Source organism: Taudactylus pleione, unplaced genomic scaffold (genome assembly GCF_031769625.1).
Source record: "Taudactylus pleione unplaced genomic scaffold, aTauple2 ptg000690l, whole genome shotgun sequence".
Classification (NCBI taxonomy): domain Eukaryota; kingdom Metazoa; phylum Chordata; class Amphibia; order Anura; family Myobatrachidae; genus Taudactylus; species Taudactylus pleione.
This window is the reverse complement of record NW_028285092.1, coordinates 340,040-484,218: the sequence shown is the minus strand read 5'-3', so window position 1 is coordinate 484,218 and position 144,179 is coordinate 340,040. Positions and strand designations below refer to the sequence as shown.

The following is a 144,179-nucleotide window of genomic DNA, read 5'->3' as shown; positions in this document are numbered from 1 at the left end:
GCACCTTTCTTGTTAACTCTACTATGGGGGCAACAATGGAGGAAAAAGAGCCAATAAATCTCCGATAGTAATTAGAAAAACCAAGGAAACATTGAATGCATTTCAATGTAGTAGGCTGAACCCAGTCCTATACTGCTTTCACCTTGTCAGGATCCATGGAGAAGCCATGAGGATAAATAATATATCCAAGAAAAGATACTTGTTCCACATGAAACTCACACTTCTCCAACTTGGCAAATAACAAATTCTCTCTCAATTTAGATAGGACCTGACTGACATGCTGGACATGCTGGTGCATGGAGTGAGAGTAAATGAGGATGTCATTGAGATAAACCACAAAAATGCCAAGAAACTCCCGGAGTACATTGTTGATTGTTGATAAAGTCTTGAAAGACTGCTGGAGCATTAGCCAAACCAAACGGCATAACTAAATTTTCATAGTGCCCCGTATATGTATTGAAAGCTGTTTTCCATTCATCTCCGGTCTTGATAAGGATCAAATTATAAGCTCCACGGAGATCGATCTTAGAAAAAATGGAAGCTTGCCGGAGCTGATCAAAAAGTACCGAGATCAAGGGCAAAGGGTACGAGTTTTTGATGGTGATTTTGTTTAATGCCCCAAAGTCAATGCAAGGACGTAATGACCCATCCTTCTTCTGGACGAAGAAGAAACCAGCCCCAACCAGAGATTTAGAAGGACGATGAATCCTTTAGCCAAGGCATCCGCAATATACTCCTCCATGGCCTTATTCTCAGGAATTGAAAGAGAATAGAGATGACCCTTGGGTAACTTGGCTCCTGGTAACAGCTGTATGGCGCAATCATACGGACGATGACGTGGTAGAGAATTGGCCTTTGATTTAGAAAACACATCTGCAAAAAGATGGTATTGAGCAGGAAGTCTTGGAAGAGACTCTGAGACAGCAGAGATAGCCGTCCGGATGGGTGTAGATAAACAGCAATTTAGACACGCGGGACTCCATTTGAAAATATCCCCCGTAATCCAATCAATGATGGGATTATGGGTCATTAACCATGGAAACCTCAAAATGACGGGAGCAAAAGGACACTGGAGTACCATAAAAGAAATCATCTCCGAATGCAAAATTCCAACTGAGAGACGAAGAGGTGGTGCCTTGAATTTGATAAGACCATTAGCCACCAGACCACCATCTAATCCACAAATAGGAACCTCTTGAGGTAAAGGAACTGCAGCTAAACCTAAGGAATGAAAAAATGATAAGTCCAAGTTCCCAGCAGCACCGCTGTCCACAAATGCTGATACGGAATGGACGGATTGCGACAGATGTACCACCGCAGGAACTAGCAATGATTTTTTTGAGGAAACAGATGTAACTCTTCCTTTACATTCAGACCCGATCTTTTACTGGCCTATGTGGGTGCTAGATTTCAGCGGATGACCTCTAGCTCCACAATATAGGCAGAGGCCTTGAGAACATCGTCTTTGTCTCTCCCTGGGCGATAGCCGGAAAGCTCCCAGTTGCATGGGTTCCTCAGAGTCCTCCTCCAGCAGCCAGGAAGGTGACCGAGGCGACTTTACAGAAAGACTGCGTTCTCGTTTGCGTTCTCAGAGGCAATGGTCAATACGGATGGCTGAAGAGATTAAGGGCCTGATTCAGAGCCGTTCGCTATTTGCAGTCGTTCGTTCAAAAACAAGGGGTGGCTATTCAAATGATCCGTTCGCAAATTGCAGTCTGTTCACACCTCTAAGTCTGAACGAGCGAGCAAAACATACGCTCGTTTATTTGTTAAAACGCCCCCTGGCCGCTCGCACCATACGTCATGTCCGCTATTTATTAGATTAATCGAGTACATCGACCAGCGTATGAACTGCTCGCTATTCTTGTGGTTGGTTTTTGCTACCACAATCTTGCGAGCAGTTCTGGCTATAAAATAACCCAGTGACGTGATCAATGACGCTGCTGTATTAATTATGCACACCCATAAAACGCCCGTTTTGACCTTTAAGCACGCCTGCGTTCGGATCTCCACTCCCCATTTTCAAGCACCTTCCCCTGTTACCACCCACATACGCCTCTTTCTGTCACTCAAAATAGCAGGCATTCGCTATATTGCGAGCACATGAATTTCGGCCGCACTGACTGGTTCGCGCATGCGTATAACGATCCGTACGCATGCGCAGATGTGCGAACATCGCTCGGAACGAGCGTACTGCCACTAGCGAGTGGCTCTGAATGAGGGCCTAAGTCGTCAAGGGACTCAGGTGATGGATGTTGGACCAAAATGTCCTTGACAGCATCCGAAAGACCCAAGCGGAATTGGCTACACAATGCCGGGTCGTTCCATCCTGAATCCACCGCCCATCTCCGAAACTCTGAGGAATAATCCTCTGCAGGATTCTTTCCCTGCCGAAGGGCCCGCAGCTTGGATTCAGCCAAAGAACTACGGTCAGGATCTGCATACAATAATCCAACAGCATTAAAAAAGGCATCTACTGATAAAAGCGCAGAGTGTGTATTGAAGCGAGACCAAATGCCCATGTCTGTGGATCTCCTTGTAAGAGATCACTAATCCTACCCGCTGAGTCTCGGATCCAGAAGATAAAGGCCGGAGACGAAAATAGAGTTTACAATTCTCACGGAAGTTCAGGAACGGAGTACGGTCTCCAGAAAACCTATCGGGGAGATTCATTTTAGGTTCCTTGGGAACGGTTCCAGGAGTGGATGCCCAAACATCCTCAAATCTTATAGAGAGCTCCTGAACTTTTTGTGTAAGCACTTGGATCTGTGTGGCAAGGATTTGTGCTGGGTTTTGAGCCTGCTCCATAATGAAGGACACGGAACGCACAGACTTAAATACAATGTTGGCTGGTTATAATGTTATGAGAGTGTCTTAATGAATGGAAAAGTGTCTCACCAAAAAAGGCAGGAAAACTTGGCTTGTAGAGAAGCCTGTCAGGAGGGCAGGATAACTTGGCTAGATGAGTTGCCTGCCAGGAGGAGAGGATAACTTGGCAAGATGAGTTGCCTGCCAGGAGGGCAGGATAACTTGGTTAGATGAGTAGCCTGTCAGGAGGGCAGGATCACTTGGCTAGATGAGTTGCCTGCCAGGAGGGCAGGATCACTTGGCTAGATGAGTTGCCTGCCAGGAGGGCAGGATAACTTGGCTAGATGAGTTGCCTGCCAGGAGGAGAGGATAACTTGGCAAGATGAGTTGCCTGCCAGGAGGGCAGAATAACTTGGCAAGATGAGTTGCCTGCCAGGAGGGCAGGATAACTTGGTTAGATGAGTAGCCTGTCAGGAGGGCAGGATCACTTGGCTAGATGAGTTGCCTGCCAGGAGGGCAGGATCACTTGGCTTGTAGAGAAGCCTGTCAGGAGGGCAGGATAACTTGGCTAGATGAGTTGCCTGCCAGGAGGAGAGGATAACTTGGCAAGATGAGTTGCCTGCCAGGAGGGCAGAATAACTTGGCAAGATGAGTTGCCTGCCAGGAGGGCAGGATAACTTGGTTAGATGAGTAGCCTGTCAGGAGGGCAGGATCACTTGGCTAGATGAGTTGCCTGCCAGGAGGGCAGGATCACTTGGCTAGATGAGTTGCCTGCCAGGAGGGCAGGATAACTTGGCTAGATGAGTTGCCTGCCAGGAGGGCAGGATAACTTGGCTAGATGAGTTGCCTGCCAGGAAGGCAGGATAACTTGGCTAGATGACTTGCCTGCCAGGAGGGCAGGATAACTTGGCTAGATGAGTTGCCTGCCAGGAGGGCAGGATAACTTGGCTAGATGAGTTGCCTGCCAGGAGGGCAGGATACAACAGGCTGAAAATAGTACAGGTGTAAATGTACAGTTTGATTACACACAGTAGAGCTGAGAAAGCTGTAGCTGCTGATTACACAGAGGAAGTACGGACCCAAAGGCTTGAGTATGCATACACTGAGCACAGCATGTGGATGGTGAAAACAGACAGCAAGCGAACGGCAATCAGAGCAGAGTGGAACAACAGTCTGAATAACTGAACTACCTGCTGAAGCCTAGAAGGCAGCGTGGAGGGAGACAGAGAGTGGTAAACAGAAGCAGCTGCTGAAGTGTAGACAATCACGGAGGATAGCTGGAACAACAAGACCGAGCTGTAGGAGAAAACTCTAACCGGCGAGGGGGAATGAATCTGGAAGCTACAAATAGGAGGGGCAGCCAATCAGCAGCATATGGGAGTATGAGTCACTCTCTGCAGCATCCCCGGTGCTTGGTAATCAGCGGAACCGGATTTTGAATATTGAGTCAGTGTAGGTCCCGAGCCAGTGGGAAACAAACCGCTGCCACAGCTTGTGACACATACCCAATACAGATGTTGCCATGGATGTGCTGGAAACCACCACCCCTCGCTTGGTCCTACAGAAGTTCAGCTGGAGGACACCTTGTCAGCAGAACAGCAAAAAAAAAAAGTGGAAGCCTTAGTTTGCAATAACTAGGATGCGTTTTATTCCCTGCCAGAGCGCACTGACTTAATAGAGCACAAGATAAACACACCTGGAGGAGGGAGCGCAAAGCAGTGACCGTATCACATTCCTGAGGCACAGCGACAAGCTATCCGGCAAGGAAGTCTGGTCCCTGAACTTCTTGCTAGACCACTCGGATGTTGCACTGGCTCTTTGAAGGATACTTTGTCTGCGGGGCAGCGGAAAAGAGTAGATAGTTACTCCTCTGCCAGAATGCACCATGTTCAGAGGCTATGAAGAAGACATGCCTGGAAAGGTGGTTCGGAAGGCTGAATGATCTTGGCTGTCGCGAAAGGAAACGTGCACTTCCCCATTGGAAAAGTGAAAGGGGGGGGGATGTGTGGTGAGAGGGCGGGTCTCTCACCTTAATTGCCCACATTCTGGTGGGATCAGCTCCCTCCAAGGGAGAGGAAAACAAGACCGGCATATTCTGCAACTGCAATAGAAATCTGTAACTGGGTTTTCTGGGCTGCACAGCTCAAAGTCGAGATATGGAACTCTGTGTTTTCCAGGTCACCTAGAGCACAGGAAGAGTTTAAAACTCTCATACACCTGATGCTCTTTGCACTGATGCTGACTAGCAGCCAGTTTAGTAGGCCTCAGTGTTTTAGTGCCAGGGACCAAGGGCTATGCTGGAAGAGCATGGCCAATTGTGGCTGCAAGTCACTGCTGACTGCTAAGCTCGAGGAGTGCTGGGAACTTTTATGTTCAGTTGCTTATTTTCTGCTATGTGCCTGTGTGTGTCCAGGCCTATGCGCATGTATGCTGAAGACACTGCCTTACTGAGTACCTGCCTGTTTTGTGTCCTCATTTCTATACCCCGTGTTACATTACATATTATTAATAAAGTGAACAATTTAATGTGACATTAAAAATGATCATTTACCAATGTGTAACATAGCTATAATATAACCACTATCTATAAATGTTTACCCCAATTCTATTCACTATAAAACTTATATTCGTGTTTTCAGTGCTTAAGACAATGGCAACAATATAAATATATACATCATTTTTGCAATATAACTATTAAGGTGCAATCATTTTATCACTTCAAACATAAAAAACAGGAACCAATACCAACTAAATAGTGCCTCAATCAAATCATAATTAGATATCAAATGAGCCTATAGTTTAACATTAATCCTCCATATAGCCATATATCTGTGCCCTGGTTTATAATAATCCAACCCTACAGCAGCTTCACACACTACTGCACAGTATCTTAAATGAGTCATATCAAATAATCCATTGATTTAGAGTTTATCCTCAGCCATTTGCCTGCGCCCTGGTCAGTGATGGTCAAGCCATTGGGCAGCTTCATGTGGGGAGAGGAAGGTCTTGGTTTCGCCATCTGCAATGACTTTCAACTTAGCTGGAAACAACATCACATATACAATATTTAAATCTCTCAGCCGCTTCTTGATGGACAAAAATGTTACTCTTTCTGAACACTGCTAGCGTAATCAGTATATATTGAAATACGTCTACCTCCATGGTCAAATGGATCCTTGCTATGGGCCAGACGGAGAACTGTGTCACGGTCTCCATAATGGAGAAATTTACCTATAAGTGTCTGGGGTGGTGTCCCTGGTGGCGAAGATCTAATGGGAATTCGATGTGCCCTCTCTATTACAAAATCCCAGGATTTCTACTATCCATTTTTCGAGGAATTCCTCAGGGCTACTGTCCTCTTCTCTCTCTGGCAACACCGCAATACGAATATTATTTCAGCAGAGGTGCCCCTCTGTATCAGATAATTTACTGCGTGCGACTGCCATTTCAGAATCTAAAAAGATCAGTGACGATTTCAAAGGTTAAAGAGCATCCTCTATTGTAGAAATCCTCATCTACGCTTCTCCAACCCTCTCTCGAACTTTTTGGAGGTCTTAGTGAATAATAGGGAGGTGGTCAGACTGCACCTCCCCTATATGATCAGCTACTCTTTCTCACAAGTAGCAGCAGCGTCAAGGACTTCTTGTAGAGTAATATCCATTTCTGATGTATTAGAGGATTTTTTGGCCTGTGGCAATTCTTTGGAAGGAGTGACAAAAGAATCTTGCAGATGCCAAGGAGTCAAACTCCTAGCATATTTATCTAATTTAGCAGCAGCCGAAGTGTGCTGTGTCTTCTCCATATTGAAGAGATCAGTAAAATATAAAACTTCACAAATAAAAGTATTACCAGGGCAGTTTGCTCTATACAGGAAAATGGGTTCTCGTCCCTTTTGTAGCGATAATTAGAGCCTTCAGCTGACAAACTGCAATATCCAGTAGCTTCATATGCACAGCCAGCTATATTTCCGTAGCGCCAATAAACCTCCAAAATTTCCAGAATAGATCACTCCAAAGTCAAATAGTTGAATTAGCTGATGCAGCGGCATTATACTGTATATGCTGGCAGATTGGAGTCTTTTTATAGGAGCATAAGTTGCTGACCAGGGAAATTGGGTGTATTTCACATGATCTGTCACAAGACACATTTTTTCAGGCAGCTTATTTCATTTTATCTGATCGAAAGATATATCAAAGTTCAGCAATTAAATCAACTGAGCTGCACCCAGCAGAGGCAAATTATTAGCCTGGCAGATGAATAATGTGAATAGTTTTCATAAATTTCTGCTCCTGGTGAGGAAGGTGATATTAGACATGCACTTCTGGCAGCATACTTTCCTTTAATAATTCCAAAACATATCACTCAAAAGTCCAGTAATTAAATCAACTGAGCTGTACCCAGCAATGTCATATTAATGGCCCAGCAGGTGGATAACAAGAGATATGGTAAGAACTTACATTTGAAACCTCTGTTTCTACGAGGTCCATAGGGTCCACAGGGTTGACCTTAGGGTATAGCTGGATCTGGATCCATGGGCACCACGCAGTTAAAGCTTTGCTGCTCCCAGGATGCACTGGGTCCATCCTCCTCTATACCCCAGCCACAGGCACATCAGTTGGTCAGTAGCCAAGGCCGGAGGAGATAAAAACAGAGAGAAGGAAGACTAGAACACACAAGAACCATACTCACGGAAAGGGAGACTGAAACCTGTGACAAGCCACATAGCCTATATGAAGCCAGATGCGTCAGGGCCGGCACTCTGTGGACCCTATGGACCTCGTAGAAACAGAGATAACAAAGGTAAGTTCTTACCATATCTCTTGTTTTCTACTTCAGGTTCCATAGTGGGTCCATAGGGTTGACCTTGGGGATGTCCCAAAGCAGTACAACTAAGGGCGGGGACGCTCCTGCGCTGAAAGGAGAATCCGGCACCTGAAAGATGCATCCTGAGAGGCGAAGGTGTCAAACATAAAGAACCGTACAAAAGTCTGTATGGAAGACCAGGTGGCTGCCTTACACTGCTGAATAGCTGAGGCGCCACGGCCAGCAGCCCACGAGGGACCCACAGACCGAGTGGAATGAGCCTTAACAGAGGCCGGACCAGGTAAACCCGCCTGTGAATAAGCCTCACAAATAACCAAAGGAAGCCAACGGGCCAAAGTTTGTTTGTTTGCAGGCCAACCTCTCTTGTGAAAACCAAAGAGAATGAACAAAGAATCAGACTTCCGAATGGAACTAGTCCGGTCCACATAAACTTTGAGAGCACGGACAACATCTAAGGAAGCCTCACCAGGCGAGAGATCAGGTGACTGAAACGCCATCACAGCTATTTCCTGATTAATGTGGAACTGAGAGACCACCTTAGGAAGAAAACTAGGACGGGTGTGAAGCACTGCCCTGTCCAGGTGAAAAATTAGAAAAGGAGAACGGCAAGAAAGCACGCCCAATTCTGACACTCTCCTGGCCGAAGCAATTGCCAGGAGAAGTGTCATCCACTTGAGATTCCACCGACTCAAGGGGTTCAAATGGAGGACCTTGCAGTGCCCGAAGCACCACTGCCAAATCCCAAGGAGCCACTGTTTGAACAAAAGGAGGTTGAATCCAGAGAACACCCTGGAAAAAAGGTGGTAACATCAGGCAGAGTAGCAATCCTATGCTGGAACCACACAGAAAGTGCATACACATGAACTTTCAATGAAGCAAGGCGTAACCCTAGGTCCAATTCAGACTGAAGGAACGCCAAAATACTAGAAATACGAAACGATTGAGGATCGTAGTTTCAGGACTCACATCATTGAAAAAAAGTATGCCACACCCTGTGGTAAATCCTGGAGGAAGCAGGCTTGCGCGCCTGTAGCATTGTGCTGATGACTGAGCTGGAAAAACCCCGGGCCCTTAAGACGGATGTCTCAAGAGCCACGCCGTCAAAGACAGACGACCCAGATCTGGGTAAAGGCAGGGCCCCTGAGACAACAGGTCCTGACGTGGAGGCAGAAGAAACGGAATGTCAAAGGATAGGCCCCAAAGATCGGAGTACCAGGGATGTCTGGGCCAAGCCGGTGCCACCAGGAGAAGCGTGCCGCTATCCTGTTTGAATTTCCAAAGGACCTGTGGCAGCAAGGCTATTAGAGGGAAAAGATACGCCAGCTGAAATGTCCATTTCACTGACAGCGCATCCACCAGGCTTGCGCCGACGTCTCTTGTACTGGACCCGTACACAGGCAATTTGTGATTGTGACGGGAGGCCATGAGGTCCACCTCCGGCAGTCCCCACACTTATCCACGAGCAGTTGAAATACATCTGGATGAAGGGACCATTCCCCGGGATGCACATCATGATGGCTGAGAAAGTCCGCTTCCCAGTTGAGAACTCCTGGAATGAAGACTACAGAGATGGCCAGAAGGTGGCACTACGCCCAAGACAGGATGCGTAACACCTCCGACATTGCTGCTGGACCGTGAGTCCCCCCTTGATGGTTGATGTACGCCACCGTGGTGGCATTGTCGGACTGAACTTACATGCCCTTCCGTGAAGAGCGTGACTGGACAACTGGAAGGCCCTGTACACGGCCCGAAGTTCCAGAATATTGATGGGAAGAACCGCCTCTTCTGCCGTCCAACGGCCCTGAAGTGAAAGTGGACCCGACACTGCCCCCCAACCCCGGAGTCTGGCATCCGTCATGAGCAGAACCCAGTCCGGAATCCAAAAGGGGCAGCCTTTGGTAAGATAAGGTGTCTGAAGCCAGCAAGCCATCGACAGGCGGACCTCCAGAGACAACACAAGCATCTGAGTCCTGATCCGGTGTGGTGACCCATTCCATTTGGATAGAATCAACCCCTGGAGGGGCCTAGAATGAAACTGGGCATACTCCACCATGTCAAACGTCGACACCATGGGCCCCAGAACTCTCATTGCCAAGTGAACTGACACTTGGGGAGTCTTCAGACAACTGCTCACTCGTAGTTGTAGGGAGGAAACCTCTTCTGGAGTCAGAAGATCCTTTGCTGACGAGAGTCTAGAAGGGCTCCCAAATGAACCATCCTGTGACGGAATGAGGGAGGGCTTCTTCCAGTTTATCAGCCACCCGGGCACTTGAAGACAAGCGATCGTCAGGTGGAGATGTTGCAAAAGTACCTCCGGAAAGCGTGCCAGCAATAGGAGGTCGTCCAGATACGGCAGAAGCTGTATACCCTGGCTGCGCAGATGGGCAGCCATAACTTTGGTGAACACCTTTGGAGCCATGGAAAGACCAAAGGGCAGAGCCTGAAACTGGAAGTGAAGCTGTTGTATAGCAAACCTCAGATACTGCTGGTGTGAAGGGGCTACAGGAACATGTAGGTAGGTGTCCTGGATGTCCAGGAAGACCATATAATCCCCCGGTTCCATAGCCAGAATGATGGAATGCAAAGTTTCCATCCTGAAAGTGGGAACTCTAGCGAACTTGTTCAACGATTTCAGGTTGAGAATGGGCCGAAGAGACCCATTGGGTTTCGGAACCAGAAATAAAGAGTAGTAACCCATCCCATGTTGAGAAGGCAGAACGGGAACAACCATCCCTGCTTTCAGCAAGGACTCTATGGCTTCCTGGATCTGCAAGGCCTTGGTCTTGTCTTGGGAAAGACTCGTGCAGAAGAACTGTTGGGGGCGGGGTCTGTAACAGAAGAACAGGGCATACCCCTGAGAGACCACAAGCATCCGTGGTGGTATTGCACCAGCACTGGGGCGAATTGAAGTCAGCCCTCCACTCTGGGATCCCCCAGAGAGAGGCCCGTCTCATCAGGCTGAAGGCTTATCTTCTGGCTTGGAAACAGGGTGTCTAGTGCTCCAGGCCTGCTTCTTTGGTTTAGGGGCAGTCTTGGTTGACGACTGCCTCGGGAAGGACTGGCCCTTGGACTTACCCTGAGTCCGAAAGGACCGAAAGGCTGAGGTCCTAGCTTTAGAAGGCGCAGCTGCTGTTGGCAGAAATGCTGATTTAGACTTTGCCAAGGTATCAACAATTTTGTCAAGGTCAGGGCCGAACAAAATCTCTCCATTAAAGGGTAAGGCCTCCAGGCCTTTCTTGGAATCCGCATCCGTTCTCGAAGAATGAAGCCACAAAGACCGTCGAGCAGAGACTGCTGCCGCCGAAATTCTAGAAGTGAGGAGGCTGGCATCCAAAGACGCTTCCCCAGTATAGGAAGCGGCATCCCTCATCTGACCAACCAAAGCTCTCTGAAGCTCCGGAGCTTCTTTAGGAAGCGTATCCTCCAGTACATTGGCCCAGCTCTCAATGGCTTTAGCCACCCGAGATGGCCATGGATGGACGGGCCACCACCCCAGAGAGAGAATAAATGGACTTTAAACAAGTCTTCACTTTCCTGTCCGTGGGATCCTTTATGGATGAAATGGACGGCATTGGCAAGGTAGCACTCTTGACCAGGCGAGTAACGTGAGGATCCTCCGCAGGCGGTGTTTCCCACTTCTTGCAATGACTAGCAGGAAACGGATAACTACTGCTTAAACGTTTCTGCGGCTGGAACCTTTTACTATGCGACTGCCAGGCTTCCGCCATATGATCAGTCAGCTGGTCAGATAGAGGAAAAACAGCCAAAGTCACCTTTGCCTGTTTAAAATTTGGTTACTTGGACTTAGGGGCGGGGGCGTCATCCTCTATATCAAGAATGGACCGCACAGCCGGCACATTAATGGTAGATTTAGTCTCCACTTCCGGAGCAGGGGAATCTGAATCAGAATCCTCATGCCATTGGCCCTCATCCAGAGGACGCATCAGATTCTGATAGCTGCGCAGACTGGAATGATGGAACAGTGCATTTTGACGCCTTGTGAGGCTTATCATTATGCAACATGGTTTGAAAAGTCAAAGACTCTGGACAGAATTGGAGAACACATGTACCCACGATGAGTTAGCTTGCGGGAGATCCTGGAAGGGAATGACGGACTGCTGCATCATCGGAGGAGACTGAACATACATAGGGAACCCTACATTTGGATGAACTGTCTGAGGCCCAGGGGGAGACTGCAATAATTGCGGTACAACCGGGGGATGGCTGGTTGGGTTAACCCCCTACGGGGGGGCGCAGTCAGGACTGCCAGACGGTCCGCGATGGAGGTCAACACCTGAGAAAATACCGCCCAAGGGGGATCCTGTCCTGAAGTTGGGGGGTTAGAGGGACCAGGTAACTGACATCTCCCACACAACCCATCCTGCGATAAATCCTCCATATTCCCCACTGCAGCGCACCGTCTGCAGGTGAGTAGATTGGGAGCCATAGAGCGCTCAACTTACTCATCGGACATGCTAACAAATAGATATATATATACCCAAATATATATAGCAATACAACAGGGAAGCTCTTGGCGCGCCCACAAGTGTGTAGCACACCACAGTATGTGACCGACTTCACAAATACATGAATTTATATAAGTGAGATACTTGAAAAGCCCTTCCCACACACACCTGCCAGGGCTGTAGGAGAAGTAAAGGGATAGTTATAGACTGACAGTAAAAAGAATAAAGCAGATACAGTCAGCACTTGCAAAAGTCACATACAATGCAGAAAGTAAAACTCACTGCACCTTGTCACTACAATCAACCGTCCAGAAGCCGTGTACCACGGGGAAACGCGCGTAGAAGTCACAGGTGGCATTTCATTTGGAGCACTCATCTGCCACTTGTTCCACACCAGAGCGCTTTGTTTCACTGGCTTGCCGGAGCAAGCAGATACAGCCGAACAGAGACCCTGCTTATAGAGGCCCAGGACTCACCCGGGAGACCGGCGGTCAGCTGACCATGACAGTCTGGAGCTGACTTCCAGGACCCTCCACTTACGGCTTGGCAGTTACATCGCATCCTTTAGCCGTTGGAACCACCACATTTAAACACTCAGACTGGAGTCTGTTAAAGAGTGAGTATTTCTCCTATACATCATTACATCAATTTTACTCCCAAAAAGGATTACCATCTCAGTGCATTTGTACTCTATTTAAACAGCTGTGGAACTCATAGTATATCTCTTCTGTTAACCTTAACACTGGAGACTTTGTTTCTATTTGAGACTATCATTTACCATCTAGTTTTGCCATCAGCATTACTGAGGTTTCAATACAAGTTTTTTTGTGCTATTAGCGATTACCAATTATCAAGCTCTCATACAACTGCTTTTATTATTGATTGTTATGTGTTATTTATTTACTCCTGGGAGCAACTAGTTTTGCTTTTGTTTATATGTATTAATATTACATTAAATTTTATACATTTTGCACTAATTTGGTGTTTTTTATGATGGTATAAGCGCCTTTGCAGTATTCCCGTTTAGCGCCCATACACTGACCTTTTGCCGGGGAGAGGTACACAGGGTGATCGGCCACACACTGCCTGGAGAAATCTGCGCTGCCCACTAAAGAAAAGATGGCCGCCGGAGACCTCAGAGGAGGAGTGGCCGCAGGAGGAAGCAACTCAGCGTCGCCAGACCTAAGCGGAAAGATACGCTGAGTTGAGGAGCCGCTAAACAGGGAAGGCTCTCTCCCCTGGCTAGCATTTAAGCCCCGGGACGCTGGTTCCCGCTGCCAGCATTTTACTCCCTGGTGGTCCAGTGGTCCCGCGGGGTATGCCTCCGGAGAAGAGGAGCCCGCCGCCACTAGCTAACGCCTCTGGTCTATCCCCAGAGACCAGAGGCACGTGACTGCATAAGGCACACGAGGGTCACCGCAAGCAGTGACCCGCGGCTTACCTGATCCCCGGCGCTCCGTCGCTCCTTAGTCGAGGGAGAGCCCAGAGCCCGTGCTAGTACAGACTCTGGGGTCCCGCCACGATCCCCAGATCTGTACTGGTGTCGCGGCACCAACGGGGTGTAGGAGGAGCAGCTTAGACGTCCAATGGACAGTCTGAAGCTGCCGCTGTGAAGAGTCAAAATAAAAATAATAAACTATAAAACTAAGCTTAGGGGCTGCCAAACAGCCCCCCTGCGCTAAGGGGACATGACTCCGGCAGTGCACCAACTAAAACTGATGTGCCTGTGGCAGGTTATAGAGAAGGATGGACCCAGTGCATCCTGGGAGCAGCAAAGCTTTAACTGCATGGTGCCCGTGGATCCAGACACAGCTATACACCAAGGTCAACCCTGTGGACCCCCTATGGAACCTGAAATTGAAAATGTAAATAATATTAATATCTGCTCCTGCAGAGATATAGATTAGTTAAGTTTATGACAGCTATAGAATGCACTCTGTCTGTACTGTAAAAGAATACACAAGTAGATGGTTTCAGACAAATAGATCTGCCTCCAAACCTGCTTAGGCCAATGGGTGTTTTTAAGCCAGCTAGGATAAGCAGCCCGGCATAGGTGCACTCATTCCCCCGCAGTGTGTGGACTCCTGCACGCTCCGGTTCCTGTCCCTTCACACGTGTACAGGGGAGAAACAGTACCTCATAGCCCTCTTTTCAGTCATGCCTCACTCCTCCACATACATGCCTACTCTCCCGGAAGGCTCCCGATTTTTCAGGTAAGCCCCCGCACCCCTGGTAGAGTAGGCATTTCTCCCGCATTCTGCCAACTTCCTAGTGAAGTGGGTAGAATGGGGAGTATTTCCGCGGCAATCGCGGGTCCCTGTGTAGGGGCCAGGGCTTAATGATGCAATTCTTCAAGAATCACATCATTTAGCCCCACCCCTATTTAAATTTGTGCCAACCGCAGCAATTTCCCATGAAGGGGTTGGGGCTTAATTACACAAATGCCAGGCCCCGCCCCAACTCACTTGCTTCACCCCGGGAGGAGAAAAAAAAAAAAGTAGGCAAGTATGCTCCTCCATGCCCCCCGGACCCAGTTTTAGCAACTACCATTGTCAACTTGAATATATAAAAGACACACAGACAAAATGGGCGCTCCAGAAAAGAGAAACTGAGAACTACAAATACTATTGCAGCTCACCACTGAAGGGATAGGCAGATCCCTCAAAGTACTATTAGTAAAGAGAACAACACAAGTGTGGGAGCGCTAATAATATGTTGAATATAAAAAATTAGATTAAATGAATAAATATATTTAATTATACAGAGACACAAATATAAAACAGAATGGAATCTGTTTATAAACAGTGGAATAAACAATCAACATGAAATGTCATTAAAAAAAAATGTAGCTTGTAACAATAGGTAAAAATAAAATGCGCATATATGTCCTCATAAGAAAGGGATATCCTGGTAAATGTGAAAATGAGTAATGAATAAATCAATTGGTCCTTAAAAAAGGACAGAAAAAACTGCATGCAGTGAAAATATTAAAAATGCTGAGTGATATAATTATTATTAATCCACAATCCAGTAGCCAGATGTTATAGTGAAAATAAAGCCAATAACGTGCTGGATCTCTCCAGTGGCTTACCCGTTCAATGCAGTTTGTAATGTGGGTATTTTGTGGCAGAGGATCTGGATGAAGTTTCTGCTCATGGGTCCCGGCAAGGAGAGCAATAAATGAACAAAGTCTCGTAGTGCTGGTAAGCGGTGCGGCTCTGATGCAGGGCGGCTGAATGGTATGCCGCTCTTGGAGCTAGCGACGTCTCGCTTAGCTGTTACTGACCATCTCGATGTTTTCATTAAGTCTCTCCAGACAGAGGGTCCACAATGTATGTATCCAGTAGTGATCACAAAAAGACAATTTAAAAATCTATTCCCCCTCCCTCTAGCCATAGGGAGAATGTGTTCAGTGACAGAGATTTTAATATCTTTTGGGTTCACATGATGAATAGATTTAAAAAAATGTTGTGAATATTATGTAGAGCACAGGTTCTCAAACTCGGTCCTCAGGACCCTGGACAGTGCATGTTTTCCAGGTCTCATCACAGAATCACAAGTGAAATAATTAGCTCCACCTGTGGCTCTTTTAAAATGTGCCAGTGCGTAATGAATACACCTGTGCACCTGCTGTGTGACCTGCAAAACGTGAACTGTGTGGGGTCCTGAGGACAGAGTTTGAGAACTACTGATGTAGACAACTACCTTTTAGCATGCTCATCCTATAGTTGAGAAACCTGCAGCACAAAGGCCTTGTTGTCCTTCCAACATACTGAGCTCTACAGGTGCATTTGAGCAAATAAATCACATAGGCTGTATTCAATTATCCGCGATAATTTCGCCGCCGACGGCAGAATCTTGTTTCCGCCATCACCGCGTGTTTTCGCAACGGAAACTTATCGGGCGCACCCCCGCTATTCGCCCTATTCAATGCCAAAGGACGCAAAAATGGCAAGCTGCAATGTCGGAACAGGCGGAAAGTGCTGTTAGAAATCAGCCTGAACCCCCCAAAAAGGTGCACTACCATTGGGGATCAATGTAGATGTCCCTGATTAGGCCTAATAAAGCAGTTTGGGGTACTTAAGTTGTTTCAATAGCTTCTAATTAGCGTCTTTGCACAAGTGCTGAAGAATGGCATAAAGCAGTATTTTTGGGTGAAAAGGAGTAGTCCTGTCAAATTTGGGGTACTTCAAAATATTTGAAAGTCTCCAAAGTGAAGTTAAAGGGATTTTTTTCCGCAGTTATCTTTTGGGGGGCTGTCTCAAGGGTGCCGAGTGGTTGCACCCCAAATACGCAATTCTGCACTTTTTTTCCGCCTACTTTCAAAGGCAAATCTTTTCCGCCTATTACATTGCATTAACTTTTCGCGTACGCGAAAAGTCATAGCAATTGAATATAGCGTAAAGTTGACGCCTGGCGAAATTACATCATCCGCGATACTTTTCTGCGAATTCTGACTTTTCACGCCTAATTGTTCTGTTTGTGATAAAAGGTAATACGGGAAGTCCAGCCAAATAATAAAAACCTTCGGGTGTTCCCTGTAACCACCTAGTGGTATTTGGGACATTGTCTGTGATCTTGGTGCCCTTAGACTACCTAAAACAGTTCGTTGCAACAGGTCTCTCAAATGGACAGCTTTCCTAAAGACAATAGGAGGTACATGTGGGGTATTTTTTTGTAAAAACAGTATCTAACAAAAGAATAGGAAAATTAACTTTAATAATCTTTTTTTGTATTAAGTGTATTTTTTATATTAAAGTGTTATGTTTGGTACATATCATTTTTGACTATTACCCCTTACAGGAGGCGTTTGAGCAGCGCTGCCTAATTTTGTTTTTGTTTATTATTTCCAAACACGGACATGGTTTGCATTTAGGTTAGCAGCAGCTATCATTCTCTACTTACATTTCATTTTTTTTATTTACCACATGATATAGTTCTATATGTTTTGTTTTTTTATAGCTCAGTGCCTGGAAATTTTGTATTTTTTTTTTCCTTTAAAGAAAAAAACAAAACAAAAAGCAGTAGCAGCAGAGTGAGTTAAGCCCAACAGAGTGTAGGTCATGTTGTCTCTTGTTCAACATACTGTTAGAATTCACCATCTATACAAAAGTTTTTACACTCACTTTCTGCAAAAAACATGCATCACTTTGCTAAGCAGTGTTCTAGATATATGCCATGAACTTGATGTATTATACACTAATTTAAGATACCTGGAACAGTACCACCCAGGTCTCAGGGACATGCAGTCAGAGCCTCCCCTGTCATACTCCTGAGATTTGATATAAAATGATTAAAATAATACAAAGAAGATATAAGCATCCTTGTTTATTGCAATCAGTTTTAAAGTTATCACTCACCAGCTTTGTGGAGCTCCCTGTGACTGCAGGGAGAGATGAGGCAACAGCAGCTCAGCCTCGCTTCTGTATAGTCAGACACTGCTTGAAGAGCTGGGATCGGGGCCACACCACAGGCAGTAAGCTGCACAGAAAGGAGCTAATAGAGGCATGCCTCAGAGTATGGGAGGCGTGTCTTGGATGTGTCATGTGACCAGGAAGTGCAGTGTAGTGATTAGAGATTGGAGCTAAAGTAGCGCTGTTAATGGATCGTTGCGGGGCTATCCAATCAGCCCTGAAGTGCTACCCAACGTCGGCACTTATGGTGAGTTTTTTCGGGCCCTGATTTGTCCCGAAAAATAATCCACAAAAAAGTGGACTTTTTTTTAACCCCGCAACTGCGAAAACACATAGGTCTGAGAGCTTATCACAGAACCTATATGTGTTTTCGGCCGACATACCTTATTTTCTCATCCAAAATAACGGGACATAAAAAACATGGATTATCAGTGAAACCCCCCATTTTTCACCCCCTAAAAAAATAGGGGCTAATTGGATACCCCTTTATGTCTTCTGACACTTATTTTGGGAGGTAGTAGGTGTCGAACACAAACGTGTAAAGACATTATATAGATGATGCATCTTAGCTACTAAAAAAACCTCAATATACTTATATTTTTCATATTTTCCTTACTCTAGTTACAAACTCAATAACATAGTACACAAATTACTTCCGGTTCCGGCTATATGGAGTGAGGACGCAGCTCCCTCAGCTCCGTTTACCATCCATCGGGTCAAACCTTTTCAAGGCTCCTTCAGCCTCCAAAACGCCCCCCCCCCCCCCCCACTAACCACACAAGGACCCGCAGCAAAGCATGGACCGCTGGGTCGACCGCCACACACACCCCGCTGCTCAGCAGGGAGCCATGCCTGTGAGGCAGGTGAAGCGCAGCAATATGGCGCCGGACGCCGGAGCTGACAGCGTGTCTCCAGCATCTAAAAAGCCGGTTACAGAGGACACTGCTACCCCTCAGGTATGCCGCCCCCCTGACTCCCCTGTCACCTATGGGGAAATAGTGGAAGCCATTAGATCCACTATGACCCCCCTTCTCACACAAGCTGTGGCTGACATATCTTAACAAATCCAGCAGCTCTCTCATAGAGTCACAGTGACAGAGAATCAAGTGGGTGCTGCCCTGCATGAAATAGATGGATTAAAACGTTCGGTCAAGGATCTTAAACAGGATGGTTACCAGATTTGGAACAAATTAATGATATAGAAAATCGATCTAGGAGGAACAACATCAGATTAGTGGGTCTCCCTGAGTCAGTCAGAGGTCCAGCATTAGCACACTTTGTGCGCAACACTCTGCCAACCACTTCCAAGAATTGAGCAGGAATGCCGCAATTTGGTGATCGAAAGGGTCCACAGGGTTGGCCCCCCTCTGACTCCCAATAGGCCACGCCCAAGAGTTACCCTATTCAAATGTCTTAATTACTTACACGAAATGGCTTTCTGGTCCGCTTCTCGCCAAGTGAAAAATATAATATGGGAGGACCACAAGCTTTTTATTTTTCAAGTCTATTCCGTGGAACTGACAAGGGCTCGTAAAGCATTTTCCCCTATATGCTCCCAACTCGAGCCGCAAATTTGGCTTGTTATACCCGGCCTGACTACGCATAATGATGGTTCATCCCATAAAGACTTCACTACACCTGCGAATGCCACTGCGTATTTGCAGGAATTATCTCAGGCAATGGCAACCGATATCACTGATCACCCCACAGGCTGAAACCTGCGTCCACATGGTTGTTCCTCATGTCTAAAGCTGCATACACACACAACGATTTTTATCAACGATTTTCTGTCAGATTATCTGTCAGGTTTTTTAAAGTGTAATGAACGATTTTTATGAACTACAAACGATTTTTGCATATTCCCTTAATGACAATCGTTCAGTTGACAAGTCTGACTGAACTACAAACGTGAACGCGCATGAACGATAATCGTTCATAATTTGACTCAGAAAGTGAACGATTTTTTTAAACGATATCGTTTAATGATTATCAGCCAAAAAATCGTTGTGTGTGTATGCAGCTTACCTGTTTACTTTGTCTTGAGATTTGTAGAAAAAGGAGAAAAAGAAGACTCTTTCTTGGAGGCACTCAAAAAGATATAACTGAAAATAAAGAATAATTAAAATTTTACTTTTATTGGTTATATTTCTAAAATGTAAGGTTGACGTACGATATATAGTATATAAAAATGTCATATGACATGTATGTTATCTGTACCTGTTGACAGATATATGCCTAAGAGGAAACTTTTGAGAAATTTATCCTCATAAAGTAAAATATACTGAACGATGGCGAATATTGAAAGATAAAGGTCAATCTGTTCATAGAAGATATTTCAGATATACATAAATAAATGTGACCATATATAATTATAGATCATTGTATATCGAAGAGTTGCCAGAACAATGATTGACACTTATAATGTAAATGAATACACAAATAGAGTGCCCTCCTGCACGGAGGATCCCTCATGCACCAACTTGCAATATAATATGTACAGATAAATGTGTCAAAACCTAATACCTGTGGGATAAAATTGATGATAAAGTAGCATGCATAAATATTCCAAATAATTTGTAAATAAACACAATATAAGGAATATATCAATCCCACTTGTTAGGATAGGATGTTACGGAGGATCCCTCATGCACCAATTTACAATATAATATGTACCAGTAAATGTGTCATATCCTAATACCTGTGGAAAGTAGTTGATAATAAAGTAGCATGCATAGATATTCCAAATAATTAGTAAATGACGACAATGTAAGGAAATTACAATATATCAATCCCACATGTCATCATAGGATGTTACGGAAAATCCCTCATGCACCCACTTGCAATATAATATGTACAAGTAAAAGTGTCATATCCTAATACCTGTGGGAAAAGATTCATAATAACGTAGCATGCATAGATGTTACAAATAATTGGTAAATAATCACACTATGAGAATATTACAATATGTCAATCCCACTTGTTAGGATAGGATGTTTAAGCAGCTAAAATTGTCACCTATGGAGCAAAAATTAGATTAGGTATAGCATGTCAGATTGGATATCTGAGAATTCAATAGGTATACCATATCGTGAGTATCACAGAGTGAAGGAGAGGTGCCCAGCTCCTGACTACCCCACTTCTGCTGTCACCTAGTCTTGTATCTAACAGAGGACAAGGAATGAGAGAGTGGGGTTGGCAGCTGGTGGGAAGGAAGGAAATGAGCACTTCTGCTGTCAGTGTGCGCAAACCCCGGCTATCCTGATATCAGAGACATTGCAGGACAGGCAGGGCCGGTCGGCTGATGAGAGAGTGCGAAAAGTAATGAGAATACAGCATAAAGATTGCAGTTTAATTCCACACAATGAAAAGAGTTTTACATATGTCTTTTTGGCTGATGTTTAAGTTAGGTAATTTCAGCAAGATAAAGTTAATGAAAATAGAGTAACTAGCTGCTTTAGCATACGTTGGATATAAAGGGCATGTGCTGAGTGGTATCCCAATATATTAGTACTGATTGTCCTCAGTATTATGAGGACGTCAGAGGGCTAATTATTAGTACTACTTGTTACCTATTGTCCTACTCCTTACAATGATACGTGATGCCCAAGAGTCACACCTCTCTGAGAGTGACTGAATCCTGGGCGAGTGTGCTATTGTCACCACATTTTAGCTACTTATTATTATATTGTAAATTGGTGCATGAGGGATCCTCCGTAACATCCTATCCTAACAAGTGGGATTGATATATTGTAATATCCTTATATTGTGTTTATTTACAAATTATTTGGAATATTTATGCATGCTACTTTATCATCAATTTTATCCCACAGGTATTAGGTTTTGACACATTTATCTGTACATATTATATTGCAAGTTGGTGCATGAGGGATCCTCCGTGCAGGAGGGCACTCTATTTGTGTATTCATTTACATTATAAGTGTCAATCATTGTTCTGGCAACTCTTCGATCTACAACGATCTATAATTATATATGGTCACATTTATGTATATCTGAAATATCTTCTATGAACAGATTGACCTTTATCTTTCAATATTCGCCATCGTTCAGTATATTTTACTTTATGAGGATAAATTTCTCAAAAGTTTCCTCTTAGGCATATATCTGTCAACAGGTACAGATAACATACATGTCATATGACATTTTTATATACTATATATCGTACGTCAACCTTACATTTTAGAAATATAACCAATAAAAGTTAAATTTTAATTATTCTTTATTTTCAGTTATATCTTTTTGAGTGCCTCCAAGAAAGAGTTTTCTTTTTCTCCTTTTTCTACATATCTTGTTATCCTGACTCTGGGGAGCACCGCCAACTATAAATATCTATTCTCCGAATCACGGTACTTGAATTCATTAAGTTGGTTTATAAACTATATTTTCTTAATATGTTAGTTAAAATAATTTGTTAGGGCAGTGGTAATCTAATATTTCCACAAAAAAATTGCCCTCCCATCCTGAATTGAGTCCTGTGCAAAAACTCAACTCCAAACACACATTTGTCTTGAGATTGTCAGGTTTACGCATTCTATAATATATGGCTATATTTTAAGATTGGGTTCTCCCCTCTTTTTAGGGGTTGTTACTTCAATGTATTACACTGTCCGTGTTTTCTTATATGTTTTGCTACTTAATTCCCAAAGGGGGTATGATTATTCACTTGATAGTGTTCTTAGTTCCAGACTGGTGAGCTAAACGTGAGACCCCGCCTCTAATCTCACTCTGGCTGGAAGTTTATATATTTTTATATATTTGATATTATGATGACAATTGTTTCTCACCGGAAGCACAGTATTTTGTACCGATTTTCCCTTTGGTTGTGTTTTATCATTCTCAAGCAATATTTACTGTGTCGTATAGTATTCTCCATTCTTGGAATGTTTGTTTTCCCTCCACCCCCCCCCCCTTCTTTCCTTTTCATTGTGTTTTCAGTCTGTATTTTTGATGTGGCCTATGTTATATTTATGTCTAATGTCACATTGTGTCTTCTCTTAGCATTGGATCTTGGAATGTTGGAGGTATCCACTCCCCTGCTAAAAGGAGAAAGGTTTTCAAAATGAAAATGGATATTATAATGCTCCAAGAGACACATTTGCTCCCAGATGTCAAACTTAACATGTTAAACTGGCGATTTCTCGGATTCAAGCACATATAATTCTAAGGCTAGAGGTGTGGTTATATTGAGCAAAAACCACATACCACTGGAAGCAATATCCACTTTATCTGACCCTGAAGGACGCGATCAAGTACTTACAATTAATATCAGAGGCCGTTCATATGTGTTCTGCAATATTTATGCCCCAAATACTTATTCCAAAAATTTTTTGCAGAGTTCTGGCACTCCTTACCTCCTTGCTTTCAAACCCTTTAATACTAGATGGGTATTTTAATCTTATTTCTTCTAGCTTGCTAGACAAATCTCAACCGACTAAAAACACCCCCACACTCCCAAAATTAGGAATTCCTTTGCTGGCCAAAAGATTACAAGCTATAGATACATGGAGAGCCCTGAACCCTACTGAAAGAGAATACACCTGCCTGTCGGCTGCACACCAGACTTTCAAGAATTGACTATGGGCCTGATTCAGAGCCGGACGCTCTGACCAGAGCGCTCGCTCTGAATCAGGGCCCTCCTCCATGAAAATGGAGCGGCCTCCTGGCCGTTCGCATAGCTGTGGGTGACCACCCACAGCATATGCGAGCGGCCAAAAAGACGCATGGGAACGCCTCCGTCTGGCAGGCACACCCCCAGCACGCCCACCAAAGGGGGCGTGCTGTCAATCAACATCGACAGCACGCCCCCTTTGGTGCGAGACCCGGAGCGATGGTGAGCCCGTCACTTGCCGGGTCTCGCGCATGCGCACGACAGAGCTCCCTCCGTCGTGCGCATGCGCAGTGGGGGACATCGACCCGCTTGCGAGCGTACTGCTGCTCACGAGCGGGTCTGAATGACCCCCTATATTCTAACTTCCCACTCTCTTTTGCCTCATCTGCAGGACTCCAAAATAGAAACAATTTCCATCTCTGACCATGCTTTAATCTCAATCCTTCCATCTATTTCAGACGAAACCCCTATACCCAAACTCTGGAAATTCCCATCGTATTTAGCTAAATCCATTAAATTTAGAGATAGATTAAAATCAGCCTGGGAAGAATAGTCTCAATAATGCCTCTCATCTGTAATCATATCCTATTTTGTTTTGGATGACAGCAAAGTCTGTACTTAGAGGAAATATTATCTCATATGTCTCCTCGGTTTACCCTCTGACACCACTTCTCCTGCAGCTCTCTCCTCTGGGGGCCTCACCTTTTCCCACACCCCACGACCTGGGGGGCGCCATGGTGGTGGTGTTGGGGTCCTTCTATCCCCTGGTTACTCATACCAACCCATTCCCTCTGAACCATCCCTCACATTCTCTTCATTTGAAGTCCATGCTATACGCCTGTTCCACCCAGTACACCTCCAAGTAGCTGTCATTTACCATCCCCCTGGCCTCCCTCCAAGTTCCTTGACAACTTTGCTTCCTGGCTCCCTCACTTTCTCTCCTCAGACCTTCCCTCCATTATCCTAGGTGACGTCAATATTCCAATTGATATCCCCACAGAATCCTCTGCCTCCAAACTCCTCTCCCTCACATCGTCACTTGGTCCCTCCCAATGGACCTCCTCACCCTCCCATATGAGTGGCCATGTGCTTGATCTGGTCTTCACTCACCGTTGTGATATTTCTGACCACCTCAATTCCCCATTCCCCCTCTCTGACCATCACCTTCTCTCTTTTAACCTGTCCCTCTCTCCTTCCCCTCCTCTACCTCCAAAAGCCTCCATTACTAAGCGTAACATTGACGCTATCGGCACAGGTTACTTTTCTTCCCTGCTTGACTCACTTCTCTCCCCTATCCTCTCTCTCTCCTGCCCTGAACAAGCCACTTCCCTATACAATGCCCCCCATACTTCTGCTCTGGACTCTGTCGCTCCGGCGATCACTACTCACACTCGCAGATCTACTCCTCAACCCTGGCATTCCAAATGCACCAGATACCTGCAAGAGTGTTCTCGAACTGTCGAGCGACAGTGGAGAAGATCACGCTCTAAAGCAGATTTTCTCCATTTCAAATTTATGCTCTCATTCTATAGTGCTGCACTCTCCCTCTCTAAACAGTCATACTATAAAAACCTCATCTCCTCTCAGTCCTCTAATCCCCAGCGTCTCTTCACCACTTTCAACTCCCTCCTTCGCCCACCACCTCCTCATCTCCCCTCCTTGCTCACTACCCTTGACTTTGCTACCTACTTTACATCTAAAATTGATTCCATAAGTCAGGACATCATATCCAACCAGTCCCCCAGCTCTCCACCTCCTCCTTTCCCAAATCACCCCTCCCCATCAACTTTACCAACTCGAACATCCTTCTCCCCTGTATCTGGAGAGTAAGTCATGGCCCTCATCCGGTCTTCCCCCCCTTCCACCTCCCCCCTTGATCCCATCCCCTCCCGCCTCCTCTCTCTGCCTGCTCCCATCTTGCCCACCTCATTAACCTCTCCCTCTCATCAGACACTGTTCCTTCTGCATTCAAGCATGCCCTTGTCTCCCCCATTCTTAAAAAAATCTACCCTAGATCCTAACATTCTTTCTAACTACCGACCCATCTCTCTCCTCCCCTTTGCCTCCAAACTCCTTGAGCGGATTGTCTACAACCGCCTTACCACTTTTCTTTCCTTGACCCTTTCAGTCTGGCTTCCGTTCTCTCCACTCCACTGAAACTGCCCTCACAAAAGTCAGCAATGACCTCCTTGCTGCTAAATCCCAAAGCCACTACTCTCTTCTCATTCTCCTTGATCTCTCTGCTGCTTTTGACACTGTGGAGCACCCTCTCCTGCTGAATATCCTTCACTCCCTTGGTCTACGTGAAACTGCCCTCTCCTGGCTGTCGTCCTACCTATCTGACCGATCTTTCTCATTTTCCTCTCACGACTACTTTCCCCCCCCCCACAGCCTCTTACAGTAGGTGTTCCCCAAGGTTCTGTTCTGAACTCATCAGCTCTTTTGACCTTCATTATCATCTCTATGCTGATGATACTCAAATCTACCTTTCCTCACCTGATCTCTCCCCCTCTCTTCTGACTCGTATCTCCAACTGTCTCTCTGCCATCTCTTCCTGGATGTCCCAGCGATTTCTTAAACTTAATATGTCTAAGACAGAGCTGATCGTCTTCCCACCCTCCTACATCACCTCACTTCCCACTATTTCTTTATCAATTGATGGAATAACTATCTCGTCTAGTCCCAAGGTGCGCTGTCTTGGAGTTATCCTGGTCTCATCCCACTCCTTCAAACCACATATCCAGAACCTTTCACAGTCCTGTCATTTCCATCTCAAAAATATTTCTAAGATCAGACCCTATCTCACCCAGGATGCTACTAAAACACTCATACACTCACTGGTCATCTCCAGATTGGACTATTGTAACCTCCTCCTATCTGGCCTCCCCAAATCCCATCTCTCTCCTCTCCAGTCTATCCTTAATGCAGCTGCACGGCTTATCTTTCTCTCCAAACGCTCTACATCTGCCTCCCCTCACCTACAAGCTCTCCACTGGCTCCCCTTCCCTTTTAGAACCCAATTTAAGGTTCTTACGCTCGCTCACAAAGCCCTCACCCAATCTTCTCCCATATACATCTCTGATCTCATCTCCCTTCACGCTCCTCTCCACCCTCTTCGTTCAACTAATGCATGCTACCTTTCATGCCAGCTGATTACTTCCTCCCACTCCCGCCTCCAAGATTTTGCCCGCACTGCTCCCCACCTCTGGAACTCTCTCCCACTCCCCATCAGACCTGTTTGCAATCCTTCAAACGGGCTCACTACTTCATCAAAGCCTTCCAGCTATCATTCTAACTCCTTGCTACATGCTTTGTCCCCATCTGTGTCAACCCAGTTTGTCTTCCCCCACCTTTTTAGAATGTAAGCTCTCACGAGCAGGGCCATCTACCCTCTTGTGCTTCTCCTTACTATAGTGTCATTTACTTCTTACTCACCACTAGGGCACCTAACACTTGGTTGCTTATGCTCTGTTGCTTATCTGGGTGATATGGTCGCTAATGTAGCAATATATATTATCCATGTCCTGTATTGTATTGTTCTGTAAGTCACTTGTCTACAATTTGTTTATGTACTTTGTAAGGCGCTGCGGAACACTTGTGGCGCCATATAAATAAATAATAATAATAAAAAATATGCTACTCAGTATCTAAATGCCCAGACTTCGTTGACCACAGTCTTTCAGCAAATCAAAACTTACCCCTCTCCTCAAACTAAACATCTCTTAGCCAAAACACACCTTGAGGAATTTATGTCCCAAATGGGAGACAAATATTTATTTTCAGTCAGCTATCGGTTTCACAAATTTGGCAACAAGACGGGGAAACTTTTCACCAACCTTCTTAATGGATCCCGGCCTCCTATGGTAACACAACCTTAACAGACGGCTCAGGGTACCCTCACGACTACTAATGCTGAGATGGCAGAAGTACTTTGTGCTTTTTATACTAACCTCTATTCTGAAATTGATACACCTCACACAACATCTCCTACAAGCCCAGATATTTCCTCTGATTTCTGGTACACTCTATCATGCCCCAAACTTACTCCGGAATTAATCCAGCAGCTAACAGCTCCAATTTCCCTTGAGAAAATCCAACATACAATTAGACACATTAAATGAAATAAACCCCTCGGCCCTGACGGTTTTAGTGGCGATTTTTATAAAATTCTCCTCCCTAGCATAGGAGATATTTTAGTGACAGTCCTCAATTCCCTTCTCAAGTCCCTAGATTTACCCCTTCATTTTAACTCAGCCATCCTGAAAGTTATACCTAAACCTGGTAGAGAGCTTACCCAGCCTGGTTCTACCACCTCATATCCCTTCTTAACTTAGATTATAAGCTACTTGCTAAAATTATTGCAGATCGTCTAAAAATTATTTTACCTGATATCATACACTCGGACCAAACAGGTTTATTTGGGGACGAAATTCGGAAGTAAACGTAAGGAGGGTGCTTGCAGCTGTCTCCGAGTCTACATCGTCCACCACCCCACGAGATCACAGGATCCTCTCGTTAAACGCCGAAAAGGCATTCAACCTGGTAATATGGTTCCATTTATTTAAGACTCTCACACTTCTTGGCTTTCCAGATTTATTTATACATATAACCTTAAATTGTTATATACCTCCCCGTAGACCCAAATCTCTTGCAACGGTTATCTCTCCCCTCCATTCACGGTACAAAAAGGGACTAGGCAGGGTTGCCCTCTCTCCCCTCTTCTCTTTGCCATTGCTTTAGAACCTCTGGCCATTGCTTTATTTTCAAAGGTATCAAAGTCGGTAATGTAGTTTTGAAAATAGCCCTATTTGCTGACGACATATTATTCATGTCGAAGCCGGAATCTTCAATCCCTGAAATACTACGAATAATTGAATCCTTTGGTTTAAGAGCCGGATACCGGACAAACATTGACAAATCGGAATTATTATTCCTTCACAAAAACTTGCCATCCTTCTCACCATATTCTCCCATTCCTGCATTTAGGTGTACCTCCACGAAAATAGTTTATCTCGGGATTCATATCCCAGCGGACATTTCCCTTTAATATAAAGAAAATTTCTCCCCCATATAACTAAAATTAAACATTTGTTAGATAATTGGAAGCTTCTCCCTCTCTCTATTCTGGGCAGGGCAGCAGTACTTAAGAACATTATCTTCCTCAAGATATTCTATATAATGCATATGTTACCCATTGGCCTCTCAAAAAAAGACATTCTCTGCCTTCAACAAATTATGACACAGTTTATTTGGAAATCCAAGAAACCCACTATTGCTCTCAAAAAAACTCATGGCCTCTAGACAAAAAGGGGGCATTGGCATCCCTGACTACTCTGCCTACAGACTTGCAGTTCTCTCTAGATATGTTGCTGATTGGCTGTTGGAAAGGGAAGTGTTTACAAAGAATTGGACAGGGCTGTATTCTTCCCATACTCCCCAGGTGCATTATTACACTCAAGACCCTCTGATATTCCTGCTTACATACTTCAGAATCCCTTGTTTCATGATATTTACTATGCCTGGCTATCTTTGAATCGTAAACTTAAGAGGAATCATTTAACTTCACCCTATACTCCACTTTGGTGAAACCCCTCCTTCCCCCCATCTTTATCCAATTCGCACTTTTATACTTGGAGGGACAAAGGATTATTAAACTCCTCAAAAGTTTTTGATCCTGGGAGCGGATTGCTTCAATTCTCTGAACTTAAACCAGCTTATGATCTTCCGCAGACAAATTTCTTCATGTACCTACAGGCACGACATTATTTACAATCTTTACCTCCGCCTATAGATACCAATTCAACTCTAGGTTTGGATCCGATAAAAACCGTACTCTGCATATGCGAACGCTCTACATACCGTATAAAACAAATATATTCTTTAATAATAGATACCTCTGCACAGTCTAACGGGGACAAATTATTGGCTCAGTGGCGGAGAGATATCCCCTCTGTGTCCGATGCATCCCAAATTCTCGAACACTACGTTTCGACTATGAAAACGCTCAACTCCTCCTATTTACAGGAAGTACACCTCCGCTCGATACAGAGGGCATATATCTCTCCGGCACAACATGCCCGTTTTAACCCCACACATACGGGAGTGTGCTACAAATGTCATTCTAGCGCAGCCTTTTTCTTTCACTGATTGTGGGATTGCAGGAAGATTAAATATTTCTGGAACAAGGTTATAGCTTTTATTAATGAGTTTTTTTCTGTTCGAGTACTACCAGACCCATTGGTGTGTTTATGTGTCAATCTCTCTGGGTGGGAATTGGGACCTTCTAGAAACTCTCTAATACCTATCCTTACCAATGTTTTTAACGGTCTCCAAAAAAATTATTCTACAACATTGGATCTCCTGTTTGTCCCAATCTCTTGCAGAAGTGAAGAGGAAGATGCTTCAAACTTTAAACTTAGATAGAAAAACCGCCCAAACGGACCCAGAGAAGGGAATCATAGGCTTCTACAAAAAGTGGGGTCTTTATATAGATAAGTTGGAACGCAACACCCAGGCTAAAAAATTTAAAGTATTTGAGCGGACGGAGTGGTATCTTCACAGGCTACTTCTACAGAATTCATAGTTTTGCTTATTTAATAGAAATTAATATGTGATAACTAGGCTGAGACATACAGACATCTAAGGATCAAAGAATTTTCTCTTTTTTTCTCTGCACCATATTATCATTCCTCCCACTATTTCCTCTTGTGTGATCCCCCCTCTCTTTCTTCTTGGTTTTCGATTATATTATTTTATTTTTCTATGAATACGGTATAATTATTGTAAAATGTTACCGGTAAAGTATTTTGATGAAATTGCAATTTTGTACCATATGCATGGATTTCAAATGTCAATCACAGGCTAGGTAAGCCAATTGTTTATAATAGCAGATGCAACCTTAAATTTACTTGTCACACTTGAGATTTCTGATTTACACTGCTCTGTATTGTTGATACCCTGAAAATTATAATAAAACAGATTAAAAAAAAAAAGTACAAATTCAAGTTTAGCCAACTAAACCAAAATAATAATAATAAAAAAAAAATAGATGAATTGGGAAAAAATAAAATAAGCAATAAGGTCTTCTGTTTATTGAACAGATAGCACATATGTATTTGGTAGTGCAAAAGCTCAATTATGAGATATTAAGCAAAGCAATTGAAAGAATCTCTTCAGACTTTGACGTTAGCAAATCTAGAAGAATAATAATGGGAGTTGATCATTGACAGGAGATAATATTAATATATACTGACACCACATTGCAAATTAGTATTTTTCAATTAGATTTTACAGTAAAGTACAATTATGCATAAAAAAATATGGAAAGTAATCACAATTTTGTATATGGGTATTCCTATAAACCGTAAAAATTTTATATTTTATTTCACAGCAGAAAAATAGATCTCGAAAAATAATTTACAGTGAAATACCCTGCATTCTCAAGATACTTTAATGCAATGATAAAACAAGAACATATCAAAGCAGTTGATGTATTCATATTTTGTAGTAAGGACTACAGCCAAAAGATTGTGTAGCATAATGTAAAGTTACAGTTTACAAGTTGAAAGCAATTTTATTTTCTGCATGAAACAGTGCTAATTTCCTAAAAATCAGAGGGTCACAACAATGAATATACTGCCAATAAATAAATTAAGAAGTTCCTAATTTAAAATGGCAATAAACAAACTACAACGAAAAAACCTAGAATAAACAAAAAGAAGGAGATATATTATAATAATACATGATTGAAGGGTCTAAAACAGGGGCAGGCAACCTATTGCACACCAGTTGCAACTGAATTAACCCAGCATAAATCCACAGCAAAAAATCTTGCTAGAGCAAAAACTAGGAGGAGAAGATGTTGATAACCCCTGGTTTAAAATTATATATACAGTACATAAGTGTTATTAGTTTCCTCAATAGTTAAATTTCTCAGAACATTTATAACATCATGCTTCACTTTCACCAGCAACCAATCTTTGCATTTCTTCTTCCAAAATAGGAACAATCAGATTATCCTTGGACATTAAATTATACTTCATCACAAATTTAGTGAACCGATGACACAAGTATGTTTCATTCTACAAGAGAAAGAAAAAAAAAAAAAAAAAACATGCCAATTTAAAATGTGAGCAAACACAGCAGAGCACAGCAAATGTCTCAAGAAAACAAGTTAGGCTCTGGAATCCCTGAAATTAATACTATACCATGATAATTGACCACCACCCCCCTGTTCTAACAAAACAAAGGAAACTCATTATGAATAAACTTAAATATAGTACATCACTGATATCACCTAAAATCTGTCAGGTCACAGGAATAGTCTTACATTCAAAATAATTTGTCTTGCAAATGAAAGTAATATTTGCAATAAAAATATAAATGTGGCACAGAATACATTTTTCAAAAATACCAGTTACACCTGCCGGACACACCCGCAGCACATGCTAGGCCTCCTGTGACACCCGCCGAACACGTCAGGCCTCCCGTGATACCCGCCTGCACCCCCCCTCCCCCCTAGGCCTCCCGTGACACCCGCCTGATCCCCCGCCCCCCCAGGCCTCCCGTGACACCCGCCTGACCACCCCCCCTCCCCACGCCAGGCCTCCCGTGACACCTGCCTGACATCCCCCACATGGCAGGCCACCCGTGCCACCCACCAGACCACCGCAATGCCCCGTTCTAGATAATTAAAAATGCTCCTGGTGTCGAGCATTTTGGATATGGGGGACTCGACCTGCGTGTGCGAGAGAGAATTATTATATATATATATATATATATATATATATATATATATACATATATACATATACATACACACAAATTCTAATGCCTACAGTTTGCGCTTTAAATATTGTAACTATAATATAAATGACTGTATTTGACTACCAGCTGCTCCCCTCATAAAAATCCCCTGTTAGAAGGATAAACAAAATACACAACAAATATATGAAATACAGCGCTATTATTATTTTAGTCTTTGGGTAATATTTGATCCCAAATAGATTATCTTTTTTCAACCTGTACGATCAATCCCACAGCAGTGGGATGTACTGATCACTACTGTGGGACTGATCATACAGGTTCAGGTATCTGTTTGGTTCATACATATTTCTACAAAAATCATCATCAGAAATCTATACTCCGATTTGGTATATATTTGCATGATATCACAGAAATTTGGATTCCAGAGAATCCCTATTTGTTTGCCTGGTGAGGCGTTATTTCTTATGCACATTGTTACCCCTGAAGAAGTCTGTATAGGATGAAACGCGTCGGGTAAAGATTGGGCACACCTGTTTGGGGTCTCACAGATGTGGAGTATAGAATTCTAAGGTGGGAGAATTTTTCTCACTATACCCCCAATCTGAATTGTGTTAAGCCTTGCTGCATGTTTTTTACTGTAAAGTGTTTTAAAGATTGTTATCTTAAATAAATATACATATGCGCATCAGAATTTTTATTTATTATTCTTCGGGTGTCTTCCTCTAGAGAAGGATAATACTCCAAAAGAAGGAACGCGCTGGAGAAAAAAGCTTTGTTTACTTCTATGCGCTTTGAGAACAAGTCTCCATTTAGACATTTACTCTTTCAAGCTAAAGAATCTAATGTGGAACACATAGCTTGAAGATAAACTACGTGATCTGTGGGTCCTCATTGCATTCTCCTCCACAAGACTTTGAGCCATATTCAATTAGAGGCAAAGTTTTCGCCTTTCCGACTGTTTGCTTTATTCGCCTGTTTCAGAGGCGAATTTATTCCATGCTCGTCCCCGCTTTTCGCCTAATTCAATTGCAAAACAGGCGAAAATGGAAATAGGCGAATGCGGAACAGGCAAAAAGTATAGAAAGAATTGGGGAAATCAGTCTGTACCCCAGAAAAATATGAGATATGGTAAGAACTTACCCTTGTTATCTCTATTTCTACGAAGTCCATAGGGTTCCACACAGGATACCTTGGGGTATAGGTGATGACGTCAGGCATCGGGCACCATAGAGTTAAGTTTCAGCCTCCCAGGATCAACTAGGGTCCCCCTCCTATACCCCGCCCCCGAGCCAAGGCATCTTAGTTACGTACCAAGCCATAGGCCGGAGGAGAAGGAAGAGAGAGAAGAAAGATCTGGACACACACAAGAATCACATTCTCACCAGAGGGAGACGGAAAAACCGGTGACCAGAGCAAAGCCCATCTGCAGCACAGGTGCGACAGGGTGGGAGTCCTGTGGAACCCTATGGACTTCGTAGAAATAGAGATAACAAGGGTAAGTTCTTACCATCTCTCATATTTTCTACTTCAGGGTCCATAGGGTATCCAAAGGATACCTTGGGGATGTCCCAAAGCAGTATCCTTTAAGGGTGGGGACGCTCCTGTGCTGGAAGGAGAATCCGCCGCCCGAAGGAAGCATCCTGAGAGGCGAAGGTGTCAAACCTGTAATACCTCACGAAGGTATGGACAGAGGACCATGTAGCAGCCTTGCAGATCTGGACTGCAGAGGCACCACATCGAGCTGCCCACGAAGGACCCACAGACCTAGTGGAATGAGCCTTCACAGAAGGAGGAACCGGCAGGCCTTCATGAAGATAAGCTTCAGAAATATCCATACGGATCCAGGCTGCCAAAGTTTGGTTTGAAGCAGGCCAACCCTTTTTACGGAAGCCATAGAGGACAAACAAGGCGTCCGACTTCCTAAGCGAAGAAGTGCGGTCAACATAAGTCCTTAAGGCCCGCACAACATCCAAAGTGGCCTCACCCACTGAAAGGCCGGGTGAGTTAACAGCCGGAACAACTATTTCCTCGTTAACATGAAACTGGGAAACAACTTTGGAAAGAAAGTCAGGACGAGTGCGTAGCACTGCCCTGTTCCCATGAAAAATCAAGAAAGGGGGTCTACAAGAGAGAGCCCCTAAATCAGAAACACGTCTGGCCGAAGCTATGACCAGAAGGAAAACAGTCATAGCTGTTAGCCATTTAAGATCCACTGAACCCAGTGGTTCAAACGGCGGTCCTTGGAGAGCCCTCAGGACCACAGCCAAGTCCCAAGGCGCCACAGGTGGAACAAATGGCGGCTGAATTCGCAGAACACCTTGCATAAAGGTGCACACATCAGGGATTGTAGCAATCCTACGGTGAAACCAGACAGACAGGGCCGAAACCTGCACCTTCAAAGAAGCAAGGCGAAGCCCATGGTCTAGTCCTGCTTGTAGGAAGGCGAGTACCCGAGACAGAAGAAACTCCCGCGGCGCATAACCAGTCGGTCGACACCACTGCGAGAACGTATGCCACACGCGATGGTATATTCTCACGGAAGACGGTTTCCGAGCTCTTAGCATGGTACGCACTACTGAGCTGGAAAACCCCCTGGACCTTAACATGGCTGTCTCAACAGCCACGCCGTCAAAGACAGCCGAGTCAGGTCCGGGTGAAGACAAGGACCCTGTGACAAAAGGTCCGGACGGAGCGGTAACCGCAGAAGACTGTCCAAAGACAGACCCGGAAGGTCTGAGAACCAGTGCCGTCTGGGCCATGCGGGAGCTATCAACAGGAGCGTTCCTCCTTCCTGTTTGAATTTCCGGATTACCCGTGGAAGAAGGGAAACCGGAGGAAAGAGATAAGCAAACCGGAACGTCCACCGGACGGACAGAGCATCTACCAGAGACGCATCTTCATCTCTTGTGCGAGACCCGTACACCGGCAACTTGTTGTTGTGCCGGGACGCCATGAGGTCGATCTCTGGAAGACCCCACCTGTCCACCAGCAGTTGAAAAACGTCTGGGTGCAGGGACCATTCCCCCGGATGAACCTCCTGGCGACTGAGAAAGTCTGCCTCCCAGTTTAGCACTCCCGGGATGAAGACAGCAGATATGGCCGGAAGATTTCGCTCCACTCATACCAGGATCCGAGACACCTCTACGAGAGCCGCCCGACTTCGGGTTCCTCCTTCCCGGTTTATGTAGGCCACGGTGGTAGCGTTGTCCGACTGAACCTGCACTGGGCGACCTTGGAGAACCCGATGCGCCTCCTGGAGAGCCTTGAAGACCGCTCTGAGTTCCAAGATGTTTATTGGAAGCTCTGCTTCTGCCGGAGTCCACCTGCCCTGGAACAAGTGTGGACCCGAAACTGCTCCCCAGCCCCGAAGACTGGCGTCCGTTGTCAACAGGACCCAATTCGCCACCCAGAACGGACGACCCTTGTTGAGATGGGTCGTCTGCAACCACCAGGCAAGGGACAGGCGAACCTCCGGAGTGAGCACTATCGTCTGGGATTTTAGAGACTGAGGCAGTCCATTCCATTTGGACAGGATCAGGTGCTGCAGAGGTCTGGAGTGAAACTGGGCATATTCCACCATGTCGAAAACCGACACCATGGAACCCAGTAACCTCATCATCGAGTGCAGAGACACCCGGCGGCTCTGCAGACAACTGCGCACCCTCAACTGTAAGGCAGAGATCTTTTCCCCCGTCACAAAGATCCTTTGCTGTCCCGAGTCCAATAAGGCTCCGAGGTGCAGAATCCGCTGAGACGGGATCAGGGTGGACTTCTGCCAGTTTATCAACCATGCGTGCCGTTGCAGTAGCGCAATGGTCAGGACCAAGTGGCGGAGAAGGAGCTCCGGGGATCCTGCCACTAAGAGAAGGTCGTCCAAGTACGGCAACATACGGACTCCCTGCCGCCATGACCGCCATCACCTTGGTAAAAACACGTGGTGCTGTCGCCAGGCCAAAAGGTAACGCCCGGAACTGAAAGTGGTCGCTGCGGATTGCAAACCTGAGGAACTGCTGATAGCGCAAAAGAATAGGGACATGCAGGTAAGCGTCCTGTATGTCCAATGACACCATGTAGTCCCCAGGTTCCAGCGCCAGAATGATGGACCGTAGAGTCTCCATCCGAAACTTTGGCACCCGCAAAGATTTGTTGAGAGCTTTGAGGTTGAGAATCGGACGAAACGACCCATTGGGTTTCTGCACCAAAAAGAGATTGGAATAGAAACCCTGGCCCCTCTGGGAGAATGGAACAGGCACTATAACTCCAGCCTGGAGCATAGTGTGCAAAACCTTCCGCAGCTTCGTGGCTTTGTTCCGGTCTGATGGTAGACCCGTGGTGAAGAATCGAGCCGGGGGTCTGTGCCGGAAGGAGAGGGCATACCCGCGTGAGACCACCTCGAGAACCCAAGTGTCTGTCATGGTGACCGACCAACACAGGACGAACTGCAGTAGGCGGCCTCCCACTTTGGGATCCCCCAAAGGGAGGCCCGGACCGTCAGGCCGCAGGCTTGTCAACTGACTTAGGGGCCGGACGTCTGGTACTCCAGGCCTGCTTCCGGGGCTTGGCCGATTTCTTGGGGCCAGCCTGTCGGGGAAAGGACTGTGCCTTAGGCCTGCCCTGGGCCCTATAAGGCCGAAAGGACGGAGTACCTGAACGAGAAGGAACAGCAGCCGACGGGAGACATGCAGATTTAGCTGCCACCAGCGTGGCTACAATCTTGTCCAGGTCCGGACCGAAGAGAACTTCTCCGTTAAACGGCAACGCCTCCAAACCCTTTTTGGAATCAGCGTCCGCCTTCCAGGATCGCAACCACAAGGTGCGACGAGCAGCCACAGCTGCCGAAGAAATTCGAGACGCCAGGGTACTAATATCCAAGGCCGCTTCATTGATATAAGTGACCGAATCTTGGAGATTGCCGATCAATTCCGTCTGCTCAGTCGAACCGTTGGAATCGACGGACGCCTCCAACGCATCAGCCCAGCGCTCCATAGCTCTGGCAACCCAGCAAATGGCCATAGCTGGCCGCGCTGCCCCCCCGCAAGGGAATAGACGGACTTCAGGCAGATCTCCACCTTGCGGTCCGTAGCATCCTTAAGGGAGGACATGGATGGCATGGGTAATGTGGCACTATGGACAAGGCGTGTCACATGAGAATCCACCTGTGGAGGGGATTCCCACTTGGCAAAATAATTGTCCGCAAACGGATACACCACTGCTAAACGGCTTTGAGGCTGATATCGTTTGCGTGGCTGTTTCCACACATCCTCTAGGTGGTCAACTAATCGTCCCGAAAGAGGAAACACTGTGCTATCTCCTTTAACATCTTTGAAAAAGGCGTATTTGGACTTTGATACCGGAGGCTCGTCATCTTCAATAACTAAAGCAGAACGGACTGCACGAATAAGGCCAGGTATATACACTTTAGACTTAGCGTCCGACTCTTTAGGACGGGGAGGTTCCTGTCAGAAAGATCCAGAATCTCCCCATCATCGGTCGTCCAGTCGTCGTCCTCATAAGGAGCAGACAGAGACGCCACCGGACGCTTGTGAGGCCGCATCACAGACTCCCCTTGCAACACCTCTGACAACTGCTGTACAGAGCTTGTTAACGAATTAACCCACGCAGGCTCATGAGAGACCTGAGGAGGGGAAACAGGGAGATTGTGGGGTACCATTAGTTGTCTCGGGAACCCCTGCATGGGTGACGACACCACTGACTGCTGTGACAAACCCATCTGAGTGAAGGCAGGCTGCGGAGCTAACTGGCCCACGAGGGTTGTAAGCGCTTTTGGCAAAACAAGCCCAGGGCAGCTCCTGTACTGGAGCAGTGACCGTAATCGGCCGCGTCAATGAATAACACCGTCGACATAGTCCCTCCGCACTACCGTCCCCCTCCGCTATAGGTACCTTGCATGTAGTACATAAAAGCTGGAGAGGAAAATCACTTTCAGACATAATGGTAAGTATGTGACCCCTCTCACTGATACTCGTTAGTATAGTGTGAGACCACCCTGCAAGCACCGCAAGGGCATTAGCAGAAAGAACAGAGACAGTTAAATGCTGACAGATAGAAAATGAAAGTACAGGCAGCAGACGCTAGCATAGGTCACATACAATGCAAAGAAATAAATTCCTGCACTATCAGCGCTGATCCTCAACTATGCAGACTCAGAGCCTGGTAGGACACAGCGCTGCATACACAGACCTTAATCCAACGGAGAGGTATGCAGGGGGACCCAGACCGCGATTCACCGTCCTTAGCGTCCAGCAGCGCTCACCATGCTTTCCAAAGATGGCCACCGAGGAGCAGAGAGGAGGCCGGCCTGGGGGAGGAGCGCTGCCACATGGCCAGTCGGCGTGTGCAGAGAGGGCTGTGTGCAGCGGGGGAGGCGCCGGCTGTGAGACAGGGAAGGCGCGCTCCCCTGGCATGCATTTAACCCCTGGGACACCGCAACACTACCGCTCTGCCGCGGGTCCTGCTGTCCCAGGGGGGTAGTGGAAGCGCAGGTTAGAACCTGGCTCCACGCTGCAGCCAGTCCCCAGGGAGCCCCCTGCCTGGGGACTCTGGACCATGTATCAGCGGGGACCCACCGCGGGACCCCGCTGCTTACCTTGCTGTCCCCTTTGATTCCGGCCATAGTCCAGAACATCTGGGGTCACCGCTAGCTGTGACCCCAGATGCCTACCAGCATCCCCGGCCCAGTACCGGCGTTCTGGTACCGGCGGGGGCGTAGGGAAGACAGCATGGATGTCAGAACTGACTGTCCATGCTGTACTTCCAGATATGCAGCCACAGCTGCATTGAAGAAACTTCAGGGTCTCTTCATAGCCCCCCTTCTAACAGGTGCATCAGACTCCGGCCGGGCACCAAACTAAACTAAGATGCCTTGGCTCGGGGGCGGGGTATAGGAGGGGGACCCTAGTGCATCCTGGGAGGCTGAAAGCTTAACTCTATGGTGCCCTATGCCTGACGTCATCACCTATACCCCAAGATATCCTGTGGATACCCTATGGACACTGAAGTAGAAAAGATGCTCTAACATAAGGAATCAATATGTGTACTAATAGCCCTAATAAGACTATTTTGCGTACTTAAGTTGTGTAAATTGCTTGCTATTAGCGTCTTTGTAAAAGTGGTGAAGAATGGCATAAAGCTGTATTTTTTGGTGAAAATTAGTAGTCCTGTCAAATTTGGGGTGCTTGAAAATGAGTGCTAGCATGTTTTTAGGTCTCTAAAGTGAACTTTTAAAAAAACGTGAAAAATCCACCTGCTGCATGCACCTGCAATCCCAAAAACACCTGACCCATACTTGGGGACCCCCAAGAAGTCTATTTCGCTACTTTTAATGTTTATCCCCCCACTTTTTACATTTTCACCCCAAAAATTACGTCTTTTTTGGGGTGTACTTAGGTTTTTGTCTGTTTTTTTTTTGCAGATTTGTCCTTTGGGGGGCTGTCCCAAGGGGTCTGAGTTGTTTCCCCACATTTGCACCCCAAAATAAAGATTTCTTTTCACCAGCTATTGATTGGAGAATCTTTTTTGGAGAATTGTTTCCACTTAGGCGAAATTGTCCTGGAATTGAATTTGGCAAATTTTTTTTAGGCAAATTTTTCACAAAAAAACAGGCGAATATGGCTTTTCGCCTCTAATTGAATTCCCTCTTTATCTTTTTTCAATCCAATGTGTTGGGAAAGAATCTATTTGAGATCAAATATTACCTAAAGACGAAAATAATAATAGCGCACTCTTTCATATATTTGTTATATAATATATATATATATATATATATATATACACACATACATACATACACATACATACCCACACATATACATATACACACACACATACACACACACATAAATACACACACATATAATTCCAGATGGGTCCGCACTCACGAGGGTATATATAATCTGCTGGGGTGGCAACCCCCCCCCCCCCCAAAAAAAGGACAAATAAATAATCCTCTTTAGATACAAAGAAATCAATCAATCACGGGGGTGCACTCACCAGTCTTCCAAAACAGCTTTTAATCCATTTTATGCATATGGGTACATGCAGTATAGCATCAACGTTTCGGTCCTATGCTTGGACCTTTGTCAAGATACCTATAAAAGTGATACCATTGCCCTTATATACCCTGAGCCTCCATATAGCACCTCCCACAATAGTTAAAACCAACAATCAATTTATCAATAAGCTTAATAATAAACTCCATGGTGATGAAGAAACCAATAGCCACACCTGTGTATACAGAAACGGCAGCATGCAGTCTTACCTTATAAGACAAAAACCTGATAGTGGCATCAAGCACATATCCAGCATGATCGCGGCGTACGTTCCAGCGGGGCTCCGTTTCCTGTCTAGTGGAACGCACAGCCCACAGGCAGGAAGTGTCACCCTATCATGTGGTACAAACCACTCGATCACATGACCGCAGCTAAAAAAAACTCAAGTGCCATAGCCGATTCTAGACAAACTTGATGGCGCTACTCAGGTGTATACATATAGATAAATAAATAACATATACCATAATAAAGAACGTATATAGTGCTAAAAAAATCCCATTTATAATTATAACACAGTTATAATTAAATGCAATCTATATATTTATTTGTCCTTGTTTTTGGGTTGTCACCCCAGCAGATTATATATGCTATCGTGAGTGTGGATTCATCTGGAATTGTTGATATAGGCAGCTATTGGTCTGCTTATTTTGGTTTGCACCCGTCAAACTGTGAAGATTTACTACATGCCTACTTGTCATTATGAAATCACTGAAGTGGACTATTTCCTAAATTCTGTGTGATTTATGGACTACGGATATTTTGGACATATCTACATTATCTTTTTTTCATAATTTTTTTTCCTATTTTCATTTTTTTTTATGTTGAGTTTTTGGTATAATTTTTTTTGCTAATAAAGGTCAATGGTGTATTTAATATATAGCACTTAGATGGAAAATTTGGTTACAGCAGAGCTTTTGTTCAGTGCCAGTGTTCTCCCCAGGCTGTTTTCTGCTCGGCGCATCGCCCGGCAGAAACAGCCTGCCGCCCCGGCACTTTTCCCCGCTGACCCCCGCTGTAGAACACTAGCCTCTGAAGTGACCGGAGGCTAAAGAAGCCTCCGATCACTTCAGAGGCCAGCGTTCCCAGTGATGCACTGCGCGGGTGACGTCATCCGCGACGTGAGGAGCCTTCCCCGCGCATCTGCTGGATCTAGTTAGATCCAGTCAGCGCGCGGTAGCAGCAGCGGCGAGCGGGAGAGCCGCCAGCAAGTAAAGGTAAGTGCTGGGGCCGGGACCAGTCTGGGGGCATTTTATAATGGAGCCAGCCTGGGGGCATTTGTAATGGAGCCAGCCTGGGGGCACTGCACAAAGGGGCCAGCATGGGGGCACTAATTAAGCCTGGGGGCACTGCATAAAGGGGCCAGATTGGGGGAACTGTATAAAGGGGCCAGCCTGGGGGCACTGTATAAAGGGGCCAGCCTGGGGGCAAAGCATAAAGGGGCCAGCCTGGGGGCACTATTTAAGCCTGGGGGCACTACATAAGGGACCATTCTGCAGGCACTACATAGGGGGCACTACTTCAGCCAGGGGGCACTGCATAAGGGCAAAGCTAAACTACAGGGAGCAATGCATAAAGGGGAAAACTACAGGGGGCACTGTATAAAGGGCACAAATACAGGGGCACTGCATAATGGGCACTTTTGACAGAGCCAGTGGGGGAGCAGCCTGAGACATGTCGGGCTGGATTGGTCTGGGAGATACCCCTTTTCCCGGCGCGCGCATAATTGCGAAGGCCCCCACCCGGCTACTTTTGGATGCCACCCGGCTGGAAAAAATTTCTGGGGAGAACACTGAGTGCTGAGCATGATCAGCTATCTTTGACAGATGAGGACGCAGAACGTGTCCCATTCGAGATTAATGATTTTGATGAATTACCTGCAGAAACTGCTACTGATCTCGATCATAAGATCTTACATTTAGAAAAGAGAGAAGTGGATCTTTTGCTCCACGGACAGTTTCTCTCTGACTACTTCCGCAAAAAACAAATCCCACGTGGGTTTCGTTTGAAAAATGTGCCCACGATTGGTAGGAGTAATCCGATGTTTTGCAGTAAATGGTTCTCAGTCCTGAATAAGTGCTCATTCGATTTGTTACTGTTAGTAATTGAGGAAGTTGGAGTGGACTTGAAAAAGATCAGACATTGCTAAGCTGCGTACTACTGCTTTGGTTACGTTGCAGGGTGATCCAACTGAACAGTGGGTTGATAAATGAAAAAATCTGATTGATAAGTACCGTAGGGACATCATATAACTTAAACGAGCTAAACTAGAGAAAGTAGAGCGTGATCATCATGACCATCGGGTTTACAGGTGGCTGACGGGGAGTGACAATCAGGCACAAAGATTTAGGAATACAAGGTATCGGGTTTATCCCTCACAATTAGATAGTTATACCTCGTCTGACAGAGATTCCTCTGACACACAAATTACTTCCAAACCACCGTTACATAGAGCATTCACTCGCTCACAAGCAGATTTTCCTTTAAACGACGAAGGCCCCACCCGAGGCGGGGCAAATATAGGAGGAAAGAAGAAGATCACAAAGAGCCAGAGGGGTCGTTGATAAACTTATCTACCCACCCATACACTGAGCAGTGCTGAGATGAGCCTCTTATCGAGAGGTTTGCCTTTTGTTCCAACTACTCACTTTGATGAGTTCAGATGGTCAATCGATAAGTACAAATTAACTTGTAAACTTAGACTTAAGGAGAAATTTAGTGATGAATCTAATGAATTATGGATAATAGGTTTAAATAGAGGAGCTCTTTTGAACCACCCTCATATAATCCAGAGTATAAAAACCTTTAGTAGATTATTGGCTCAGACTATTCCTGAATCCCTGACTAAACAAAAAGAGTTAGATATAATTTGACACCTGCTGAAAGATTGGCACTTAATGATTTAAAGAATAATCACCATGTTCCTATTAGGTCAGCTGACAAGGGAGGAGCCGTGGTGGTATTAAATACCAGTGACTATGACCTTGAGGCTAAGAGACAATTGGCAGATGTTGCTACATACTGTCCATTGCGTGGGGATCCTGTAGTAAGTTATAAGAATAAACTTGACAATTTACTGGACTCAGCTTGTATGAATGGATGGATCGATAATGACGTCCTGGGGTTTCTCAGTACTGATTCCTTATTTTCAACAGTGGCCCAATACACCGATAGTTTCCTACAGGGATGTGTTAGAAAGATCAGTAGCTACATCAAGGATACGAATGATTTTATTGAATGTATTGCCACTGGTGCCGCATGGCGTTTTGGTAACCATGGATGTGTCCTTGTTGTATACAGTTATCCCCCCACAGTGAGGGTTTATCAGCTGTTAAACATGCTTTAATTGGAAACCATACTGGGAGTCCACCTATTGAATTTATGATGGAGTTGCTGGAGTTGACCCTTACATGCAACTACTTCAGATATGGTGATCAATACCATCTCCAGACAGCTAGGACAGCAATGGGAAGCAACATCGCCCCGTCTTATGCTAATCTATACATGGATGCATATACATCATCTACCCACTGTTTGGAGATAGTATTGTATTTTATCGCCGATTTATTGATGATATCTTTTTGATATGGAGTGGGTCTGAGGAAGCTCTTCTGAATATATTGGAACATCTGAACCAATTGGATTCGCCCATCAGACTAACTATGATATATGACTTTGTGCAAGTTAATTTTTTAGATATTTCAGTGTACACCACTGATCTTTGTTATGGACACCGACTCTATAGGAAGTCTATGGACCGCAACACATTATCTATGAAAAGTCACCATCCGGAATCCCTTAAACGAAATCTTCCGATTTCGCAATTTTTGAGTTATTCGGAATAATTCTGATTTAGAAATGGCAGAACAACAACTGAAGGAGATGGAGGAAAGATTCCGTGAAATGGGATACAGTACCAAGACGATTGGTGGTTATCTGAAAAAAGCTTGGAATATTTTCCAAACTGGGAGTAGTAGGAAACAGAAGAAAGGAGTTGCTAACCCCTTTGTAATGACGACAACTTTCGATACAGCTGGCCATATTGTTCATAAGGCAGTACACCAACATTGGCATGTTGTTGCCACAGATCCAAGTTTTAAGGGCCGATTACCCAACAGACCATTGATGAGTTAAAAGTGTGGAAGGAATCTTAAGGATATATTAATGAGACCTGACCAAATTCTGCGACACAAAGAGCATTGTACATGGTTGAGTGTACCTAAACCAGGCTGCTTCAGATGTGTCAACTGTACCACGTGTAGAAGCATGTCAGCAGGAGAGTTTTTTCATCACACCCACACGAGCCGTAAAATCCGGATTCAACATTGCGTTACATGCACCACTGATCATGTGGTATATATTCTCATGTGCCCATGTTCTTTGATGTATGTTGGCAAAACCAATCGTCCCTTTAGGGAAAGAATGGCCAATCACAGGTCCTCGATTCGCAGTGCCCTAGCCAATGGAAATTCTGATAAACCAGTTGCGCAGCACTTTATTGAGGCTCACCACACACTGGCAACCATGACGTGCATGATAATTGACTGGGTACCACCCCTGAGGCGAGGAGATCGGTCCAAGTGTCCATTACAAAGGGAAGACCTGTGTGTTCATAAACTGGATACTGTTTGGCCACGTGGCCTGAATGATTCTATTCACCTTGGAATTTTCCTGCACTACTGGGAAATAGGGGTGACTCACCAGCTTCTTCAGTTTCACTGTAACTTTAGTTTTGTTTTATTTATATTTTTTATTTTGTTTTTGGAGTGACATTTTTTCAAGTGACATCAGCTTTTTGAATTCTTGTTGGTTGCGTTTTTTTTCTATACTTCCTATGACGTCTGTGTCCTTAGTTATACAAGTCTTTGTAATTCTATTATTGCACTGATTTGTATATCCCCTAATTGCGGTCTATATAGATGGCATTTAATTGTAACTTTGGTATAGTTATAAATGGGATTTTTTTAGCACTATATACGTTCTTTATTACGGTATATGTTATTTATTTATCTATATGTATACACCTGAGTAGCGCCATCAAGTTTGTCTAGAATCGGCTATGGCACTTGAGTTCTTTTAGCTGCGGTCATGTGGTCGAGTGGTTTGTACCACATGATAGGGTGACACTTCCTGCCTGTTGGCTGTGCGTTCCACTAGACAGGAAACTGAGCCCCGCTGGAACGCATGTGGCCATAATGCTGGATATGTGCTTGATGGCACTATCAGGTTTTTGTCTTATAAGGTAAGATTACATGCTGCCGTTTCTATATACACAGGTGTGGCTATTAGTTTCTTAATCACCATGGAGTTTATTATTAAGCTTATTGATAAATAGATTGTTGGTTTTAACCATTATGGGAGGTGCTATATGGAGGCTTAGGGTATATAAGGGCAATGGTATCACTTTTATAGGTATCTTGACAAAGGTCCAAGCATAGGACCGAAACGTTGATGCTATACTGCATGTACCCATATGCATAAGATGGATTAAAAGCTTTTTTGGAAGACTGGTGAGTGCACCCCCGTGATTGAGAGATAGATAGATAGATAGAGATATATATATATATATAAATCTATATATCTATCAATCAGAGGATCACATCAATGAATATACTGCCAATCAATAAATTAAGAAGTTCCTAATTTAAAGTTCAAGTAGTGGGTGCTGGTGCAGAGGGGTCCGATAAAGCATTTCTACGCCTTTCAACTTTACTGTTATTTATATATTATACAAAACACACACACAGCGACACTCAGGGGTAATAAGTACAGTGTCACATTTTTATCAGGACAAGTACAAAAAAAAATACTGGGGTACTAATCTAATGGACTGTGCTGCTGTTAGTGGAGGTAATCTAAGCAGAGATAGGTAGGCATTTATAACGCTCAGCCCTCATCTGTTATATGTTCTATGCTGTAGTAAGTCTAGTGTAATGCACGTGCTTAAGTATGTGAAAATACAGAATTATGGTATAACATACTTTTGATAAATTATTTTTCTTCGAGGTCCATAGGGTACACAGGAATTACCTTGGGGTATGTAGTTGGATCCCATCCAATGCACCAAACCGCAAAGCTTTGGAGCTCCCAGCATGCACTGGTCCTCCTCACTATATACCCGACCCCCAGCCACAGGCATTCAGATTGTAACCAAGCCTTGAGGCAAGAGACGGAGAGTGGATAAGGAAAAAAAATTGCACAAGAAACACTCAATTATGCGAAGGGGAGTCTGAACAAAAAGGCTTAAAGAACAGATCCCAAATGAGACCAGGTGCGACAGAGGAAGCATCCTGGGAGGCAAGAGTATCAAAAGAATAGAATTTGATAAACGTATTCAAAGACAATCAAGTGGCTGCCTTACAAAACTGTTCAGCCGAGGCGCCCTGTCTTACTGCCCACGATGGTCCCACTGACCGAGTGGAATGTGCTGTTACCCTGTTAGGGACAGGGAGAGCAGCCTGAGTATAGACTTGCAAAATTGTCATACGAAGCCAGCGAGCCAAAAGTCTGTTTGTTCGCTAGCCAGCCTCTTTTGTGAAACCCATTTAAAACAAAGAGAGACTCAGATTTCCTGATGGAGCTGGTACGGTCCACGTAAATACCAAGAGCTCGAACCACATCCAAGGAAGCTTCACCTGAAGACAAGCCAGTACTACAATTTCCTCATTTAATGTGAATACTGGAAACCACCTTAGGAAGGTAGCATGCCTTGGTACGGAGGAAAGCTCTATCCTGATGAAAAATCAGATATGGCGAGCGACATGACAATGCTGCTAAGTCAGAAGCTCAGCGAGCTGAAGAGATGGCGAGGATAAAAAGGTGTCTTTGCCATCAATCATCTCAAGTCCACCCTATCCAAGGGTTCAAAGGGATGCGCCTGCAGTGCCCTGAGAACCAAAGACAAATCCCATGGTGTCACTGGTGGGAGAAATGGAGGTTGCAGCCGAAGAAGAACACCCTGAAAGAATGGTCTAACATCCTGCAGGGGGGAAATCTTACGCTGAAACCAAACTATCAAAGCTGAAACTTGGACCCTCAAGGTAGCCAGGCAAATACCAAAGTCTAATCCTGCCTGCAAAAAAGCCAGTACTCTAGATCTTGAACTCCATAGGGTCATATTTCCTGTGGGAGCACCACAGAAAAATTGAATGCCAAATTCTTTGATAGATGCGAGCCGAAGCAGGCTTCCTTGCTCTCAGCCTCGTCTGAATTACAGAAGCAGAAAACCCTGTGGCCTTCAAGATGGCGGACTCAAGAGACATGCCATCAAAGCCAGCCGAGGTAAATCCTGGTAGAGGCATGGACCATGCCGTAAAGGCAGAGGAAGTGGACTGTTTACAGACAGACGTGTCAGATCGGAGAACCAATGCCTCCTGGGCCAGGCAAGGGCTAATAGTATCATCCTGCCGTCCTACTGTTCGAAATTTCTGACGACTCTTGGAAGGAGGGAGATTGGAGGAAACAGGAACGCTAACCTGAAGTTCTATCTTACCGCAAGAGCGTCCACGAAGGCGGCTGAGGGGTCCCTCTTCTGGATCCATGCCTGCGGACCTTGTGGTTGTGACGTGATGCCATAAGATCTATGTCTGGTAACTCCCACCTGTCCACCAGGAGTTGGAACACCTCCGGATGAAGAGCCCATTCTCCGGCGTGTATGTCCTAGCGACTTAGGAAGTCCGCCTCCCGGTTGAGCACACATGGGATGAAAATTGCCGAGATCACTGGAAGATGGCCCTCTGCCCACTGAATTCTTGCCACTTCCTTCATGGCTGCCTCCTTGATGGTTTATGTAGGACCCAATGTCACATTGTCGGACTGAACCTGGACAGGCCCGCCGTGAAGAAGGTCCTGCGCACTGCCCGAAGCTCCAATATATTTATTGGTAGATGTCCTTCTTGTGTCCATAGCTAGGAGTACCCATTCCGGGACCCATAATGGCCGACCCTTGTCTAATACCTCTTTTCCACCAAAAACCCGAGTCCGACCTGGGTTTTCAGACATGGTTCCATCCCATGTCAGACACCATTTACACAGCACCATGGATCTGGGTTATTCTCAGGTCAGCTCCATTCACACTGAACCTGGGTCTGCCGTGTTAAACTTGTGAGGTCATAAAAAGTGGGAGGCGACTGCTCCACAACCACCAATCAGCTCATTTTAGGCATGACCCAGGTTGGATAATTCGGGTTGCGCCGTTTACACTGCACCATTACCCAGGTTCATCCTGGGTCCGACTCTGGTAGCTATCCGGGTTGGATTGCCGGGTCATTTGACCCAGGTTATTTTTCAAGGACCCTTTTACACTGAGCTGCGACCTGGGTAGACTCAGCCAAAACCCAGGTTTTTGCTCTGGTGTAAAAAGGGGTATAAGTGAGTCATCTCCAACCACCAAGCCAGGGAGAGTCGAACCTCTGGTGAGATACAAATCATCTGATGTTTTATCCAATGATATCGACCATCCCACTGGGCCAGGATCCACAACTGTAGAGGCCTGGAGTGGAACTGGGCATAAGCCACCATGTCGAATGTGGCCCCCATGGAGCCCAGTATCTGCATAGCAAAGTGAACTGACATGGTTTGCTTGCACAGTAAATTCTGCACCAGAGATTGTAGTGCTACAATCTTGTCCTCCGGCAGAACGATCCTCTGTTCCACACAGTCCAGCAACACCCCTACGTCCACCATCCGCTGAGTTGGTGAAAGAAGACTTCCAGTTGATCACCCAGCCGTGCTCCTGTAGGCAAACAATAGTCATCTGTAGATGACATTGTAACATCTCCTGAGACTGGGCCGATATCAGGAGGTCGTCTAGATATGGCAGTATCCTGACTCCTTGTCTTCTGAGACGAGCCGTCATGACTGCCATTATCTTTGTAAATACCCGAGGGGCTGTAGCCAGACCAAAGGGTAGAGCCTGAAACTGATGTTGCTGATCCACCGCAAACCTGAGAAAGGCCTGGTGGTATCTTACAATTGGGACATGCAGATATGCATCCTGTATGTCCAGCGGGACCATAAAGTCTCCTGGCTCTATCGCCAGCATAACTGACCTTTCTCCATACGGAACTTTGGCACCTGACAGATCGGTTTAAAGATTTTAGATTCAGTATAGGGCGGTGCGACTCATTGGGTATTAGAAATCAAAAATAAATTTGAGTAATAACCCTTCCCCTGTTGCATCACAGGAACGGGCACTATGACTCCCGAGTCCAGGAGAGCCCCCCCACAGACTCCAGGTAGGCCGAAACCCTGACAGGGTCTGCAGGAAGGTTTGTAGGAACAAACCTCTCACAGGGATGCCTTCGGAATGTAATGGCATAACCATGAGAGACCAGCTCTCGTACCCAGGCATCCGTAGTGGTTTGCTGCCAGGCCTGGGAGAACTGTCGGCCTCCAACCCCGACATCCTCCAGGGGGAGGACTGCACCGCTCTTTTGTTGGGTCGACTATAGCCTCCCGTAGAGACTTTGTCCAATCCTCCATAACCTTGGCCACCCAAGCTACAGCCATAGCTGGCCTAGTAATGGTCCCAGGTAGAGAAAACATTTAATTCAGGTGGCTATAAAGTTTATCCGTAATCGCCTTTAAGATGATGCTGCCGGAATGGGCAACGTAGTGCTCCTAATTAATATTGTGATATGAGCATCTACCATTGGGAACTTCCCATTTATTTCATGCTCCTGGTGCAAATGAGTACAGAGAGGTTACATTCCTAGTGGACGGAAAATGCTTGCTAGGAGTATCCCATGCCTCAGACATGGTTTGTCAACTGCCCCGACTGAGGGAAATAATCTTTAGACGCCACCTGACGTCTAAAGACCACCTGCTTAGATATCTGTGCAACCTCCTCCTCCTCAATATTGTAGGACAGACCTCACCGCTCTTACCAGAGAGGGAACATCCACCAGGGATTGATGGTCCTCCTTTACCAAGACTGACCCAGAACTCTGAGAATCATCGTCTGACGAGAAGGTTGAGTTAGGCTCCTGAAGCAACACATGACGAGAACCTTTTTTAGGCCCTTGCTTTCTTACTACCACTCTTCCTTCCACCTGCGGAGAGGCTGAGGACGGTAGTATACTCGACTAGAGTGAGCAGCCACATTAACCCAACAGGGAATCATGGGGGGTAAACACATAGGATGTACACGCTGTGGGTACCCCATAGCCTGAGGCATCACCGCAGCTGGAACCCGTACCTCCGTGGCCCTGCCTATTAAATAGGACAAGACCTCAGGTGTGATGGCCATCCAAGCCGGCTCTGGCACTGGGGCAGGTTTACCAGATGTATTCGGTAACTGTTTGCCACAGTTATTACAGAACCCATTTTGGATAACATTCTGCTCAGACAGGCCTGCGGAACAGGATATAAGCACCGGAGGACTCCCATCATCATCTTTACCTTCAGACATAATGCAATGTATAAATGGTATAAAATATGCAAGTCTAAATGCAATGTGAGTCTATCAATGACACACCCCACCCTCAGAGGGATAAGGAGAAACAGTGATAGATTTGAAAACATAGGCAGTGTACATACAGCAGCTATCATACAGTCACATACAATGCGCACAATTGCTACAGCAATATGGACTAAATCAACTGACCGGCCCCCGGAGGGAGATGGTAGGATATAGAGTATGCTATATGCCAAACCCAAGGGAGAAGTATATAGAGAGACAGACCAAACCTCAGACCAACCGCTACAGCTGTGGACAAACCAACTCTAAACTGTGCACGTCTCACACAATAGGTGGTCAATTAGAGCAAACGAGATGTGGGAATCCGTACCCGAAAGTTCGTGTCTGGCATGGGAGCTGCAAAGCTTTACTGTTTGGTGCATTGGATGCGATCCAACTACATACCCCAAGGTAATTCCTGTGGATACTTTAGAACCCGAAGAAGAAAAGACAGGCTGTAATGCACTTGAAAATAGTGCTTTATTTGTTGCACACAATGTTCTATTAATGTTTCAACTGATGCCTCTGATAGAAGTTTCTGTATTCGCAGCATTGTGTTGGCACATGCGATATGTATCACGTACTTTGGTGCTGTTCGATAGTAGTGGAGTGTACAGAGATCAGTGTCCTGCTTCTGACTCCGGTATCTTACCACAGTGGAAGTTATAGCCAATCTATGCAGTAGATGGTTGTGGTAGGTAGTCTTGGTGTAGAACAGCTACCTGCAGCAAGATGGGTCTGCACAAGATGCTCACCGGATCTCTGGGTTCGCTAACCTTGCCTTCTGGGAGACGCTGCCAACAGCGTGGCTCTATGGACACACCATGTGGCATTGATCTTATCCGGGGTGGCTGATCTATGTTGGAGGTGATGCTGCCAACAGTGGTTCGTGTGTAAACACACTGTGGGGCATCAATTCTCCTACCAGTGTCTACCTGGTGGTCCTCTGTTATTCAAACATACTGCTTCCGGGTTGGTAAAGATGCTGGTCACAAGACTGCGGTTACCGGGCACGGTCTCTGCTGCAGGAAGGAGGATGCTAGGGGAGATGAAGTATGCAGGGTATACCTTTCAGACGCTGTGGCCTTCCTCTTGGGGTAGTGTTTACAAGTACAAAAAAAAAAAAAGAAAGAAGTTTACTCACCTTTTATGTGCACCTCATCACCAAAGTTCCCGTGTCCTCCAGCTGTTCACTAATACCTGAGCGGATGGCTGCCCAAATAGATGACTTCCCAGTGCTAGACATCCATTAGCATCATTCACCAATTATCCCCTCTGACTAGAGAATGAGATCGGTGTAAAGTATTACTCCAAAGGGAAGCTTAATTGATTTTTATTGGATACATTAGCTCCCAAAGGTCTGAATGAAACGCTGGGTCTCTAATGCTTTTTATAATGATTCACCAATCTCCTATAATTGATATGGATATTTTTTCAAATACTAATATTTCGATATGCATTCTTTTTGGTCACAAAATGTCCCCATAATTATCTTGTGCTGCACATGAGTAATAAGTCCATGAAAGAAAATGTAACAATTTAAATTATATAATTTATTGTATCTTAGATGTAACTCTTTATACTAAAAAATAATTAAACTATTTATATCATTCGAACAGTGTTGCTAGACTCATAGTAAATCTGTATACTCTGTTTGTAAACTTGCTATGGTGATGGATGCACTGGGTGTGGCGTCATCATGCTTTGGTGATGGGGAGCTCATAAAAGGAGAGTAAACATTTTTGTACTTGTCCTGATGAAAATGTAAATAACATTGAAATGTTGACGAAGCAGGTGGTGTGACTGCACTGGTTATCCCTGAGCGCTGCTGCTCCCACATGTATGTATTTCATGCTGGGTCCCAGTGTGCACCACAGAGGATAAGTTGGTAAAGCTTCAGCATTAACAGTGAGTGCCAGATATCCGAAAGGCAGCACTCCAGGACTTTGTAGGTGAAACACCACAAGGTGGTTTAACAAACGTTTTGGTGTGAGACTCCCCTGCCAACAGGACACACGTGTAGGTCTCTCAGACTGCAAAACCTACACTCTCAAAGTGGCCAGGCGGAGACCCCGGTCTTCATCTGCCTGTGGAAAAGCCAGTATCCTGGAAATCCTGAACACCTTAGGATCATACTTCCTATGGGAACACCATTGACCAAAAGAATGCCAAACTCTGTAATAGATGCAGGCAGAGGCAGGTTTCCGTGCAATAAGCAACGTTTGAATCACAGAACTAGAAAAACCCTTTGCTCTCAAGATGGAAGATTCAAGAGCCATGCTGTCAAAGCCAGACAAGGTAAATCCGGATGCCAGCAGGGACCCTGCGTTAGCAGATCCTGCCATAGAGGAAGAGGATACGGACTGTCTATGGATAGATTCTGTATGTTGGTGAAACAATTACTGTACGTCTGGGCCAAACTGTAGCCACCAGTATAGTATAGTTCCGCCTTCCTGCTTGAATTTCCTGAGCACTCTTGGGAGAAGGGAAATCGGAGGAAAGAGATACGCCAGCTTGCTTGAAGTCCCATCTCACTGCCAGTGCATCCACAAAGGCTGCCGATGGGTCTCTGGACCTGGACCCGTACCTGGGGACTTTGTGGTTGTGATGCGATGCCATGAGATCTATTTCTGGTAGACCCCATTTGTTTAACAGGAGCTGAAACACTCCCGGATGGAGAGACCACTCTCCAGCGTGCAACTTCGGAAGTCTGCTTCCCAATTGAGTACGCCCGGTATGAATATTGCAAAGATGGACAGAAGAGGATGTTCTGCCCAAATCAGAACCTTTGTCACCTCTTTCATGGCTGCATAACTTCTTGTGACTCCCTGATGGTTGAGATAGGCCACTGTAGTCATGTTGTCAGACTGGATCTGGACCAGCCTGCCCGGGAGCAGGTTCTGTGCCATGACAAGTGCTTTGTATACTGCTCACAGATCCAGAATGTTTATTGGCAGATTACTTTCTTGATTTAATAGACTTAGGGGTGTCCAAGAGTTAGCGCTGCTTAGTGTTCCATGTGAGAAGATGGTATACGTTTAGATAAAAGTGCAGATTCGTACAAAGAGGATTTAAAATATAACATTTATTGAACAAATCTAAAGGCGGTAGACATGAATTATAAAATCACATAGTATCATGTACATACATGTGTAGAAAACTGGAAACACTCTCCAATAAAAGGGGAGATCTATGCTAAAAAGCAATAGCAAATTAGGAAAAGAATATTCCACTAATCGTTGAGTACTGTAAAACACATGCAGAAAAAATAGATGCATAAAAGATAAATGCATAAGAGATAATGGCACATGAGTCTTGGTATAAATAAAGAATGTTTAAAATGGATGGTATTCTACACGTCTGGTAGACGTGGAGCCGGTGTGAAAAAATGCAGAGCTTTACAGGATCTTAACCAAAGGACCCTGCGCGTCACTACTGATGCTTTAGAAGCTAAAATTCCAGCATCTATTGCAGCTCCTCCCAAATAGGAGGCCGCTTCTCGTATGTGGGAGATATATGCAAGCTGTTTTCTGGTAGCATCTGGTAGAGAGTCCTCCAATGCCCCCGTCCATTCCTCAACAGCTTTGGCTACCCAGGCTCCAGCCATAGCTGGACGAGTAGCGGCTCCCGATGATGAAAATATCGCCTTAAGACATGTTTCAATTTTCCTATATGTAGAATCCTTAAGAGAAGATGCTGACGGAATAGGCAACATAGCATTTCTGACTAAGTGCGTTACATGAGCATCCACAGTAGGAGGTACCCACTTAGTACATTCAGATGATGGTAAAGGATACAACGATTTTAATATTTTATGCACATAAGTTTATCCAGGTTATCCCATGCCTCTTCCATAAGCTCAGTAAGCTGCTCAGATTTAGGAAACTTAGTTTTGACCACCTTCTGGTGTTTAAACACTGGAGCCTTCTTACTAGGAGCTGGTTCATCATCTGAATATGTAGGATTTATTTAACCGCCCTCACTAAAGAAGGAACATCCACTGAGGACGGATGGTACTCCTCTCCTGAACTAGACCCTTGAGAAGAACCCTGCGCATCATCTGATTTGTCTGATGATGCACCTGAATCCGTATGCTGGGCAGACTGATAAAAAGATAACTTGCGTTTAGGCGCCTTAGTAACTAATCGGTCAGCTAGCAACTGCTGACTGCGCCATACTCAAGTGGTCATGAGCATCCTTCCAGGAAGGATGTATAGAAGGTGTAAACATAGCACAGGGACCCCCTCCTGATTACCTTTACTTATTGACATACTGTATCAATTTCAAAAGGTAACAATGCAATGTAATATGACAACCTTCACAAATAATTAAATGTGAAGTATAAAAATAACCTCAAACACCTGCGACAGAGAGATGAGGAGAAAAACAGTGAAAGCTATAAACAGTCAGAAATAAAAGGCAGTATAAAACACATCAGCTAGCGTACAGTCACATACAATGCATACACAATTTAGTTGCAATGGGCTCTGAATCAACTACTCAAAACACAATGCTTGGTAGGATATAGAGCACTATATACCTGACCCATGGGAAATGTATACAGGTAGACTGGCCCAAAACCTCCTGAGACCAACAGATACAGCAGCGCACAGATAGTGGACTGTGAGCGTCTCAAACGCGAGGCGGGTAGGAGGAGCGACAGACACACGAACACCTTTGATGGGGCCGCGTCTGGGTTGAGGGAGGAGCTGCCAGCAGAGTGCCTACCTCCCCTAAGCTGCATCAACCGACTGGGTTCGCTGGCCTCATGGCAGCAAAAGCGCCTGCTGCTGATCCCTGGCATCAGATGATAAGACCCCGGTGGTCTATTGAAGATGCGGACCCTCCGGGTCCTGACTGCAGCAGCTTCCGGTGCGTCTCCTACACCGGAAGCAAGGACTGCCGCACACAATTCCCCGTAAGCGAGGAATCGCCTTACTAGACATCTCCGTGCGTCCAGTTGCAATACGGGTCCCAGCATCGCTGCTAACACTGTCAGCTGAGACCCGCCGGAATCACCAGCTCTATTCCTGGCGTTACGGCCCGGCTGAGGTAGAAGGAGTTGCAGTATTGGCGCCTTTAATTCAGTCGCTCAGTACTGCCAACCCAAAAACATATAAAATAAAACAAAAATAAAAGCTTACAAAGGTGCGTCTGAATCCTGCCGCACCAAACAAACAACTGAAGGCCTGTGGCTAGGGGAGGGGTATATATGGAGGATGACCCGAGGCATCCTGGGAGCTGAAAGCTTTAACTGTTTGGTGCCTGGATCTCTCCAACCACATTATCCCCATGGTATCTCTCTGGATCCTTATGGACCCTGAAGTAGAAAAAAAAAAAAAAATTATTATTATTTTTTTTTTTAAACCCTTAACATTAATATTGATTTTTAATCGACCAATAAAATAATGGGATCATGAATATTTGGGACTTCGGAAATTTACATTTCCCTGGCAGCTGCTCCTCTCTGCAGCTGGTAGATATACATTGGGGAATTGCTTGATTTACATTTCCTTTCTGCAGCCGCTCGATGCATGATCAGCAGTGATCAGTTGCACACCAGACACAGGGGGAGGATACAAGGATGCAGAAAAGATGGGAGGTGTTTCCGACTAGTCCCATCAGATATGACCATGGGAGGGAGAAAGGGAGGGAGGTATTTTCCGGAAAAAAATTAAGTTTGCCAATCTCTATTCAGGTGTCAATTTTTAATTATAATACTCATTATTAACCATTAAAAATTTTCATAACGAATGTCAACTTAGGTCCGTATTCAATTTGAGCCGAGACTCGTTAACTTAACGCGGCCCGGACTTAACGCTGGCTTCGCCTGTTTTCCAGGCGTTAAAGTATCGCGCGCGTACCCGCGTATCCCCGTATTCAATTTGAAAGTAGGCGAAAACGGCACCCGGCGATACTTTGATCGGCGAAAACAAACGGGAATTTTTGGGAAAAAATTGTAAGACCCCCCCTAAAGATGTCCCGACCTCGGGGATCACTATGGGTACCCCCGTTTTTGCCTGCAGAAGAAAGTCAGGGTTTTTAAATAGCCGCGGCTGGTGTTTTTTTCCCCGACATTGAAGAAGTGATGCAGAAGAGCATCACTTCTGGTGTGACTGGCCCACATGGGAACTGTCAGTAGCCGGAGCCAATCAGCGGTCGCTCTACAGTCAGCGCGGCCGCTGATTGGCTCTCAGGACTGCCAGCTCCGTGGATGTGCCGTCAGCTGGCATTCGGGAGCTGTGAGTATGCGTGGGAACACACATATTCATAGCTCATTCGTGGGTCGTGTAGTAGTTTTTTTTTTTGCCAAGTACGTGGATTACTGCGGAGACCAGGGCCAGGATAGAGGTGAGTGTGATTTTTTTTTCTTTGCAGGGCCATGTTTTTTGGATATTCTACGTGGACAAGGGGACCGAACATCTGGTATAGGTAAGTATGTGTGAATGGGTAGGTGTGTGTAATAAACTTATACTGGACACTGTGTGTGTCTTGTCTTTTTTAACTATTTATTTTACAGTGAAATTACAGGTGCCGCATGTCTGCTGGCACTTGTAGTTCCACAAGTGCAAAATGGCAGGCATGCTGGCACTTGTAGTTCCACTGTAAAGTACAATATAGTGTTACATTATTTGCCCCCCCTATTAGCCCCATACCCACCGCTCCAGGGGTATGGGGATGAGCCCCAGGTTTCAGCGTAAGCCTGTGGTGCTCGGGAGAGGGGGGACCCTTGTTTGGGGGGTCCCCAACTAACCCGAGATCACCGGCTTGCTCTGACCGACTTGGGGTGTAATGCTTTGGACTTGGAGCCCCGGTGATTGGGTCTCCGGGCTGTGGCATTACACCCCAGTCGGTTGGGTCTGGTGCTGGTCTTAAATATAGGGGGTACCCCACGTCTTTTTTGCCCCCTATATATAAAACCAGCACTAGTCCCTGCAGCCTGGTGTTGGTTCTAAAATACGGTGGAACCCTACACAATTTGTTCCCCGTATTTTTAGAAACCACCACTGGCTGGCAAGCCTGGGGCTGGTTTGGCTTTTGGGGGAGGGCCTTATATCATATTTTTTTTTTTTTACATTTTTACTAATTTTTTTTTTAAGGTTAAAAAAAAAAAAAAAACGTGAATTTTTGGGAAATATTCTAGGGACCCCGCTAAAGATGTGTAGACATGGGGGATCACTATGTGTACCCCCATTTTTAACTACTGAAGGAAGTCGGGGTTTCTAATAGCCGTGGCAGGTGAATAAATGCGGCTTTGAAGAAAGTGCTGCAGAAGAGCATTTAGAAGATTTTTTGGGGGAAAATAACTATGCCCATCAGGTTTGGGGTACTTGAAAATGGGGGTCAGCATATTTTAAACTCACTAAAGTGAGTTGAAAAGAACGTGAAAAAACTTCCTGCCGCAAACAGCTGCAATGAAAAAAACACTTGGGGCATACTTAGGGACCCCCCCAGAGTCAAGTTTGCTATTTTTTAACTTTGTCCCCAAACTTTTTTTTTTTTTACCTCCCTTTTTCAAAGTCCATTTTTGGGGTGCACTTCATTTTTTTTTTTTTGACACAGATTACCTTTGGGGGACTGTCTGAAGGCTGCACGGGGGTTCCCGAAATGTTGCACCCCAATTCTGCACTTTTTAACGCCTGCCATTCATAAGCGATACTTTAATGCCTATTACATTGCATTGACTTAACGCCTAGGTGGAAAGTCTTTCAAATTGAATACGGAGGAAAACTAAAACAGGCGATAATGACGTCATCGGCGGTAAATTACCGCGAATCCGGACTTAACGGCTCAAATTGAATACGGCCCTTAATCGTTAACTATACCAATTGCTATCTCCAGCACTTTAATTTCTAAAAACGGTCTATGAATATTTAATACATCACCAAGCTATTACAGTCAGGTCCATAAATATTGGGACATTGACAGAATTTTCAGATTTTGGCCTCTATTCACCACCACAATGGCTTTGAAATGAAACAAACAAGATGTGATTTAACTGCAGACTTTCAGATTTAATTTGAGGGTAGTTACATCCAAATCAGGTGAACGGTGTAGGAATTACAACGATTTCTATATGTGCCTCCCGCTTTTTAAGGGGCCAAAAGTAATGGGACAAACTAAACATCCTAAATCAAACTTTCACTTTTTAATACTTTGTTGCAAATCCTTTGCAGGCACTTACAGCCTGAAGTCTAGAACACAGACATCACCAGACACTGGGTTTCATCCCTGGTAATCCTCTGCCAGGCCTCTACTGCAAATGTCTTCAGTTCCTGCTTGTTCTTGGGGCATTTTCCCCTTCAGTTTTGTCTTCATCAAGTGAAATGCATGTTCAATCGGATTCAGGTCATGGGATTGACTTGGCCATTGCATAACATTCCACTTTTTAGCCTTAAAAAACTCTTTGGTTGCTTTTGCAGTATGCTTTGGGTCACTGTTCATCTGCACTGTGAAGCGCCGTCCAATGAGTTCTGAAGCATTTGACTGAATATGAGCATATAATATTGCCCGAAACACTTCAGAATTAATTCTGCTGCTTTTGTCAGCAGTCACATCATCAATAAATACAAGGGAACCAGTTCCATTGGCAGCCATACATGCCCACGCCATGACACTACCACCACCATGCTTCACTGATGAGGTGGTATGTTTTGGATCATGAGCAGTTCCTTTCCTTCTCTTCCCATCACTCTGGTACAAGTTGATTTTTGTCTCATCTGTCCATAGGATGTTGTTCCAGAACTGTAATGGCTTTTTTAGATGTTGTTTGACAAACTCTAATCTGGTCTTCCTGTTTGTGTGGCTCACCAATGGTTTGGATCTTGTGGTGAACCCTCTATATTCACTCTTGTGAAGTCTTCTCTTGATTGTTGACTTTGACACATATACATCTACCTCCTGGAGAGTGTTCTTGATTTGGCCAACTGTTGTGAAGGGGTTTTTCTTCACCACGGAAATAATTCTTTTGTCATCCACCACAGTTGTTTGTCGTGGTCTTCCGGGTCTTTTGGTGTTGCTGAGCTCTCCGATGCGTTCTTTCTTTTTAAGAATGTTCCAAACAGTTGATTTGGCCACACCATGTTTTTGCGATCTCTCTGATGGGTTTGTTTTGATTTTTCAGCCTAATGATGGCTTGCTTCACTGATAGTGACAGCTCTTTGGATCTCATATTGAGAGTTGACAGCAACTCATTCCAAATGCAAATATCACACCTAGAATCAACTCCAGACCTTTTACCTGCTTAATTGATAATGAAATAACGAAGGAATAGCCCACACCTGTCCATGAAAAAGCTTTTGAGTTGATAGTCCCATTACTTTTGGCCCCTTAAAAAGTGGGAGGCACATATTGAAACTGTTGTAATTCCTACACCGTTCACCCGATTTGGATGTAATTACCCTCAAATTAAATCTGAAAGTTTGCAGTTAAAGCACATCTTGTTTGTTTCATTTCAAAACCATTGTGGTGGTGAATAGAGGCCAAAATCTGAAAATTCTGTCAATGTCCCAATATTTATGGACCTGACTGTATATATAAAATAACTTGCACTAAAAATTAACAATGCTAAAATCCTCACAGAATATAGGCAACCACCAAATAATATTTGCAAAGAAAAAAAAAAAAATCCAATCAAAAGCATATATAATCTAGGATTACCATTGTTTCCATTCCCACCAAAATAACAATAAAACACCACATTTAAATAATCTTTGAATATAATTGAACACATACCTCATATTCATCAAATATTTGGCGATGATGGAAATAAGCATGTGAAAATATTCTATAAATTCTACGGCACACCGATCCTAATTTAGCAACAGAAGACTCCTTTATGCTAACCCTGTTGAAAAAAAAAAAAACACACTAACTAAATCAAAAAACAGTCCCTTCTAGTTCTTAATTGGTGTTACTCAGTATATTGACAAGAAAAACAAATTCCACATTTAGCCTAAATCCAGGGATTATAAATATACATAATGTATGAAAGCGCATATTTAAATTAAGAAGCACAATTTTTATATCTAGAATAAAATTCCTACTCGTGTAAACTGGTTAAGCCACATGAGACGATGGCAGTTTTTTTCTTTTTTTTTATGTTTTACTATATCTATATATATATATATATATATATAGTAGTGAAACGATGGCACTCTAGGTCTCAACAGTACTTCTAATAAATAACAGGCACAGCCAGGATATATATATTATACACACATTTATATATAATTTATTTATATGGCGCCACAAGTGTTCCGCAGCGCCTTACAAAGGACATAAACAAATAAGTAACCAGTGACTTACAATACAATGCAGGACACAGACATGGATAATAAACATAGCTATATATAAGCGACCTTATTCCCCACTAGGGCAACTAAAACTTGGCTGCTTATGTGGGTGTAAAGAGATAAATGAAAATACAGTAGGGAGAAGCACAAGAGGGTAGAGGGCCCTGCTCGAAAGAGCTTACATTCTAAATATATATCTGTGCTAACATAAGAAAGCAGTGTGTTTGTTCAAAGTTAACACTATGCCTGTGGACGGTAAGGGGTGGGGTGCTTTGGGCCAGTGTTCGTTTGAAAAAGATAGGCGTCTGAGAACAGGGCACAGTGACATTGGTGTGAGTGGTGGGTGAAGGTGCTGCTGCCGCCAGTCTGCATAGTACTGCTGGTCACGTGGGCCACTCCCACGATAGGGCCCCTATGCAAAGCAATACAATTGGAACACCACAAATAAAATAAATATATGTTGGCAGAAGTGATTTTGTGGGCAAACCGTAGGGAACAGCTAGTGTAATATGTGTAAAACATATACATATATACACACACACATACAGATGTGTCCTCATACTTCTAGCCTCCTTGCGCATTAAACAGCTCTTCTAGTTGCACCATGCCGTGACTCGGTAGCATCTTTTCATGCGACTTGTTACCTTCAAATGTATCTAAAATGATATGCAGCATACCTATATTCTGTGACCAACTATGAGTGTATCTGCATGCGAAACACTACACAGTGTCGGCGGCTGTAACACTAACGTAGCTTTTCGTATGCAGATACACCGGCAGTTGCGCATAGAACATAGGCATGCCACATAGCGTAAGTAGCTTCTGCTGCTTTAAATGATAACTATTACAAGGTAAAATGCCGCACGAAAAGACGCTTGGCGCTACCAAGTCACACGGAGCTCCTGCATTAGGTGTAAGCACACAGAATAGTTGTATGTGAAACAGATTATAGAGATATACACATATATGTCTATAAGGTTTCTACAGCACCAGTGATATGTGATGTACCTAAAATTATATCTTGCTGAAAAAAGGAGTGCAATTAACTCAAAGCCTATCCCCCCACAACAACAGGGTGTCAGCTCAACCTATTCGATATAAGTCGTGGTCAGCGGTGTCTAGAACAATGTGAAAACAGTGTGATCAGGTCAGAGCGCCATAAAGTGCTTTGTGGTGCAAAAGAACGCTAGTTAAATAGACATACTAGTAACTAAAGTCTAATATAAATAGATCTAGACCATGAATAAGTATATATAAAAAAGATATTTAATAATGACAACCACATAAAAACAGAAATAGAAGGACACAAATGACATTTATTTATTTATTTATTACCAGTTATTTATATAGCGCACACATATTCCGCAGCGCTTTACAGAGAATATTTTGGCCATTCACATCCATTTAGAAAGATAATACAATAGAGAATGAATAAAATAGATACAGTGCATATAAATAAAGAGCTTATCTTTTTTCATGTATATAGGAGGATAAAGTCAGGTAGGGTACAGGCTCCCAACGAGTTTCGTCAACAGCGGACTTCAAGGGGATAAAGATAAACAATGGGATATAACTGTATTTATACCCCCAAATGATCTAAACAATTCGCTACATGTGAGTGCAATCGTGAAATATATATGAATATAAAAAACAAGGTAGAAGGACATGCCGATTATAAACATTTTACTCAGATTCACGCATCGAAACTTGAAGACATGTCATTTAAAGCCATCAAACAAGTTACCCTGGGAGAAAGAGGAGAGATCTCTAACAAACTCTCAAAAAAAAGAAATGTTCTGGATTTTTGAATTACAGACATTATCCCCACGGGGGTTCAACGATAGCACCCTTCATATGAAACAAGGGCACATACACTGAGCCGACTTTGAAGGCCTTAAGTTTATAGATCAAGGTTTCTTCTCTACAGCCATTTCACACTGAATATGCCCAATCTCGTCTGATCTTGGAAGCTATACAGTGTGAGCCTGACCAGTGCTGGTTTGGGAGACCTACCGAGAAGATCAGGTGCTGTAGATTTTATCCTTGAAATAATAAAACAATAAAAAAATCTGTGCCTCTTGGCACCAGGGCTATGGTGTAGTGCCTTCAACTACCTATATATATTGCCGTTGAACATCGACTTTGTACTTCACTCCATCTATGTTATAACTATGAAACTGGGACTTTGCTGTTTACCTTTGATGGACAAATTCGTGCTGTCCATAATACATGAAATGCCTGACCTTACAGCAACTGGATAATTTATATGGAAGAAACAAGCTCTATAAATATTACGATACTATACTATATAATTGGTTATCCACAAAGAAGAAGTATCCTGTATCAGGAAAACCTTCTGTCATATTAAATATACCACACTACGAGTTCTCTACAGGTCCTCTGAAGTTATCTCTGTTCTCTTGGAGGTTTTTCTACACTATACACTATCCTCATTTCTTCGGATGTCCATCCAAACATTACATAGCTTCTCTTTATTATTTATATTTGTATGTATACATATATCCGTACATTTAGGCCCTTTAGACTAATGTATTAACATACATATATTTATATATATATTTCTAGTTATATTTCAGTTTATTTTAATTAATCTGTTAGGTAATTAATTTGTTCTCGTCTTTATGTACACATACGTGTTTGCCCCGATACTAAAAGGGACAAGTCTGAAAGGATGATAATTTCCAGTACATATTCCATCACATCAGCATTGATGAGAATAGTGATCTTGAAACACTGGCATATTTTGCGAACTGATCCTATATTGGGTCCATATTGCCAGCAAAATCCATTATTTTGCTACAAGCGTAGCCCTAACTTGAAAGAAAGGATTACTTTTTCTGATGTAAGTCCAAGGGTCAGCATTCATACTAATTGGCTTACACTTAAAACTGGAGCTTTCAAATGTGGCAGATGCATCAATTGCCGATATTTACTAACGGGGGAATACTTTTGTCATCCTACTACCGGCATACGTTACCAGCTTCGACATCGCATGACTTGTGAGACAAAATATGTGGTATATTTGATACTAGGTCCATGTAAAAAATTATATGTGGGCGAGACCATACGAATGGTCAAGGAGCGTACTGCACTTCATCGATCCTCAATTAAGAAAGCTGTTACTTTAATTGACACCAGTACACCGCCTGTAGCGAGACATTTCATTGGACATGGTCACAGCATGAAGGACTTTGTTTTTATGCCAATAGACCACATTCCGCCACTGAGAAGAGATGGTGACAGACATAAATTGCTTTTGCAACTGGAATGCAAGTGGATATATCGATTGGATTCGATGTCTCCTTTGGGACTCAATGAGGAATTTACCTTTTCATCGTTTCTATGATGCATTATGAGTGACTGCAGGGGTTAACTATAATTGCAATAGTATAATGCTGGTTATGTATTCACTATACTCTTTCTTTAAATGATCCATTCTCTAAATGATGTGTGCACCTTACAGTGATTAATATTGTTAGTGATGCATTATCTGAATTTAACTAATATTTAGCGTAATCATGAAATAGGGCTAATTTATCAGTAGCTGCTAGTGGTTCAGTTGAACTGATTTTATTAGGGATACAATTTTTTTGCGATTTGTCTATAGTTTAGAACTTTGTTTATATTAAGAATCTTGTATACTGGACCTTAATATTTGAATATGATTGATTCACTGTAGAGATTGTTTATCTCTGCTATTGGTGCTAAGTTTTTATGAATATTACTATGGTTCTGACCCCGGTTGTTGTTGTCCTTGTTGTTCTGTGCCTCATGGGGCGGTCCCTTTGTTGATCGCCTCCTGTTGTCATGGTGATCGGGGACGATTGCACCACGGGATATCTTTTATCCAGTTATAGGATGTTAGTGACTATGACATCACTTCTGGTCGGATGGAACCATACAGCCATGTCCGGTGTTGCCGGGGTAGCTGTTTGAGTTCTGTCGTCTCCGTGACGTCATATCCGGCCAGGCGGAACTCCGTTGCTAACCACAGTGAGGTGGGGCGATGACGTGTGTTCCGCTGTCCGCGGCTAGACTTCCGGTCATGCCGGGTGCTGTCAGAGTTCAGGTGTGCACACAGGTGATTGTTTTTACCATTAGGTAGTTTGGTATTTATATGGCCTCCCTGACATGTTCAGTATGGCTGACTCTTGATGAAGGTGGTAACACCGAAACAGCTGTCGGGGCTGGGAGCTATCACTATGCTTGAGACTGCATTACTTTGATAAGTATCGATATACCACTCAATATTTTTGACATGCAGTTTGATGCCATTTTTTCTATGATAAAATAAATGGATTAACTTTTGCTACAAGGCTGGTGTGCTGGTCTATCTTGCCTGTTTCTATGGATGCAGCTAAGTGTTTTTTGTATATATATATATATATATATATACATACATACACACACAATATATAATTTGGGGCTCCTGGTGTGTGTGCACACGCTGAGGAGAGGGCAGTGGATGAGCCATAAATGAAGGGAAGCCCGTAGGAGTTCTATTAAATCTATGAAAAATCATATTGTGGACCTATACAGGATTTTGAGCTAAGCCTACTTATCTATGGTACGGAGTCACCTATAAGCTTCATTCAATTCACACTGGTGGCACTAGCACATTATTGCACTAGGAGGTGCCCTTGTCTTTTACTATATATACACAGGGCGAAGACTTTTGGAGGATGGCCTGGTGTCAAGAAGGGCAGCAAAGAAGCCACTTCTCTCCAGGAAAAACATCAGGGACAGACTGATATTCTGCAAAAGGTACAGGGATTGGACTGCTGAGAACTGGGGTACAGTTATTTTCTCTGATGAATCCCCTTTCAGATTGTTTGGGGCATCTAGAAAAACCCTTGTCCGGAGAAGGAAAGGTGAGCGCTACCATCAGTCCTGTGTCATGCCAACAGTAGAGCATCCTGAAACCATTCATATGTGGGGTTGCTTCTCAGCCAAGGGAGTGGGCTCACTCACAATTTTGCCTAAGAACACAGCCATGGATAAAGAATGGTACCAAAACATACTCCAAGAGCAACTTTGCCCAACCATCCAAGAACAGTTTGGTGATGAACAATGCCTTTTCCAGCATGATGGAGCACCTTGCCATAAGGCAAAAGTGATAACTAAGTGGCTCGGGGCACAAAACATCGAAATTTTGGGTCCATGGCCAGGAAACTCCCCAGACCTCAATCCCATTGAGAACTTGTGGTCAATCCTCAAGAGGCGGGTGGACAAATAAAACCCCACAAATTCTGACAAACTCCAAGCATTGATTAGGCAAGAATGGGTGGCCATCAGTCAGTATGTGGCCCAGTAGTTGATTGACAGCGTGCCAGGGCGAATTGCAGAGGTCATGAAAAAGAAGGGTCAACACTGCAAATATTGACACGTTGCATAAACTTAATGCAATTGTCAATAAAAGCCTTTGACATTTAACAGTTTCTTATATAGTGCGACATTCTGTTGCGCTTTACAAATGTAAACATTAATAGAAAAAAACTAGGTAATAACAGACAGCTATATAGGTAGGAAGGCCCTGCTCGCAAGCTTACAATCTGAAATGCTTGTAATATTACTTCAGTATATCATAGTAACATCTGACAAAAAGGTCTAAAAACACTGAAGCAGCAAACTTTGTGAAAACCAATACTTGTGTCATTCTCAAAACTTTTGGCCATGGCTGTATATCTGTAAAAATAAAATAGAAGGGGCGTACCTAAGCGCATAAAAGTTTTATTTAAACAGACATAAAACACAGGCACAAGCTTCATAGTCATGCTCGTACCAAGAATATAAACTCTGTGGGCTGATTACCACATGGCTTTACTCTGCACTAGTCCAGACAAACTGCTTACTCCACGGTCATCCCGGGCTCTCAACCCACGCCAATTTCCTCCATTACGAAGTTTCACTGTGCCGGGGCTACCACAAGTCAGTCGTTCACAGTCCCATACTGGTCCGTATTACATCACAAGGCAACGTCCCTACGCTTTTAGTCACCGACTTTGTCAGGGGGGAAGCGCTTTAGGGCGCCTGGCGTCTCTCCCTGCCATCTCTGCTCCCCGTGGCATCGGCATGCTGCAGTCTCCTGTAGTAGCTTCCAGCGTGGGGCACTTGTCCAAGAGGCTCAGCAGGACGACAGTTGGCAATTGCCTTGGGCCTAATATTATGTCATGTGGTAATCAGCCCACAGAGTGTTTATACTGGGTAAGAGTACATCTCGTTAAGTGATCACTTCTTCTTAAATTGCACTATGGAGCACCCCTTCTTTGTTTTTACCTGTATTAGATATATAGAGAGATTATATAGAGATAATAAATGTTTGTATATATATATATATATATATATATATATATATATATATATATATATATATATATATATACACACACACACACAGATGCATACAAAGATCAGATATTCATGTTGCTTATGTAAGCTTTACAAAATAAAGAGACGCTAGAGGAATTGTGAAGACATAAGTTTCTTAGAAACAAATTCATATCAGAATGGGGTGTAATTCTTTACCAAAAGTTACTACCAATTCAAATAGTCAAAACATTTGACTGGTATATTTTTTGGCTTGTCTACACCCTTTTTTGACAATTACAAATAACAGTTTCCTCCGTTAAAAATATTTTTTTCAATATTATTCCAGACCTCCTTGAAAAATATCCTCAATTCAGCAAAAAGGATTGCCTAAGGTGCCATCATTGAGCCTAGCGTACCCGCTAGGCTGTTTTAGCGGGGCGCGGCGCCCTGCCCTCCTTCTGGAGGGCAAAAAGCACCCTGCCCTCCAGGAGGAGGGCAAAAAACGCCCTGCCCTCACAGCCTGCGGGAGCCGTTCTCACCCGCGGGACGCAGTGTCCCGCGGGTGGAGAAACATGCGGTGACCCGGTCACCGCCGGAGAATAGACGCCGGGCGCATGCGCCCGGCATCTATTCTCCCTGTCTGCAGGGCTTGGGGGCTGCCCGGCGTGTCCGTAAGTGCCGGGCACGCCCCCAAGAGTGACGAAAAGGGGACGCGTCTTATAGACACGCCCCCTTTTCCGATGACCACGCCCCCTTCTCGTGCATGCCCTCTCTAGCTTCGGCGCCCTGCCTCCCGCCGGAGCTGGAGGGAACACTAGAGCCGATGTACTTCAAAACTTAAATGAAAAAGGTACAGACCAGGATTTTTGGAAAGGCCGTTCTGCTCCCTTTTCACATTGTTTTCCTTTAGTACATTAATAATTTGCCTACTTGATTATTAGTTAAACTGAACGAGTTTTAAAATTATTTTCATTTACTTTTAACACTGTACTATTTGGGTCTATATGCACCAAACAAAATTTTCACTTGACAATTTCCTTTCTTCCTGGTCATTGTTATGTTAGGAAATTTGTAATTTTAATATTTAAGTTTTTATATGAATTTTACTTTTTATACTGATCGCATGTTTGGGTTAGTATGTCTCGATAAAAATAAATACATTTGAGTTCAGTATGTGCAAACTTGCACAGGTGTATATGCATGCCTATTCTAAGAAATTAATAATTGCTAAGTGATTAAGTTTAAGTTTTTACAATGGCATGTTAATATCAGTGCAATACATGGCAAATTGCAGACTGTTCACTAAATGTGAGCTACGTAGGCTTGTAGGACCATTTGACTGTGAAGAAGTTATGTTTACATTTGAAAATTACGAATTATAACTTACAGATAATTCAGTTTCTTGGAAAGCTCCATGGCAGCCATAACACTGGGTTAGTCCTCCATTACCCTAACGACAGACAGGAAATTTTTTCTACAGGGACCTCCCACTGGGGGTATATATGCTACCTCCTCCCTTTCCTTAGTGTCTTGAGTGTCTCTTAAACTTCTCTGTAGAAAAAACACAATTCCGGAAGGGTAATCTAAAGGCTGCCATGGAGCTTTCGAAGAAACTGAATTATCGGTAAGGTATAATTAGTAATTTTCTTCTTCAGCCTCCATGGCAGCCATAACACTGGGATGTACCCAAGTTTACATATATATATATATACATATGTATTTGGCCAACCCTATATAAGAAAAAATACATTTTAGTCTAATGCAAATCTATTTATTTAAGGCCCTTTGAAGAACTTGACTTCCAAAGTGGTGGTCCGCAATATGCAAAGTATAATGTTTTGAGAATGTATGTATAGAAGACCAAGTAGCTGCTTTGCAGATGTCCACTGTTGACGCCTGAGCCTTTCCTGCCCATGAAGTTGACATTGCGCTGGTAGAGTGTGCCTTTATAATTTCTGGAATCCTTCGTCCTTCCTTCTTATATATGAAGACGATCACTTCTCTAATCCATCTAGCTATGGTTTGTTTGGTTGGTACACAACCTTCCCTAACGCAGGAATCACCAGAAGATGTTTTGTTTTTCTAATCTCCTTCACTCTTTGCAAATATACAGTAAGAACTCTTACTAAATCCAATTTATGAAGATTCTTTTCTTCACTTTCTGGATGAGGAAAAAAGTTAGGTAAAATACTCTTGATTCAAATGAAAGGCGGACACTACCTTAGGATGAAACGCCAGATTAGTTCTTAAGACCACTCTGTCTGGAAAAAAATTACGAAAAAGGTTCTTCTGCCCATAATGCCTGTAACTCGCTCACTCTTCTGGCAGATGTAATTGCAATTAGAAAGACTACCTTCCATGTTACATATCTCAGAACCACCTCTTCAAATGGCTCAAACGGTGCATTCATCATAGCGTTTAGTATAAGGTTCAAATCCCAAGGTGCTACAAACGACCTTATCCGTGGTCTAATCTTCTTTATGGCCTGACAAAACCTCTTGATTAACTCTTCTTCTGACAACCTTCTCTCTAGTAATACACTTAGAGCCGAAATTTGGACCTTGATAGTTGCCACTGCCAGGCCCTTCATAAAACCATCATACAAGAATTGTAACACCTGTGAAATGTCCACGGTCAAAGGTCCAATTACCCCCTTTCTCCAGACAAGAAATGTTTTCCATATTTTAAAGTACACATCTGAAGATACCTTCTTTTTTGCTTGTAACAGTATCTTAATGACCTGATCTGAGAGTCTCTTTTTTTTTCTCAGTAACTCCTGCTCAATCTCCATGCTGTTAAATTGAGCACTGATATTCCCGGATGAAAAACCGTCCCCTGAATCAGCAGATCCACTCTGCCTGGTATCGTCCATGGCTCCTTTACTGACATCCTCAGGGCTGTTGGGAACCATGGTCTCATGGTCTTCTCGGCCAGTATGGTAACACTGCCACTACCTGATCTTCTCTTATCTTCTTGAGTACCTGAGATATCAAAAGGGAATGGTGGAAAGATGTATCCCAGGTGAAACCTCCACTTTATTGATAGTGCGTCCACTGCTTGTGTCCCTTCCATCCGGTACCTGGAGGAAAACCGAGGGAGTTTCGTATTCCGGTTTGTCGCCATTAAGTCTATCTCGGGCACCTCAAATCTTATTATTTCTTGAAAAGCTTCTGCATTCAACTCCCATTCTCCTGACATGATCTCCTTGCGACTCAAAAAAAAAAAAAAAAAAAATCGGTTGTCGTATTTTCTATCCCTGGAACATGAACCGCTGAGATGGACTGAAGATATCTTTTCGCCCAAGACATAATTCTGCTTACTTCCTCCATCATACTTTTGCTCTTGGTGCCCCCTTGACGATTCAGGTAGGCTACAACAGTCATATTGTCTGACAAAATCTTCAGATGAGAACCTCTGATCTGTTTTCTGAAATACATCATTGCATTCCAGACTGCTCTCATTTCTCTTAAATTTGATGATAGCAGCCTCTCCTGAGGAGACCATTGTCCCTGTGCGATTAGATTTAATAGATGTGCTCCCCATCCTATTAAACTTGCATCTGTAGTCAGTCTTAGATACTCCAACTGTGCTAACGATGTTGATCTTTGTTCTTTTGTCAACATCCTCCACCACACATCAATGATTTCTTTGTGTGCTGTTCCACTCTTCCATAATGGTTTAGGGACAATCCTCTTCGGGTAAACTTTTGGATATTCCACTGAAGATCCCGCATATGCCATCTTGCCCACAGTATAACCCCTATGGTTGAAGACATCAATCCCAGCAGAGACCGCTGTCCTTAACTGTATTCTTCTGCATTTTAAGACCAGACCAATCGTTTTCTGAATATTTACAAATCTGTCTACTAACAGTAATTTCGTATCGGATAGTATTTATTTGTACCCCAGGAACTGTAATTGCTGTGCTGGTATCAATCTGCTCTTTTCCCAGTTTACCATCCATCCAATTAGCTGCAGAACTTCTAAAATCTTGTCCAGATTGCTTCTTATCTCTGATGCGGTTCTTCCTGAAATCAGGATGTCGTCCAAGTATGGCCAAATTGACAATCCCTGCTTTCTTAGATAAGCTATTATCACTGATAAGATCTTTGTAAAAGTCCTTGGAGATGATCTTAGTCCGAACAGAAGGCATGTAAACTGGAAATTACTAATTTGAACACAAAACCTTAAATAGCTTTGATGCTGAGGCCAAACTGGATTGTGGAAGTAAGCGTCTCTTAGAACTAATGACATAGAAAATCTCCTCTCTTTACTATATCCGAAAAACTTTGAAGAAACTTGTTTAGGTCTCTTAAATCTAATAGTGTTCTGAATTTGAGAATAAAATCCTTTTCCTCTTTCCATCTGAGGTACTGGTTTTATTGCTTGCAAGTTGATTAACTTTTTGTACTTTCATTCATAATCTTTAGTCCTGATATTGGAACGTATGAGACCAAATATCTGTCCCCTCTGGGCAACTTCTGAAATTCTATTTGATATTCTTTTGAGACTATTTGCAAAACCCATCTGTCATGGGTAATTGTTTCCCATATTTCCGCAAATTTTAGCAGTCTGCTCCTACTGGAAATCTGGGTTGACACTGAATATAGTCATTGTCTTTTTCCATAAGGCCTCCCTTGATTATGACGAAATGACTGCCTGGTCATACCTGATGAGTATCTTCTATTGTACTGTCTTCCTGGTCTATAACCTCGTGCTTCCCTAAACTGCTGTTTAGAGGTCCGTGCCCGATATCTTGTATATCTATCTTGAGGTAACCTAAGAGATTTCCCACCTGTTATCCTCTGTATTAATGCCTCCAATTTAGTTCCAAACAACAATGATCCTTCAAAAAGTAAATTTGTTAGTCTGTTCTTTGAGACCTTGAGCATCAGCCGACCAGGAGCGCAGCCATAATATGCTCTTCTAGCAACTACTGCATTAGCCATAAACCTTTCAGTAAATGCTGTCACATCCAAAGAAGCTTCATATATATATATTCAACTGCTCTTTGCATTATTTTCAGATTTTTTTAACAAATATTGTTTTGAAATCTTCTCTTCTAGATCAGTATGCATATTAGCACTCCATAACCTCAAAGCTCTTGACACGGCAGCAATAGCTAAACCAGCTCTTAAAGATACCATTGAGGCAACATATCCTCTTTTTAAAGAGGTCTCCATTCTTTTATCCATTGCATCTTTAAAAGAAGCCCCATCTTCCAAAGGAATGGTTGTCTTAGATACCATTTCTGCTACTGGAGCATCCACTTTAGGGATAGTACACAATTTAAGAAATTCTTCATCCCTAATAGGGTACATACGGTCAATCCTTGCTAAATTTCTCTGCCTTTTATCCAGATTCTGCCATTCCTTTAGCACAATATCCTTCATAACCTTATGTATAGGAAAAAACTCTATTCTTCTTTACTCTAATCTTCAAACAATACTGGGGGGCATCCACTAGACGATTTTAGCAGGCGATTGAACGATAACGATATCGTTATTGTTCAAAAATAGTTTAAAAATCTTTTGCAAATCGTGCAGTAATTGTTTCTAACGATGTAGGATGCGCGCTCCCGCTGGTCGTTTGATAGTCTACTCTATCGACTGAACATGCAGGTCAATTTCACTTGATTGCTTAGAAATCGTTTACACATCATTCATGCTGAACGATCAAACGATGAACCCCTATCTGGCCACTATAGCTGAAAGCTGTCAATCACAGATTGAAGCATCGTATATAGTTAGATCCTTTGCAAATTGTTCAGAGTGGAAGATCGAAATTCAAGGGAAAATCGTTTAGAGGTTGGACAGGGATAAAATCGTCTAGTGGATGCCCCCCATACATCCTGTTGTTCATCAGGTAAATCCTTATAGTTTAAAGATTTATAAATATTTTTTAACACCATTTCTACGATATCCATGTTAAACGATCTTGTATCCTCATGAATTTCACCAGACTCCTCACTAGATATTTGTTCTACTCCTACCATAGCACTTTGCTCAAAGGACTCCAACTCATCATATCCCAAACTTGTCTGAGACCTTGATCTCTTAAACCCCTGGATAGCTAAAAATTCCTCCTTTGATACAAAAGACCTTTTAATCCACTCCATAAGTTCCATAAGTTTGATTCACTTGCTGACTTTGGCTAGGTGGAGATTTATGTTTGCATAAATCACAAAACACCATATCCTGACTTCCAGAGTAAGATTTATCACATGCTGCACACTTTACATTCATGTGTTTCTTCTTAGAAAGTCTCTTCTTGTGTTCCATAGAACTAGGCACACTGCAGAAGACACAATAATAAAGTTTCTACTATACCTATCTATCTAACTAAAACAAACATTTGCACCCATCCAATCAGGTCTTACCCAATCTGGGCGCTAATCGGCTGTTTGGGGGGGGGGGGGGGGGGGGGGGGGGGGAGGCTGCTGCTGTTGTTGCTCCTCCATGTCTGCACTTACAGTTCCACTCTGCAGAACTCACACCTAATGTAGTCTCCAGTGTGCGGTGCCATTTTCATAGCCCTTTGACTCTAGTGACGGGCGGGCGTCTGCGCCGCACTGCCTTCTGGGCACTGCCGGCCGCGTCCTACATGAGCCTGCAGCTGATTCAGCAGTAACCCAGCGTCCAGCCTTTTCTTGCTCCTGGCGGCCACGTCGTGCAAAAGCCCGTGTGAAATCCACCTAGCGCAACCAGCCATCTCCATGACTCCGGGGCGCCAGCCCGCCACAGACTGCAGTAAAACGTCATCTTGCTGGGCACAAAATTGAGGTACGTCCTATCAGGAAAAAAATAACAAACTTCCCTACTCTGTCTAGAGAGACAGGAAAAAAAGACACTAAGGAAAGGGAGGAGGTAGCATATATACGCCCAGTGAGAGGTCCCTGTAGAAAAAAAAACTTCCTCTCTGTCGTTAGGGAAATGGAGGACTAACCCAGTGTTATGGCTGCCAAGGAGGCTGAAGAAAATCAAACCAGTTTGAAAGTAAAAATGGTGTCAGAGATTCCTATTCAGGGAGACTTGATCAACCGCAACAGTGTGAAAGGGGGTCATCTGCTAATATAAGAAAATGCTCCAGGTATTACAAGATATGCCATTACAGGAATAAACTGAGTGCATTCAAGGTCATATTCAAAATTAAATTCTGAATATTTTTTTTGTATAGACATTTGCAGGTCACATTTTACTTACTACTATCTAAACTGTAAATCAGTAAAAAACTGTAAATAGGCAACATGTTTCGCTTCAGCTGTTATGGAACTATACAGCCCAGCCAGTTTTTATCAGGCCCTAACAGCAAAACTGTGGCAGGGCATGCTGGTATGTAAAGTTCCATAACAGCTGCAGCGCCACACTTTGCTGTATATCAATACAAATAAAAAACGCATTTCAAAAATTTCCATTTCATGTGTTTATAAAATGTATCATAAAGAAAAAAATCCTTGATTAGTGTGTATTTGTTAAATAGTATTGACTTATACTTGATTTTTATTATTTATTGTATGAAGTATAAAATCAACATTAAGTCATATATACCAAACAGTAGAACATAGTAAAAAGGAACAAAAAGCAGGGTTAATAAATACATGCTGTGGAGAGAAACCGCAATAGAATTGAATGAATGAGGAAGCAAAGAGCTTTGGGGAAAGCATCCCGACTGAAAATATATTATAGCAATATATTGCTTATATATTTTTAAACATTGTATTGTGCTCTGTAATGTATTTCTATACAAACCAAAAAGGTACTCACCTGCTTGGAAAATATTTATTGCTATTCAAAAGACATGCAGCACCATCAAGTGTGTGTCTTGTGTAATCTATAGCAGGGCACTAAAAAAAAGTAAATAAAACAGTAATAAGATTCGATTCTTGTTTGTTTTTTTTTATTACAGGTTTTACTTATACCAGCATTAAACTCACAAAATAAAATGTCAATACAAAGGTCAATAGGCACATGTATTACGTATATGCAAAACAGACAAAAATATCAGATTAGCAAAAAGGTGGCGACAAGAATTAAAAAAAAAAAAAAAAAAAAACAGGATGTGAGCAGAAATAAGCATTAACTGCTGCCTTGGGACTACTCGCGGCTTTGTAATCGGATAACTAATGGAAACTGCCCCCTTGTAATTCAAGATATGAAAAAGATACTCTATTATGATGATGATACACATATATAAATTAACATGCCAACATGTCCCTGACTTGTGCAGTGTATGTCATGTGTATTGCAGCTAAGCAATAGCCATATAAAGTACAGCATCATCTCCTCCTCCCTGCCTAGATCAGTATGTGCCTGCAGCCCACCACGCTCACTTTACTACTGCACTGCAGCTCCACCGCTGCCAGATCTACCCGTCATTCCCCTACTTCATCCACCACCATAAACACCTCATGCAGCAAGGAGGGAATAAATAAACAGAAAGTGGACCATTTCAGATCGGACTACCAGAAGTGGAGGGAGAAGATTAAAATCACAGCTTGGCAGTCATAGAGAGACGGAAAAGAGTATTCTGCTGTCCCTCAACCACCCACATCAAGCAGAACACCTGTTTCAGATGCAATGGATTGTTAGTGACTTGCTCCATTAGCTGAAGGGGGTCACTAGAACATTGAGAATATTACATACATAGGCAGGTACATACAACAAAATAAGTAAATGAACATAAAAGGTAAAAGCAGCTGTCAGTTTGCGAATACCCGTATTACTCCCACTCACATAAGGTTTCTCTCGTATAGATTTTTTTTGGCTGATCACACCACAAGTCCCATTCTACAAGGCTCAGAGATCTCCCCGGTCTCCTGGTCTGATCACTCAGCGGTACTGCTGGATCTAGAGTTCCCGTCCATTTGCCCTCATCAGTTTAAGTGGAGAATGGACAACTTTCTTATCCTACGCTCAGAGGTTCGTACCCAAATCCTTCAGGCAATCACTGATTTTAATCAACATAATGACCCTGACCATACTTCACATGCGATTAATTGGGAAGCACTAAAAGCTTTGCTCCGGGGCCATTTCCCTCAAATCTCTTCCATCCGTAGAAAAGTGGAAAGAAAGGAAATCTATAGCTTAGAAGCTAAAATCTCGGTCTTGACTAAGTGCCAGAGGTTTCCGAAGATAAATTCTTCCGCCAACTTCGTTCTTATAGAGCCCAACTGAACAAACTTCTCTCTTTAAAGACGTCCCGTACTCTCAAATGGCTATAACAAAGATTCTACAAGCATGGGGATAAGGCAGATAGGATGTTAGTGCATAAGCTCCAGACTAAGCGTACCAAGAATAGGATACTAAAAATTCTTGACCCTGCTGGTTGCTCTCAATATTATACGAAATCCATTGCCAATACTTTTAGGGATTTTTACTTCTCTTTCTTTCCTCCTTTTCTCTTCTGATAGAGATATTTCCTATCATCTATAAAATAATTGGGGATTGTCTTGTTCTATAACTGCGAAGCCCATCTGTGTTCTTGTTATTTCTCATATGGCTAGGAATATTGTGTCTTTTTGTGTCATTTGACTCTTCCAAGCCAATGTTTATGCAGATGTGCCTTACTTGCTGTACCCTGAAAACTCTAATAAAAAAAAAAAAAAAAAAAAAAAGGTCCAAGCAGCCAATACTCCTTGTGCTGAACAGTCAGTCCACTGCATGCAGTGGCCTGTAGCCACAATCGGCCATGCTCTCCCGGCATAGCCCTCGGTCCTGGCACTATAGTCACTTGGGCCGACTTGCTATTCAGCATCAGTGCGTGGAAGACTGTGAATGAGAGTTTTAAACTCTTCCTCTGCTGCTGATTTCCTGCTGGCTCTGGGCGACCTAGGAAAACCCGGAATTCCATCTCTCCACTTTGAGCTGTGCAGCCCAGAAAACCTGTAGTTCCAAACTTCTATTGCAGCTGCGGATGTGCCGGGCTTGTTTTCCTCTCCCTTGGAGGGAGCTGATCCCACAGGAATGTGTGCAATTCAGGTGACAGACAACCGCTCTCACTATCTCTCTCATATTAATAGAGATAGATATAATTTTTTTTTATTACACACACGCATAATCCATATAAAGTCCGCACTCACAGCAGCATGTCCAGCAAACTTGGGTGCAACTTCAGTGTAACCATAATTTGAGGTTCACAAATGCAAAATTACAGGTTGGAGGGCACTCACCATTGCAGCAATACAAATATCCTTTATTGGTTACATACCACCAGTGTTATAGCACATATTCCAACGTTTCAGTCTAATAACAGACCTTTGTCAAGGTAGATAAGTGTTGCAAGAAGCCACAGCCATCAGAAAGACTTTGTAGTTAGGAGCTTCAGAATTTGCATAGTGAACAGTCCTAACTGTGGTAGGGCTCTCTTACCAGAGGTGCAGGCTCTGCCAGTCACGTTTGCATTCTCTAATTTGGAGATGGTCTAGAGCACAAGCTCTGCATAGGAAGGAGCTGGAGCAGAAGGGGGGAGCAGTGTATGGTGTAGGAGTGGAATGGATTCCTGCAGGTGCCACTGAAAACATCCTTGAGTGCCATGTTGTGGCACTAGTGCCAAGGGTTGTGTATACTAATTCTATTTTACTTTAAAATTTGAAGTAAAGATTTATCTTTTCTGTATATTATGCAACATACACTTTTCTTTTGTCATGAATCAATTTGTGATGAATTAGGGCTAATTAAGTTGTAAAACAGAGCTACATAGCGAACCCATGCAGTTTGTTAAAAAACAAGTGATGGCAAAATGAAAGCATCCTAATCAAAAGTGTCTCACCTCCTTTGGTGTTTTATGAGCTGCACAAAGAAATATCCATTGTTCTGTTGCAGTCATCTGAGTGCAAGTATCAGGGTGACATTCAGTCTGCAATAAAATAGTTTAATTGTTTCATTTTCCAGATACAAAAGAAAAACAAGGCATTACCAATATGGATTAATTTAACAAAATATTATTGGCAACAATTTATTTTGAAGCACATGTAATGGTGCATACACACGGTCAGATTTTTCCTTCATATCTGAACGATAACGATTTAAAAATCGTTCAGTCGTTCATATCTGAAGGAAAATCTGACATATCTGACAGATCTGTCAGATGAACGATTGAACAATGCGCGTTCCCGATGGTCAGATAACGATATCTGACATCTGATGTGTTTGCAGTCAGACTTGGACGATTTCCATTCATTTTAATGCAGTCAAAAATCGTTCAATCGTTCAAATCTTTGGTAAAAATCGTTCATCTGACAGATCTGACAAATCTGACCGTGTGTATGCTCCATAAAATAAACTGAAATGTATTTTATGGAGCATACACACGGTCAGATTTGTCAGATCTGTCAGATGAACGATTGAACGATTTTTGACTGCATTAAAATGAATGGAAATCGTCCAAGTCTGACTGCAAACACATCAGATGTCAGATATCGTTATCTGACCATCGGGAACGCGCATTGTTCAATCGTTCATCTGACAGATCTGACAAATCTGACCGTGTGTATGCTCCATAAAATACATTTCAGTTTGTCTTTACATTTATTAGAAGAAAATAGATTACCTGCAGTTTGACAGCAAGTCCATTAAGCTCAAGACAAAACTGCCTAAAAGGTTGAAAACACAGAATATTCAGTATTTTTAATATAGACAATAAAACAATTATTCTCAAGTTATTATATGATTTACCATGTAAAAAAAAATGTCCTATAACAAAAAAAATGAAAGTACCTTTCTTGTAAATCTCAGTTGAGAACATTGCATTTTTTTATATTATATTCAGTACATCCACAAATCTATGATCTCTATATTTTTAATCAGAGCAACATGGTTCCTACCAATGATTTCAGAGGCAGAGAGTATGGCAGGTCCCAAATTACAATCAAAGAGTTATTGTAGGGTCTATCTATATGTGCACTGCGAACCTCATGTTTATTCTAAAATTCAGTTAATAAAACCTATATTTAGTTCAACAAATATTTTTTGTCCTGGTGTCGGAAGTGTGCTTCTGCATTATGGTTTGTAATGCATACATATACACTTCAAAAAGAGCACAAATCAAAAATTCTCCTATCAGTGGAATCTCAATGTTCTCCAATCTGCACCAGCAACATACTACAACTCTACAGGAAAAGAGCGAGCTCGTAACGTAGTACGTAATATATAGATATGCTTCAAATAGGCCAAATTCATGCGTACATCAATTAAGACAATTTTGTCTCATCTAAAAAGGCAGAGGTGGGGAACCTTTTTTCGGCCAAGGGCCATTTTGATATAGATAGATATATCTATCTATCTCTAGCTATCTATACCTATATATACAGATAATTATTCGTGGGCCTGGTGCAGGACACAGCCCCTCTGTGACATCACATGGGACGGGGCCAGAATTGCTGGTGATTACAGCAATGTCCAGAGCATCCTGGAGGATGCTCCAAGGATCTGTAAGAGCTTCTGAAGTGCCCCAAGGAGGCTCCAGGTGCACTGCTGCATAGATTCTGGCTGCAGTGTGTCATTCTAGGCACCCTGCTAACCAGATGAGGCTAGCAGAAAAAGGCTGCGAGGCCAGACCAAATGATTCTGAGGGTCTTATAGAGCCCCCCGGGCAGGAGGTTCCCCATCCCTGGGGGGGTCAACCCAATTAGATTTGAGTTGGGTCCAGCAAGCAGTTTTGAAGTTGAACTCGCAGTGCGATTTAAGTTTGCAATTCAATTCCAAATATTCATTGATTTTCTAGAGGAATTTTTTGTCTTTTTTGTGCGCACCCGTGTGAACAGGTGAAAATGTAGGGAAAAACTTTATTTTATAGGTAAAAATGTCTGGACAGTGCAGAACCTCTGGTACACCCCCCTAAATAATAAATCACACACTTGGAGGGGTTTTAATAGCATAATTTGGCAATAAAGACAAGTCCGTTTTCAGGGGAAATGCTCTAAAAAGCTCAATAATGGGTTAAATAATATAGGACAGGTGTAAATGATGTAGGACAGGTGTGTGGAAGTTTAAACTTTAATTAGAAGAAACACACATGCTTCCTATTATTTTTCAAGCAATAGTTAAAAAAAAAAAAAAACAATGCAAAAGCAGCCATTTTCTACCTTCTAAAAATCTTCAGTACTTTCCTTAGGCACTAACAGCCTTCTATATGGCCCTGTCATTTTAGGGACAGGATGGTTCCCCCATTTTTTCATGAACTTCTCACAGGTTACATTTTGTAGTAAAGCCCCCACAACTTAGCAGCGAGTACTGCAGATTGGCATTTCTAATTTTAGCGATGTGTGTGAGTTACATGAAAAACTCACAAACTTGCTACTAATTGAATTAACCAGAACATCCAGACCATGACATGTGAGTGGTTAATAATCTGTAAAAAGATTTTTAGGAAACCACTCGTGTATTACCATAAAACATGGACTAATTTATTATATTTATGATATCTGTACTTTTATGGAATAACCTTGTTCCCCACCCATCACCATTTCCTACCCATGCCTAATAATTTGTGTCTGTGGTATGTGTGCCAAAATATCATCATCATCATCATCATCATCATCATCATCATCATCAGGTATGACCTATGTACTGGTTAGTTTTCTCCCCATCACTGGCTTCATTTACAAAACAATAGTTGGGGGGAGGTTTACGCCAATTGGGAGTTTTATTTAATTGACCTTTTTAACATAGGTTGATTGTGGCTCAAATGAGGGTATTAACATTGTGTCATTCCTAGTAACACTGAAGAAATTAATAAGATTTATGATTGAAAAATACCTTATATGAAGTTAGTGCCAACTAGAGGACTAATTCATTAGTTGTTCATATGTTCTTTTTAAGGTCATCTATTATAGGTTAGTCTATAGTGACCCCATCTAGCGCAAGTGCAGTGGATCAGCCCACACACCCTCTACTGACACAGCTTCTTTCAATTGCTAGTAGTGAATTGAATGTTGGAGGAACGCACATGTGGAAAAGCCTAGGAAGGAAGTCTTAAACATTAGTCTCCGAATCATACTGTAGCTCTGCCTACCCAGGACCCAAGACTCAAGTATAATGCAACACAAAGACATAAGTGAGGTATTCTATAAAAAAAATAATAATAAATAAATAAATATTCAGACAGCATGACACGGTTCAAAAGTGGAGACCAGCAGACGGACTGCATGATGGGAACACATACACTGTTAACTATCAATCAGTGATTGGCTTCAAAAGAAATCTTCAGCGATTTATCAGTTTCATGATCTTTTCTTTTCACCATAGCTGTTTTATCATTAACTTGCAGAAACTACTTCTGATTGTTTGTTCTTTCATTTTTCTTTATCTTTTGACAGCTGCCTCTATCTTGTTACTAGTGATGATTCAACATCACATCTCCATGCCCCTTCCACCCCCACTGCTTAGAGCAAGAGACAAAAATACAGCTTTACTCAGATTATTAGTACTATTAAACCCTTGGTGCTAGTACCAGAATCAGATCAACATGTAGTACTTAAAACAGTAAAGTTACATTAAAACACATTTCTTAGATGACTAAAATCAGCTAAAAGCCAGAGATACACAATTGCTTAGTCACCAGAGGTGGGTCTAGACCTTTCTTTTAGGGTCCTCACTCCTCCCATATTATAGTTCATTCAGATTAATGTTGTGAACCATTACAGCACATAGGGGTATGTGCTACACTACTATGAATATGGTAACTGCCCCCACAACATGCAATCTTCTAGCCTCCATGAATACAGTTCACTAGCCCAGCATAGCAATGTACTCAGAGGATGACAGTAACATCAGATTGTAAGATATATTAGCAAACGTGCGGACAGGGGACCAGATAGCCGCACGGCGGACGTTTGCTCCTGAAGTCCCGCTGCCCATAAGATCACCACCGCCCTAGCGGTAGGCACTGAATAGGCTTAAGTAATAACCAGAGCGGATCCAACAAATAAAAATGCATATCTACAGCAGGGCTGCACAGCAGCCCCTTCAAACTTGCCCTACTCCGTGAGCACCTAAAGAACACTGTAATTGTGGGACTGCAGGGGGGAGGAGCTTACTTTTAAAGCTACAGTTTAATTTAGGTGCCAGCTCCAACCCCAACCTACAATCCCATTGTCCAGTGTTCCCCAGCCTTGCTGCAAGAGAAATGTGCGTTTTAAACAAAGGAGGACTGTCATATGGATACAAAATGGTGTATTTTATGGTACAGTTAAGGTGCTTACACACTATGCCATGTGCTCACGATGCGATATCGTTTCGGATTTCCCCCCGGCAATCATGGACACGATTTGGTATAAAAAGTGTCTAATTTGACTCACGATCTATCATGCATCGTGTCTGACATTGGCAAATCTTGCCTGCAACGGGCAAGATCTGATGATGCAATGTACGACCAGCAGGTACGCGCATCGGCATAGTGAGTGGACCCTCACAATTTGGACATATTTTACACGATTTGACGGTCCGAGGCGTTGAAATCGGGTGAATCGTGTAAAATATTGCATAGTGTGTAGGCACCTTTAGAGTCAGATGCTAATATGCCACAAGCCGATTCAAAAGTTTATGTTGATAGAATAGTGCGTTTCATAATAAAGGACATAGACTGTGGTCATGTTCATACGTGACCAGACAGAAGTGTTTAATTTGCAAGCATATTGAATTGCCCTGTAACTAATCGTAAAGAATTGTATATAATATTATTGCTGATGCGTATAATTGAGGAAACACTGCCCCTACTTCTATTAGTATTCATGTATATTTTCTAGTTGAACTTTGTACCATTTAAATACTTATTCAGGAGTTGTGATAGCCAACAACAGAAAGTCAATGCAATGTAATAGGTCAAAAAGATTTGCATCTGAATAGGTGGAGAAAAGAAGTGCAACATTTTTGGTTGAGGGTGCAAAGGTAGGGAAACCACTCAGAACCCTTGGGACAGCCCCCCAATGGACAACTGTGTTAAAAAAAATTAGTAAAAAAAAAAAAAAAAACACTTAACACCCCAAAAAAGTACTTTGCATTTGGGGCCAAAAAAGTGCAAAATGGGGGGACAAGTTCACAAACTAACAAAATAAGGTTTGGGGGGGGCACTAAGAAGGGGATCAAGTGTTTTGGGGACTGCAGGTGCATTTTTGGGAGTGAAATTTCACATTTAAAAAGTTCACTTTAGAGACATTGAAACATGCTTGCACACATTTTTAGGTTCTAAATTTGACAGGACTACTTATTTTCACCAACAAATACTGCTTTTAATGCCATTCACCACTTGTGCAGACACGCTAATTAGTGGCAATTGTGCGAACTTAAGTACCCCAAACAGTTTATTAGGGTTAATCGTGCACTACTACATTGATCCCCAATGTTTTTGCAGCTTATTGGGGGGTTCAGGATTTCCCAGATTCTGACAGCACTTTTTGCCTGTTCCTACTTTGTGCGTCTCCGTTACTGCTTCTTTTGGAATTGAATACGGCAAATAGCTGGGCTGCGCACGATAAGTTTAAACAGCTAAAATACGCAATGTAGGCGAAAAGTACGGCATGCGAAACTTAATCGCAGGTGCGAAACTAAATGAATACGGGCCATAGTGTGTAAAAAGGAGTGTATTCACAAAGGAAGTATGCAAAGAGCATGTTAATGTCTTGCAGAATTGTTGTGGTCTTATGGTCCCAAACAATTAGTACTAAGCGGGTAAAACTTGGCTTTCTCCCCAACAATCATGGACTGCCTGAGCCAAGCCAGGTTTTGAATTTTACAGTGTGTCAAATCCAAGTTTAAAATGTGTAGTGTGCCTGTTAACCCTACACAATTACACAGGCACAAGAGACTGAATAATAGATTACCGTAAAGAGATTGTTCGTTTTATGGTATAAACCTTCCTGCTTGTGTAAAATTCCAACAAAAACGTGTTCAACATATCCATTTTGTATTATCCTTTAAAATAAAGTCAACTCAATCCACCATAAAAGCATAGAATGGTCTTTATATATTAAACAAAATAAAAACACTCTACGGGGCTTGATAATGTAATCGATGGATAAAGAATAAAGTGGAGTATTCATTTTTCCCTAAATATCACCAAATTATATTTTTTACATTAAGGAGCTGATTCAGACCAGCTCGCTAGGATGCGACCGCTCGTAGCTGACCGATAGCTGCAATCCGCGCATGCATCACAATGCGCGTACGCAAACCACTGCGAAATATCAGAATGCGTTCGCTCGATGCGCATAGACAGTCCAACAGAATGAGTAACAGGAGAAGCAGTTTGTGGGTGGTGACACGGGCAGTCCACTAGAAACGGAGGAGTGGAGGGGCGAACGCAGGCGTGCCTGAGTGTTTCAACGCAGTTTCAGAGGCGTGCATAAATTAAAAGGCAGCATCATAGTACACATCACTTCGTGGGATTTCACACTGAAGCAATCGCAGTGCTTGTGGCAGGGTATAGTCAACCTCAAGCGCTGCGATCGCATCCGATGGTGCTCGATGTACCAATGTTTTCATGCACTTCCAGAAGATGATGTGCGCAAGTGGGCATCTTATGAATGGCTGGTGGGCGTCTGCATACACAAAGTGATCGCACGCCAAGACATAGTGGGAGTGCTAATGCCTTGCGATCGCCTGCCTTGCTGGGGTGTGCTAGATTTGTGCGAGCGAACGCATCTAGCGAGCGGGTCTGAATGAGCTCCTAAGTGCATACAACAGAAAAGTTTTATTGCAGGACACTGACACATTGCAGCAAACAATTTTAGAAAATTGTGAATAAATACCTACCGAAGATGTTCATACTTCCACACACCTTCGTCTTGACCTTCAGGGGGTTCTAGTATTTTGTCAATGTTGGAACAATCTGTTCTTATATTCTGTTGAATGTACTGAAACATTGAATTTGAAATATTAGCAATGTCATATTCATGTGTTTTTTGAAACATGCAAAAGGACTACTTTTTTGCTCTTTTACTTGACTGATGCTTGTGAGGTAACGGGCTGACAGAAACCTGTCTATTTAGCTTCTGCATTACTGCTGTATGGTGATATACCACCATCCTTCATTATCTTGTCCTGAGACTCATGCACACTTGCACGGAGCAATATATAAGGGTAGCGTTCCCGCTAGGCTGTTTTAGCGGGGTGCTGCGCCCTGCCCTCCTTCTGGAAGGAGGAGGGCAAAAAGCGCCCTGCCCTCACAGCCTGCAGGTGTCTCATCCCACGAGTCGCAGTGACCCGCAGGTGGGAAAATGTGCGGTGACCCGGTCACCGCCGGTGAATAGACGCTGGGCGCATGCGCCCGGCATCTATTCTCCCCGTCAGCAGCGCTTGGGGGCTGCGCGGCGCGTCCCCAAGAGTGACGAAAAGGTGACGTGTCTTATAGACATGCACCCTTTTCAATGGCCACGGCCCCTTTTCGAGTGAGCGTGTGCGTAAGTGCCTTCTCTAGCTCCGGCGCCCTGCCTGCCGCCGGAGCTAGAGTGAGCACTATAAGGATTGAGTGTTGCAATTGACTATTGGATATGCATGCATTAATACCACCTGACAAACTCTCAATTTTTTCTGCTATTACTGACAACAGTAAATGATATATGCTATATGTGCAAATACGAACCTCAACAACTATGTCCTTTATGCTGCAAAAGCTTACTAATAACTGAAGCTTTAAACACTTTAAATATCTTCACTTTCAACTAAAGCAAGCTAATTAATTCCAAGGGTTGCCATTACTACATTTGTTGGATTACAAAAAGCGCTTAATTTGATGTTGCAAAAAATTGATACAAAGTCTTAAAAATAAAGGAACATTTGATGGTACGACTTTATAAAATAAATGTGCCCTAGAAATGTTTATAGTGGCACCTAGAAACTTCATGTTTACAGCTAATGTAAAAGTATGTGGGTGAGGTTCAGGATACAGCCAATTGGCCCGTGATGTAAAACGTGCCCGGATTCAGTCCCTAACTCTCCCTACCTGGTTGTTCCAACCGATGTAATCCACTGTTGGCAGCTAGCGTTCCCACTAGGCTGTTTAAGCCTGCGGGTTCTGTCCCCCACCCACGTGCCGCAGTGTCCCACGGGTGGGGAAAACGGCAGAGCAGCGGTCAACCCCCGGTGAATTTCCATTCACAGTGACAGCGGTTCTTGGGGGCTGCCCGGCATGTCCGTAAGTGCCGGGCACTCCAAGAGTTACGAAAAGGGGACGCGTCATATAGACAAGCCCCCTTTTTCGGGCACGCGCAGGAGTGCCCTTTGCTCTAGATCCGGCGCCCTGCCTGCCGCCGGGCCTAGAGTGAACACTAGTAGCCCCCAAAGATTGCGAGATAAGTTCCGGGCGTTGAGTGAGCCTGGGGCCGGCTAGCCCTGTCCCCGCTCCCCGCGGTGTCTGGCCTGTTAGGGCAGTTGTCAGTCTAGCGGGCTGCGGGCTATGCGGCAGTATCTTCAGCAGATTAAAATAGCGGTGACCTTCTCCCGTAAAGCATCAAAAGAGTTTCATGCACCAAGTGCACTTTTTCAAGGATCGCTGAAGTAAAAAATGGAGCTTCCTCAAATAGTAAAAACTTTATTGTTACTGGCTAAAAAAAACAACAGAAGTTACGGCTAAAAAAGCGGTAGCCAGGTGTTTTAAAAGCCACCATTTAGAAAGATAGAAAAGGAAGTACCAATATCCATTAAAACGATAAAATAGAATTAAAAGATGTTTAAACAAATAGGTGCCACTAAAAATGTCTGTATAAAACTATAAAAATGCGTTCAATTTAATGTCGATGTGCAATCCATGTGGTTGTAATGTTCTCAATTCAAAGATCCACTTTGTTTAGTTTCTTCTCAAGTTGTTGACCATGTCTCCTCCCCTCCAATAGCGACCTTTTTTTTTATTATTTATTTATTTCTGCCAATCGTGTCTTTGCCTCTCTTGGTTTGGCCAACGTATTGAAGTCCACACGGACATTATAGCAAAAAAAATTCTTATTCTGTTACGCATGTTATGTGGTCCTTGATTCGGAACATTTACCAGTGTTATTTGAACTGAATTCTTGAATAGTTTTGTGGTCAATGTACCCATATTTTTACAAGCTTTGCAATTTAGACAATAGTGGTAGCCATTGTTTTTTTTTTTAAATAGAGTGCAGTGTGTCTTCTAGGGGTAGAATTCTTACCAGATGTTGTTTAATGTTCTTTGATTGTCTATATACAATGTGTGGATTGTCTGGGATAATAAGAGTTATGGTATAATATACCTTCGTTAACTCTTTTTCTTCGAGGTCCATTGGGTCCACAGCCATTACTCTGGGGGTATATGGATTCATCCAGGCACCAAACAGTTAATCCAAGCTCTCAGCTCCCAGGCTGCACCAGGTCCCCCCTATATACCCCGCCCCTGGTCACAGGCAGTCAGTTCGTTATAAAGCCAACCAAGAGAAGGCAAAACAGATAAAAGGACCCATGTTCTCTAGACCAATCTCTCAGAGATACAAAGAAATACCAAACACCAGGTGTGTTAGGATGGGTGTCCTGTGGACCCCATGGACCTTGAAGAACAAGAGTTAACGAAGGTATGTTATACCATAACTCTTATTTTCTTCTTCGGGGTCCACAGCCATGACTCCGGGGATATACCAAAGCAGTACTCCTAAGGACGGGAACGCTCCTGTATTTCCGTAGAGGGGAGAATCCTATGCCCGAAGGAAGCATCGTGAGAGGCAAATGTGTCAAACGCACATAATTTTACAAAGGTGCGGATGGAAGACCACACGGCTACCCTGCATGTTTGTTCAGCAGAGGCTCCACGACGCACCGTCCACGATGGTCCCAAAGATCCAGTAGAATGTGCCGTGACCTTGTTCGGCATAACAAGATCAGCTTGTGTGTACGCTTGAAAAATTTGTCATATGCAACCATCTGGCCAAGTCTGTCTGTTAGCTGGCCAGCCTAGTTATGACAGCCATACAACACGAATAAAAAAAAACAAAAAACCATACTCCTAATGGAGTTGATGTGATCTGCATAGATGCGTAACGCACAAACCACATCCAGTGATACTTCAGTAGCCGAAAGGCCTGACGCTTGCAAAGCCGGAACCACCATTTCCTATGAAACCGAGAAAACCACCCTAAGAAGGTACCCGGCCCTAGTACGAAGAACAACGCTATCCTGATGAAATATCCGCAAAGGAGAGCGAAAGACAGGGCTGCTAAATCAGAGATCCTACGGGCAGAAGCGATAGCCAGAAGAAACCAGTCTTCACTGTCAACCACTTTAGGTCCATAGATTTCAGGGTTCAAACAAAGGAGCCTGCAAAAGTCCTGAGAACCCCCCTGAAAAAATATCCTAATGTCAGGCCAATGGGGCAATCCTTTGAAAGTGCAGAAGCCCCAACTCTCAGGGTGTCCAGACGGAGACCCCGGTCTAAACCAGCCTGACCCGAAACTACAAGTGCCAAACTTTGTAATAAATGCAGCCAGAAGAAGATTTCTGTGCCCTCTGAATTACAGAATTGGAAAACTTTTCCCTTTAAGACAGAGGTCTCAAGAGCCACGCTGTCAGACAGATGTGGCAGATCTGGATACAGGCAGGGACCCCGTTTATTAACCGGTCCAGCTTTGACGGAAAAGGCCACAGAGTGTCTATGGAGACTCCGCAAGCAGGTGAACCAATGGCGTCCCGGCCAAGCAGGGGCTCAGTATTACTGTTGCACTCTCCTGTTTGTATTTCCTGATAAACCTTAGAATAAGGGAAACCGGAAGAAACAAAAAATACGCCAGTCTGAAGTTTCACCCTACTGCCAGAGCATCTACAAACTCAGCCACAGGATCCCTGGTTCTGGCCTGAACCCGGGGACCCTATGTCTGTGACCCGAGGCATGAGGTCTACCACTGGAAGTTCCCATCTTCCACAAGGCTCGGTAACCCCTGTGGCTGAAGAGCCCACTCTCTGGCATGTATATCCTGCTGGCTTAAGAAGTCCGCTTTCAAATTGAGGACTCCTGGTATGAACACAGCTGGTCCTGCTGGAAAAACTACATTCTGCCAAAATCAGAATGTTTGCTACTTTCGCCATGACAGCCTGGCTCCACGTGCCTTCCTGATGGGTGAGGTAGGCTACTGCGCTATCAATGTTGGTTTGTACTTGTACAGGCCTGCTCCTTTAGCATTTTCTGAGCTTGAACAAACGTTCTTGAATACGGCCTTTAGTTCCAGGGCGTTCATGGATAGACTGCTTTCCGTTGTCGTCCATCTTCCCTGAAACGTGTGTCAACCTGATCGTGCTCCCCAACCGCGGAAGCTGGCATTGTTCGTGAGGAGTACCCAATCTGGATCCAGAATGGGTGACCCTTGTTGAGATGGTACATCTGCAACCACCATGACAGGGACAGTCATACTTATGGCGAGAGACAGACTGTCTGTGCCTTGATTTGGAAATCCAGGCCGTACCATGGCCGGGCACCTAACAGCTCCTGATAGAGAAAGGACTGCCCTGAGGCAGGCTTCAAGTCTCTTATCAGTGGAACATTTAAAGGCGGATACCGATGGTACTGGAAAGGGATATAAGGCGTCAACCTTTTGCCCTTTCTTCCTCCGAATAGATGCTGAGATTTCATTACTTTCTGGAAAAGCAGAGTACATGGACACAGGAAGAATTTCGGGCCAAGGTGGGAAATGAACCCACAACCTCTGCGCTGGGAGGCAGGAATGCTAACCACTACACCATCTGTGCTGCCCCGTTTGAATACTAGAGCTCTTGTTTATACTGGCTCCATAGCATTTATGTTTAACAGAGCTTTGACCCTTCTCATCAGGGAGGAGACATGCGCCGTTGGAAACAGGTCTTCCTCTCCTGAGAGTGACTCCTAAGAGGAGACCCGTGTATCCCCTAATCACCAGAGGATGTTCAGAATCTAAGGGCTGGCCGGCGTGTGACAGAGCACCTTCTGGTTATTGGCCGTACTGGCCTAGCCGCGGTTGCTGTAAAGCTGCTGAGGCCGAAGCCACCTTCGACCCGAGTGAGTATACATGTCCCTTCAGGACGGATGCACAGGGGCATAAGTATAGTAAGTTGCAGCTGCTGAACCATTATCAGGGCCAGCGTAAGAGCTGCCAACCTGTCTGCACTCTGCACTCTGATCTGGCAAAGGCAACCCAAGGAGCCTCCTGCCATGAAGCTGGTGGATTTGATTGCTGTGATAACTCCTAGCTGACTGCCTGTGACCAGGGGCGGGGTATATAGGAGGGACCTGGTGCATCCTGGGAGCTGAGAGCTTGGATTAAGTGTTTGGTGCCTGGATGAATCCATATACCCCCAGAGTAATGGCTGTGGACCCCATAGAAGAAAAATGGTTTCAATATTTAATCCAATTTAAGAATGTGCCAAAGTATTTTAATCAGCATTTATTTCCAACCAGACATACATCTCTAACCAACAAATAAATTAAATATTGGCCATAATTAAATTTATCTTAAAAACACAAGAATTTTTGGTATGAAGGCAAGTTTTATCTACAAAGATGCAGGAGAGCCATGGGTACATCTTTCACGCCTAGTTATACAAATCTATCTGTGCCAAAAGTGGGAAGATGACTGCATTTGGAATAATATTCCAAGTAACAATATAATATAACAATATAATTTGCTAGAGAAGATACATAGATGATGTGTTCTTTGCATGGGACGGTCCAGAAGAAGATCTTCAAAAATTCATCCAATATATAAAACAAAAACACCATTAACTGAGTTTACGACAACGATCAGCAAAAATACAGTAATATATACCTGGACATTGAAATATATATCAAACATTACCAATTACATACCAAAACACACATTTAAGAGGTAAATGGTAATAAAATGCCATCATCATAAATGGATCAGAAATATCCCTATGGGACAATTTAGAAGAATAAAACGGAACTGCACTGAAGATGATACATTTAGACAGCAAAGCCCAGAAATGAAAACAAACTTCATCCACAAAGGTTACAAGGGAGAAGATCTCACAAGACAACTGGAGAAAGTGGAACAGATGGATATAAATTAATTGATGAAATACAAACAGAAAAAGAAGAACATTCAAATCTGCTATTCATCACGCAGTTCAGTAGTAACTTTAACTTGATAGAAACGCGGATTAAAAAAAAACATTGGCACATTCTTAAATTGGATAAAGATTTGAAAGAGTTTATCCCAGACAATCCACACATTGTATACAGACAGCAAAAGAACATTAAACAACATCTGTTAAGAAGTTTTCTACCCCTAGAAGATGCGGTGTACTCTATTAAAGAAAAAGAACAAACAAATGGCTACCACTATTGTCTAAATTGCAAAGCTTGTAAAAATATGGCTAAATTGACCACAAAACCTATTCAAGAATTCAGATCAAACACTGACAAAATTTTCCAAATCAAGGACCATAACATGCAAAACAGAAGTAATTTGCTAGAATGTACGTCGGCCAAAGCAAGAGAGGCAAAAACAAGATTAGCAGAACATACATAGAACATAAACCGCTGAGTGTCTCTAATCACTTTTTAGAAGCCCATGCAAAAAATACATCAGGTCTCAAATTTATGGCCATCCAAAAATAGTAATCTTTGAATTGAGAACAATACATCCACATTCATCAACATTGAATTGAAAGCATTTTTATACAAAATTTTATACAGAGTTTTACATTTAAAATTTTTTGGTGCAACCTATTTGTTTAAAAATCTTTTAACGATATTTATTGTTTTAATGAATATTGGTAATTCCTTTTCTCTTAACTGTGGCTTTTAAAACATATGGCTACCGCTATTTTAGTCGGAACTTCTGTTTTTTTTTTTAACCAGTAACAATGTTTTTACTATTTAAGGAAACCTGTTTTAACCTCAGCTATCCTTTAAAAAGTGCACGAAACTAGTTAGTCCCTTTACGGATGAATGTCACAGCTACTTAACTGCTGAAAATCATGCCGCACGACCAGTCGCCTGCCCAACTGACGCCATCAACGGCACTAACAGGCCCGACGTAGCGGAACATGTGCAGCGAGACCCATGCTCCATCAACGGCCGGAACTTCACTGTCACCAGAAGCTACCAAAATTGGAGGACAATCGATTGGAACCACCAGGTAGGGAGAGTTAGGGACAGACAGATTTCATACATGTTTGACATTACAGGCTAATTGGCTGTATCCTGAACCTCAAGGTTTTTAATTAATTTGCTTTTTTTTCCCTTTTACTGTAGGTGCCACTATAAACATTTCTAGAGCTCATTTATTTTGTACTTTACCTTAACTATATTGAGCAGCTTGAAATCCTTTACATAAGCGCTGCTATGTGATTATTTAATGGATTTTAGGAAAATAAAAATAACCGACTAGCACCTGTAGCTGTTTTCATTTTATACTATGGGGGTTATTCTGGTCCTTCCCCCCCCCCCCCCCCCCCCATTTGAAAAGAGGCAGCTCTCAGTCAATATCATTGATATTAAATAATATAAATACATTTGTTTCATAAGGATACAAATACATTATAGGCTACCTGGCGGTTAGAGTCTGTGTTTCTTGGTTTCATTTAAGGTCAAAACAGTTTTATTAATTAGGAAACCATAAGCTTCATACATGCCAAGGATATTCAGTGACACAGATCACAGCGTAGTCATTTTAACAAGGAAAGTGACTAACAAAAATATTAAACTGGGTACACACCGTACGAATGTACGAACCAGCGACCGATGTAATGATATATCGTACGTGCTGTTCACACTGTATGGTCTAGCATATGACGATGCGATGTATCATTACATGCTGCATGTAACTATACAGAGTCGTTCATTGAACTGTCCCATCCGACGTGCAGGACAGCTGATGGGATGACGCAATGAATGACATCCGGGAACGGCAGATCGGACGTACATAACTATATGATGTTTAGGATATACAATTCTGATCTGTATCTTAATGATAGATTGTAGCATACATTGAAAAGTGTATTCTACATTACTATCGTTTCAGAGCAGAGCGTGGAACAAGGTCCTGTAGTTTGCAATGGCAGAGCTGGAAATGGTGCTGAGGTGAAAGCTGCAAAATGTATTTATTTACATTTTTTATTTTTTTTTATGGATATTAAGTGAAAAATGTAAAAAAAGAAAAAAAAAAAAAGAAAAAAAAAAAGGAACAGGGTTTGAAATACAATCAGTGTAGCATAAAATATACCTCCATTAACAGAGACTTAAATAGATAATTATTAAGTACTAGCTGGGATACCATTGTCCAGGTTGAAAAATGGACCTTTAAGTACATCTGCAGCCTTCATTTTTTACACTGTCCTCATCTATAAACTCTTTCCAATGATCCTGAAAAGGACCCCACTGTTTGCCAACATGGTTTTAGCCCTGAAAATTACCTATCCATTTATATCAAGTATTTAGACAATGTTACCCCAACACTGAGGTATAAACAACATTGTTTGTTTTTCCATTAGGAGCCAGAATGAGTAAGGCTGTTGGAAGTCCTCGCTCTTGGACATGCCTCATACAATTGCCCATGGGAAAAGCAAGGAGTTTGCAGGTCAATACCTGCTACCTTCAAATATTGCCCTTAGGCCTTATTGATGGTCAACGCAAAAGAAAGTTGGACTGGAAATTGCAATCTCTTGAATTCAAATAGCATGTCTGTTGGTATGAGTGGGATGCAAGGAATGAACACATCCTCTTCTGCACCCCATCCTGTTATGATAGTGGCTTCAAATGACATGGGCTGAGAGAGTTTTTATGCAAAGTCTTGTACCATTGCAAAACTTTGAGAATCCAGGATAATTCAGTTGGATAATGCACAGTTTGGTCTGGGTCAGTGACAGTGTCAATTGATCTATAATTGGCAGATTCACCTGGGTCATTCCATGATAACTCACGTCACAAAGTGACATAGCAAGTATATGCATGGCTATCAACAGCAGAAAGGAATGTATGCAAAACGTAATTTTAATTTACTGAGAAAATAAAAAAAAAGACAAGTCATGTTTTAAAAAAAAAAAAACCTGTATACAGGAATTGCTAATTGTTTGCTATGCCACTTTGCAACGTGAGTTACCATAGAATGACCGCCTGGCAACTCCTGCAATATTGTCTCATCGATTTTAAAATCCGCGCAGAACAGAAATCATTGCCGAGCAGAAATCTCTGCAGACCAATATTGGAGGAGACCGTAGATTATGAAAATCTTCTTAAAGGAAATTAGCAACTATCAGTGCAGGTGCAGTGTGACATTTGATCCTCCGACTAACTGCTATTCCGTTGGAGCTCTGCCTGCCCCCCACTGGAACATATCAGCCTGTGCCTTCAAATCAGTGCAGTTTTAGGCACTGTAAGACATCCTGAGTGAATCTGCTTAATTAAAAATGTCAAATCAAAGACTCCACAAACTACTTGGTGGGCACCATGTATGTGGACCTCCATGGCCCTGACGACCATTCAACACAGCAAGAAAAAAAAAAAAAAAAAACTTATCCTGATCAACTACACCACCATGCCAAATTTGGTAGAGCTAGGTACAAAACATTCGCTATGCATGAAGGACAAACAGACACACACTTTCTAACTTATTATATAGATTACTCCAAGAGGATGGGACTAAAATGAACGTTTCTGAAAAATTATAAAGCCATAAATAATGAAACAAAGAAGAAAAAAAAAAAAATCAAAGCCAAAATTAAATAAATAGAAATTGGTGCATCAATGGAAAGTAGCCCAGAGAAGGGGGTACAAATAGAACAAACAATTACAACTGACATGTGAATTCAAAGGGCTCAATCCAATAAGCCACGAAGGGTGCAAGTTGCGGTTGCCACTGCGTTAAAACGCTTTCAATTGCACCGCGTCTCGCAACCCGTTCTGAACCTGCATGATTTTGCTCAAAGCTCTATGGGGCTGCAAACACTTTTGTGCGAGTTCGGGCTGCCGTAAAGTGCGGCTGTTGCCACGATGACTTGCACCCGCGAGATCATCGCATCTAATTGGATTGAGCTGCAAGTGCTGAGAGAACCCACCCCTCCAGCAACCTTCGATATTCACAAAACATGGAGAAGGACCATACAAAGAGTCAAGTAATACAGTAAGCTCCATAAATATTGGGACATTGACAGAATTCTCATATTTTGGCCTCTATTCACCACCACAATGGCTTTGAAATGAAACAAACAAGATGTGCTTTAACTGCAGACTTTCAGATTTAATTTGTGGGTAATTACATCCAAATCAGGCGAACGGTGTAGGAATTACAACGGTTTCTATATGTGCCTCCCACTTTTTAAGGGGCCAAAAGTAATGGGACAAACTAAACAATCATAAATCTAACTTTCACTTTTTAATACTTTGTTGCAAATCCTTTGCAGGCAATTACAGCCTGAAGTCTGGAACGCATAGACATCACCAGACGCTGGGTTTCATCCCTGGTGATGCTCTGCCAGGCCTCTACTGCAAATGTCTTCAGTTCCTGCTTGTTCTTGGGGCATTTTCCCTTCAGTTTTGTCTTCATCAAGTGAAATGCATGCTCAATCGGATTCAGGTCAGGGGATTGACTTGGCCATTGCATAACATTCCACTTTTTAGCCTTAAAAAACTCTTTGGTTGCTTTTGCAGTATGCTTCGGGTCATTGTCCATCTGCACTGTGAAGCGCCGTCCAATGAGTTCTGAAGCATTTGACTGAATATGAGCATATAATATTGCCCGAAACACTTCAGAATTCATTCTGCTGCTTTTGTCAGCAGTCACATCAATAAATACAAGGGAACCAGTTCCACTGGCAGCCATACATGACCACGCCATGACACTACCATCACCATGCTTCACTGATGAGGTGGTATGTTTTGGATCATGAGCAGTTCCTTTCCTTTTCCATACTCCTCTCTTCCCATCACTCTGGTACAAGTTGATCTTTGTCTCATCTGTCCATAGGATGTTGTTCCAGAACTATAATGGCTTTTTCAGATGTTGTTTGACAAACTCTAATATGGTCTTCCTGTTTTTGTGGCTCACCAATGGTTTACATCTTGTGGTGAACCCTCTATATTCACTCTTGTGAAGTCTTCTCTTGATTGTTGACTTTGACACATATACACCTACCTCCTGGAGAGTGTTCTTGATTTGGCCAACTGTTGTGAAGGGGGTTTTCTTCACCAGGGAAATAATTCTTCTGTCATCCACCACAGTTGTTTTCCGTGGTCTTCTGGGTCTTTTTGGTGTTGCTGAGCTCTCCGGTGCGTTCTCTCTTTTTAAGAATGTTAAAAACAGTTGATTTGGCCACACCTAATGTTTTTGCTATCTTTCTCATGGGTTTGTTTTGATTATTCAGCCTAATGATGGCTTGCTTCACTGATAGTGACAGCTCTTTGGATCTCATATTGAGAGTCGACAGCAACTGATTCCAAATGCAAATGTCAAACCTAGAATCAACTCCAGACCTTTTACCTGCTTAATTGATAATGAAATAATGAGGGAATAGCCCACACCTGTCCATGAAATAGCTTTTGAGTTGATAGTCCCATTACTTTTGGCCCCTTAAAAAGTGGGAGGCACATATAGAAACCGTTGTAATTCCTACACCGTTCACCTGATTTGGATGTAATTACCCTCAAATTAAATCTGAAAGTCTGCAGTTAAAGCACATCTTGTTTGTTTCATTTCAAAGCCATCTTGGTGGTGAATAGAGGCCAAAATATGAGAATTCTGTCAATGTCCCAATATTTATGGACCTGACTGTATAACAGTTAATGGTATAATTATCAATTGGTTGTTTAAAATGGTTTGAAAATAGGACTGTGCGTACATAATAGGGGGGAGGGGGATGTATTTAGTAGCAGTATGATGTCTGGCAAGTTTAGAGTTAATAGCCAACCTTGATTAGTAGGTATCACAAAAAAGGAAAATATGGGATGGAGTAGGTGATTTAAGAGTATGAAGGGCTGATGGAGGAAAATGGAAAAAAGTTCCATTTCAGTAGAATTGAGAGTAAAGCCAATTTAAAATATAGCAAGCAAATACTGCATGTCAGAAAGAAAATATCAGGAACACCTACAGTATACACAATTTAGCAAAAAGGTAATGCATGGTTTATGTTGCCTCAAAAATTTAATAAATAATTTAAGTAAGGATGTCTGTTGTAGAGCGACATAGGGAGAATTTGTATAGGACAGAATAACTTAGGAAAATGTATACTTTTAATAAGGGTGGCCTTCTCTAAAATAGAAAGCGGAAAAAATGCCATGTTTCTACAATTTGGCAACCTTGTCAATTATCGGTGATTAATTTGCCTTAGACAAATTAATGTCACAGGAGATTTGTATACCTAGGTATTTAAAATGGACGATGGGCTAGTTGGAATTGACTAAAAATATGAAAACCCAGGGGTAGTCCAGAGTGACCAATTAGAGGGAATATTTCAGATATATGGGAGGATTACTCTGCCAAGAGAGCCAAATTAGGAAATAATTTATTATAGTAGGGATTGAATTGTCAGGAACAAAAACATAGCAGCATACTGTCATCAATTCAGGGTTGGAAAAAAGAAAAAAAGAGTTATGGTAAAACTTTGTTAACTTTCTCTTCAAAGTCCATAGGGTCCAGAGGGAGACATTGGGGTGTAGGTGGGACCTGGGAGGACCGGGCATCAACAGCAAAGCATTTAAATTTCAGGATGCTCCGGTCCTGCCCCCTACAGCCCATCCACAGCCTGAGGGCAACTCAGTTTTATTAACAATCCCAAGGCAAGAGCAGGATAGGAGAGAAGGAAAACTGGTAGACTGAGGAATCACTCTCGCACAGAGAAGGAAACAAGTGACCAAAAAAACCCATATAAGCTTGGAGCGTCAGGGCGGGTGCCTTGTTAACCAAGGTATGTTTTACCATAACTCTCCTTTTCTTCTTCAGGGTCCATAGGGCTCCACAGGCAGACATTGGGGATGACCCAAAGCAGTTCAAGGGCGGGAACGCTCCTAAGCAGATAGGAGAGGAAGACCAGGTGGCCGCCTTGCATAGCTATTCAGCTGAGGTGCCACGCTGGACTGCGCGCGAGGGACTCTCAGAGCAGAGACAGTAAATCGGCACTGGAAGGCCTCTCTGCATGTAGGCCTGTGAGATAGTCATTCAAATCCATCTGGCCATTGTCTGTTTGTTAGCTGGCCAACCCTTCTAGTGTAATCCGTATAGGACAAAGAGGGAGTCCAATTTCCAGAAGGAAGCAGTACGGTCCACGTAGATCTTTAGAGCACGGACCACATTCCAAAGAGGCCTCACCTGCCGAGAGTTCTGGTGAATTAAAGGCCGGAACCACAATTTCCTCATTCAGGTGGAAGTGAGTTACCACCTTGGGAAGGAAGCCTGGGCGTGTTCGAAGAACAGCCCTGTCCTGATGAAAGATTAAAAAGGAGGAGAGATATGAAAGCGCCCCTAAATCCAATACCCTACGGGCAGATGCTATAGTGTCAAAGCCGGATAATTGGCTGAGACAGAACCTGTTAAAATTAAAATCTGCACGACACCATTTTGCGAATGGTAACAAGACGCCATTTTGCGAATGGCCGCCCAACGCCATTTTAGCGAATCTCACACAATATCAGCACATACGACGATATTATTTAGCGTCGTGCGATTCCCACGCAATAGAACAATGTTAAAAGTCCTCATTATATAAATACATACATTTACTAAAACATATAATATGAACAATCCTGGAAACTCGGATGCAGGGTGAAGGTCTATCGTCTGAGGACTATTGTATTTGTGAGTTTTGTGGGTCCCTAATTGATGAGAATTGCATCCAGCAGTGCCAACCTAAGTATAACCAGTATTGGGGTGGGTATTCTTTAGAGGATTATCATACCACGGTGGGCAAAGCTTTAAACTAGACTGACTGTTGGGTGTGCTCTCACGTGCCTCAGGGACAGCATAATGTAGGGTTAGCGCCATTTCCATTAAATATCTCTGAGGTCTTAGAATTACAACAAGCGAAGACGCTGGATGGAAAATTTCTTAACACAAAACCACCTCATTTTAAACTCCACCAGTACCAAGTGGATAAATCACTTTTATGTTTGAACATCACCAACTCCAATAAACCAGGAAGTTGGGAGGTGACTGGGAATAACCCGATGACCTTCTCATTAAAGAGCCGATTATGAGCCTATAAATTTTTAACTGTTACGCACAATTAGGTTAAATGGGAGACACTTTCGGTATCGGTACACACTAAGTGACACCAAAGAAATGGTTGGTAGAGTACTAGAAGGGTACTGTGCCAGGGTTATATAACCAGAAACGTGTGTTAGCCAAATGGGAGAACCTGAGATAGGATCATATGTTAGGGAAATGTGTTGGATGATCATGATGCGAGTTTCGAAGGTTTGTGTTATCTGGGAAGAGTACTCCCAGAGGTTATGACCCTTACACATGGTGAAATGCTTAGTATTCATAAAAACACACCATCACCATATCTTCACACACAGTATGACCATAGAGACAAAAGAAATATGATACCTGGTGATGTACATAAAGCCACGCAGTTAATTAGTGAAACAACTGGCTTTCAAGTTTTAGTCGCATTGGATCCCACCAGGATCGCTCGGGGTACACTAAATTTCAGCTATATCCAAGATCTTGCTAAATTAATAGATAATATCACAGAGATGTATGATGACACGTTTAGGTACACAGGTAAGGAGTTACAGGCCTACAAGAAAGAACTGGTGCAACACAGATTAGTATTAAATTATCTAACAGCTGTCACTGGAGGGTACTGTGGGACCTTAGCCACCCAATTTGGTGTAAAGTGTTGCACATACATCACAAACGATACTAGTGACCCCAAGGAGGTGATAGACCAGAAGATGGATGAAATTCTGCAGTTAAAATGGGAATTTCGGAAGAACCATAATGCTTCAGTGGCTGAAGTAGAGGAGAAGGTAGAGGAATGGGTTTCTTGTTTGAACCCAGTGAAATGGTTCTCCGGTCTAGGAGAGAGGGTCCAGGAATAGTTTCTAGCATAGGTAAACGCCTGATCCTCATAGTGGTTGTCATCATAGTAATTGGCTTATGTGTCAAATGCGTACCTACTGTGTTGAAATGTGGAAAATGTAAAGAGAAGGTAAATCGAAGGAATGAATTTATGATGGTGGTTAGTAGTAACAATATGAATACTGAGGTAAATTAAGGACTGCAGTACAACCCTGAACTAGAATGTACCATCAGATGATGTATAGTTTTAGCCATGGATGAAATGTATTATTATTAAATGTTATTTTAAATATCTTAAATAATGTAAGTCCCTATCCCCTTCAAGATTTCCTTTATAGGTTAGGTGCATTCCCACATCTTTCCCATGATCTTCCAAGATCCGCTGTGTGCGTATAAGGGTAGTTTTATGTTCCTCCCAGAGACACATTATTGATGGTTTAAGAACCACCTTGTGCCATCCCATAATATAACATTAAATAATATGTCAGAGTGTAAGCCTAAATTCAGAGTGTGATAGTGTGTTTGCTATCAAAGGGTGGACTGTCGAAGCCGGATAATTGGCTGAGACAGAACCTGTTAAAATTAAAATCTGCACGACACCATTTTGCAAATGGCAACAAGACGCCATTTTGCGAATGGCCTCCCAACGCCATTTTAGCGAATCTCTCACAATATCAGTACATACTGCGATATTAGTCAGCATCGTGCGATTCCCACGCAATAGAATAATGTTAAAAGTCCTAATTATAAAAATACATACATTTACTAAAACATATAATATGAACAATCCTGCAAAACACGTACCACGGTGTACTCCACAAAAATATAGACACACAACGCTAACTAGCATCTTTTCTTAATATCCTTACATTTACATAGAAAGGTTCCCTAGCATTAAGGTTAATATTCAAGGTTTTTATTCATTATTAATTATGTAATAAAGCGACTGTATTTAAGATCTCAGGTTTAGTACATGATAAACAGACAGTGTTTGGTGTTATTCTAAACCACTTTTTACTTGCAGATCTCCGGTTCCATCAGCAGGGAGATCGCAACATGTGTCTGCAAATTATGGATCATAGAGAGATAGGCATTGAAATGTACTCTGTAATGTAATGTTTATTAGCCAGTTTAGACTTGTTCTTCGGCAGGAAAACGGACACAAAGAACTGTTGGAGGCTGAACTATTACAATACAAAGTGACCTATGAACTGTATCGTAACAGAAGAACCAGGAAGAACCACCAATGGGATTATGCCAACTTGTTCTATTGTATTGCCTATCTCTGCAAGGGTACATAAGCAAGCAATCTGGATCTGATAGTCATCTTTCTTTACAGTTGACGGAGGGTTCATAGTTGATGCCGGGAAATCTGGATCCAGAGCGCATGCGTATGTATTCGACTGTACCTTGTGATTGTATAATTTGTTTGCGCTAATTGTATTTAGATCACAGCGTGTAACTATATGCTTTTTGGTGAATAATATCTTTTTGTGCTTTGGAACCACAATCAAAGTCTGGAAAGCAATTATTTCTTGTGCGACTTACAATGCTAAATAGCGACATTTAGGGTGTACAGATCATTAGGAATTCATAATAGCCAGAAGAAACGCGTTCGCAGTGAGCCATTTGACATCCAGATTCCAGTGGTTCAAATGGAGGTTCCTGAGCACCACTGACAAATCCCAAGGAGCCACAGGAGGGACAAAAAGGAGGTTGTATTCAAAAAACACCCTGCATGAAGGTGTGAACATCCGGTATAGGAGCAACTCTGCGCTGAAACCAGATAGACAAGCAGAGACCTGCACTTTCAGAGATGGTAGGCGGAGGCCTAGATCCAATCTAGCTTGAAGAAAGGCAAGAATTCTAGAAATCTTAAAGACCTGAGGGTCATAGTTTCTTGAAGCACACCATTGGAAATATGTATGCCATATTCTGTGGTAAATCCTGGCTGAGCCTGGTTTACGTATTTTTAGCATGCTCTGGACCACAGAGCTGGAAAAACCCTTAGCCGTTAGGAGGGATGTCTCAAGAGCCAAGCCGTTAAAACAGACAGGCTAGGTCCGGATGTAGACTTGGACCCTGAGACAACAGGTCTACTCGTAGAGGAAGCTGAAGAGGTACATCTATGGAGAGCCTTTGAAGATCGAGTACCAGTGAAGTCTAGGCCAGGCTGGAGCTATTAACATGACTGTGCCTCCTTCCTATCTGAACTTTCGAAGCACACGTGGAAACAGGGATATTGGAGGGAAGAGATATGCTAAATAGAAGTTCCATTTAATCGACATTGCGTCATTGAAGGCAGCATCGGGGTCCTTTGTTCTGGCTCCATAAATTGGAAGTGTTGTTTTGTCTGAGGCCATGAGATCCACCTCCGGAAGACTCCATTTGTCCAGTAGAAGCTGAAAGACTTCTGGATGTAGAGACCATTCTCCTGCATGCACATCGTGACAGCTGAGGAAATCTGCCTCCCAATTGAGAATCCCCGGGATGAACACCGCGGAGATGGCTGGGAAATTGCATTCGGTCCAGGTGAGAATGCGGGATACTTCTGCCATTGCTGAATGACTTAGAGTGCCCCCTTGGTGATTGAGGTAGGCCACAGCCGTGGCGTTGTCAGACTGTACTTGTACTGGCCTACTGTTCAGAATATCCTGAGCCAGAGTGAGAGCTCTGTAGATGGCTCAAAGTTCCAGGATACTGATTGGCAACATTGCTTCGACTGGGGACCATCAGCCCTGGAAGTAGTGCTGGCCAGTTACTGTGCCCCACCCTCGAAGGCTTGCGTCCGTGGTGAGGAGAGCCCAGTCTGGGTTCCAAAACGGATGACCCTGGTTCAAATGGGAAGTCTGTAGCCACCAGGCCTTAGGTACAATGGTACCTCTGGGGGGGGAGGGCTCATCGTCTGGGATTTGAGCAGATGGGGTAGCCCGTTCCACCTGAAGTGGATAAGGTGTTGGAGGAGCCTGGAGCGAATCTGGGCGAACTCCACCATGTCAAAGGTGGACACTATTGATCCCAAGGCCTGTATTGCAGAGTGAATCGACACTCTGTGATTGTAAAACAGTCTGCGTAGTCTGATGTAGTGCTGAAATCTTGTGCGCCGTTAGGAAGATTCTCTGAACTCGAGAGTCCAGGAGGGCTCCCAAATGTAGCATCCTTTGAGAGGGTGTCAGGGAACACTTTTACCAGTTGATCAGCCAACCATGCATTTGTAGAAAGGCAATGGTTACCTGCAGATGGCTGTGAAGAGTCTCTGGGGAGCTTGCCAACAGCAAGAGATCATCTAAGTATGTGAGCAGTCTGTTCCGCTGACGATGAAGAGAGGCCGCCATTACTGCCATGATCTTTGTAAAGACAGGAAGGGCCATTGAAAGGCCAAACAGCGGAGCATGGAATTGGTAATGTTGCTGCAGTGTAGCAAACCGGAGATATCGTTGATGAGAAGGCGTATAGGTACATGTAAGTAAGCTTCCTGAATGTCTAGGGATACCACAAAATCTCCAGGCTCCATAGCTAGGATAATAGAATGGAGGGCTTCCATACAAAACCTGAGCACCCTGATAAACTTTTTCAGAGACTTGAGGTTGAGGATAGGCCGATGAGACCTATTGGGCTTCTGAATGAAGAAAAGGGTAGAATAGCAGCCCTTGCCCTATTGTGAGGAGGGGTGACCCGAATTATTACTCCTGAATTCTGTAAGGGCTGAACGGCTTTTTGGAGCAGCAGGACCTTGGTCGAGTCTGATGGAGGTCCTGTGCAAAAGAACTGTTGGGGGGGTCACCTCTGGAAGGAGAGTGCGTATCCGTGGGAGACCCCTTCTCTTACCCAGGCATTTGACGTGGTTTGATGTCAAACTTCGGCAAATTGAAGATGTCGGCCTCCTACCCTGGCTGTAGGCTTGCCCTCAGACTGGGCAGGCGGACGACCAGTAGCCCAGGCTTGTTTGGCCCTAGGCTTGGAGGCCTTGGCTGATGCAGAGGGCAGGAACGTCATCTTGTTAGTCGCCAAAGTAGTCACAATTTTATCCAATTCCGGACCAAATAGGATGTCTCCTGCATAAGGCAGAGACTTTAGAGCATGAATGGGCAAGGTGGCATTTTTAACCAGACTTGTTACATGAGAATCCACCGTTGGGGAACTTCCCATTTAGTACAATCAATAGCTGGAAGCGGGTAAAAGGAACTGAACAGTTTTGGAATTTGAAACCTTTTACCGGGCATATTCCAAGCTTCACTCATGTGATCAGAAAGCTGGTCAGTGAGGAAACTCTGGTAAGACAACCTTTTGTCGCTTAAAAAGTGCATTTTTTTTTCCCTTAGGAGCGGGTTCATCATCTTCTATTTGTAGAATAGTTTTAACAACTCTCACAAGAGCAGGTATATTTAGTTTAGAGAGTGGCTTCTCTTTTCCCGAGATGGAGTCAGAGTGAGAGAGATGTGCGTCTTCTGCCTCCCCAGATGATAACTCAGAATCAGATAACTGTGGATTGGGAAGATATAGTACGTTTAGTAGGTAAAGGTTTATCTTTTTGCAGCATTTGCTGAAAAACCGTAGAGGTATTAGCCAAACTCTGTTCTGAAGTAGACAGTACGTCTATCCATGGGGGAGGCAAAGGATTTGCAGGAGGTACCTGCTGTGGCCATCCCATAGGGGGAGCTTTCATGGGGACTGCTACTTGGTACACAGGTTTTGCCAGATTTTGAGAAGAGGCAGCCCAGGGTGGGTCCTGAGGGAGAGACACCAGGGATGATGGACCTGGGGCTGTTTAACAATTAATACAGTGGCAAAGACTGCAGAGCAGGACTTACAAGATATCAGAGCTGGTTATTCTTTCCTCTGCCAGCCATAACCACAAGAATAATAGAATACACAGTATGATACAGTGCAATGAACACCTTGCAATATGTGTAATAGAGCACAATGTAGTGTGCAATCACGCTATATAGTACAGTGTAGTGCGCAACCGCACTATATAGTATGTGATAGTCCTTACACTTAAATAGCAGATGTGAGGTACAACGAACCCCCAATATCTTAGTATGACAGGGTATAGTAGAAAAAAGGGACACGTATAAACTGACAGTATAGAAATTAGAGATTAGCGCTAGCACAAGCCACATGCAAACGCAGGAAAAAACAAACAAACAACATTACATGTCTGCAATGGGCACTAAAATCAACTGCACAGACCACAGTGGCTGGTAGGATATAGCACTGTATAACCTGGCCCGTGGGAGAAGTGTACAGGGAGAATGGACCCAGCGTTTCCCGGAGACCCGATTACCTAAAATGGCTGCCTTAGCCTCTCTGAGGGAGGAGCAGCTCAGGGAACACCAAGACTGCAGTGGAAAGGCGCCCTGAGCTGGGGGAGGGTCTGCAGGGAGAGCACCTTATTCTCTGGCCAACGGTAACCACCGGGTCCCCTGGCTTTTATAATGTGCCTCTGCGCCAGTATATTTATGCCCCGATGGTCTAGTTTGGAGCCCCGCCGGGAGTACCTAGCACAGGCTTGGTGTCACGGAGGGGTGACGGTGCGGCAGCACAGGCGTCCTAAGGACAGAAATGATAAAATTAAAGCTTGGGCTGCTTAATGCAGCCCTCTGTAATAAGGGTAGTACAGCTCCTGCCGGACACCAACGAAACTTAAGTGACCTCAGGCTGTGAGCAGGGTATAGTGGGAAGGACCGGAGCATCCTGGGATTGAAAAGCTTTGCCGTTGGTGTACGGTCCTCCAGGTCCCACCTACACCCCAATGTCTCCCTGTGGAGCCCTATGGACCCTGAAGAGGAGAAACGGGGGGGGGGTCATTAAAACAATACAAAACAAACAAAAAACCACAAAACAAAACACTGGTTTATACCAAAAATACTGTAAATAAATAAAACCAACCCTGAGACAATACCAATACCTCAAAATCTACAAAATGTAGTTGCATTACATAATGCGACCGCTAGCAGTTCAAGAGCAATAGCAAATGAGTAAGGGCGATAACGGGAATCCCTGGCAGGTACCCCTTTGTTCCTGTAAAGTCGTGGCGAGATAGTCATTACCAGGCATCTGTATATTAGAAACTTGGTAATATAGGCCTGATTCAGGGAAAACATACGATTTACCGACAGCCCCATGGCCGGCGGTTCTAATCCCGACAGCAGCATCCCGGCAGAGGAGGAAATCCCGATCGTGAAAGGCAAGTATGTACCAACCTAATTCTAACCCTTAACCCTAATCCTCCCTTAGGGTGCCTCCCCCCTCTAAGTGCCTAACCCCCCCCTTCCCCGCCACCTAAACCTAACCCCCCCCCCCTTCCCCTAGCCTAAACCTAACCTCCCGGGGGTGTGCCTACCCCTAAGCCACCCCCCTGCAGCTGCCTTCGATCGGTAAACCGGGTGTCGGGCTCCCGGCGTAGGTAAGATGACAGGCGTCATTTGTACCTTGCCGGGATTAAGCAGTCGGGGAGCCGGCGGTCGGGATTCCGTCCATCGGCTTCCCTGATTCAGAACTCCATGCAATGCAGAGGATATTTATGCAGTTTCAGCGATAGTCATTGCACATGTGTGAAAGCCACACTACGCACACGCAATTGTTTTTGCGATCATGCACACAGAGGATTCACTGTGTGACAGGTAGTCTGCATTTGGAGGCGGTAATGGGGGGGTGTGGTTAGAAAAACGCACTTGTGTCTGACAGTTTCAACACTATTTTCAAGCATGAATTAACCTCTGCATCCATGCTCTCAGCAGATCTCTCTGCGTGTATCACACTGTATCTGCAGCACCTTAGACTTACTCAGAAGGCTTATGGCTGCCGGATCTGCGTTCAATGTTTTCGGTTTTGTGTATGAGCAGCGGATGTAAAGATAGAGGGTAAAACCAATTTTAATATGTCTGCAAGAAGTTGTGTGAGAATTTTATAGTCAACATCCAGTAAAGTTATTAACTCTATAGGAACTGCTGAGCTCAGGCACTTGGTAATTAAGGTTTAGCCTAAACCTAGTAAAGTATGCTGGTAGAGTTTATTAATAATTGTATGGATACTCATGTTAAGTAACACAGACCCTTTCAGTTAGAATGTTCTAAAACACTCCAGATAATCTATCTGGCCTTTTTTTAGCTGAAGTAGTTTGAAGAATTTCAGAAGGTGTAACAGGGGCTGTGAGCAGGTCAGATTGCACCTTGGATATCGGAGGAAGAAAAATATCATTGACAAAACAAAAAACTACCGCACTGGTCCAATTCGACAAACACCCTATAATGTTGTTTAAGTGTTATAATATTATAAATGTAATTCAGTAGGGTGTGTGCTACAAACTACCAATTTGCATACATACAAGAAGGGAAAAAAGTAGTATTATGGTGCACTATTCGAAGGAGTCAATATAAAACATAACCTTTATTGGTATTTAATAAAATATATAATCAATCTCCTCCAGGAGTTGAAATGAATGCGAAGTATTAAAATCTAGAACAGAAAGTTGAATGTAAAGATTGAAGATTACAACACTCTGCCAGGGGTATTTTCACACACTTATACTAACTCCTTGTTCGATATCCATATATTAGAGTATTAACTGCCCAAGGTATTATTAGTAAATATCTAGAAAAAGATTCATTATTCCCTCTAAAATATAGTTCATAGACATGAATATTTGACTGCACTTATTAGTGAAAGAAATGATCCAAGTGATACCAGACAAATGAGAGAAAAATAAATTCCAATTGGATAAAGTCATCTTGTTCACAATCTCTCAGAAGTGGATAATGGGCATACGTGATTGAGTATAATGAGACTTATGGTAAGAACTTACCTTTGTTAACTCTCTGTCTTCGAAGTCCATAGGGTCCACAGGGAGGAGACCTTGGGGGTGTAGGTGATGGGAACCAATCCGGGCACCACGCAGTTAAAGCTTTTAGCTCCCAGGATGCATTGGGTTCACTCTCCCTATACCCCGCCCCCGAGCTACCTCAGTTGGTAAAAAGCCAAAGGCCGGAGGAGGATAAGAGAGAAGGAAGAGTGGAACACTCTGAGGAGACGGGAAACCGGTGACCAGTATGATAGCCCATATGAAGCCAGGTGTGGACCCTATGGACGTCGAAGAACGTTAACAAAAGGTTACCATAACTCATTTTCTTCTTCAGGGTCCATAGGCTCCACAGGGAGACCTTGGGGATGTCCCAAAGCTGTCCTTTTAAGGTTGGGGACTCTCCTGCGTTGGGAGGAGAATCCGGCGCCCAAAGAAAGCATCCTGAGAGGCGAAGGTATCAAAGGCATAGAACCTTAGAAAGGTCTGGACAGAAGACCATGTGGCCGCCCTACACAGCTGAACAGCCGAGGCGCCACAGTGAGCTGTCCATGAGGGCCGAGTGGAATGAGCATTGTCGGAACAGGAAGGTCTGCCTGCGTGTAGGCCTCCGAGATAGTCAAAGCCATCTAGCCACTGGTTGTTTATTGGCTGGCCATCCTTTCTTGTGAAATCCATCAGAGCATAAATAAGGAGTCCGATATACGGAAAGAACAGGTAGGGTCCACAAATACTGTGGGCGCGGAGCACAATCAAATAGGGCTCACCTGCCGAGAAGTCCGGCGATTGAAAGGCCTCATTAATGTGGAAACTAGGAGACCACTTTCGGAAGGAACCCAGGGGTGAGTGCGAAGCACAGCCCTGTCCTGGTGAAATAAAAAGGAGAGCGACAGGAGAGCGCACTTAATTCTGATACCTTCCTGGCAGATGCAATCGCCAAAAGAAAAAAAAAAAAAAAAAGAAGAGTCTTAGCTGTTAAACACCTGAATTCTACTGAATCTAGTGGTTAATATGGAGGACCCTGGAAGGCCCGAAGAACAACCGCCAAATCCCAATGAGCCACTGGGGGTACAAAGGGCGGTTGAATCCGGAGGACACCCTGGAGGAAGGTGTGAATATCCGGTAGCGGAGCAAGTCTTCATTGGAACCACACTGACAGAGCAGAGACATGCACCTTCAGTGAGGCCAGGCGGAGTCAAAAGGTCCAAACCAGCTTGAAGGAGGGCCAGGGACACCTTTGGAAATATGTATGCCACACTCTGTGGTAGATCCGTGCAGAGGCTGGCTTATGCACTCTGAGCAGAATTTCGACTGCAGAGCTATAGAACCCTTTGGACCTCAGGAGGGATGTCTCAAGAGCAAAGCAGTCAGACGATCCACGTCCGGCTAAAGGCAAGGACCGTGAGACAACAGGTCCCGTTGTTGAGGCAGCAGGAACGGAGTGTCGATGGAGAGAACCGAAGATCTAAGTACCAATTACGCCTGGACCATGCTGGAGCCACCGGCAGGACAGTGCCTCAGTGTTGTTTGAACTTCTGAAGAACTCTGGGAAGAAGGGAGACTGGAGGGAATAGGTACGCAAACTGGAACGTCCACTTCACTGACAATGCGTCTACAAAGGTTGTCTCGGCATCTCTTGTTCTGGATCCGTACGCTGGCAGTTTAGGACTGTGTCGAGAGGCCATGAGGCCCCATCTGTTCACTAGGAGTTGAAACAACTCTTGGTGAAGAGACCATTCCCCGGGATGCATGTCGTGACGGCTGAGGAAGACTGCTTCACAAATGAGAACTCCTGGAATGAACACTGCAGAGATGGTCGGGAGGTGACCCTCGGCTCATGTCAGAATGCATGACACTTCTGTCATTGCTACCTGACTTCGAGTGCCTCCTTGATGATTGATCTAAGCCACTGTTGTGGCATTGTCGGACTGAACATGAACAGGTTTTCCGTGAAGTATGTGCTGGGCCAGTTTGAGGGCCCTGTAGACAGCTCGAATTTCCAATATGTTGATTGGCAAGGTTGATTCGACCGATGTCCAATGGCCCTGAAAAGAGTGTGGATCGGTTACTGTGCCCCAGCCCCGGAGACTGGCATCCATTGTTAGGATTACCCAGTCCGGGATCCAAAAGGGGCAACCCTTGGTCAGATGAGATGTCTGTAGCCACCAAGATAGAGACACGCACCTGCGGAGAGAGCACCATCGTTTAAACTTTGATCCGATGGGGTAACCCGTTCCACCTGGAGAGGATCAGCCTTTGCAAAGGCCTGGAATAGAATGGGGCATATTCCACCATGTCGAAAGTGGACACCATGGATCCCAGAACCTGCATTGCTGAGTGGATCAACACTCGGCGACTGTGGAGACAACTGCACGCTCATAGTTGAAGTGTGGAGATCTTGTCCGATGTCAGAAAGATTCTCTGATGCAGAGAATCCAGCAGGGCTCCCAGATGAATCATTCGCTGTGAAAGATTCAGGGAGGACTTTTTCCAGTTAATTAACTGTAGATGGCTTTGAAGCACTTCTGGGGATCCTGCTAAGAGCAGGAGGTCGTCCAGATATGGTAGCAGTCAGACACCCTGAACACGCAGGTGGGCCGCCATGATAGCCATAACTTTGGTAAACACCCGTGGACTGTCCAAAGGGCAGGGCATGAAATTGGAAGTGTTGCTGTAGTATAGCAAACCGGAGAGATCGCTTATGAGATGGCGCTATAGGTACATGTAGGTACGTGTCCTGAATATCCAGAGATACCATGAAGTCCCCAGGCTCCATAGCTAGGATGATGGAGCGTAGGGTTTCCATCCTGAACCTTGTTACCCTTAATAATTTGTTCAGGGATTTGAGTTTGAGGATAGGCCGATGAGCCCCATTCGGCTTCTGAACCAGAAAGAGTAGAATAATAGCCAGTCCCTCGCTGAGATAGAGGGACTGGCACAATTACCCCTGCTTGCAGCAAGGATCATATTTCTGGTTATGTAAGGCTTTATTCGGGTCTGAAGGAGTACCGATGTAGAAAAACCGGTGGGGAGGCAGGATTATCAGGTAAAAGGCGCACTATAATAAGTAAATGCAAACACTACATATGTGATAATATGAGAAGCAACAGAGACGAAAGCGTGTTGACATTGAGTACTGGGTCTACAGTATATGGAAGGATAGGGATGTAGTGAGAATCCCGATGGCGGCATCTCGACAGTCACAATCCCAACAGATTCTGACAGCAAGTGTTAGGGAGAAGGCTAGCTGCGGGAGGGGATGGTCAGGTATACGATTGGGGTTGAAGTACTTGCCAAAATCCGTGTGGATTTTGATCGTCAGGGTGCCGCTGACGGTATTCTGACCCGTCGGGATCCCTTATGAACACGGATGGATATTTTCAGTTTTGTAGGGAGAGCTGTGTGAGGGTTGCATGTGATTTTATGTGGTGAATGATCTGGTGAAGATGAGGCTAATGCAGGGCTTGACAATTTTTTTTTAAATCTAGGGGCCAGGATGAAAGTAGGAGCCAGACCACCGTCCACCCCAAAAAATTACCTGAGTGAGGAGCACAGCTCTGTGTTATGCAACTGTTATACACACTATACTAGTCCACAAAATGGATGCAGTTGAATGGATATAGTAAAATAGAGGCCCCCTCACATATCTGCACAGCTCCCCTGCTCCACCCCCCTCCAGTAATAACTGACCACATTTGCACATTAAACAGTGGTGCCAGAAAGCACTACAAAACCCCCCTCCCCCGGGCCACATTCCTGGGCACCTACCCCCCCAGGCAACCAACCCCACACTAATAAGATGGTACCCCCAGGCAAACCATCCCTCCACAGTCACATTGCGGTGCAGCTACCCCCCGGGCAAACAAACCCCGTTGTGGCCACATTACTAAGCTGCTAACCTTCCCCCCCTCCCCCCCGGGCAACCAACCCCAATGGTCACACAACTAGGGGTGTACCCGCTGGCAAATCACCCCTCTGGAACCATCCAGCCCTTTCTCCCCTTGTGGTCACACCACTATCCCTCCGAAGCTGGTCCGCAATCCCTGGCCATGCATAGACCCTCTTACTTCTGGAGAGCTCTATGCAGCCAGAGTTATAAGACAGCAAATAGCCGGGACGGAGAGGAGTCGCCGCCACAGACGACTCTCAGCACATGCATTCCTGTGCATGAAATAACTGCCGCAATACTACAAACACGAATCTACGCTGGGCCTGACGATTCCGCCCTCCCTGCAAAATCTGGTAGCCAGGCAGCAAAATCTGGTCGCCATGGCGACCTGGCCCCCGGGATATGTCGAGCCCGGGGCTAATGAGTGAAAGTGCAAAAACTGTACGGGTATCAAACTATATAAGAATGGTGTGAAATGGGGATGTAATTACCGGTCTAAATCCAGCCCCTGGAATCCCAAAAGGGAGTTAAAATAGGCGCCAAATTATCAACGCCCATTTTAATCCCAACGCTGGAATCCAGAATCTGAGTGACCGAATGAAGGTAAGCCGGGGCACCCTTAGTGTTAGCAACCAGGGGGGGGGGGGGTGGGGGGGTTGGTTTTTAGGCATCACTGGGGATACCAACCATCGGGATGTAGCTGTCAGTATTGTGATATAGGTGGTATCCCGACAGCCGGCATTACATACCCATTCCGTGAAATAAGGAGAGCAGAATACATTTATCCTTTGACCGTAATAAAAATAACTGGGTACAACTAATAGCCAATGTTTTGTCTTTGGTTTGAAGAATTCTACAATGTTAAAATAATCAATCAGCTCTTGAATTCATGAGCAAATGCAACACACAAATGTTAACTGAGCTTAATCAATATATCACCTGCTGAACTGCCAGCGTACTGTCCATCTCCTCAAAAGACTCATCAGGCCAGTTGTAAAAGTCCTAGAAGCAAAAAAGAAATACTTTAAACAGAAAAATCATAAAAAAGGTAAACCAAGCAGCAGGTTTACTAATATATACTAATACTAACCTACTACTGCCTAATTTGTTGCCACAAAAAAAAAAAAAAACCTTTTCATTTAACTTGAATAAACTCTTTATAATCTAAATTTATTTAATTTAGCATGAATCTAAATCTATATAATAAGCGGGAAATGGTGCGTGTCTGTTTGCTCTTGCCAGAGTTTTGAACCTAGCTCCATCAAACTTGGCATGGTGGTGTAATTTGACCAGTATTAGGTTTTTGCCTAGATTTTAACTTAGTCAGGATCACACAGTCACACAATCCCATAAACCTGGAACACTTTTAAATTACACAAGATCTGGGGCTGAGGGGCTGGCTTCATACACACACTGTCACACTCATCTCAGCCTGGCAGGCTCATAAGCAGCTCAGCACTCGATACATTCAGAGTGAGGCAGACAGCATAATCAATCCACAATCTTTGATCCTGGCAAAGCTTAGCATACGGAGATTACAAACAGCAGAGGAGATTGATCGCAGCCACAGTGCCACGGTGGTCGAGCCCCCTTCTGTCCAGGAACGGGACTCTAGTCCCGGCATATCCCCATCCACCCCCCAATGGCAGCCCTGCTAGTCATGGGGCTCAATTCAATGCGTATTGAATAACGCCGGGAAGGAACTCCCGGAGCTATTCAATTCAGTGCGCAGTTAAGCCCGACTAAAGGATTTCTTCTCGCACCACTCCAGGGGTGCTAGCAGAAATCAGACAAAACTCCTGGCGCGATTCAGTTTTCTGCCCTCTGCGCGGCGGAGACAGCTTCACGGCAGGCACTTGAGTCGCAGAATGACGGTTCTCGCGACTAAACACCATGATTAAAGCGTGGGAACGGGCTTGCACTGTTATGTACCATTTCTTTTTCATGTAGTCATCACCTCACTCTCTTCTATACATCTTTGCTGATGGAAATTTTTCCTAGATGATCAAATCAAATGTTGTCTATTTAATAGAAAGCTACATTTTTATGTTTACTGATGGTGGTTTTTGTGCCATTGAGCAATTTACAGCTTTTCCTTTAAATGCTTTTAAAGTAATCTGAGGGATCTTGCCATTTCATTATTCAGCATTTTCAACGCTGGTCGTCGCCACCCTATCCACACCCTTAAACAGGTCAATCATACTGCGGCTTGGTGGCACTGCGTACGATCTCGCAGAACAAGAGGGCAAGTGGAGAGTGATAAACTGCTGTTATTTTTCAAACACTGGGGCAAATGTATTAAGCTCTAGAAATTGGTAAGGTAGAAAGTGATAAATGACCAGCTAATTAGCTTCCAACTGTAATTTTTCAAACATAGGGCCGTATTCAATTAGCAATGAAAATAGACGTTTTTCACCAAAAAACAGGCGAAAATGGCAACAGGCGAAAAAAAAAATTGGAGAAAAGTCCTCTCCATCCCAGGAGAAAAAAAAAATGCAAAATCCTCATTTTCGGCTAAAAATGTGGGGATTTCTTTCAGAACCCTTTGGACACCTCCCCAATGATAAATTAGCGGGGAAAAAAATCGTAAGTTGCGTATTTACAAAATAACTGCGCAAATTTTGGGTGAGAAAAAAAATAGTTGCAAATGGTTTTAACGTATTGGGTTAGATTTTTCAGGGGGTTAGGGCGGCGGCAAGGATGTGTCAAGTGTTTTAAACATTGCACACGGTCGCAGCAGGCGTTTTTTATAAAATTGCCTTTTTACGACACAAAAATATACTTGCACCCATTTTAACGTACCCCTGAATATCCCTGGAACAGTTATTACCTGGGAAAAAGATAGCTCTATTATTTTTTTCTCTTTCGGACAAAAATTTGCGCGGTCGCCAAAGTACTCAGCTTACAACTTTTTTCCACGGTAAGTTATCATTAGGGGGGGCGGGTGTCCAAAGCGTTCTGAAACAAATCCCCACATTTTTACTCAAAAATAGGGATTTCGCTTTTAATTTTTTTTCTCTCCTGGTCTGGGATAGAGAACAAACGTCTCCTATTTGAATATGACCCATAGCCTGTAACATGACAGTTAGGAGCAGAGTGGTTGGTCGTTTATCATTTTCCAATGTATCACTTTACAGAGCTTAATACATCTGCCAAAGATCTGCACCTGGGCATGTGCAGATATCACACAATCGGAGATGTACGTAATTATAGGCCCGTATTCAATTAGGAGCGAAAAGTCAGTTGCTGGACTTTTCGCCGTCTTTGCCGCTTTTTTGTGCGAAAAAACTGCGGCGAAACTCAAACAGGCAAAAATTCTTGTCGTTTTTGGGGTAATCAGCCTGACATGCCTCAAAAGATGCTGACATGGGGGGGGTTCACTGTGTACCCCCGATTAGCCCTGCTGAAGGTTTTGGGGGGTCTTTGAATGGTGTCTATTTAGCGTCTGTCAGTAAGTGGTGAAGAATAGCATTTTGCAACTTTTTTGAGAAAATAAGTATTCCCATCAAATTTGGGGTACATGAAAATGGGTGCAAGCTTATTTTAAAATGTGTAAAGTCAAGCATTAAATAGCGCCAAACGCGCACCTTCAAACAAAAATTCACACCTTCCCCATACTTGCAGCCCCCGCCCCCCCCCCCCACCCGTCCCCCCCATCACTAGTTTTTGTATTTGTATCCACCATCTTCGGAGGCTGGCATCAGATGTTACGATGATCCAGTCCCAGACTCCGAACCTCCGGCCCACTAAAAGATTGGTGGATTGCGTCCAGAGAAGGGCCACTCTGGTAACCGGCCTCAGAAGGATCGGTCGATGTGGAAGCAGATGAGACTCTGACTCCTGTGCTAACAGGTCCAGCTGAAAATCCCTGGAGTGGAACCGGCCGAACTGTAGTGCCTCGAAAGCAGCTACCATCTTTCCTAAGAGACGCAAACAAAGAAGCATAGACATCTTCTTTGGTCTGAGGACCAGCTGAACTAACAACCGGACATCCCTGGCCTTGTCTGTTGGAAGAAAAATCCTCGGTGATTCCGTATCCAATATCATGGCCAGAAATAGAAGCTTCTGGGACGGGTTGAGATTTGAGTTCTTGAAGTTGATTATCCAACCGTGTTGGGTTAGAGTGTGATAGGTCAGTAAGGCCTGATCTGATAGAAGAGATACCGAAGGAGCCTTGAGCAACAGATCGTCCAAATAAGGGATTATGGGCCTGATTCAGAGCCGTTCGCAATTTGCGGTCGTTCGTTCAAAAACAAGGGGTGGCTATTCAAATGATCCGTTCGCAAATTGCAGTCTGTTCACACCTCTAAGTCTAAACGAGCGAGCAAAACATACGCTCGTTTATTTGTTAAAAACGCCCCCTGGCCGCTCGCACCATACGTCATGTCCGCTATTTATTAGATTAATCGAGTACATCGACCAGCGTATGTACTGCTCGCTATTCTTGTGGTTGGTTTTTGCTACCACAATCTTGCGAGCAGTTCTGGCTATAAAATAACCCAGTGACGTGGTCAATGACGCTGCTGTATTAATTATGCACACCCATAAAACGCCCGTTTTGACCTTTAAGCACGCCTGCGTTCGGATCTCCACTCCCCATTTTCAAGCACCTTCCCCTGTTACCACCCACATACGCCTCATTCTGTCACTCAAAATAGCAGGCATTCGCTATATTGCGAGCACATGAATTTCGGCCGCACTGACTGGTTCGCGCATGCGTATAACGATCCGTACGCATGCGCAGATGTGCGAACATCGCTCGGAACGAGCGTACTGCCGCTAGCGAGTGGCTCTGAATGAGGGCCTATGTTCACTCCTGATGATGGAGAGCGATCATGACTGACCAGAGTTTGGTGAATATGCTGGGAGCCGAGGATAACCCGAACGGCAAGGCCCAAGACTGGTAATGATCTTTCAATATGCAAAACGCAGAAAAGTCTGGTGTGGTTCCCAAATGGGAACATGGAAATAAGCATCCTTGATATCCAGGGATAATAGGAACTCCCCTGGTTCCAAGCTCGCAATGACGGACTGCAGAGATTCCATTTTGAAACGATACATCTTCAGATACAAGATTAAGGATTTGAGGTTTAAGATGGGTCTGACCAAACCATACGGTTTGGGCACTACAAACAGGTTTGAGTAAAACCCCATACCTCGCTGATGCTCCGGAACCAGAACTAGCACAGATTACACTACTAGAGACCTGATAGCCTCCTGTAGAACTGCGAATCCACGGTTCTGAAGAGGTCTGGTTCCAAACCTGTTGAAATTCTTGCAAAGGGGCTCCCACCGCAGGAGACCCCAGGTGGGGTGGAAGACAGTCATGCCACCTGTTTCTCAGCTGGCTTAGGCTCTGGTCTACGAGCTACCTCTGCTGCCTCTAGGTTGCGTGGGAGCACCTCTGGCTCTACCACGAAAGGAATGAGGCGCTTGAGAGGAATGAAACGAAGGTCCAGTATAAGGTCTGTTGGGAGCCGGAGCAGTAGACAGGAGGAAAGAGGACTTACCCCCCACTTTGCCTGGGATATCCACTTGTCCAATTTCGGTCCAAAAAGCATGTCACGCATGAATGGTAAACCCTAAACCGCACGCTTGGACTCTGCGTCCGCCTGCCAAGCGTGCAACCACGGAACTCTGCGTCCTGAAACAGCAGACGCAGATATGTGAACATTAATCTTACCAAGATCCTTAGAAACTTCTCCCAGGTAAACTGCATACTCACGGATGTGTACTGCTAGTATACGTAATTCTACTCTGGAAGTACCAGAGTCCAAACCTGTAATCAACTGGTCAGCCCAGCAAACTACCGTCATCTGTGAATCCATTGTTATACAAGCATCACATAACGTGGACCCCGTGGCATGTGGCTTGGTCTGTTTGTTGCTACACTTGGAACAGAAAAAAAGCCTATTGAGAAGCCTTAGTTCTGTTGGACATGGTACACGCAGTCACCCAGAGAAACACAGTATCAAACAGAAAAGGCACAGACAAGATAAAACAAGAAGGCTCTGGGACACAGAGGAGGAGAACCCCCCCGCCCTCCAACAGATCAGATTCCCCTGCACTTACACCCCAGTTACTTACAGCCTCTCTACCAGGGATGTAATCAGGAGATGTACTTGTCCTGCAGCAACAGGAATGGCAGCAGAGGAATCCAGCCTTCTGTGTCTTACACTGCAATCTCCTGGTAATAAAGATGCAGTATGAGCTGCTGTGTATGAGAGAACGGCAGCCCCGCTGTTATACAGCCGCTTGCCGCGTAGAGGAGAGAGACCCGCGCTTCCTTTAAACTCCGCCCCCTTCTTTATGCCCTAAAGGGCTTATACAAGATGTCTGGCCATTACCCTCCACTCCGCGCGCCCCACCGCGAGTACAGCGTGGAGAGGGAGAGCAGGTGCAGCCACGCTGTAGCGCACTTAATTAGCTGCCCCAGGCCACTTTAACAGCGGGGAGAGGGAGAGCTGGGTGTCGCGCTGTAGCGCTCAGTCAGCAGCCCAGCGCCTCCTGTAATAGCGGGAGGAGGGAGAGCAGAGAGCTCTGCATTAGTTGCCCAGCACACTAAGAACTGTAATAACGCTGGGCAGCAGCGGGGCTGGGAGCCGGGGAATGCGCAGGTGGTTACTCACCGCGTGGTCCCCGATAGAAGTCTCTCTGCAGTGTTTTCAACACTTTTCTTCCTGTTGAGAATGTGCTGTGGCGGTAAGGAGTTGTCAGTTCTTTTAGTATAAGCACTGTGCACTCCTTGCTGCCTTCTATAAGGACAGGGCGCCAGGTATCCGGGCCCCACCATTAGAGAGGTGGCGAAGGGTACCTAAAGGTGTAAAGAAAAGATGCCATAAAAAAATAAAACTAAATAAAATAAATGTAATGCCGGAGCACAGCATAATGTGACCAGCTCCTACTAGGCACATTTTCTAAACTGAGGGCTGATGGGGCATAGAGGGGGAGGAGCTTCACACTTCTAAATTAATTAAAGTGCCGGCTCCAGTTATCCACGCCTCTATACCCCAGCGTAAGCACCTCCAGTGTCCCCTAGTGAATGAAAGAGAAACACCAAATACCTTCAGCAAGCCAAATCGGGGATAACCATAGCTAACCCGCTTGTTAGAGCATCTTTTGGGGGGTGTCAGGCTGATTTTCACAAATCTGATACGACTTTACACTTGTTTCAGTCATGCTGGGTCCCGTTTTCGCGTACTTTGAAATTGAATACAGGGATACCAGGGCACGCACACGATACTTATCCGCATGCAAAACAGGCGAAGTAGGCGGAAAGTCCGGGAGTCTAAAAAGTATCACAGATGCGGATCAAATTGAATATGGCTCTATGGTGGTGGCTAAATTTTCAACTGCTAACTGAAAATAAACTGTCTAAACATATTTGATATATACAGAGCCGAAGATATCTGCACCGAAACAAGGTTATTTCAGGCGCGTGGCCTAATGTAAGGAGATGTGTCTATGCCTCCTTATACAAATTATTATTTATTTTTTTTAAATTGTATTTGCTACACTGTGAAATGGCATAATGCACTTCACAAGGGGGGCACAGCGTGCCCCTCAGCAAGGGAGTAAATCCAGGAAGGAAACCACGATCAGTGTGATTGCTCTGGGAGACGCATGGTGCTGCTGTTGACAAGTAATGCTGCCCATCCACTAGAAGACAGGCAAAAGACTGCACAATTACGACATTGTAATCGTGCAGTCGTTTGTCAGCCTGTGATGTGCCTACGCTGAACGAGCAGTCGGCACATCAACCATCTGCTAACATGCTCCACCAGACATTATCGTCAGGTTGTCCAGCATGTTTGCCAGATGATAAATGTCTATAAAGTTCTCAATCATAAAGAGTAAACACCAACTCATAAAACAGGCAATACACAGAGAAACACCTCATGGTTTAATCTCCATGTTTACCTTTGTATGTCAATTCAAAACGTCCGTCCTATTGAGATGAGTGCTATAAAGAAAGACTAAACAGACTAATGCTGGGTACACAGACAGTTATAGAGGCCGATCAATTGATCGGCCAATGTATCTGCTGCCCGTCGGGCAGTGTGTACCCGCGATATGTCGGTGAACGTCAGCGTTCACCGACATATCGCATTGGCCGTGCTGCACAGCCGAAGGACAGATATGTCTGCAGATATATCGGTCCATCGGCAGGTGTGTACCGACCGGCTGTACACACACAACGGCAGCCGCAAGGATGGGTGGGCGGGACACGCCACCTGGTCACCGGGCGGGCAGGCACAGATGATGGTAGTTCAGTGTGTACGAACAACCATCATCTGCAGATATATCTGCAGATCATTCGATCTGCAGATATATCTGTATAGTGTGTACCCACCTTTAGCACATGGGTTCATAGCAAGTCTTTAATTGAATATCTCTGGGCACTTCGGGGGAGCTTTAATTAAGCAAGGAGAGAGATAAATAGCACCAACCCATCAGATCCTGTCACTTTACATGCAGTGTTTGAAAAAGGAAAGTTAGGAGCGGATTGGTTGGTGCTATTTATCTCCAATTTTATCTCTCTCCAAGCTTTATTAAATCTCCCCCTTCATCTGGCAAAACAGTCCAAATACATAATGTGTAGCTAGTTGTATCTATTCATTAGTATTTTATTTTGATACTTTTAAATTATTTCTGTTACAGTACTGACATTTTTTTTTTTCTTTCAAATGTGTTTTATCGATTCAAAAGCAACTTTAACAAAGTCAATACAATGTACATTGTCATATAGATAAAGATACTGTCCTCTCTAGGTCCGGCGCCGGACCTAGAGAAACGGCACTCTGGTGCTTCCGAAATGGGGGCATGTCTTTAAGAAGCACCTCCTTTTCACCACTTGTGGGCTACCCCCAAGCGCTCAAGTCTCTGAATAACTGCCAGGCACATGCGGTAATACCTATACTGCAATTTTCACCACCCGCAGGACACTGCAGCCCGCAGGTGGGGACAGCACCCACAGGCTGTTTTCCTGTAAACAGCCTAGCGGGAACGCTATAAAAAGACGGATACAAATAAAATGCATGAATGCATCCTACGAGTAAAACATGATAAACAAATGACTAAGCCAAAATTTAAATGGACCAAACAGAAGTCTAAAAAATATATTTCTTCTTCGGGGTCCATGGGGTCCACAGCCATTACGTTGGGGTATGAATCCCGGTCACCAAACAGTTAACACAAACGAGCTCTCTGCTCCCAGGATGCACCGGGCTTCCTCCTCATATACCCCACCCCCTGCCTCAGGTAGCCAGTTCTCCCTGTTTGGTGTGTTCACCACATAGACAGTGGGACTGCGGGAGCAGTCCTGCAGACAGGTAACAAAAAAAAAAAAAAAAAGAGAGTTTTACTCTCTATCTCAGCGGGTGGTCTGAGCTGTCCTGGAAGCAGCCTCGCGCCTGATTGGAGGTGCACCGGCCACGCGCTGCAACTACCTCCTCCGGCGCCGCACCGCTAGCCTTGGCAGGTCCATGGCTGTGGATTCGGCAGGGGCTCTCATGCCCTGGACCGCAACCGGATCAAGGAGATGGCAGGTAAGCAGGTGGTTGCGGCGGCCGCTGATGCCGGGACCACGTGGCGGTCCGGCCTCCGGCGGTGAGACTGGCCGGAGGCGCGCTGCAGTCAGGAGGCATACGGCTGGTTCTCCTAGTCTAGACCGCCGGGATTTGATGTTCCTGACCAGCCGGGGCTTGTGGCGGCGGCCAGGTCAGTTTACCGGGCAGGTCCAAGCAGCATAGGGGAGGTACGCTTCCCCGGCGGCCCCTCCCCCAATCCACACGCTAGTTCAGTCCTCTGGCACAATTGATTGTGGATTGCTCCTCCCAGCCTCTATAGGGCAGCCAGAGTGTATGTCAGTTGCTCTCTGAACGCTGCTCCTACAAGAGGGACGCTGGGCAGTCTCCCTGTATACCTTGCCTACTGCTAGTCTAGGTTTTTACAGGGCTCTATCCTACCTAAGCTTGGGCTGATTGTGGTAGTGAGAGCTTATATGCATATGGCTCGCAGAGTATTTATGCATGACATGTGATTGTTGTTTAATGATACGGTTTCTTCTGTATAAGAACTGTAATTCCTGTATACTGTCACTGTCTCTCCCCTTCCCTTGCTACAGGTGTGTGGGTTGAGAGTAGAAAGCAGCACATATACACTCAGAACCAGTGGCATAGTTGATATGTCGAAGGAGTCTGAGGGTCAGGTGGTGGGATCCCCGTTGCTGATATCCTGTGTAGCCTGCAAGGCAGGTTTGTCCCCACGGGACTTTCTACAAAATGGGCTTTGTGGGAACTGTTTCAGACAGCCACCACACCAATTAAGTGTGCCTGTTTCAGGGCCTGAGCCTCCTTGGGCATCATTTTCTCAGGTTATGGCTCAGGTGGCGGAACGGCTGGCTGCCCCGGTACCACCGGTTTGGGGTTTGCCTCAGCAGATGCATCCTATGCACATGATGTGGCCACCTTGGATAGACCCTGGTGCTGGTAAGGTTATGGCATCACCCTCGGGGGTTTTTCAGCCTCAGGCTGTCAAGCCAAAGCAACCTAAATCTAGGCGTCATGTACCGCCTCACATGGGTGAGTACTCCAGTGCCTCCTCCGAGGAGGAACAAGCACAGGACTCTTCGCAGGAGTCTAGCTCCGAGGGGAGTGATGATCATTTCCCAGTAGCTGATGTCCCTTTTCTAATAAGGGCTGTAAAATCGGTGTTAAATATCGAGGAAGGGGATCTTCCGCTTAGGAAAGCCCCCCTGTTCAAGCGCCAGAAAGTGGTTAAGGCAGAATTCCCAAAGTCTGAACATTTATCAGAACTTATGGAGGAAGCCTGGGTCCGTCCTGATAAGATAAGCCAATCGTCTAAAAGAATGGCGCTTCTATATCCTTTTCCAGCAGAGGACTGTGCCAAGTGGGAGAATCCACCATCAGTTGATGCACATGTGACACAGCTGATTAAACGTACCACTCTGCTAATCCCAGCAGTTTCGCTGAAGGAAACCACGGATAGGAGACTGGAGACTTGTCTCAAATCTATTTTTTCGCTGGCAGGAACGGCCACCCGCACAGCTATGGCCACTGCCTGGGTAGCAAGAGCTATTGAGGAGTGGGCCAAACGGAGTCTTTACCAGATGCCTCTAAGGAGCAACTGGATATGATCTCCTTTATTAGAGAAGGGGCCTCTTATTTGGGTGATGCCGCCTTGGATGCAGGGATCCTTTCCTCTAAAGTTTCAGCTGAGTCCGTGGTGACACGTAGGATCCTCTGGTTGAAGGATTGGAGGGCAGATGCAGAGTCCAAAAAGGCCCTAGAACTCCTTCCATTCACAGGAGGTGTTCTCTTTGGTCCAGAACTGGACAAAATTGTATCCTCCATGGCAGCCTCAAAAACGGCAGGTTTGCCATCAGCAACCTCGTCTAAATTGAGGAGGGCGTCCTTTCGGGGGGTTCGGCCGCAGGGCAAGGCCAAAGGTCAGCCCTCAGCAAGATTTCCACCAAGAAAGGCAGGACCCTGGAAGCCCTGGCAGAACAAACGTCCAGGATCTAGGGTCCAGGATAAACCAGTGGCCTGATGGGACGGGCCTCCCCCTGGGGGATCCCAGGGTGGGGGGGCCAACTGCTTCGGTTCTCAGAGCCCTGGCACCTCACGACGGAGGATGCCTGGGTTCGGGGAGTTGTTTCCCAAGGGTACACCCTGACGTTTTGGAGGACTCCTCCTCAAAGGTTCTTTTGTGTAAACCCACGGGTGGGTTCAGAAAGAGCTTTGGCCCTTCAGAAGGCTATTCTTGCCTTCCTAGCATCAGAAGTAGTGATTCCGGTGCCAGAGAACCAGTTCCGAGAGGGGTTTTACTCCAAACTGTTCTTGGTTCAGAAACCGAATGGGTCATACCGGCCTATTCTGAATATGAGCTCAACAAATTTGTTCGAGCCCCCGGGTTCAGGATGGAAACATTGCGATCGATTGTGTTGGCAATGGAGCAGGGGGACTATATGGTGCCCTTAGATATACAGGATGTCTACCGTCACATCCCAATCACACAGGCTCATCAAAAATTTCTTCGTTTTGCGGTAGGGGAGGAACATTTTCAGTTCCAGGCCCTGCCGTTTGGCCTGTTCACAGCTCCTCGGGTATTCACCAAGGTGATGGCAGTGATGATGGCATGCCTCAGAAGCCAAGGCGTCAGGATTTTGCCTTACTTGGACAACCTCCTGTTGCTGGGGCAGTCCCCACAGCAGTTACAGGATCATTTGAGGCTGACAGTATCATGTCTGTACAGTCACGGCTGGATCATAAACTGGCAAAAGTCGTCACCCTGTCCAGTACAACAGATGTGCCATTTAGGAGCGAGATTGGACTCCGTGGTGCAGAAAATATATCTGCCGGAGAAGATCCTTACCTTACAATCACGAATACGAAGGTTGCTTCGCAACAGGCAGATATCCGTTCTAGTAGCCATGCAGGTCCTGGGGTCAATGGTGGCCACCTTCAGGATGGTGGAATACGCTCAATTCCACTCCTAGACCACTGCAGCAATTCGTTCTGTCTCACTGGAATAAGGATCATCGCACGATCAGGTCTCAGCTGCTGCGTCTCTCTCCAGAGGTACGGTTGTCCCTGACCTGGTGGTTGCAGACAAAGCATCTCAGGCAGGGTCGCCCCTTTTGGGTGTCGGATTGGACATTGGTCAAAACCGACGCCAGTCTTCAGGGTTGGGGGGCGATGACGGGGTCACACATTTTCCAAGGAAAGTGGTCAGTGACGGAAAGCCGGCTACCGATAAACATCCTGGAATTAAGAGCTATATTCAAAGCTTTAGTGCAGGCTCAGGAAATCTTAAAAGGGCAGGTCGGTGCAGATACAAATCGGACAATCGCACCGCGGTCGCCTACTTAAATCATAAAGGGGGCCCGAGGAGTCGGGCCGCCTTGGCAGAGATATCAAAAATCCTGGTATGGGCAGAGACTCATCTGCCCACGATATCTGCCGTGTTCATTCCAGGAATCCTGAATTGGGAAGCCGATTTTCTCAGTCGGCAAGAGATAAATGCAGGGGAATGGGCCCTACAGCCACAGGTTTTTCGGAACCTTGTGGACAGGTGGGGTCTACCAGAAATAGATCTGATGGCATCAAGAAGGAACAACAAGGTTCCCAGGTACGGATCCTGGACAAGAGATCAGAGAGCAGAGTTTGTAGACACACTGACAGTAAAGTGGCGTTACAAGCTGGTATATCTGTTTCCCCCATTTGCTCTTCTGCCCAGAGTTGTCAGAAAGATCAAACAAGAGGGCAGCACCGTCATATTAATAGCTCCGGCATGGCCGAGACGGCACTGGTTCACAGATCTAAGGTCTCTCTCCATAGACACTCCGTGGCCTCTCCCATTGAGACCGGATCTGTTGCTACAGGGTCCCTGCTGGTACCCGGATCTTCATCGGCTATCTTTGACGGCATGGCTCTTGAGGCCTCAGTCTTGAGGAAAAAGGGGTTTTCCGAGTCTGTTATACGTACAATGCTGATCACAGAAACCATCCTCAGCCCGTATATATTATAGGGTTTGAACTGAAAGGGTATGATCCACATAAATTCTTGATTTCCAGAGTGCTTGATTTTCTTCAAAGCGGCCTCCTTAAGGGTACAGGTGTCAGCTTTCAGTCTGGTTCCAACATAAAATTGCTCTGAGACCGGATATAAAGACCTTTTTTCAGGTGGTGTGGAGGATTCAACCTCCCTTTGTTTCCCCGGCTGTTCCGTGGGACCTGACTCTAGTTCTGAAGGTTTTACAGGCTCCTCCGTTCGAGCCTTTAAATTCAATAGACATCAAGTGGCTAACAGCAAAGACGGTATTCCTCCTTGCTATGGCATCTGCCCGTAGAGTGTCGGATTTAGCTGCGCTTTCCTTCCGGGAGCCGTTCTTGATATTTCATCAAGCTAGAGCAGTACTACGTACTAGGGAGGGTTACCTTCCGAAAGTGGTGTCTAAATGTCATATTAATGAAGAAATAGTAGTTCCAGCATTTCAGGGCACAAGTCTCTCACAAGGTTAGGCTTCCCTGGATGTGGTCCGTGCGTTGAGAATTTATGTTAAACGCACAAGCAAATGGAGGAAGTCCTTCACTTTTTGTGCTTTATGGTTGTCATAAGCGTGGCTGGCCAGCCAATAAACAGACACTGGCCAGGTGGATTCGCATGGCAATTTCATTGGCTTATACACAGGCTGGTATGCGTGTGCCGGATTCAGTGACGGCACATTCTACTAGGGCGGTAGGTCCATCATGGGCGGCCCGCCGGGGTGCTTCTGCTGAGCAATTATGTAAAGCAGCCACATGGTCTTCCATCCATATCTTTGTCAAATTTTATGCCTTTGACACTTTTGCCTCTCAGGATGCCTCCTTCGGGCGTAAGATTCTCCTCTCTTCCGAGAGGCAGGAGTGTCCCTGCCCGTAGGGTTAGTGCTTTGGGATATCCTTAACGTAATGGCTGTGGACCCCATGGACCCCGAAGAAGAAAGTAAGAGTTATGGTATAACATACCTTTGTTAACTCTTTTTCTTCGAGGTCCATGGGGTGCACAGGACACCCACCCAGACGCACCTGAGGTTTTCCGTCGTTTCTTCTCTTGAGAGTCTGAACTCGTAAGTATGGGTCTTTTCTTTCTTACCCTTTGTTTGTCTCTGCCTGCTTGAGCTTGGTAACGAACTGGCTACCTGAGGCAGGGGGTGGGGTATATGAGGAGGAGGCCCGGTGCATCCTGGGAGCAGAGAGCTTGTTTGTGTTAACTGTTTGGTGACCGGGATTCATACCCCAACGTAATGGCTGTGGACCCCATGGACCTCGAAGAAAGAGTTAACAAAGGTGTGTTATACCATAACTCTTATTACGTACATATAAACTAAAAATAAAGATCGCACATAGAAAGAAAAAAAAAAGCAAACAAACAATTAGACATAACAGTGCTGCTCGGACTACGAAACTCCCAACACTGATATAGAAGGGTCATTATCTATTAGGCGCAATGAATACCATGAGGTAGATGAAAAACATTGGATAAGCAACAATTGAGTCTGCAACGGGAGTGTATCTATATAGCTTTCCCAGATGTCGAAAAACTTCGACCCTTTAGCCAGAGAAGCCTCCACCCAATCCATTCTAAACTAATAAAAGTTTTTCTTTGATCAGAAAGGAGGCAGCCCGGGCTAAATCCATACCTGCAGTATAGTTTATTTAGTGTCAGCACTCAAAGCAAGCAGGAGTCTTCGATTCCCAAGATACACCCTCTGACCCAGAGGCAAAATCCCCAGTATAGCCAATTCAGGAAGTGAACAAAATTGATAAAATGCTCCAAAGCTTTAACCAGAGGGCAAGACCATACACAATAATACAACTCTGCATTAGCTTCCCCACAATGAGGACATCTATGGGAATGGGATGGGGGCTAATATACGTCCTATTGAAGACATTTAAAAATAACTCATGTGAAGGTGACGACAGGAGTCATCAAGTGCCTTGAGCAATTGGTCAATTGTTAAATTGAGGAAAGTGTTGTAGCCACTGAGGCAGGCCTGACTGAAGTTTGGTATAATCGAAAAGCATAGTGAAGGGAAATAGCTTTGTATCTAGGCGTGGGACGGGACAAAAGATTATTCAATGGATTATCCTAATCCAAGTCAGAGAAGTTATGAACATCATGACTAAAGTAATGATGACCCTGAAAATATGCAAAGGGGTAGGGAGCCAAGAACTCATATTCGTCCAACGCATCATGGAACGTGAAGGGCCATTTATAAGGTTTATCAACCAATAGAGGTAATACCCTTCTCCGACCACAAGAGGAAGGGTTAGAGGCCAAGCCCAGATGGAAATCTGGATTGCGTAAGAGGGGGGAGAAAAAGCATATTAAAGTCATTCAACCCAGACTTGTGTAGCAATATCTGCCACACTGAGTGTATTCCATAGGAGGGTATTCTCCATTAACTGCAAGGGGATTTCTGCATCATGGAGAAAAGAACACCAGTTCCATTCATACAAAAAATTGGCTTCCAGTACCGTATCAGTGTACACTAGAACCCTGCAGCCAATCGCAAAGGTGGAGCAAAAAGGCTGCATGATTATAATTGGCGATATTGGGAAAATGGATTCTCCCATGGGCTTTTGGTTATGAACGAATCAAACCAATTTTAAGCCTTATTTTTCCCAGATAAAATTACTAAAGGCTGTGTTGAGTTTTCTTTCGTGTCTGCCACAGTGACAGAGGGAGAGATTGATTTAGAATGTTTTTTTTCCCCAAATTGATATACTTACTTCAGACTGGCCCGTCCCAAATAGGAGAGCTGGAGATGACGCCACCCAATTACATTTTCTCTTTTTCATGTCCATGAGGACGCCACCCATCAAGATCTCAATCATGTACATTAAGGCCTTCGATAAATTCAAAGTGTAAAAAGAGAAGAGGGTTTCTAGGTCATTTGCACTCCCAAAAAGGTAAAACTTCTCCTCCCCCGCTCAAAGGGATTAATTGACTGTGTATGGGATGCTGCCGATTCAGATGCATGCTGACCGCTCTTGAATAGTGCTTTTCAATTTTAGTAAAAAGTGTGTTTACTTTTTATCTACTCAAGAGCGTGCGCCCTCTGCTTTCTGTTTACAACCAGTTCATGCCTTTTTGGGGAAAGTGATTTTAGGAGGAGCTGCACATCATCTAGTATCTACATAAAGGAATCCTCCTTCAAAATAGAGGCTGGTTAATTTGCACATTAAGAAACACATGAATAAAAAGTAGATGTTATATTAAAAACTCAAGCAGAACAATGCACTTAGTAACTTCTTTTTCTTCTTTGTACTATATGACTACAATCAAGTACAAGTGAAAGTAGTGTTCACTCTAGCACTGTGCACCGGTCACAACCCATGCAGTTCTTATTGCCTTCCTGGGGTGTCACTCTCTGCTCTGGTGCATCTAGCACACTCGTCTGATGCAACAAACTACTGAGATACAGACCACAGTGTACTAGATGCACCAGAGCAGAGGGGGGCACCCCAGGCAGGAAAGAGGAACTGCACGGGTTGCGACAGGTGCAGGCTGCTAGAATGAAGACTATCCAACAGTACTTCCATTACATGGCTCAACAAATCCTGGGGGCCATGGCGACCAAGATTTTAGTCCTGGCGACTAACTTTTACAAGCCAGGTACTTCTAATACACCTAATTGTCAAAAAACAAACTAAAAAAACGCTCCACTGGAGGTGGTTACAGGCATGGACGTTTCATTATGTGCCTGTCATATGCAGATCAGCATGTTCCCACCCCATTCAATCAGCGTGGCTCTGCCTCCTCTAATCTGCCAGCGGGAAGTGTAAAGCGGAGATGGAGACCATGCACAGATTGGCATCGGAAGCCGCGGGGACCTAGGTGTGAGGCCATGAATGTCACTTTTATACAGCTCGCTTCATAGCCTCCTTCCCTCCGCTATGCTGAGTCTCCACCAGCACCAGAGTTGCCATGCCCTGCAACCACAGTGGAGGCGATGAGGGAGACTCAGTTCTGGATGAAGAACAGCACCAGAGGGAGAGGCAGAGACCTCTACTATGACATGAAGGATGTGGTTTGTAGAGACCAGATGGGGTAACCAGGTGCTTTAACTCCAACAGGGGGGATGGCTTGCTGCTGCTGGAGACAAGCGGGCCAGGGGTGGTGTAGGGACCAGGGGGGAAAAGACATCCAGGAGACCTGCAGGGGGCAGGCGTGAGCTTGTTGGGAAAGCCACTGTCGTTATAACAGCAGCCAGTGCAGGAAGCTGCAAAACTAACTGAACAATGTGCTGAACAGACTCCGTGGCTGGGCTTTCATCTATCTCGTATGCATGCGAGTAAATATCACTTTCTGAGCTATTATGGATGCTGATGTACCCCTGACTGATGTGCTATATAGTTGTCATTTCATGAGCTGGGCTACACCTGGCCAAATGCAATCACCTGGGATATAAGAAGAATTGACTAGTCTTAGAGGTTATTAGCGTGGCTCTCATATTAAGTTTTTACCCATGTGTGCTGTAATAGTTTTTTTTTTTCTTAAATGTGTGCACTGATTAAAGCAAAGTCCTAGAAGGTTTGCCCTTGAACGCTGCTTAGTGACCTGTGATCACACTGTGGACTAGGGTCCCGGTGTGCAAGTATCAGCTAGTTACAGTAGCCTCTGCTAGTGTGCTTCTGCCCCCTCCCCAAGTGTGCCTTGATAACGCTCCCCAAGTGTGCCTCTGCCACCATCCCACCCTAAGGGGCATAGCAAATTGTCGTGCTGGTCGGGATTCAATTGGCGGTTATTCGACACGCGCGAGTCCCCGCTGTCGGAAAATACCTCGCACCTCATGGAGGTGTGAGGTAATATCCACGGAAAACCGGCCAATTCGGCCTCGAAAAATACACTGATTCTGCAGTTCTCGTGGAACCAGTGTGTTCACACGCACGAGATCCGAATTAAAAGCAGTGGGAAACCACTATTTAATTGAATGGCTTAACCCAGCACCGCAAGACTTTTGCCCAGCAATTAGTCGCAAGTGAACACCCATGGCTAATTGTATATGCTCCAATGTGTTCCTCTGATCATCCCTCCCAAGTGTGCTTCTTCTCTACCCCTTACCCAAATTACATGTCTCATCCTATGTACTTATATTACTAATCCCACATGAGCCATAATATGAATTTGGGTATTATTTTATGGGATAATATACGTTTGGGCCCTACTTTTTGGGATATGTATTTGTGCCCTACTGTGTGGCTTATTTTGATATAGGGGCAGGAATGATATAACGGGCATGTACCATAATCTGATGACCATTGAGGGGGCATGTGTGGTAGTCTGACAGCATGTGGGGTGGTCGAGGGGCATGTGTGGATGTCTGATGGCATGTGGAGTGGTTGAGGGGAATTGATTGGGCATGTGTGGGGGTCTATACAAGTTTTCATATATTTTGGACAGAAGCGATGGTTTGGCTTCTAAACTTTTAAGCTGTCTCCTAGATTTTACAAAAATTTGTCAAGCCCTGTTCCATTATATCATGTTTCAGAAGGGTATACAATAAAGTTAAATATTTTAAGAAATACCAATTTTGGATAAATGTGAATAAAAACAATGGTGCAGTGATCTATAAAAACAATGGTGCAGTGATCTATGTATACCACAAAATGCCAGTAAAGGCAAACAGGAAATAAAAAAAAATACATAATTAAAATGGTTGGCTAAAAACAAGCTTTAAACACAAATAATTGTTTTTATATTCAACTAGTTGCCATGAAAAATAGCCTTAGATCACTGTTAGAATTGGTCTATTTACTTTAGTAAATACAAAATAAAACAAGGGCTCATTGAAAAGTAATGAGACTGTTTTTCTGTCCCATAGGTAGACGTGGCAAAGCTATGCTGGTTATTGTGAAGCTCATATATCGATGTGTCTGAACCTGCGGTTGGTCTGCCGTAGTCTTCTTTGTTTGGTCACAGCGAGTGGAAGATCATTGTACATTTCGTCATGGCAGAAGAGGAATATGTGTCTGTGAGATTACATCAGAGATGTGTGATTGAATTTTGTGTTAAACTTGGAAAAAACAGAAATTAAACTCATGAAATGTTACATAAAGCATACGGTGGAGAAACAATTAGCCGTTCTGAAGTATTTCGGTGGTGGAAGCACTTCAAAGAGGGTAATATGCGAGTGACTGACGAAGCACGTTCTTTGCGAGTCCATCCACCACAGTCACAGATATCAACATTGCCAAAGCTGCGGAGATGTTGAAAAATGACAATGGTAACTTCACACAAACTATCGGCTTCACTTGGCATCTCATCCGAACGGGTTCAGCATATTGTGACAAAGGAACTGAAAATGCATTGCGTGTGCCAGGTGAGTACCCAGAAATATCACAGAAGAGCAGATACGACGACGAGTTGAATTGTGGAAGAACACCGTAAAATGTCGGAGAGGATACCAAATTTCCTGACATCGATCGTGACAAATAATGGATTAGTCATTATGATCCAGAATCCAATAGTCCAGTGTATGGAAATACGCAAATTCGCCTCCGCCCAAAATATTCTGTGTGATTCCTTCAGCATGTAAAGTCATGTTTCTGTTGTTCTTTGATGTGCATGGTATGATCCTGGGCTCCCCGTGGACAGACAATTAATGGTGACCATAGGCAAACGCAGGGGGGTATCCGGTTGCCTGGAAACCCCTCTCCCCCAGCCCACATCATGACCACAATAGAAATAGTAATATTATAGAGTTTTACTAGTGCTGCATGTTCTATTCAGTAACACAAATTAAATAATTGGCACCACCTGTGGATCTTTTAACATCTGTCAGCAAGTAATAAATACACCTCTGCACCAACTAGAAGATATGGAAAACATGCACTGTTGGGGGTGCATCAATAGGATTAATTATTAATACTGTATACTAATACACTATACAGTGCATAAAGGAGACCAATAGGTACATATATGCCCAGGGCAGTGCTAGGTTCTTCTGCTGCTCCCCCAGACTCCCGAACTTGCGCCAATGCTCTGGAATGATGCCCGCATCTGAAATAAATACATTCAACTCAGGCAGGATGGCCATACTGCTGCATCTAATGGCTTACTGTGATTGCTGGTCCTGTATATGCTGGAATTCTGACACTCAATACACTTTGTATGATGCATATTAAAGCTCGATAAGTGCTAATTATGCCCTTTTCATGGACTGGCCACACTCGCTCTAAAATCAAGCACTTGGAAACCCCCCTCTAGAAATCTTGCGTTTGCCACTGGTGACTATTATGCTAATATCCTGAAACCCAGTTGCGTGGAGCCATGAGGAAGAAAAGACCACATTTGCTGAAGAAACAGTGGGTTTTTACTCCTAGACAATGCCCGACCACATGTTGCTGCTGTTGCATTGGCAGCACTGACTGAAATTAATGGGACAGCACTGGAACACCCCCCACATAATAGCCCAGACTTCACGCCCTGTAATCTCTGGGCATTCCCAACCCCAAAAAAGCAACTGCGCGGAAATAAGTTCTCAACAGATGATGAAGTGAGAAATACCACAGCTGCAACACTAAAAGTGATGTCACAAAACAGTCTGCTGCACGTCTTTGAATCATTGTTGAAACGCTGCAAAAAATTTATTGAATTTGAAGGATGCCAGTTTGAAAAAGAAAAATGTTCAGATCTTTCCTATGGAGTCATCTGATTCTGAATTTAAAAAAAATCAGTTTCATTACTTTTCAATCAGCCCTCGTAATAGGACTCAAAAATAGACCACATTTACAATCTTTCACTAAATGGGCCAAATTCAATTCAGTGCGATGTTGAATAGCTGCGGGAGGAGCTTCCGCTTCTATTCAATCCAATGCGCTGTTTGTCTGGTTGGGAAGCAGGTAAGTCTGAGAATGCCGGTTCTCGCAACTTAGCCTGGGTGTTAGGCGCGGTAACCGGCATTCTGCAACTAAAGTGCTGGGCGCACGGCTGTTAGTGCAGCGCTAAGCCGGCAAACAGCTGCGTGCCCGGCACTTCTGTCGGATTTCTCCTCGCATCCCCAGGGGGTGCGAGTAGAAATCCTTTAGCAGCCCAACAGCACGGTGTATTGAATAGCCGCAGGAGCTCCCTCCCGCGGCTATTCAACGTCGCACTGAATTGAATTCGGCCCAATGTTATGTAATCTGTGAAAATTATGCAAAAATCTATGAAGGTCACGCCATGTATGCGATAAACAGAAATATGAAAAAAATATTTTTTCTTTTTGATCCAGCTACATCCTTATTTACTTTCCACCTTTAATAACAACTTGTGCACACAGATGTTTTGCATCTGAATGCAATTGCGATATTAATTATACGTCTGGTTCCAAAACTAAAATGTATACTTTTGCTCCTGGGCCCAAAAACTAGACAAACACCATATACAAAATACATATATTTGGTGTCCATCTGAGGAGCTAGCCACACAATTTTACAATAAACCAGTTACTCAAAAATAGTTTTGTAAAATATAATTTGTGAAGTTCACAACATAAGATTTACTAGCAAAATAAGGCCACAATCCCAAAAATGTAGGTTTAACATTTGCTTGGAGACTTTTTATTATTATTATTTTTTTTAATACCGTAACCACATCTATTCACTGATAAAAGTTTTCATCCACTAGAACACATTAAAAATAAATAAAAAAAAAAAACAAGATAACTGGCTTTTTGTGGACTATTCAAAAAAAATAAAAATAAAAAAATAATACTAACGGTGAGTACGGGAGTACTGTATTATGGGCGCACACTGTGGGCCATATTCATTTAGGTGCGAAAAGTCAGTTTCTGCGGAAAAGTATCGTGAATAACGTCATTTCACCTTGCTATAAATTTCCTCCCTATTCAATTCAGAAGACTTTTCGCCCGTGCGGAAAATCAATGCACTGGGACCTGCGAAAAAGTTTTGCCTATGAATAAGTGTTGAAAAAGAGTGCAGAATTGCGGTTTTGGGGTGCAAAGCTTCTGGAACCCCCCTGCACCCTTGGGACAGTCCCACAAAAGGTAAACTGCGTCAAAAAAAAAAAAAAGTCTTTAGATCACCCCAAAAATTTACTTTCATATTGGGGGCCAAAAAGTCCAAAATTGGGGGACAAACTTAAAAACTAGCTAAATAGACTCCAGGGGGGGTCCCGAAGTATGCCCCAGGTGTTTTTAAGTTTGCAGGTGCTTACGGCAGGGGGATTTTTAACGATTTTCAAAACTACACTTTAGCAACTTAAAAATACTACTTAGAGCCAAAAAAAAAAAACTTAAATGCTATTCTTCACCACTTATGCAAAGATGCTAAATAGCAGCTATTGAGAGCATTTAAGTACCCCAAATACCTTCAGCATGGCTATTCAGGGGTATCTAGAATGATCCCCAAGGTCAGTGCATCTTTTGGGGGGTGTCAGGCTGATTTCCCAAATCTGACAGTACTTTTCGCATTTTCATTTTGCCAGGTCCCGTTTTCACTGATTTGTAATTGGATACAGGGAAAAGCAGGCACGCGCGATACTTTTGCGCATTAAAAAACCAGCAATGTAGGCAAAAAAAAAAAAAAATCGCCATGCGAAAAGTACAGGACTTTTCGCCTGGAATTGAATATGCCTCTTAGTCACAGATAGATTAGAGAGATATATTTAAAAAACAAACAAGCCAAAAAAAAAAAAAACCCCACTTGATCTTTAATATCGAAAACATAAATAAACTGGACCACTAACAAGTTACACTATTGCATCCCCCCCATGTAATCTGTTGTATAAAGACAGCAGATTACATGGAAACTCAGATTTTAGTGATAGCACTGCACAATGATGTAAATACACGGACGAACTATACCATTTCAACTCATTTTATTGTTAAATTATGTGACTTGATAAAACAATCTCCTCTCCCATTGTTACATTTGAAGGCTGCTCAGCACTAACCCCTCCTACCATCAAACCTGTTCCCCACTCGTGTCCTATCCACTTACCAGCACTATTAGCCACAGCTTGGCAGCAATATTAAATGGGTACGGGATGTAGCCAAACTAATCCTGTGTACAATGAGCATCGGATGAGAACCCGGAAAAGGCCTCCAGCAGAAAAGGCGCATATCATTCTATCAGCCAGCAGGGGCGCTCTGCTCTGCTCTGCCAAAGCCAGAAACCATCCCCATCCCCGCACTCTTCCACGCTCAGTCTCTTGTTTGTGTCAATTGCATAGAGACCAAAATAATAAAAAATAAAGATCACTCACAAGATGACATAAATAAGAGGAATTATGTTGTCTCCCACACAGTACTGTGGCACAGCAAACCCACCATCACCCCGTCACGGTGCAGGCTGAGGCCTGTCCTACAGCTTATATACTGTGAACCTTTCCCCAGAAGTCAGCTGGCTCCTCATATCGTAATAATGCCCAGCATAAAGTAAAATAGCAAAGGTGTTAAAGATCGGCGTGTGATTACCTGAGCTTTCGTGCCCGGCCTGTTTCTCCTCAGCACTGCCGTTCCCTCCGCCATGACCATAGTGACAGAGTGTAGAGCTATAGAAAGACCCGGATGCAGGTGTTCTCTGAGAGCGGAGGAGGCGGGAGACGTTCACATCTCTCCGCCTACAGTCACAGTCATATGGTATGGTGACGTCTGATGGTGAAAGGAGAAGAAGAAACAGTAGTTTACTCTAAACTTGTTATAAATGGTGTTGGGGCTAAGACTGTTCTCCTCTTTACATTAGAATTGAGAATGTGAAAGTTTTAGAGGACCGAGCTAGTGTTAAGGTGCCCATACACGTGCGATAAAGCAGCCGACCCGACGGATTGGTACGATTTGGCTGCTCTATCATACCGTGTATGGGCATGATATATCGGACAGAGCGTGCGCCTATGGGGTCGTACATCGCACCCCTAGCTCTTACAGTTGATCTGGGGATGCGATGTGCGATCCCATGCAGCGCTGTGGGTGAGGGCGGAGCTGACATATCAGGCGGTCGGCCACCCGATCGCTCAGTGTGTGGGGACCGTCCGATGTGCCAGACGTCGGATCCCATATCGCACCATGTGTGAGATGTATGAAGCTCAGAAGCGGTATCGGGCTATGCGCCCCTGTCATTACCGGCGCTGCTATCTACAAGATAGCAGCACCGATAGCCTGGTCCATGTATGAACGGTCAGATCGCATGACTGTTCGGTCCGCTGTAGCTGTTGCTATCGACAGCTACAGCCTAGAGCTGCCCTATCCCCACAGCGCTGTCCCTGCTGCAGTGGCTCCAGGCTGAACGCGTGGATCTCTCGATACTTGCGAGATCCCACGTATGCTCAGTGGAGCCGGCTGGGACTGACACACAGCGCATCAGCACTAGGCTGATGCGCCGTGGTCTCTAGCGGGTAGTGCCGGAGGGGGGAGTTAACTCTGAGATGTTCATACATCTCATTGGTAATGCTTCCTGCTTCGCCGCGGTAAAGTTCCAATTTGTCTATCTCTTATTTCCGTTCCCTCTTCTACCGTAAATCCTACAGCGTATCAAGAGGGAGAAGGCCAAGGTTTTATTAATAGTTCTGGATTGGCCTTGCAGAGCTTGGTATTCCTATATTCAACTTCTGCCAATCGACGATCCGTGGCCCCGAGAGAAGATCTATTACTTCAGGGTCCTTTAGTCTATCCAGACTAAGGGCCTGATTCAGAGCCGCTCGTAAGTGGCCGCTCGTTCGCTCCGGCGATGTTCGCACATCTGCGCATGCGTATGGGTTGTAATGCGCATGCGCCAACCAGTCAGTGCGGTCGGAAATCGTGTGCTCGCAAAATAGCGAATGCCTGCTAATTTGAGTGACAGGATGAGGCATTAGTGGGTGGTAACAGGGGAAGGTGCTTGAAAACGGGGAGTGGAGATCCGAACGCAGGCATGCCAAACGGTCAAAATGGGCGTTTTAAGGGTGTGCATAATTAACAAAGCAGCGTCATCGACCACGTCACTTGGTTGTCTTTTAGCCTGAACTGCTCGCATGATTGCGGTAGGAAAATGCGACCACAAGAATAGCGAGCAGTTCATACACCTTTCGATGTACTCGATTAATCTAATAAATAGCGGAGATGACGTATGATGCGAGCGGCCAAGGGGCGCCTTTACAAAATAGCGAGCGCATGTTTCGTTCGCTCGCTCAGACATAGAGGCATCAACAGACCGCAAAGAGCGAGCGCTCAATTTAAATAGCCAGCCCCTTTTTCTGAACGAGCGAGCGCAAATAGCGTCCGGCTCTGAATCAGGCCCTAAGTGTCTTCGTTTGACAGTGTGGCTGTTGAAAAGGCCATCTTAAAGCGTAAAGGGATTCCATCCAGGGAAATCCCTACTATATATGGGAAAGGGGTTCTAGACTGCACACCCTGAATATATATAATGGGAGGTGCTACCTGTTGAGACTGTTTTTGCAGACACAGAAAAAAACAAATCACAGATGCACAACTCCAATTACTAACTATATACAGCATATAAATACAGTTTTGCAATAAATAGAGGTATTTAACATAATCATGGCCAAGGTTATGAGCCTACCCACCATATCAAGGTAATCTCTGTAGGGTAGGTCCCTAACATGAGTGGGGGGAAGGTGCGCTCTCCTTGTGGTTGTGGTGGAGCGAGTATGTGGTTGCTGATGGGTGTGGGTGTGCTGTGGTGGCGGAACCGGAAAGGATGCTAAGACAAGGATGAGGGGGCCAAGATGTTTAATGGAGTAGTCACAATGCTACTGGGGTAAGTCCCGGGCAAGAGGGGGGGGTGTGGTCGTGGGAGAGATTGGGGAGGTGGGTAGACCCTTTCAGGGGGCTCCTTTGCAATGCGGTTCAATAGACCGGCACGTTACCCCTGCTGGACCTTTGGTCGACAGTCTTACAGAGTCTCGGGTGGTAGGGGGGTGGGATGTGGCAGCAGCAGGTGTGGGTGTACACAGTAGCGGCTCCAGGCACCGGCAAGCCGGTCTGTCGCCCGGAGCGCTACTGTTTCCGGAGGGCGCAGGAAACACCCACCTCCCTCCCAGCGCTATAGGACATATTTAAGCTCAGGGGGAGGGAGTGGAGGAGGGAAGGGGCGCAACACAGGACGGCGCTGGGCGCAGCACAGCCTAGCGCCGGCCCTGGGTGTACACCCTGGCGGCGTCCCATGGGGTATAGGAGTCTCGGAGTCAGCTACCTACCGGTAGGGTTTGTGGTGTCTGTGGTGCGGCCCTGACGATGTGGATGTTGCTGCAGATGGTTGATGCCGAGGTGATGCTGCTTTAGTTGTGGAGGCACGCGGCTGTTGGTAGTGGCGGTCGCCGGGCCTGTGGAGGACAGTGACCTTGGGGTGTGCGTGGGATGCAGTACCCCTGTGGCTGTCGGTGGGTGCTGCTGCCGGGCCACTTGTGGCCTGTGGCTGTGGATGTTGCTGCTGCTGGGCCACTGGAGCGGCTGGGTGTACTGCTGTGGGAGCCGGTGGTGTGGATGAGGACCACCCCTGTGTCAGGGGGGTGGACGTCTGCCCGGGACGGGCTGATGGAGGCACACTCTGGGGAGGCTGGCTGGCGGTGGGGCCGGACACTGGTGGTGTGACCAATGTGGGGCCAGCGAGTGTGAGGGCGGTAGGCTGGAAGTAGGAGTGGCTCAGTGCGCCGGCGTTCCCCGTGGGGATGGGGAGCGTCGGTGGATGCGAGCCGGGGTGTGAGGTAATGGGGTGGAGGTCTCCCACGCGTTTCGGCAGGGGGTCTGCCTTCTTCAAGAAGGTAAGTCCTACAATTTATATACTGTAGTGCAGCTTTGGGTTGATTTTTGGGGCGTGGGTCCCCTGGATTGCTTTGGTTGGTCTGCTTCAGGGCATTGCATTATAACACATTTCCCTTTTTTGCAATTTTAACACTTTTACTGTTTGTTTATTGTATATGTAGTTTCATCTTTCTACTTTATACATGTAGCTGTAGCTGCTCTTATTTATCTTACGTTTCACTTCACCTTTCTTATTAGAGCGATGCCCTGGGGTGGCTCGGCTGAGCTGGTTTGGGGGTGTCCTGTACCCTGGATTTGAACCCCTTTATGTTAGGGACCTACCCTACAGAGGTTACCTGGATATGGTGGGTAGACCCATAACCTTGGCCATGATTATGCTAAAAACCTCTTATTGCAAAATTTTATTGCAAAATGTATTGTGATAGAAGCACTGGAGCAGTTTTGAATGACTTCTGTGTCTGTCCCAGATTCCTGTCCCATGTGTTTTAAAACTCCCAGGAGAAGTCTGTGTGAAAAACAGACTAGAAATGTCGGCTTTAGTGAAAAGCCGGAATGGGTCCTGGGGGTGTGGATGTGAGGAGAGGGGGGGCTCATCCACAGGCCACTCTGGGTGTTGGGCCTTTCAGCCTGGTAGCAGTCTCATTGGGGCTTGCGCCTGGAAATGGCTGTTATAAGCTGGATTTAATACTGGCTGAGTGTCTCACACCTGGGAGAGCAGGCCCGCAGGCTAGCTTGCTCTGAGACATTGTTTGGATACAGACCTGTAAGTACTGTGGACGAGAACTTGTTTATAGTGTTCTGATAGTGAGGGAACCTACTGTCTAGTTAGAGCCCAGACGGGCTAGGATTTTGTTTGTGTTTTGTTTTATTTATGTGCCTGGTACAATAAAGACTGGCTCTGACCAGCTTGCACGAGAACCCCAGAATTGTGTCCTGTTTCTCCGGTTGCGGTGTGTGTAAAGACTGTGTCACAGTATTTATATATATAATTCGTAATTGGAGTTGTGCATCTGTGTTTTGGTTTTTATTGTAATCCCTACTTTGCTCAGAGCCCGAAAAGAAGTTACTTCAAAACATTACCACTGTATTTGGAAGGCTTATGTTTCTTGGTGTGAATGTAGAGGTTCTTAGCCTACAGAATTCAACCTAGCCAGATTTCTGGTTTTTCTGCAAGCAGGTTTCTCAGCAAGTCTGCGGTTGGGTTCTCTGAAAGTCCAGATTTCAACCCTTTCGGTTATCTTCCAAAAGAAATTGGTCTTGATACAGGACGTACAGATATTGCTGCTGGGTGTGGTTAGGTTACAACCACCATTTGTTCCTTCTACAGCTCCATGGGACTTGGATCTGGTCCTTTCCTTCGTACAGTCTTCCTTGTTCGAACCTTTGGAGTCTGTGGAGTTGAAATACCTTTCATGGAAGGTAACACTTCTTCTCGCACTGGCATCAGCCAGGCGGGTGTCGGAGCTGGGAGCTCTATCCTGTCGACCTTCATACTTAGTATTTCATGATGATAGAGCGGAACTCCGTACTAGAATGGGTTTTCTCCGTAAGGTGGTTTCAGCTTTCGACATCAACCAACCTATTCTGGTACTGGCTCTTACACAGAATTTACCTTCATCTAAATACTTGGATGTGGTTAGGGCTCTTCGTATTTATGTGGAGAGGACTGCAGCCATACGTAAGACGGACACTCTATTTGTTTTGTATGATGCTGCTCGTCCTGGTTGGCCAGCTTCCAAACAATAGCTGGCAGGTTGGATTCATCTGACCATAAGACAGGCGTATATATGGCCTCATCTAGGCAGCCTCCGTCTTCTATTACAGTGCATTCCACTCCTTCCGCGGGCTCCTCGTGGGCGGCTGCTCACGGGGTTTCCATGGAGTCTCTTTGCCAAGCGGCCACTTGGTCGGGCTGGCATACTTTTGTTCATTTTTATAGATTTGACACTATTGCGGACTCTGCAGCGCAATTTGGATGGTCTGTTTTGCAGGATTCTCAGCGATTTCCCGCCCGTGATGGGAGCTCTGGGACATCCCCACTGTCTTGAAGCCTCCTGTGTCCTCTATGGATGAAGGAGAAAACAGGATTTTGGTACTTACTGATAAATCCCTTTCTCTGATTCTATAGAGGACACTGGACACCCACCCTGCGCTGTTCCTTCCTGCCAGGGTTGGGATCATTTTATGTTATAACTTTGAGTATGGTTTGATGTCTCTGGTTGTGTTACTATTTTTTCAACCTTTTCATCTGTTCTGTGTACTTGCTTCGCCTCCTCTTCCATTTCTCAGCTCCCCTCGGGCACAGTTTTTTTAGACTGAGGCTTGGAGGGGGGTATAAAGGGAGAGGAGCTAGTCACACATAAAAAAATGTAAAGTGCCACATCCACTTAGCACCGTCTATACCCCACTGTCTTGAAGCCTCCAGTGTCCCCTATGGAATCAGAGAAAGGGATTTATTGGTAAGTACCAAAATCCTGTTATAATCTTTCTCACTTGTAGCTTCCTCTTCTTTTAATCCCAGCATCTCCTGACCACCACTATCTCCTCCCTGGCCAACTCCCCCTCCATCTGCCCACCTCCCCAAGCACCTTCAGTCACATGCTCTTTTATTTAACAAACACATTGCAAAATACTGTCATACCCGGGACTCAAACCTATCACCTCTCACATGGCGGTCAGAAACCTGACACATTGAGCTATCGGTATGAAAATACTGACAGTGGCATCCAGATTACTGAAGATCCCGACAGGGGTGGTAAGTATACAATCCCTACCCCTCTCCACCCCCTAACCCTCCCTTAGTGGAGCCTAACCCTAACCCCCCCCTTGTGCCTAACCCTAACCTCCCGGTGGTGCCTAACCCCCCTTCCTGCACCCTAAACAACCCTCCTAGGGTTGTGCCTAACCCTAAGTTCCCCCCCGGTGGTGCCTAACCCTCCCCGGGGGGGTGCCTAACCCTAAGTACCCCCAAGGGTGCCTAAACCTAACCCTCTCCCCCTGTGGCTATCACATAACCTGTCCCACTTACCTTTGTTCGGGATGCCGGCTGTCAGGATTTTGGCGTGGGGCTAAAGATAGGCGTCGGGATATTGACACCTATCTTTAGTTCCGGGCCGGGTTTCCACTGTCGGAATTCCAATAGCATCATCACGGTTGCTGGTAATCTGACTACATCTTGAGCTATCTGCCTTACAATTTCTGAGGGCAGCTCAGAACACATCTGTACGGATGTGCATCCGATAATCGCTCTGTAGGTTTGAAGCATTTATCGGATCAAAGGCAGTCATCGGACAGTTTATGAACCCAATCCCGATTCAGCAGCGTGCGCAATTACGATTACACATGTCTTTGATCAATTGTGTGCCATTGCACATGTGTATAAGCCACACTGCGCGTGTGCAGCAATCACATTGTGATCACGGATGTACAAAGAAATCCATCGCCAAGAGTGTGACAGGCTGTCAGAGTTTGGGAGTGGTGACTGGGGAGTGGTCGGAGAAAGGCAGGCGTCTGTCCATTTGAACGCTGTTTCATGGGCGTGCATAAATTAGCCACTGCGATTGCATACGCAGCATGAGATTTCTCTGCGTGTGACGAGACTTGCAATTTCTGCGCGTGGTCAGGCTGCAGTAAATGTGCGTGATGGGCAGATGTGCGTCGATGGTACCGATGTATATGCAGAAATGCGAGGTTCAACGGATATGAGAAAGCAGTAGTGGGTGTCTTTATGCTGGCTGAGCTGTGGCAGGCATTGCCATATTTTCGCAGCTGCATTGCAGGTGCGATCGCAATTGTGATCAGTACCTAATGAGGCCCCTAGTTTTAAAGCAATGGTAAAATGTCAAGAAAGGATAATAGTGTAAATAAGAAGATGTGTATATAGCACCTTCCAGGGGCTGACAAGGATAATGAAGAGAGCAATAGTAGAGAGCCAGAGGTAAAATTAGTGACAAGGGTGGGAGTGTGACCAAAGGGAGCATAGCCAGAGGGTAGAGATTCACATTCAGATAAAATAGAGATGGAAGGATCAGAGAGATGAGAGGAAAACAAGATGGAAGAAGAACAAAAGGGAAAAGGAGAGAGAGAATGGAGGGTAATCGGGAACAGGAGAGAGAGGTAGAGCCAGCCCTAGGCATAGGCAATCTAAGCAAATGCCTAGGGGCATTCCAAGCCTAGAGCCAGTGGATGTTTGGGGCACCTGGATGGCAGCTCGCTGGTTAACGCAAGTGGAGCTCAGTTCTGACCAGGCAGTTCTGCATGCAGCAGGTGCAGGGAGGAGACAGTGTGGGCCAGGGTTATAACTGTCGGCGATGCATCCAGTGCATTGTACTGGGGCTCACTGCAATGAAGGGGCCAGCTGCTGGCGACATTATTAGAGCAATACTAATAATGAGTCAGACTGACTCATTATTAGTACGCTGTGGCCAGGCATGTGCCATAACAAATTATGAGGAGGCGATCCGGCATGAGAAAAGGAGAGGGCCCCTTGCCTCTCTGCCCCTCCTCTCACACCTGCTCCTTCTCTATAAGACCCAGGGGTTAAAGCACTCACCCCCACTGGCAGCTAATCAATAAAGGCCTGTCAGAAGAGTCACAGAGTTCCAGCTGTGTGCCGCCCAATAGGTGATGTGGATGGTGCGTACCCTTCCACCTGTGAATGGAATGGAAAAAGTCAGATGCTGCTCAGCTGTTTCATGCCCTCTCAGAGGAATCTCATCAACGGGACACTGATGGAGCAGACACCTCTTACACCCACCACCACTGTGTAACATCTAATGAGTAAAATATATAATGATAGAGTTTGGTGGGTAGTCAGGAGAGCAGTGACTGTGACTAAACAATGTAATAAATATACATAAAGTGGGGGGGCATAATTCAATAAATATTCATAGAGGTGGTGGGTCATTGATGGGCTAAAATTGGACAGTGCTCGACAGACATGGGGGTCATGAGCTGGACAGTTGGTGGAGTGATGCAGGGGGGTAAACTGAAATGATACAGGGAGAGGACACTTGTGAGATGTGGGGTGAATGATGCTGGTGGGAAATGGCGTTAATGAGAAATGTGAGAATTGCGCCTGTGTAAAATGGTATTGCACTGGTGAGAAACATGGGAATGGCATTGGTGAGGAACATGGGAATGGCACTGGTGAGAAATGGGGGGTGTCGTGGTATCAGTATTTTGTAGATCCGGCTCGGGACCCTTGGATATGACTGACA

At 44.4% G+C, this 144,179-nt stretch overlaps 1 protein-coding gene and 1 pseudogene across 1 annotated transcript; both read right to left on the bottom strand.

Annotated features, from left to right (window-relative positions):
* Nucleotides 1-30,207: 30,207 nt before the first annotated feature.
* MOB4 (MOB family member 4, phocein) lies at nt 30,208-135,817 on the bottom strand. Its single transcript, XM_088456234.1, has 8 exons — nt 135,679-135,817; nt 112,630-112,692; nt 84,801-84,901; nt 78,601-78,643; nt 77,821-77,907; nt 74,817-74,896; nt 60,165-60,276; nt 30,208-31,219 (listed from the first exon to the last, which is right to left on the bottom strand). The coding sequence occupies exons 1-8, from the start codon at nt 135,736-135,738 to the stop codon at nt 31,088-31,090; spliced, it is 678 nt and encodes a 225-aa protein (XP_088312360.1). The 5' UTR covers nt 135,739-135,817; the 3' UTR covers nt 30,208-31,087.
* Nucleotides 71,664-73,171, bottom strand: LOC148477759 (lamina-associated polypeptide 2, isoforms alpha/zeta-like; annotated as a pseudogene).
* Nucleotides 135,818-144,179: the final 8,362 nt, after the last annotated feature.

What these genes read in the sequence shown, in the direction of transcription:
- MOB4 (XM_088456234.1), bottom strand. Translation starts at nt 135,738, where the DNA reads ATGGTCATGGCGGAGGGAACGGCAGTGCTGAGGAGAAACAGGCCGGGC. An exon ending in GACTTGCTGTCAAACTGCAG is followed by an intron (nt 77,908 to 78,600) that starts GTAATCTATTTT and finishes ATTTTATTGCAG; the next exon opens with ACTGAATGTCACCCTGATAC. An exon ending in AAATATTTGATGAATATGAG is followed by an intron (nt 31,220 to 60,164) that starts GTATGTGTTCAA and finishes TTTCTCTTGTAG; the next exon opens with AATGAAACATACTTGTGTCA.